Source organism: Staurois parvus, unplaced genomic scaffold (genome assembly GCF_062004578.1).
Source record: "Staurois parvus isolate SC_StPar_1 unplaced genomic scaffold, SC_StPar_1.0 ptg000092l, whole genome shotgun sequence".
NCBI classification, from domain to species: domain Eukaryota; kingdom Metazoa; phylum Chordata; class Amphibia; order Anura; family Ranidae; genus Staurois; species Staurois parvus.
The window spans coordinates 688053-804496 of record NW_028317888.1 but is presented as its reverse complement, the minus strand read 5'-3'; the positions used below and the strand labels follow the sequence as shown (position 1 = coordinate 804496).

The 116444-nt window shown below is 46.2% G+C and overlaps 1 protein-coding gene across 1 annotated transcript; it reads right to left on the bottom strand.

The window, feature by feature from the left end:
* Positions 1-20972: 20972 nt before the first annotated feature.
* Positions 20973-115106, bottom strand: LOC149468101 (uncharacterized). Its single transcript, XM_089670670.1, is given in 7 exon segments — positions 20973-22761; positions 56104-56366; positions 62897-63146; positions 86008-87635; positions 88583-88706; positions 91627-91726; positions 113154-115106. Coding segments are annotated over 7 exon segments (5505 nt in total). The 5' UTR covers positions 115049-115106; the 3' UTR covers positions 20973-21516.
* Positions 115107-116444: the final 1338 nt, after the last annotated feature.

Here is a 116444-nt window from a genome sequence, read left to right as displayed (position 1 = left end):
TCCATTTATAACATTTATATTGTGTTTTTTCTGGATTTTTGGTTGATATTCTGTCTCTATCATTTAAAATACACCTATGACAAAAATATATACCCTTCATTTCTTTGTAAATGGGCAAATTTACAAAATATGCAGGGGATAAAATAATTATTTTCCCCATTGTATAGTGCAGGGGTCAGGAGTATGTAATGTACAACATAGAGTATATAGTGCAGGGGTCAGGAGTATGTAATGTACAACATAGAGTATATAGTGCAGGGGTCAGGAGTATGTAATGTACAACATAAAGTATATAGTGCAGGGGTCAGGAATATGTAATGTACAACATAGAGTATATACTGCAGGGTCAGGAGTATGTAATGTACAACATAGAGTATATAGTGCAGGGGTCAGGAGTATGTAATGTACAACATAGAGTATATAGTGCAGGGGTCAGGAGTATGTAATGTACAACATAGAGTATATAGTGCAGGGGTCAGGAGGATGTAATGTACAACAGAGTATATAGTGCAGGGGTCAGGAGTATGTAATGTACAACATAGAGTATATAGTGCAGGGGTCAGGAGTATGTAATGTTCAACATAGAGTATATAGTGCAGGGGTCAGGAGTATGTAATGTACAACATAGAGTATATAGTGCAGGGGTCAGGAATATGTAATGTACAACACAGAGTATATAGTGCAGGGGTCAGGAGGATGTAATGTACAACATAGAGTATATAGTGCAGGGGTCAGGAGGATGTAATGTACAATATAAATTATACAGTGTAATGGTCAGGACTTGTTATATTGGTATTCAATGGAAACTTAAATATTTACTGTAGCCAAGTTGCAGAGATCCCACACCGCTGCCTCCCATCTCCTGAGACTGCACTCAGTGACTTGGGTCTGAGACTATACAGACATATCCCTCCACCCGGCACAGCCAGCAGACCACAGAGCAAGGAACCCTGGGAGAATTGTTCTGTCAGAGATCCTGTTAGCCCCAGGATAAGGGGTAGAAGACCCAATACACATGTCCCAGGTCAATCAACACCTATTGTGAACATCAACATTTTTCTGCCAGCTGAACCCCAGAATCTCCATAAATCCAGTCTAGATACATAAATTGTGTCTTCAGCACAGAGAAGGAAGATTATCCGAGAGAAATCCAGGAATACAGGACGGGGAACACAGCTCAGGAAAGTGACCAGGGGATTACAGGCTGATATCACCCAGTCCCCGCCCTACTCTGGACCAATCAGTGAGCAGTATGGGTGGAGGAATGGATTTAGTGTTCATGACCCACCTGTGCTGATCTCTGTAGGAGTGTCCTCCTCTATAAATGTCCCCGTTATTCCATCCTCCTCCATAGACTGCTGATCATCCCTCACATACGCCTCTTCTTCTTCTGCTTTCACCTCAAATTCTATATCGATTGGATCTCCACTCTAAATCAAGGAAATGAGAGAAAATATCATCTGTAAGATATGAGCTCACATAAAAAAAATCCACACATTGTCTCTATGAATCCATGTTCTAGATGCTCCATCCCACCAACCTTGTAACAGTTAGGGATGGTGTGACCTTCCTGTGTGGAATCCCAGGAATACAGAGGACGGGGACATCTCTCTGGTGGGTTCCCATGACTGGATCCATCTGTAGGAAACACACACACTGACTGAATCCATTGTTTCTATGTGTTTATCAGATGATGGGGGATCTAGGTGGATCCTCCGTACTGCTCTCTCCTTTACAATAAAGTCTCCTCTTACCCGGTGATGTGAGGGGCGGCTGATTGTCCATCATGACGTCCTTGTAGAGATCCTTGTGTCCTTCTAAATACTCCCACTCCTCCATGGAGAAATAGACAGTGACACCCTGACACCTTATAGGAACCTGACACACACAATGATACAGTCACCATCCAGACACATCCCTTGTCTGTTACTGGAGAATGTCCCAGAATTCCCGGCACCGCTCACCTCTCCTGTCAGCAGCTCAGTGATCTCTCTGGTGACTTCTAGAATCTTCTTCTTCTTTCTCTCTTCTATCAGGGAGGGAGGTGGAGGCAATGTGATGTCATATGATCTCCAGACTTCACAGGAGGAAAACTCTACATCTGAACACAAAGAGTCACATCAAATGATATTCCCAGAATCCTCCTCACCTCTCCATTCAGGTCTCCATTTTATTAAAGCCCCACTTCAGGCTGAGGTATAATTCCCCCCCACAGGACCCCCACACTACGCAGGGTATAGGCTTGTTGCAGCATTCTGATGTCATTACATACAACGCAGGACCAACAGTCCCACTTTACATGTGAGGATACCAAGGGGCCCCACATCCTAAGAGCATCAGAAAAAAATCAGATGGAGGGACATTGGGGGGAGGAGCTGTGAGGTCAGTATTATGTCATAGGATTCTCTGACTCTGGATGGAGGGACATTGGGAGGAGGAGCTTTGAGGTCAGTGTGATGTCATAGGATTCTCTGACTCTGGATGGAGGGACATTGGGAGGAGGAGCTGTGAGGTCAGTGTGATGTCATAGGACATATAGACTCTGGATGGAGGGACATTTGGATGGGGAGATTTGAGGGGTCCTCTATATGAGGCTCCCATGTAAACCAAATCCTTGTTCCTGGGTGCGTCCTACCTCTCCTAAACTGAAGAGTGACCTTTGACCTTTACCATCCAGAAATCTGTCCGGAATCTGTGGAAGTAAGCTGTCATGTGATCAGGTGACGTGCGGAGGAACGGAGTGTAAATAGCAGACAATTGTCTCCAGAGCCCCTAATGGTGGGAATGGATTTGGCGGCGTGCTGGTGCCAAGTTTCCTCCCCCCAGGGTCACTGCAGGTGTGGAGAAAAGCTGTGTAAGAGGATATGGAGGAGAGATGAGGAGGAGATCCAGGAATCAGGAGAAAGGTCAGGGCAAGCAACAGACGAGCGCATCCAAGAGACCAAGCCGGGGTCACTACACAGAAAATCAATCCAAGGAAACAACAGGCAGGACGAGGAATAGCAAGAAGGAGCTGAGAGACAAATGAGAATATTGCTCAGCCAATGGGAGATGATCTCAGCATGACTTCCATCATGAAGGAGATGAGGGGGAGGGGAGGAAGTCACTGAAGGTGACCATAGATCCATGGAAATTCAGCTGGTTCAGCAGGGATCGCTCACATTTCCATCCATGTGTGGTCACTGCCGGATAAAAGCCACTCCCCCAGCGGCTGCAGCCAATAGCTTCAGTACTGATCCGTGTATTCTGAGAGCGGAGGAGTCCCCCCATTGTCAGAATACAAGAGTGCAGCACGGAGGATTCCCCCATCCACCTCCAATGTGTGGATGGGGGAATCACTTCAGTTTTTATGGTCATCCCGCTGGCTGAACGATAAAACTGAACCATGTAGGCCAGCTTTGGGGGCAAATATATTATCATCAACTCCTCCCCCTGAAGGGGTTCATCTGGGTTCCCACACTATATATGTGTGTATCATCATCTGCTGGAGATAAAAGACGTCACAGCGACTATGGAGGAAGAGGACAGACATGACTATGGAGGAAGAGGACGGACATGACAAGGGGTTACTGGGTATAAATAGAACATAACATCTTATTACCTCCTCTGCAGCCACTTCCACCAACCTCTCCTCTTCTTTGTGCCACATGGAACTTTCTGTCTTTATTCAGGTCACTTCTTGCCTGTACCTAACATCACTTCCTGTCTGTGCCTGACATCACTTCCTGTCTGTCTTCCATAGAGACTTCCTGTCTGGGTAGAAGTGAGATCCCCACCTTGTGGAGTTCAGAGGAACTGCAGCCCTGAGAAGCGTCTGGTAGTGTGACCCCGGCCTTGTGCTGGGTGTGTATGGACTGTAGATCCTTATAGAGGGGTCACTTCCACTCCCACCAAGGGGGACAGAAATATATGACTGCTCGGGGGAGGGGTTTTGGCCCCTTTGATTTTGCAGTAATATTGATTGCAGATTTAGTCCTGTAGAACATCTGGTATATGGATACAAAGCCCTCCAGCCCAGAGTAAAGGGTGGAGAGTGATTGAAGTAGATGCAAAGTGGAAGCGGTGGACTTGCAGAGAACACTATACTGAGCACACAATATTGTCCGTCTCCATGGATTTGCACAGGATTTGAGATGATTTCCTATAGCAGCAAATCTGATGAGATGAATGAAGTGGGTGTAAAGTGGAAGCAGTGGATCTGCAGGGAGCAGCATCTTGAGCACAAAGCACTTTATGTTGTGGATGGATTTGCACACGGTTCAGTTTCCTTCATTTATTGATAAACCCCATAAGACCAATGAAGTGGGTGTAAAGTGGAAGCAGTGGATGTGCAGAGAATAGGATTTGGAGCCCCGAGCTCTTTGTCTCTGAATGTCTCCACATATTTGTAGTGTATTTGTGATGATTTCTGTGCACACACAATAGGACAGCGCTGTGACACATAATGCTCTTCTAGATGACAGGGAATCCTTCCCTTTGTTACAGCAGCAGTCCGCTAGAAGGTTTTTGTAGGTTTGGAGTTGTTACACATAGCGCGGGTTTTATCCATTTATAGTGATGACATCATCGCCCAAATCTGGGGGTCACCAGCCATTTCCACCCTTTACTCCCAGCTGGGGGGCTTTGTATCCATATACCAGATGTCCTACAGGACTAAATCTGCAATCAATGTTACTGCAAAATCAAATGGGCCAAAACCCCTCCCCCGAGCAGTCATATATTTCTGTCCCCCTTGGTGGGAGTGGAGGTGACCCCTCTATAAGGATCTACAGTCCATACACACCCAGCACAAGGCCGGGGTCACACTACCAGACGCTTCTCGGGGCTGCAGTTCCTCTGAGCTCCACAAGGTGAAGATCTCACTTCTACCCAGACAGGAAGTCTCTATGGAAGACAGACAGGAAGTGATGTCAGGTACAGACAGGAAGTAGAGAGGAGAAAGTGGAAATGACAGCAGAGGAGATAATTATTATAATACAGGATTTATATAGTACCAACAGTTTGCTCAGCACTTTACAATATAACGGGAGACAATACAGTTCAATACAAGAGGGATTTGAGGGCCCTGCTCCTCGGAGCTTACAATCTAGGATGGAATAAGGTGTTACTTTCTATTTACACCCAGTAACCTCCCGTCATGTCCATCCTCTTCCTCCACAGTCATGTCCATCCTCTTCTTCCACAGTCATGTCCGTCCTCTTCCTCCATAGTCATATCCGTCCTCTTCCTCCATAGTCATGTCCGCCCTCTTCCTCCATAGTCATATCCATCCTCTTCCTCCATAGTCATGTCAGTCCTCTTCCTCCATAGTCATATCCATCCTCTTCCTCCATAGTCACGTCCGTCCTCTTCCTCCATAGTCATGTTGTTTTAGTCACGGACTGAAATCGTCCACTGCTTATCTGTTCCTGTCCAAAATTTATGACGCTAGCTTTGAAATGTGCGCACATTGGAAGGGACTCACGCTGACACACAAGTTCAGTCTATGAATACTTCTAGTTTATTATAATGAGAAAGTGAACTTATATATGCAGAATGATGCGAGAGTCATGTGACAACAGCATAAGCATTATATTAGTCTTTGGTCATTTCCACACGAAAACAATCTCCGTCATGGTATAGGTGGGATCTTCTTCCAGGCCTTATCTTATAGAAAGAAAACATTCCTTTGTTTCCCAAATCACACGGTGGGAGGGGGTCTGTGTGTGTGAGCAGACATTTCTTAAGCAAGGATTTCTTATAGTACCACAAAGCCCAGCAGGCAGAAAATATTCACACAACATATGTATTAAAGTATAAAAGTAAATATTTATAAACCTTATAGAAATAGCGTATATATATATTAGAGATGAGCGAATCGAACCAGGCGAACCGGAATTCGAGTCGAATTTCAGGAAATATTCGATTCGCGTCGAAACCGAAATTTTGCCTACTTCGGGTGCGCGAATCGAACATTTCCAGATCAGCCGGCAAAAGTGTCCCTGCAGTGAGCTCCGCTATTTCTGACAGTTCTCTGACAGAAGGAACACATGTTTAGCGGTTGAAACATTGTATCTATTAGTTTCCATTTAGGATACAGATGTTTCAACCGCTGTATGGAAGGACAGTCCCAGAACTGTCATTAATAGTCTATTTCTGACAGTTCTATGACATTCCCTCCATACAGCGGTTGAAACCGCTGTATGGAGTGAATGTCCCAGAACTGTCAGAAATAGACAGAAACTGTCACAGAACTGTCCTTCTTCTCATCCTTCTCCTTCTTCTCATCCTTCTTCTCATCCTTCTCCTTCTTCTCATCCTTCTCCTTCTTCTCATCCTTCTCCTTCTTCTCATCCTTCTTCTCATCCTTCTCCTTCTCCTTCTTCTCATCCTTCTCCTTCTCCATCTTCTCATCCTTCTCCTTTTCCTTCTTCTCATCCTTCTTCTTCTGCTTCTCCTTCTCCTTCTTCTCATCCTTCTCCTTCTTCTCATCCTTCTCCTTCTCATCCTTCTCCTTCTTCTCATCCTTCTCCTTCTTCTCATCCTTCTCCTTCTCCTTCTTCTCATCCTTCTCCTTCTTCTCATCCTTCTCCTTCTCCTTCTTCTCATCCTTCTCCTTCTTCTCATCCTTCTCCTTCTCCTTCTTCTCATCCTTCTCCTTCTTCTCATCCTTCTCCTTCTCCTTCTTCTCATCCTTCTCCTTCTTCTCATCCTTCTCCTTCTCCTCATCCTTCTCCTTCTCCTTCTTCTCATCCTTCTCCTTCTCCTTCTTCTCATCCTTCTCCTTCTCCATCTTCTCATCCTTCTCCTTCTTCTCATCCTTCTCCTTCTCCTCATCCTTCTCCTTCTTCTCATCCTTCTCCTTCTCCTTCTTCTCATCCTTCTCCTTCTTCTCATCCTTCTCCTTCTTCTCATCCTTCTCCTTCTCCTCATCCTTCTCCTTCTCCTTCTTCTCATCCTTCTCCTTCTTCTCCTTCTCCTTCTTCTCATCCTTCTCCTTCTCCATCTTCTCATCCTTCTCCTTCTCCATCTTCTCATCCTTCTCCTTCTTCTCATCCTTCTCCTTCTCCTTCTTCTCATCCTTCTCCTTCTCCTTCTTCTCATCCTTCTCCTTCTTCTCATCCTTCTCCTTCTTCTCATCCTTCTCCTTCTCCTTCTTCTCATCCTTCTCCTTCTTCTCATCCTTCTCCTTCTCCTTCTTCTCATCCTTCTTCTTCTCATCCTTCTCCTTCTTCTCATCCTTCTTCTTCTCATCCTTCTCCTTCTTCTCATCCTTCTCCTTCTTCTCATCCTTCTCCTTCTCCTTCTTCTCATCCTTCTCCTTCTCCTTCTTCTCATCCTTCTCCTTCTCCATCTTCTCATCCTTCTCCTTCTCCTTCTTCTCATCCTTCTCCATCTTCTCATCCTTCTCCTTCTTCTCATCCTTCTCCTTCTCCTTCTTCTCATCCTTCTCCTTCTTCTCATCCTTCTCCTTCTCCTCATCCTTCTCCTTCTCCTTCTTCTCATCCTTCTCCTTCTTCTCATCCTTCTCCTTCTCCTTCTTCTCATCCTTCTCCTTCTTCTCATCCTTCTCCTTCTCCTTCTTCTCATCCTTCTCCTTCTCCTTCTTCTCATCCTTCTTCTTCTCATCCTTCTCCTTCTTCTCATCCTTCTCCTTCTCCTTCTTCTCATCCTTCTCCTTCTCCTTCTTCTCATCCTTCTCCTTCTCCTTCTTCTCATCCTTCTCCTTCTCCTTCTTCTCATCCTTCTCCTTCTCTTCATCCTTCTCCTTCTCCTTCTTCTCATCCTTCTCCTTCTTCTCATCCTTCTCCTTCTTCTCATCCTTCTCCTTCTTCTCATCCTTCTCCTTCTCCTTCTTCTCCTTCTCCTTCTCATCCTTCTCCTTCTCCTTCTCCTTCCTCATCTCCAAGGGCATTTAAATTAAAGGTACAGTGTTCTGCACTAATTTAAAGGCTCTCTGAAGCCTAGAAACCCTTTTTATAAGTCATCTTCGTAGCGGAGAAATTCGCATCGAATCGAATTTCATACTGGAATTCGCCGAATCAGCCGAATCGAATTTTTCATTTCTTCGCTCATCTCTAATATATATATTCAATAGGAAACGAAATAGGCATTTTACCAAATCCATCACAGTCCCCCCTTAAAATGACTATTTTCCTCTGTCCCTATAAGACCTCGCTCATCTGTCCTTATGTACCTTGGAACTCTTTATGCTGTACGTTAGACGGGTGATGACTATTTCATCACCCCCCTTGCCACAGACTTTGTACATAAGGAAGTCAGATGCTATCCCTACAAAATTGTGGGATTACTATTGGCGGGGAGGGACCGTAATGGGGTATAAGGTTTTCCTTCATCTATCATGTGGAGATCCTCTTGCTCCTGGTTCAGGAAGATAGGTGTTCTGTTGTCTACAGCTTTGCTCATCAATTTCCTCACACATGGTATAACACAGCATACAACCAGGACCAGGAGAATCAGAATTATTAGTACAGTTACCCCTATTTGGGCAAGTATCTTTTGCCACCCACTCATCCAACTGAAATATTGATCCCACAAGTCTGTGATCCCTGAATTCTTTTTCAACTCAACTGACAGATCTTCCAATTTCTTTATAGCCAGAGTAACCTTACCATTCGGGCCAGTATTGTCAGGAATATATGTACAACATGTTCCGGTTCCTTCTATCATTTTACAGACATTTTAAAATCATGTCCAGAGCCATCCTATTCTGGAATGTCATGTAGGATGCAGGGGCTAGCTGGTCAATGATTCCTTAGAGGGCATCTCTGGTGTAATTCACAAACCTCTGTTGGTTGTAGTATATGTAATTTATCTAATCTACATTTTTATTAACAGTTATCATGGGAATCAGGGATTCAAAGCCTGCTTTTACTTGGTCTCTTGCTTTAAATTCATTAGGCACCCCCCTTGGGACTCCAATGGCATCTATATACACATGTGGGTCAAAACTACCAGAAGGAGCTTTTTGTTTCCTCCTACGGCCAGGCGTTGGGTCAGGGGTATTCTCTGCTAGGATGTGGAGAGGCATAATGGCCTTTGTAAGAGCATACTCACCAGTCCAAATCCCTTCCAATCTGATTCTAATCTTTTGGTCCCCAGTAATCATCCATGACACATATGTATACCTGGTCACTACTATCAGAACATGCTCGTTGTATTAAGATCATATAGATTATGGTCATAGCACCACATGGGATCTATACTACAGAAATCAAAGGTGAAAATAGCTACATGAGTGTTGGATGAGTTGTACCAAAATATAGTGGTGTCACCTATTTCGGTGATATCCACCTGTTGAGCCTCTATCAGACTCATTAGAAAAAGGATATACAACATAGTTGTCATGGTGTAGATGACGCCTTTCCCTCAGGGTTTGGGACTTTCTTGCAGTGGGAGGCGTGTATCCAAGTGTTCTTCCCGGCCACCTTGTCAGAAGGGGCTGTGGTCAGCAGAACTTGGAATGGACCATCATATCTTGGCTCAAGGGAATGTTTCCTCATAAATTTCTTTACTAATACCCAATCTCCGGGTAATAGGCTGTGAGTTCCTGTATCTGACTCAGAATCTGGAATGGAGAAAACAGTTGGACATGGATACGGGTTAATTCACGTGATAATACAGTCACATAATCAGTTAACACATCAGATTGTAATTGCAACTGTTGTGGAAAATAACAACCAAGTCTGGGGGCTGAGCTAAACAAAATCTCATAAGGGGATAGGGAGTGTTCTCTCTTGTTGTGTATCTGACACTAAATAGGGCAATAAGCAGACTGTCTGGCCAACTCATGCCAGTCTCTTGGGCCATTTTTTAGCATTCTTTCTATTTTTCCACTACTTTGGGGGTGATAGGGGGTATGGAATGCCAGAGTGACTCCTAATGCCGCCCATATTTCATTGGTTACTGAAGCTGTGAAGGCGGGGCCCTGGTCACTCTCTATCACCTTTGGAAGCCCATATCTGCATACAACCTCAGTGAGGAGTTTCTTCGCAGTTGTTTTAGCAGTCATATTAGTTACAGCAAAGGCCTCTGGCCAACTGGAAAACATGTCCAACACCACTAGGGTGTACTCAACCACCCACTCTTTGGCATCTGGATATGGTCAATTTGTATCCTATGAAAAGGGTATAGGGGTTTGGCCAAGTGTTTCTGTAGTGTCTTCTCTGTGCGTCCCGGATTGCATTTTTGCACAGATGGCACATGTTCTGCAAAAATTGTTCGTCAATGTGGTGATTCCAGGCGCTATATCGTACTTGTTGATAAAAGAGTTCATGAGGCTCTTTGACAGATGGGCTGCTCCGTGTGCCCACTGGACTACAGCTGGAAACATATTCTTGGGTAAACAAAGCCTCTTGTTGCACTCAAACAGACCGTCTTTGAGAATAGCTCCTCTCCATCTCCAGCTTTCTTTTTCTTCTGAACTTGCTGCTTCTTGGAATTCCTTGAGGTAGCTTCTGTCCACAGGTATGGTCTGTAAGGTGAATATTGGTTCCCACTCTCCGGTCACCTCTCCTTCCATTTCTGGTGATCCCATGGCCGCTCGTTTTGCCGCCAGATTATTGCCTTTGGCTTCTGAAGAGTTTAATTTCCCATGAGCTTTTACCTTCAGAATAGCCACTTGAATGGGTAGAAGGAGTGCTTCCAGCAGTTGTCCAATGGCTGCTCCATGTCTTTTGGACGTACCTGCCGCAGTCATAAATCCTCTTGCCTTCCATGTGGGTCCAAAGTCATGGGCCACCCCAAAGGCATATCTGGAGTCTGTGTAGATATTGGCCCTTTTTCCTTCCACCATCTGGCATGCTGTTGTAAGTGCTTGAAATTCAGCTCCCTGTGCAGATATTTCTGGTGATAGGACTCTTGCCTGTAGGACTGTGTCTGCAGTAGTGACCACAAATCCTGTAAAATATTTGCCTCCATCGTCTGCATATCTGGAACCATCAACAAAAAAGGTGAAGTCTGGGTCCTGCAGTGGTGTTTCACTCACTGTGGGGAGATGGAAGATTTCCATTTTCATCACTTCAAGAAAATTATGAGGCTCAGTGGCTCCATCATCCTCTCCACTTTCTGCATTACCTTCATTACCCCCCTCAGCAATTGGGAGGAGAGTGGCCGTATTCAGGGTTTGGCAACGTAGGAGAGTGACATTATCAGGAAATTGGAGGGAACACTGTAGTCTAAGATGCCTCGTTGTGGACAAATGTTTAGGTTGGACTTGGTTTAAAATGGCAGCAATGGCATACGGTGCCAGAAGAACAAGTTCATGTCCCAGTACGATATCAGAGGTCTTATCCAGCAGAGCTGGAGCAGCGAAAACTGCACGCAGACACGAGGGTGCTCCTCTAGCCACTGGGTCCAAACGGCATGAGTAGTAGCCTACAGGTCGTAGGCAGTTTCCGTGGGTCTGGGCCAATACTCCTGTGCCATGGCCTTGGCGTTCAGACACGAACAGTTTGAAAGGTTTCTCGTAGTCTGGTAGACCTAGGGCTGGGGCTGAAGAAAGTAAGCGTTTTAGAGCCAAAAAGTTGGAGGCGGCCTCTTCGGACAGATGGAAGGGCTCAGACTTGAGAGCATCGTAGAGTGGTTGCATAAACCAAGAAACATCAGGAATCCATGACCTACAGTAGGATATGAGGTCAAGAAAGGCATGGAGTGGCTTCTGGCCTAAAGGGAGTGGCAAGTTCTGGATGGCCTTAACTCTTTCCTCCGTAAGATGCCTTGTTCCATGTGAGAGGCAGTGGCCCAAGAACACGACTGTTGTAGAGCACCATTACAACTTCGGTTTAGAGGCCTTACAGCCTTGGTGTGCCAAGTAACATAGTAAACTCTCTGAGGCTTCTTCAGCCGTGGGCAGGTCATCAGCACAGAGGAAAAGTCATCCACATATTGAAGAAGGACCACTGCTGAATGTTCCTTTTGCCACGTGCCCAGTATGGTGGTCATGGCTTTGGCAAACTGGCTCAGGAAATTTTGCGCCCCCTTGTGGCATAACTGCCCAGGTGTATTGCCGCCCCTCATGGATAAAAAAACGAAGAAATATCTGCAGGGAAGATACACGGTGAAATACTTTGCTGTTGGAGGTACCCCTGTGAGTAAAGTGTGGGGATTTGGAACGATAGGTGTCTCTAAGACAGTGGCTTCATTCACTGCTCGGAGGTCCTGTACCATCCTGTACTTCTCTGGTTCTCCTTTGGGTGTCTTCTTTTCTTATCGGGAACAAAAGTGTATTACATGGAGAGGTACAAGGTATGAGTGCACAGTTTACCACAAGGGACTTGACCTGCTTCAAAATTGCCTTGGATTGCGCTGGTTTCAGTGGGTACTGTGGTTTCCTGGGTAGGGGAGCTCCAGGCTTCAGTTCCACCATAATTGGGGGTACCTTTTAAACGTCCAATATCTTCGGGTCCTGTGGACCATAAACAACTTTGGATTCTGCTCAGCACATCCGGTGCTACGTAGAATGTACCATTGACTTGTAAGACCGGACACACTGGGTAGAGGCGGCTCACTCGAGGCGTTGGCCTTCCATTTGTCTAATTTGGTGTACCAATATGGCCGCCTCCAGGAAGTGTACTGGGCTGGGCAGGAAGGGACAAAGCAGGAGCAGCAAGATGGCTGCCTTCAGGAAGTGTACTGGGCTGGGCAGGAAGGGACAAAGCAGGTGTAGCAAGATGGCTGCCATCAGGAAGTGTACTGGGCAGGGCAGGAAATGACAACACAGGTGTAGCAAGATGGCTGCTAGCAGGAAGTGTACTGGGCAGGGCTGGGATTATGGGAATAAAGTAGGCGTTAGACAAAAGGGCAGGGCTGTCCCTGCCCTCCTTTGTCCTGAATTCTATCATCATAGGGCTTCCATTTTCACTTTTATGATACATTATACAATCGCCATTTTATTGAATTTCTTCCAACTATCCTTTATGCAACGCTTTTACAGTTTTTTTTTTTTTACCAAGCTTCTGTCACGTTCAGCAAACCTTTTTCACATAACATTCCTCTCTGTTCCTACAATGATGTATGCCAGTCCTGACCTTCAGCTTACAAACTTTTGCTACTTTAGATAACTTTTTAACTGCTTCACTTCCTTCTCCCTTCTTTACAATATGACATGCCAGTAATCCTTTTCAATATTTAACACATTAATGGTACACATAAACAGTTTTTGTTTTTTTTTTGTTTTTTTTCCTGTAGCAATACCTGTTCTGTCCACTACTCTTTGTGGATAACTTTGGCTACATTATACCAAGCTTCTTGCTGTTTTCAGCAAATATTTGTCAACTAAGACATCTTTCTCCTCTTTTCTTTTTTTTTTTTTCTTCGCCATTCTTTATCTTTGATTCCATATACTTTCTAACTTAACTAGTTCCTTCACATACTGCTCCCCCTCCCTCTGTGCAACCAGGTCACGTGCTAACATTCCTTTCTAGGGGTCTCATCAGCTTCTGACCCATCTCCTCCTGTCTCTGGTCCTTCCTAACAGAAACCCAAGACTCTTCACAGGCTGCTGCTCACTCTGTTCACAATCTTCCAGCTGTTCTAATTGGCAGGGGCACCTTTCTATACTATGCCCCCCCTCTCTCGCCTCTGCTTCTATCTGCTGAATTGATTTCCCAATACCCCCCCTTACAGGGTAATGCACATTAAGGCGGAAAACTAACACTTCAGGCAAATCAGAAAACAGAGGATGACATCCTAACAATTCCTGACTATATCCTATCTCTTTAACCCTTAACAAACCCCAACCGTCTTCATGAATGGCAAACATTAAACCAGACACACATTTAGGACATAACATATCAGTCTATCTTGGTGGGCTAGAGTACAGATCACTGAGTAACTCTTCGTAACCCACACAAACAGTTACGGCACCCCGCCGTCACACTACAGTGACGCGTAACCCGACACCTCCTCTCTTGTGGTCAACACACAAGGTTACCACACACCCAGAGAAATTATGTGTCAAAACCCTCAGTAGGTCCACTCCTCTTCCACCTCAAGACTGATACATAAAAAACACACACAACAGAAACCCAGGTAACAGATAAGCACATGCAGGTATATTTAAATAAACTTCGGGCAAGCAAGGTTACCTGCTTTTAGTGACCTTTAGCAGCCGTACTAGGCACAGGTATGAATCAACAACAAAGACAGGATAAGCAATGGTAAGATAGCAAAATATATCTTACCATGCACCAGAGGTGATCAATCTCCAGCCTGTCCAGTTTGACTGACACTTAATGCCTTTTGATGTCGGCTGGCTGCAGGTTCATTACCCAGAATTCCCGGGTTTCTCGGCACCAGATGATTTAGTATTGGACTTAAATTGTCCAGTGCTTATCTGTTCCTGTCCTAATTTATGATGCTGGCCAGCTTTTGGAATGTGCGCACATGAAGAAACTCACACTGACACGTTTGGTCTGTGAAAACTTCTCTCTAATTTATTGAAATAAAACCGTGAGCTTATATATGAAAAATGATGCGAACATCACGTGATAACAGCATAAGCATTATATTAGTCTTTGATTGGTCACTTTACACGAAAACAATCTCCGACATGGTATAGGTGTGATCTTCTTCAGTCTTATCTTAAAAAGAGAAAAACATTCTTTTGTCTTCCAAATCACACGATGGGAGGGGGTCTGTTCCTGTGAGCAAATATTTCTTAAGCAAGGATTTCTTTAAGTACCACAAAGCCCAGCAGGCAGAAAATATTCACACAGCATATATATTCATGCTAAACATTTATAAATATGTGGAAAGAAATAGTATTAAAGTATAAAAGTAAATATTTATAAAACTTATAGAAATAGCGTATATATATATATATTCAATAGGAAACAAAATAGGCATTTTACCAAATCCATAACACCTTGTCCCCATGTTAATGGGGACAAGGGCCTCTTCCGTTAGTGGGATAATTGGTCAGCCATTTTTCGGGATTTTAGCATATTTTGTTTATCAGTAAAGTTGGAAATTTTTTTTCCAAATTTACTGATAAAAAAAATGTGCCAAAATCCCAAAAAATGGCTGACCAATTATCCCACTAACAGCCCAAAAATCGTTAGGTTTTTTTTTCGGCAGAAAAATCTGCCGATTTTAGTCCCATCTATGGCCTGCTTTAGATGGGTCTAAAATCGTCCAAAAAAAAAATCGGGTGATTTTCGGGCCGTTACTGGGGTAAATTGGTCAGCCATTTTTGGGGATTTTGCCACTTTTTTAATTGGTAAATTTGGATAAAAATCGGCCAATTTTACAGATCCGCCGATTTTAGCTGCAATGATCAGCAAATTGGCTGATCTTTTAACAGATAAAAAATCTAAAGGCTAACTAGCTGAATGCAGGAGACAGTCTGACAGTTCTTATATATAGGTATGGGGCGGGGCCAGTCGGGAACAGCAAGCATGTGACATGGGGCGGGTCACTCGGATGATGTCCCCGGCTGGCCCCGCCCCATACCTATATATAAGAACTGTCAGACTGTCTCCTGCATTCAGCTAGTTAGCCTCAGTGGAGAGACAGGGTGACAGTTCTCAAAAAGGTAAGGGGCGGGGATGATGTGCCCGGCTGGCCCCGCCCCATACCTATATAAGAACTGTCAGCTAGCCTTTTTTTCACAAGGCTGGAAGCCTCCGACGGGAGCGGAACTTTTTTCTTTCTTTATTCGGGTCGCCGCTGTGATTGACGTTGGATCTACTTCGGGGGACATTGTTTAAATAAAGGACTTGTCAAAGACCCTGTACTGTGTTTTTTTACACCACACTTAGTTTTTTTGTGAATGAGTCGGGGGACCATATACCGCAGACTCATTCACATAGGGGGGGCCGGGATCTGGGGGCCCCCTTGTTAAAGGGGGCTTCCAGATTCTGATAAGCCCCCCACCCGCAGACCCCCACAACCACCGGCCAGGGTTGTGGGGAAGAGGCCCTTTTCCTCATCGACATGGGGACAAGGTGCTTTGGGGGGGAGCCCCCCTGCCCCAAAGCACCCCCCCTATGTTGAGGGCATGTGGCCTGGTATGGTTCAGGAGGGGGGGGCGCTAGCTCATCCCCCCCCCCCTTTCCTGACCTGCCGGGCTGCATGCTCGGATAAGGGACTGGTATGGATATTGAGGGGGACCCACGCTGTTTTTTTTTTTTTAAATTTTAGCATGGAGTTCCCCCTTAATATCCATACCAGACGTGACCGAGTTCCGGCTGTCAGAGGACTCCACACACAGGAGACGTGACCGAGTGCCGGCTGTCAGAGGACTCCACACACAGGAGACGTGACCGAGCTCCGGCTGTCAGAGGACTCCCCACACAGGAGACGCGACCGAGTGCCGGCTGTCAGAGGACTCCACACACAGGAGACGTGACCGAGTGCCGGCTGTCAGAGGACTCCACACACAGGAGACGCGACCGAGTGCCGGCTGTCAGAGGACTCCACACACAGGAGACGCAACCGAGTGCCGGCTGTCAGAGGAATCCACACACAGGAGACGCGACCGAGTGCCGGCTGTCAGAGGACTCCACATACAGGAGACGCGACCGAGTGCCGGCGGTCAGAGGACTCCACACACAGGAGACGTGACCGAGTGCCGGCTGTCAGAGGAATCCACACACAGGAGACGTGACCGAGTGCCGGCTGTCAGAGGACTCCACACACAGGAGACGTGACCGAGTGCCGGCTGTCAGAGGAATCCACACACAGGAGACGTGACCGAGTGCCGGCTGTCAGAGGAATCCACACACAGGAGACGTGACCGAGTGCCGGCTGTCAGAGGAATCCACACACAGGAGACGTGGCCGAGTGTCGGCTGTCAGAGGACTCCACACACAGGAGACGTGACCGAGTGCCGGCTGTCAGAGGAATCCACACTGAGATTTACTATTGAGCAGTGGCTAAAAAGCAAGCGCCCACAGAGGACGTCTAAAATGTGTTCTGCACATGCGCATTTATATTAGCCAAAGACACTGCACAGGCGTCTAGTTTTTTACTGTGTTGATTTGCTTGAAAAAAACTACTTTTAACACATTTTAATTTTTTTTTGAAATGGCAGATATTGTTTAAAGTGAAGTCCTGATATTTGGCAAAGCAAATTTCAAAGTGAACGTCTCTGCAGTGATTTTTCATGGTGTTAGACATGCCTCTTAGCAAGTCTGCTTTGTGAGTCTGATTCCTGACGTGTGTCTCGTTAGTAAATTCGATTTGGCATCTACTTATGGACGCTGCTCAATAGTAAATCACATTGTGGGGTAAAAGTAGACAGTCGCTCATTAAAATTGGGCATTCGCCCACGAATATGCACCCAGGCACAATAGTAAATCAGGGCCTAAGAGTCTTCCACATCACCACTGATCACTGCCAAATGGCCTCTTTCATCAGTGTGAGACGGTGGGGGCTCTTGGGCTGGGGCAGAATGTAATGCGTTTCTCCTCCGAGACAACAAATAATCCTCATCCTTAGTGAACAGAGGATACAGCTGAATATAATCAGGAAGCGCAGTGTCAGGCGTCAAAGAAGTGGCAAAAAAAGGATTATGAGTCTGTTTAGCTACTGGGGCAGAAGGGATTGGTGTCGGGTACTTATATCCTGGGCCATACTTCAACCAATTCAATGCTCCCCCTCTCATATATTTCATATCCCACTCAGGATCTGGACCAAAATAGGGAAAGTCAGTTTTATCCCCTAAACATATCTCCTTTATCATATCCATGTGAAAATCATCATTGTCCCCATCTCTGGGAAAAGGACTGGCACTACCCATGGTTGAACTCCACCCCACCAAGCTGTCCACTCATGGGACAAGACAACAATCCCAAGGTGACACTCTGGCAACATACTCTTTACATGTCTCATTAGCTGGTAGTTGGGATTTTTCTAGAGATGATCCATCTTCCTTAGTACATTTCTTTAACAGTTTTCTTCCTCTGAATACTTTACACGGTGGCTCCGGAGGGTCTGGGTACTTCCCCTTACCTTGGGAGTTTCCCATCATCACTGCAAAGCAAAGAAGCAATATTATGTGAGCTGGCCTATGTGTTTCTCTGCCGGTGATGACTCTTTGTGCCGGGTGAAGCTGGACTGAACTCACATAGAGCTCCGACAAAATTCTCCTCAACTGCACAAGTGCTTCAAGGCTGAAAATCACCTGGACAGGTACACCCCTATTGTGACTCCTTCAGACTGTCACCATGCTTTCACCTATCCCAGGTCAATGGAGAAATCTCCTCCCTGAGTAGATGGGGCGTCTCACAGTCCTACAGAGACTTAGAATACATCTACTGAACAGTTTCTCTGGTTACAAGCGTACATAATCACTGAACACACTACTCTGTATGATTGTATGGAGGACATACACACATTTCTTATACATCAACCTAGGTTCTGTTTAACCCCGCGAGCTCCCAAAGCTCCAGCGGACAATTCCTCATGCTACCGCAGCACAGAGGCTTGGTGGAGATAGGGGGCGATCAGGGGAAAGGAAGACAAAAAATGCTCACTTACCTCTGATGGCCGATCCTATCCCACTTCTGACACCACTTCTGTCAGGAACATCAATTTATGCCGGCCTCCTCCTCCATACAAACATCCAGTTCAAAGTACTTTGGGAATAATACAAGTCAGACATCTGGATGTGTGATGCAAAATGTGACTTCTTTATTATTCATCAAGCTTTAATAATAAATGATAACGCGGCATATTTCAGGCGGTTTCCATAAAGCACCAATCAGAATACAGAATAGAGATTTCATTAAACTACTCCATGGCGAGTCATAACAAAAATACAACAGGATAGTGACTTCTGTGATTTCTATAAACAAGAAATGTGTGCATAGATACCAGCATTCACATCCCACGGGAACATCTTGTATGTACAACAAACCAGTTAGTAGGCACAGAGCAAAAGTGAGTGAACTATGAACCCTTTCATATAGTAGGTGGAGCGAATTACTGATTCTTAGCGCCATCTAAAGGACAAATAGGGTTTTTTTTTGTTTAAAATCAATGGTTGGTTTAATCCTGAGGTTTTATTCAATGTATGTTCATTAATAAGTACTGTGCTCATAAATGTATGAGTGTGATCTCCGGCATTTGTATGACACCACCCCTAACATAGTAAACTAAAAATACGTTGGGAGAGAGAGACAAGCATGTGTCCAGCCGTGACAAATTCTGGCCATATTTTAATAAACACTGATTTCCTATAATCGTCAGCTCCATCTAGTGGCCATAGTGAGGCTCCAAAATGCCTCAATCAGCAAAAACAGTTCAATACATTATGGCCACTAGATGGAGCCAATGATCATAGGAAATCACTTTATGAAAAGACCAAAATGTGACATGGCTGAATGAATGCTGGTCATATTAGTTCATCTATTCTCTAAGTGGGGTGGTATCTATTGGGCCAATCCCTTTTACAAACCACACATAATATCGCCCTTCAAAGTGAAAACAGAAACGATTTGCACAAAATCAAAGAGTAGAAATATTTTCCGGTGATTCCCCTCTACCCAGACCCCATATGTAGACATACAGTGAAGGAAATGCGTATTTGCTCCCCTGCTGATGTTGAATGTTTGCCCCTCACACAGAAATGATCGGTCTAAATCGAATGTTCGGTGTATTGTAACACTGAGGGACAGAATAGCAACAACAAATTCAGCAGAAACGCATGTCTAACAAATGATGACTAATCTGCATGTTCATGAGGGAAATAAGGATTTGATCCCCTTCACAAAACATGACTTAGTACTTAGTGTCAAATCCCTTGTTAGCAATCACAGAGGTAAGACATTTCCTGGAGTTGGCCCCCAGATTCACACACATCTCAGGAGGGATTTTGGCCCACTCCTCTTGACAGATCCTCTCCAAGTCATTAAGGTTTGGTGGCTGACGTTTGGCAACTCAAACTTTCAGCTCCCTCCACAGATTTTCAATCAGATGAAGGTGTGGAGACTGGCTAGGCCACTCCAGGACCTTAATGTGCTTCTTCTTGAGCCGCTCCTTTGTTGCCTTGGCCGTGTGTTTCGGGTCATTGTCATGCTATAACACCCATCCACCACCCATTTTCAATGCCCTGGCTGAGGGAAGAAGGTTCTCACCCAAGATTAGACGGTACATTGCCCTGTCCCCTTAGCAGATAAACACCCCCAAAGCAGAATGTTTTCACCACCATGTTTCACAGTTGGGATGGTGTTCTTGGGGTCATAGGCAGCATTCCTCCTCCTACAAACACGGCGAGTTGAGTTGATGCCAAAGAGCTGGATTTTGGTCTCATCTGAACACAACACTTCCCACCAGTCCTCCTCTGCATCATTCAGATGTTCAGTGGCAGACTTCAGGCGGGCCTGGACATGTGCTTTCTTGAGCAGAGGGACCTTGCGGGCACTGCAGGATTTCAGTCCTTGTCGGCGTAGTGTGTTACCAATTGTTTTCTTGGTGACTGTGGTCCCAGCTGCCTGGAGATCATTGACAAGATCCTCACGTGTAGTTCTGGGATGATTCCTCACTGTTCTCATGATCATTGACACTCCACGAGGTGAGATCTTGCATGGTGCACCAGACCTAGGGAGACTGACACTTGTTTTGTGTTTCTTCCATTTGTGAATGATTGCACCAACTGTTGTCACCTTCTCACCAAGCTGCTTGGCCATAGTTTGGTAGCCCAGTCCAGCCTTGTGTAGGTCTACCATCTTGTCCCTGACATCCTTGGACAGCTCTTTGGTCTTTGCCATGGTGGAGAGTTTGGAATCTGATGGTTTGATTGCTCCTGTGGAAAGGTGTCTTTTATACAGGTAACACAATGAGATTAGCAGCACTCCCTTTAAGAGACTGCTTCTAATCTCAGCTTGTTACCTGTATGAGAGACACCTGGGAGCCAGAAATCCTGCTGAATGATAGGGGATCAAAACCTTCTTTCCCTCATGAACATGCAGATCAGTCATCATTTGTTAGATGCATTTCTGCTGAATTTGTTGTTGTATTCTGTCTCTCATTGTTACACCAAACATTCCATTGGTAGACCGATCATTTCTGTGTGAGAAGCGAACATTCTATTGTTAGACCGATCATTTCTGTGTGAGGGGCGAACATTCACCATCAGCAGGGGAGCAAATACACATTTCCTTCACTGTAGGCTGCACCCCAATAAAAAGTCAGCCCAGTGCTCTAGGTCAGGACTACATTTTTATTCTTCTCCTGCCATCAATGGCCAACCCGGTCCCACACTTCATCCATGTCTTTGGGGACCTCTGATCTCCTTATCAACTGTTTCTTCCATGATGAAGATCAGCCATGGAGTATATCTGAGGTGTATATCAGGGGGTGCTTCTTCCCCACATGAGAGCTGGGATGTCCAGCAACATTCATCTAGAAGACATTTCCCGCACTCAAGGCACTAATACACCACCAGGGTTGTGTGGGATCCCTGATGTACAGGAAGACAGGACTTCAGTGAGGAACATTTCCCTCACTCAGGACAGGAAAGTGATTTCTCCCCTGCATGAGATCTCTGATCTGTATGAAGACAGGACATCTCTAAAAAACCTTTTCCACACTCAGAACCCTTGTGTGAGATCTTTGATGTGTGTGAAGATAGGATTTCCGTGAAAAACATTTCCCACACTCAGGACAGGAATATGGCTTTTCTCCTGTGTGAGATCTCTGATGTGTGTGAAGATGGGACTTCTGTGAAAAACATTTCCCACACTCAGGACAAGAATACGGCTTCTCCCCCGTGTGAGATCTTTGATGTGTGTGAAGATAGGATTTCCGTGAAAAACATTTCCCACACTCAGGACAGGAATATAGCGTTTCTCCTGTGTGAGATCTCTGATGTGTGTGAAGATGGGACTTCTGTGAAAAACATTTCCCACACTCAGGACAGGAATACGGCTTCTCCCCTGTGTGAGATCTCTGATGATCATGAAGATTGGACTTCAGGGAAAAACATTTCCCACACTCAGGACAGGAATACGGCTTGTCCCCCGTGTGAGATATCTGATGTTTATGAAGAATGGACTTCAGGGAAAAACATTTTCCACACTCAGGACAAGAATATGGCTTCTCCCCCGTGTGAGATCTCTGATGTCGATGAAGACTGAACTGCTGTGAAAAACATTTCCCACACTCAGGACAGGAATATGGCTTCTCCCCCGTGTGAGATCTCTGATGTTGATGAAGTTTAGCCTTCACTGAAAAACATTTCCCACACTCAGGACAGGAATACGGCTTGTCCCCCGTGTGAGATCTCTGATGTTTATAAAGATTGGACTTCAGGGAAAAACATTTCCCACACTCAGGACAAGAATATGGCTTCTCCCCCGTGTGAGATCTCAGATGTTGATGAAGTGTGGACTTCACTGAAAAACATTTCCCGCACTCAGGACAGGAATATGACTTCTCCCCAGTGTGAACTCTCTGATGTGTGTGAAGATAGGACCGTCGTGAAAAACATTTCCCGCACTCAGGACAGGAATACGGCTTCTCCCCTGTGTGAGATCTTTTATGCATATTAAGTCTGGATTTATAACAAAAAAACTTCCCGCACTCAGTACAGGAGAACTTCTTCTCTGTTGGAAGGTCGGCCCGGTCCAGCACACTTTGAGGTTTTTCAGGATACGAGGAATCCGATGGTCCATCTACACTGGGTGGTGCCGGATGGACATTGGAGGGAGCCGGGTTTTCTCCTGGACTATACTGTGTGATGTCCTCATCTTCTACTTTCCAGTCTGGAGACAAAGTGAGACAATCCTCGGAGGTTTTCCTCATCTCCTGGCCATGGACTAAAATACAAAGACAAACAGGATTACTAGACAGGAGCTGATTGGTTCCCCCAAACCAGGACTCTGCCCACATCAGGCAGCTTGGTCTCTGAGGAGCTTACAATTCCACCCTTAAGGGAACTAGGAAATGGCTCCTCTGATCTCCTACCAGGTCATTTCTTTATTCATGGACCTTAGTCAGAGAGTGAGGAAACAACCAGAACTGTCTTTTATAGGAGGGACAGTGATGAGGGGATTATAGGACGAGGGTCCCCACCCCCTCTATCACTCATCGCCATCTTCCCAACACAAGAAGTACTGCACTTCCTTATTTACTCCATGATTTAGTCATGAAGAACAGCGGGGCTGAGCCCCACCAGAGGTCAGAGAGTGAGGATGGGGGGAGAACAACCAAGATGAAGACTGGACTGATCCTGAAGACCACCATCATTGGGGTATTGACTCCTCCCTCATTATCACTTTCTGTTTAAGGGTCCAAAGTTGGAGGATGTTATCACATTATTATCACCATGTAAAAGTCTGTGCTCCAATCACATCATCCGATATAAAATGTCCAGCAGGGAGGAAATGGGTGTAACAAAAGAGAATCCATATTATGTGTATATATAGCAGTGGGGGGAGGGGGGAGAGCAGAAGTCAGGTCTATGGAATGTACAACAAAGTATATAGTGCAGGGGTCAGGAGTATGTAATGTACAACATAGAGTATATAGTGCAGGGGTCAGGAGGATGTAATGTACAACATAGAGTATATAGTGCAGGGGTCAGGAGTATGTAATGTACAACATGGAGCATATAGTGCAGGGGTCAGGAGTATGTAATGTACAACATAGAGTATATAGTGCAGGGGTCAGGAGTATGTAATGTACAACATAGAGTATATAGTGCAGGGGTCAGGAGTATGTAATGTACAACATAGAGAATATAGTGCAGGGGTCAGGAGTATGTAATGTACAACATAGAGTATATAATGCAGGGGTCAGGAGTATGGAATGTACAACATAGAGTATATAGTGCAGGGGTCAGGAGTATGGAATGTACAACATAGAGTATATAGTGCAGGGGCCAGGAGTATGTAATGTACAACAGAGTATATAGTGCAGGGGTCAGGAGTATGTAATGTACAACATAGAGTATATAGTGCAGGGGTCAGGAGTATGGAATGTACAACATAGAGTATATAGTGCAGGGGTCAGGAGTATGTAATGTACGACAGAGTATATAGTGCAGGGGTCAGAGGTATGCCATGCAGGGGTCAGGAGTATGCAATGTACTACATTACTACATAGAGTATATAGTGCAGGGGTCAGGAGTATGTAGTGCAGGGGTCAGGAGTATGTAACGTACTACATTACTACATAGGAGTATATAGTGCATGGGTCAGGAGTATGTAATGTACAACAGAGTATATAGTGCAGGGGTCAGGAGTATGTAATGTACAACAGAGTATATAGTGCAGGGGTCAGGAGTATGGAATGAACAACATAGAGTATATAGTGCAGGGGTCAGAAGTATGTTATGTACGACAGAGTATATAGTGCAGGGGTCAGAGGTATGCCATGCAGGGGTCAGGAGTATGTAATGTACTACATTACTACATAGAGTATATAGTGCAGGGGTCAGGAGTATGTAATGTACTACATTGAGTATATAGTGCAGGGGTCAGGAATATGTAGTGCAGGGGTCAGGAGTATGTAACGTACTACATTACTACATAGGAGTATATAGTGCATGGGTCAGGAGTATGTAATGTACTACATTACTACATAGAGTATATAGTGCAGGGGTCAGGAGAGTGTAATGTACAATATAGAGTATATAATGCAGGGGTCAGGAGGATGTAATGTACAATATAGAGTATACAGTGCAGGGGTCAGGAGTATGTAATGTATAACAGAGTATATAGTGCAGGGGTCAGGAGTATGTAATGTACAACAGAGTATATAGTGCAGGGGTCAGGAGTATGGAATGTACAACATAGAGTATATAGTGCAGGGGTCAGGAGTATGTAATGTATAACATAGAGTATATAGTGCAGGGGTCAGGAGTATGTAATGTACAACATAGAGTATATAGTGCAGGGATCAGGAGGAGGTAATATACAACAGAGTATATAGTGCAGGGGTCAGGAGGATGTAATGTACAACAGAGTATATAGTGCAGGGGTCAGGAGTATGTAATGTACAACATAGAGTATATAGTGCAAGGGTCAGGAGTATGTAATGTACAACAGAGTATATAGTGCAGGGGTCAGGAGTATGTAATGTACAACACAGAGTATATAGTGTAAGGGTCAGGAGTATGTAATGTACAACAGAGTATATAGTGCAGGGGTCAGGAGTATGTAATGTACAACAGAGTATATAGTGCAGGGGTCAGGAGTATGTAATGTAAAACAGAGTATATAGTGCAGGGGTCAGGAGTATGTAATGTACAACATAGAGTATATAGTGCAAGGGTCAGGAGTATGTAATGTACAACAGAGTATATAGTGCAGGGGTCAGGAGTATGTAATGTACAACATAGAGTATATAGTGCAGGGGTCAGGAGGATGTAATGTACAACAGAGTATATAGTGCAGGGGTCAGGAGGATGTAATGTACAACATAGAGTATATAGTGCAGGGGTCAGGAGGATGTAATGTACAACAGAGTATATAGTGCAGGGGTCAGGAGGAGGTAACATACAACATGTTGTAAAAGATACAACAGATAAGACTACAGGGATGTTGAAATTGTATCGCCAAATGCTGGGATATGTAGTTCCAGGCACCGGGCAGGTAGTTTTGTTGAACCCTTAGCCCTGCTGTGGGCAAGCAGCAGGGCTCACCTGTCAGGTGAAAGTATTTTGGCGGAAGCGCTGCCGCCGATAGCTTCCACACATCCTATAGTTCTAGCCTCCCACCCCCCCGCATGAACCTTCCGCATCTACTGTCTCCCAGGCTCCACTTGCCCATCTGCTGGCCCAGGGCCAGTTCACTGCCATCGGCTGGGGGGGGGGGGGGAATCAGACACGTCTGTTCCCCTCCTTGTCCTGACCCAGAAGTCACATTGGGGTTTATTTACTAAAGCTGGAGAGTGCAAAAATCAGACTCAGTTCTGCACAGAAGCCAATCAGCTTCCAGGTTGTTTTGCCAAAACTTAATTGAACAAGCGGAGGTTAGAAGCCGATTGGTTTCTATGCAGAAGTGAGTCTGATTTTGCACTCTCCAGCTTTAGTAAATCAACGCCATTATGTCAATTCTGGGTGCCGGTTGAGAGATTTCCCAGCCATAGAGGCCGGCAAAGAATGCAATGCAGTGCGGTGTGCAGTGCATTACATCCAGGGGAGTACAGGGGAGACACTGGAGGTCTTTTAGACCTTGGATGTCTCAAAAAAGAGAACCTGTCATCAAAGTAATTTTTTTTAATGGTAAAATATTAAAAGTTACCGCCAAGCACATAACATCCCCTCAAAAGAAAAAACTGAGCCCCCCCCCCCCCCCACATATACGCATGTACAAATGTAAAAGCACATGCTGGAGCGCCTACACATGAAAACGTTGATTGCCATACACGTTACATATCGTTGCACACACCAGAATGAGAGCGATAATTCTAGCACCAGACCTCCTCCGTACTCTATACTGATGACCTGTGAGGGGCTGTGAAAGGGTCACCTATAGATAATATAGGGCACTGAAGTTCACCATTTCACGAGTGCGCACAAATTTCAGGTCTGACACGCTGGATATCTAATTACTCGCTGCAATCTCGTCCTTTATATTTTACAAAATATAGGGTCATTTATTGCATTTTTGTGCCCTAAAAAAAACGTACTTGTATTTTGTACTGAACTGTTGCGGTAATATATATTATCTCATATTTGGGGGGTTTGTGTCATCTTCAGGTCTAAAATCATTTTTTAAACTTGTGAAGAAAAAACACAAAAATGGCTCTGGGAGTGAAAGGGATGAAGGATAAGCCAGACACTCCCCTTTCCAGAGGAGCAGCCAATCAGTGCTCATTACACTACAATGTCTCTCTCCTCCCTACTAGTCCTCAGGGGCGGGGCTGGAGACAGGTAGGGGGGAGGAGGAGATATACAGCGCAATGGTAAAAATATTACACCTTTAAGTCACCATAAAGCCCCTTTTGATTGTATAACCGACATTCCTAATACGGTTTGGGTTACATTTTATTTTTATCTGGACAAGTAGATTGGAGACCAATTTAGTCCGTGGACAAGTCATTATTTCAAAAATTTTAACACCCCCGGACTATATAGTATCAGAATGATGTTATTTACATCGAGTATATAGTGCAGGGGTCAGGAGTATGTAATGTACAACATAGAGTATATAGTGCAGGGGTCAGGAGTATGTAATGTACAACACAGAGTATATAGTGCAGGGGTCAGGAGTATGTAATGTACAACATAGAGTATATAGTGCAGGGGTCAGGAGTATGTAATGTACAACATAGAGTATATAGTGCAGGGGTCAGGAGTATGTAATGTACAACATAGAGTATATAGTGCAGGGGTCAGGAGGATGTAATGTACAACATAGAGTATATAGTGCAGGGGTCAGGAGTATGTAATGTACAACACAGAGTATATAGTGCAGGGGTCAGGAGTATGTAATGTACAACAGAGTATATAGTGCAGGGGTCAGGAGTATGTAATGTACAACAGAGTATATAGTGCAGGGGTCAGGAGTATGTAATGTACAACATAGAGTATATAGTTCAGGGGTCAGGAGTATGTAATGTACAACATAGAGTATATAGTGCAGGGGTCAGGAGGATGTAATGTACAACAGAGTATATAGTGCAGGGGTCAGGAGTATGTAATGTACAACATAGAGTATATAGTGCAAGGGTCAGGAGTATGTAATGTACAACAGAGTATATAGTGCAGGGGTCAGGAGTATGTAATGTACAACACAGAGTATATAGTGTAAGGGTCAGGAGTATGTAATGTACAACAGAGTATATAGTGCAGGGGTCAGGAGTATGTAATGTACAACAGAGTATATAGTGCAGGGGTCAGGAGTATGTAATGTAAAACAGAGTATATAGTGCAGGGGTCAGGAGTATGTAATGTACAACATAGAGTATATAGTGCAAGGGTCAGGAGTATGTAATGTACAACAGAGTATATAGTGCAGGGGTCAGGAGTATGTAATGTACAACATAGAGTATATAGTGCAGGGGTCAGGAGGATGTAATGTACAACAGAGTATATAGTGCAGGGGTCAGGAGGATGTAATGTACAACATAGAGTATATAGTGCAGGGGTCAGGAGGATGTAATGTACAACAGAGTATATAGTGCAGGGGTCAGGAGGAGGTAACATACAACATGTTGTAAAAGATACAACAGATAAGACTACAGGGATGTTGAAATTGTATCGCCAAATGCTGGGATATGTAGTTCCAGGCACCGGGCAGGTAGTTTTGTTGAACCCTTAGCCCTGCTGTGGGCAAGCAGCAGGGCTCACCTGTCAGGTGAAAGTATTTTGGCGGAAGCGCTGCCGCCGATAGCTTCCACACATCCTATAGTTCTAGCCTCCCACCCCCCCGCATGAACCTTCCGCATCTACTGTCTCCCAGGCTCCACTTGCCCATCTGCTGGCCCAGGGCCAGTTCACTGCCATCGGCTGGGGGGGGGGGGGAATCAGACACGTCTGTTCCCCTCCTTGTCCTGACCCAGAAGTCACATTGGGGTTTATTTACTAAAGCTGGAGAGTGCAAAAATCAGACTCAGTTCTGCACAGAAGCCAATCAGCTTCCAGGTTGTTTTGCCAAAACTTAATTGAACAAGCGGAGGTTAGAAGCCGATTGGTTTCTATGCAGAAGTGAGTCTGATTTTGCACTCTCCAGCTTTAGTAAATCAACGCCATTATGTCAATTCTGGGTGCCGGTTGAGAGATTTCCCAGCCATAGAGGCCGGCAAAGAATGCAATGCAGTGCGGTGTGCAGTGCATTACATCCAGGGGAGTACAGGGGAGACACTGGAGGTCTTTTAGACCTTGGATGTCTCAAAAAAGAGAACCTGTCATCAAAGTAATTTTTTTTAATGGTAAAATATTAAAAGTTACCGCCAAGCACATAACATCCCCTCAAAAGAAAAAACTGAGCCCCCCCCCCCCCCACATATACGCATGTACAAATGTAAAAGCACATGCTGGAGCGCCTACACATGAAAACGTTGATTGCCATACACGTTACATATCGTTGCACACACCAGAATGAGAGCGATAATTCTAGCACCAGACCTCCTCCGTACTCTATACTGATGACCTGTGAGGGGCTGTGAAAGGGTCACCTATAGATAATATAGGGCACTGAAGTTCACCATTTCACGAGTGCGCACAAATTTCAGGTCTGACACGCTGGATATCTAATTACTCGCTGCAATCTCGTCCTTTATATTTTACAAAATATAGGGTCATTTATTGCATTTTTGTGCCCTAAAAAAAACGTACTTGTATTTTGTACTGAACTGTTGCGGTAATATATATTATCTCATATTTGGGGGGTTTGTGTCATCTTCAGGTCTAAAATCATTTTTTAAACTTGTGAAGAAAAAACACAAAAATGGCTCTGGGAGTGAAAGGGATGAAGGATAAGCCAGACACTCCCCTTTCCAGAGGAGCAGCCAATCAGTGCTCATTACACTACAATGTCTCTCTCCTCCCTACTAGTCCTCAGGGGCGGGGCTGGAGACAGGTAGGGGGGAGGAGGAGATATACAGCGCAATGGTAAAAATATTACACCTTTAAGTCACCATAAAGCCCCTTTTGATTGTATAACCGACATTCCTAATACGGTTTGGGTTACATTTTATTTTTATCTGGACAAGTAGATTGGAGACCAATTTAGTCCGTGGACAAGTCATTATTTCAAAAATTTTAACACCCCCGGACTATATAGTATCAGAATGATGTTATTTACATCGAGTATATAGTGCAGGGGTCAGGAGTATGTAATGTACAACATAGAGTATATAGTGCAGGGGTCAGGAGTATGTAATGTACAACACAGAGTATATAGTGCAGGGGTCAGGAGTATGTAATGTACAACATAGAGTATATAGTGCAGGGGTCAGGAGTATGTAATGTACAACATAGAGTATATAGTGCAGGGGTCAGGAGTATGTAATGTACAACATAGAGTATATAGTGCAGGGGTCAGGAGGATGTAATGTACAACATAGAGTATATAGTGCAGGGGTCAGGAGTATGTAATGTACAACACAGAGTATATAGTGCAGGGGTCAGGAGTATGTAATGTACAACAGAGTATATAGTGCAGGGGTCAGGAGTATGTAATGTACAACAGAGTATATAGTGCAGGGGTCAGGAGTATGTAATGTACAACATAGAGTATATAGTTCAGGGGTCAGGAGTATGTAATGTACAACATAGAGTATATAGTGCAGGGGTCAGGAGGATGTAATGTACAACAGAGTATATAGTGCAGGGGTCAGGAGTATGTAATGTACAACATAGAGTATATAGTGCAAGGGTCAGGAGTATGTAATGTACAACAGAGTATATAGTGCAGGGGTCAGGAGTATGTAATGTACAACACAGAGTATATAGTGTAAGGGTCAGGAGTATGTAATGTACAACAGAGTATATAGTGCAGGGGTCAGGAGTATGTAATGTACAACAGAGTATATAGTGCAGGGGTCAGGAGTATGTAATGTAAAACAGAGTATATAGTGCAGGGGTCAGGAGTATGTAATGTACAACATAGAGTATATAGTGCAAGGGTCAGGAGTATGTAATGTACAACAGAGTATATAGTGCAGGGGTCAGGAGTATGTAATGTACAACATAGAGTATATAGTGCAGGGGTCAGGAGGATGTAATGTACAACAGAGTATATAGTGCAGGGGTCAGGAGGATGTAATGTACAACATAGAGTATATAGTGCAGGGGTCAGGAGGATGTAATGTACAACAGAGTATATAGTGCAGGGGTCAGGAGGAGGTAACATACAACATGTTGTAAAAGATACAACAGATAAGACTACAGGGATGTTGAAATTGTATCGCCAAATGCTGGGATATGTAGTTCCAGGCACCGGGCAGGTAGTTTTGTTGAACCCTTAGCCCTGCTGTGGGCAAGCAGCAGGGCTCACCTGTCAGGTGAAAGTATTTTGGCGGAAGCGCTGCCGCCGATAGCTTCCACACATCCTATAGTTCTAGCCTCCCACCCCCCCGCATGAACCTTCCGCATCTACTGTCTCCCAGGCTCCACTTGCCCATCTGCTGGCCCAGGGCCAGTTCACTGCCATCGGCTGGGGGGGGGGGGGAATCAGACACGTCTGTTCCCCTCCTTGTCCTGACCCAGAAGTCACATTGGGGTTTATTTACTAAAGCTGGAGAGTGCAAAAATCAGACTCAGTTCTGCACAGAAGCCAATCAGCTTCCAGGTTGTTTTGCCAAAACTTAATTGAACAAGCGGAGGTTAGAAGCCGATTGGTTTCTATGCAGAAGTGAGTCTGATTTTGCACTCTCCAGCTTTAGTAAATCAACGCCATTATGTCAATTCTGGGTGCCGGTTGAGAGATTTCCCAGCCATAGAGGCCGGCAAAGAATGCAATGCAGTGCGGTGTGCAGTGCATTACATCCAGGGGAGTACAGGGGAGACACTGGAGGTCTTTTAGACCTTGGATGTCTCAAAAAAGAGAACCTGTCATCAAAGTAATTTTTTTTAATGGTAAAATATTAAAAGTTACCGCCAAGCACATAACATCCCCTCAAAAGAAAAAACTGAGCCCCCCCCCCCCCCACATATACGCATGTACAAATGTAAAAGCACATGCTGGAGCGCCTACACATGAAAACGTTGATTGCCATACACGTTACATATCGTTGCACACACCAGAATGAGAGCGATAATTCTAGCACCAGACCTCCTCCGTACTCTATACTGATGACCTGTGAGGGGCTGTGAAAGGGTCACCTATAGATAATATAGGGCACTGAAGTTCACCATTTCACGAGTGCGCACAAATTTCAGGTCTGACACGCTGGATATCTAATTACTCGCTGCAATCTCGTCCTTTATATTTTACAAAATATAGGGTCATTTATTGCATTTTTGTGCCCTAAAAAAAACGTACTTGTATTTTGTACTGAACTGTTGCGGTAATATATATTATCTCATATTTGGGGGGTTTGTGTCATCTTCAGGTCTAAAATCATTTTTTAAACTTGTGAAGAAAAAACACAAAAATGGCTCTGGGAGTGAAAGGGATGAAGGATAAGCCAGACACTCCCCTTTCCAGAGGAGCAGCCAATCAGTGCTCATTACACTACAATGTCTCTCTCCTCCCTACTAGTCCTCAGGGGCGGGGCTGGAGACAGGTAGGGGGGAGGAGGAGATATACAGCGCAATGGTAAAAATATTACACCTTTAAGTCACCATAAAGCCCCTTTTGATTGTATAACCGACATTCCTAATACGGTTTGGGTTACATTTTATTTTTATCTGGACAAGTAGATTGGAGACCAATTTAGTCCGTGGACAAGTCATTATTTCAAAAATTTTAACACCCCCGGACTATATAGTATCAGAATGATGTTATTTACATCGAGTATATAGTGCAGGGGTCAGGAGTATGTAATGTACAACATAGAGTATATAGTGCAGGGGTCAGGAGTATGTAATGTACAACACAGAGTATATAGTGCAGGGGTCAGGAGTATGTAATGTACAACATAGAGTATATAGTGCAGGGGTCAGGAGTATGTAATGTACAACATAGAGTATATAGTGCAGGGGTCAGGAGTATGTAATGTACAACATAGAGTATATAGTGCAGGGGTCAGGAGGATGTAATGTACAACATAGAGTATATAGTGCAGGGGTCAGGAGTATGTAATGTACAACACAGAGTATATAGTGCAGGGGTCAGGAGTATGTAATGTACAACAGAGTATATAGTGCAGGGGTCAGGAGTATGTAATGTACAACATAGAGTATATAGTGCAGGGGTCAGGAGTATGTAATGTACAACAGAGTATATAGTGCAGGGGTCAGGAGTATGTAATGTACAACAGAGTATATAGTGCAGGGGTCAGGAGTATGTAATGTACAACATAGAGTATATAGTGCAGGGGTCAGGAGTATGTAATGTACAACATAGAGTATATAGTGCAGGGGTCAGGAGTATGGAATGTACAACATAGAGTATATAGTGCAGGGGTCAGGAGTATGTAATGTACAACACAGAGTATATAGTGCAGGGGTCAGGAGTATGTAATGTACAACAGAGTATATAGTGCAGGGGTCAGGAGTATGTAATGTACAACAGAGTATATAGTGCAGGGGTCAGGAGTATGTAATGTACAACATAGAGTATATAGTGCAGGGGTCAGGAGTATGTAATGTACAACATAGAGTATATAGTGCAGGGGTCAGGAGTATGTAATGTACAACATAGAGTATATAGTGCAGGGGTCAGGAGTATGTAATGTACAACATAGAGTATATAGTGCAGGGGTCAGGAGTATGTAATGTACAACATAGAGTATATAGTGCAGGGGTCAGGAGTATGCAATGTACAACATAGAGTATATAGTGCAGGGGTCAGGAGTATGTAATGTACAACATATAGTATATAGTGCAGGGGTCAGGAGTATGTAATGTACAACATAGAGTATATAGTGCAGGGGTGAGGAGTATGTAATGTACAACATAGAGTATATAGTGCAGGGGTGAGGAGTATGTAATGTACATCATAGAGTATATAGTGCAGGGGTCAGGAGTATGTAATGTACAACATAGAGTATATAGTGCAGGGGTCAGCAGTATGTAATGTAGAACATAGAGTATATAGTGCAGGGGTCAGGAGTATGTAATGTACAACACAGAGTATATAGTGCAGGGGTCTTGAGTATGTAATATACAACATAGAGTATATAGTGCCGGGGTCAGGAGTATGTAATGTACAATATAAAGTATATAGTGCAGGGGTCAGGAGTATGTAATGTACAACATAGAGTATATAGTGCAGGGGTCAGGAGTATGTAATGTACAACATAGAGTATATAGTGCAGGGGTCAGGAGTATGTAATGTACAACATAGAGTATATAGTGCAGGGGTCAGGAGTATGTAATGTATAACATAGAGTATATAGTGCAGGGGTCAGGAGTATGTAATGTACAACAGAGTATATAGTGCAGGTGTCAGGAGTATGTAATGTACAACATAGAGTATATAGTGCAGGGGTCAGGACTCATAATATTGTTATTCATTAATTAAAGGTCCTTAAAGGATTGCTTGCCTTCCATCTCCTGAGACTGCACTCAGCGACTTGGGTCTGAGACACTACAGACATATCCCTCCACCCGGCACAGCCAGCAGATAACAGAGAAGGTCCCCTGGAAGAGTCAGGCACAAGGCAGGAGACCCCAGTCACATGTCCTGGGTGCCTACATTATGCAATGCTTATAGGAAAAATCAACATTTTGCTGCCAGCTGAACCCCAGAACCTCCATAAATCCAGTCTAGAGACATAAATTGTGTCTGCAGCACAGAGAAGGAAGATTATCCGAGAGAAATCCAGGAATACAGGACGGGGAACACAGCTCAGGAAAGTGACCAGGGGATTACAGGCTGATATCACCCAGTCCCCGCCCTACTCTGGACCAATCAGTGAGCAGTATGGGTGGAGGAATGGATTTAGTGTTCATGACCCACCTGTGCTGATCTCTGTAGGAGTGTCCTCCTCTATAAATGTCCCCGTTATTCCATCCTCCTCCATAGACTGCTGATCATCCCTCACATACGCCTCTTCTTCTTCTGCTTTCACCTCAAATTCTATATCGATTGGATCTCCACTCTAAATCAAGGAAATGAGAGAAAATATCATCTGTAAAATGTAAGGTCATATAAAAAATCCACACATCATCTTTACAAGTCCATGTTCTAGATGCTCCATCCCACCAACCTTGCAATGGGGAGGGATGGTGTGACCTTCCTGTGTGGAATCCTGGGAATACAGAGGACGGGGACATCTCTCTGGTGGGTTCCCATGACTGGATCCATCTGTAGGAAACACACACACTGACTGAATCCATTGTTTCTATGCGTTTATCAGATGATGGGGGATCTAGGTGGATCCTCCGTACTGCTCTCTCCTTTACAATAAAGTCTCCTCTTACCCAGTGATGTGAGGGGCGGCTGATTGTCCATCATGACGTCCTTGTAGAGATCCTTGTGTCCTTCTAAATACTCCCACTCCTCCATGGAGAAATAGACAGTGACACCCTGACACCTTATAGGAACCTGACACACACAATGATACAGTCACCATCCAGGCACATCCCTTGTCTGTTACTGGAGAATGTCCCAGAATTCCCGGCACCGCTCACCTCTCCTGTCAGCAGCTCCATCATCTTCTTGGTGACTTCTAGAATCTTCTGCATGTTGTGTCTCTCAGGGTTTAGGGAGTCACATGGAGGCACTGTGATGGTCATATGATCACCTGACTTCAGAAGAGGAAATCTCTGTATTGAGGAACCAATAAGAATATCATGTTAGACTCCCAGAATCCTCCTCACCTCTCCGGTCAGGTCTGTGTTTTTTTAATAGAGATCAGAGTGATGTCATGTGACCTCCCAGAATCCTCCTCACCTCTCCGGTCAGGTCCGTGTTTTATTAATAGAGATCAGAGTGATGTCATGTGACCTCCCAGAATCCTCCTCACCTCTCCGCTCAGGTCCGTGTTTTTTTAATAGAGATCAGAGTGATGTCATGTGACCTCCCAGAATCCTCCTCACCTCTCCGGTCAGGTCCGTGTTTTATTAATAGAGATCAGAGTGATGTCATGTGACCTCCCAGAATCCTCCTCACCTCTCCGGTCAGGTCCGTGTTTTATTAATAGAGATCAGAGTGATGTCATGTGACCTCCCAGAATCCTCCTCACCTCTCCGGTCAGGTCCGTGTTTTATTAATAGAGATCAGAGTGATGTCATGTGACCTCCCAGAATCCTCCTCACCTCTCCGGTCAGGTCCGTGTTTTATTAATAGAGATCAGAGTGATGTCATGTGACCTCCCAGAATCCTCCTCACCTCTCCCTTCAGGTCCGTGTTTTATTAATAGAGATCAGAGTGATGTCATGTGACCTCCCAGAATCCTCCTCACCTCTCCGGTCAGCAGGTAGATGATCTCCAGGGTGAGGTTTAGTATCTTCTCAGTCATGTGACTCCGGTCCTCCTCCATCCTCATTGGTGCCATCATGTGATCTATACAGGTCTCCTTGTAGACGGATAACTTTGGGAAATGAAAGTAAGAATGATTTGGATGGTATTGGTCACACAATAATAGGATGTGGATGTGAGGGGGGAATAGGAGGGTTGCTGGACATTTCAGAACTACTCCCCCCATGGGAAGACATTTAGTCTGAACATTTTAGTATTTACTACATCTTGGAGGTCCCGGGACCCCATTTTTCTGCCATATCAGAAATCCCCTTTTCTCTGTTGGGTTTGTTTGGTCTCTGAACTGGTTTTGATGAGTTTTAGATCTGCAGACAAGGAATGATAAATCTGATCCTTCCTATGACTTGCTCTGAGGCAGTGCTGTGCTATGAGATCAATGTCTGGTCATCATGATGTCCAGGAAGGGGAATTTGTTGACTTTTCACTGAAGCAGCTAATGAGGATAATTGGCAGCCTGCTGACTGACAGGAGTGAGGTCACTGTCACTCTCTGCAATAAGAGAAGGGATTGGATTGGATAGCAGGAGGTTGCTACTGGTGGAGTAGATAGCTGTGGGGGAGGAGTCTGTTCTCTTCCCTCCAATTACAACCCAGTGTGGGTCGGAGGAGAATAGCAGAAGGGAGGGGTTAGTTCTCTTCATTACCAAGTATACTGTAGTACACAGGACATTGTACAGAGTGGTGGTGGGTTCCTGGAGCTCTGAATTCCAGCACCGGGCACTGCCAGAGCCTGTGTCATGGGAAGCTATTGGAGTGTCTCCTGAAGATGTATAGAACTGATCCCCTGACTACATTTTAGTCAATAATGTACCAACAGACCTCCTGTAGGAACAAGTGCTCACCAAGGGGTGAAGCACTGCCCTCCTTCATTCCACTTGGTATCTTGGAAAATATTACCAGTGAGATGGTCACCTTCCTTTCCTGGTAGGAGTTCTGTAAGGAGGTCTGGAAAGTAAATACAGGTGGGAGAGCAATCACCAAGAGCCCCCCTCCCTATCTCAGAGTCCCCCTGAGCCTGACAACCTTTTCTTCCCTCAGAGCCCTGCTCCCCACCAACCCTATCCACCCAGATTCCTTCAGCTACTCTACCCCCTCAAAGCCCTTGAGCTCCACTGCCCCGTTAGGGGCCCTAAAGTCTTTCATCCTCAGTATCCCCTGAGAGACCTCTTAGCTCCTCTACTTTTCTCAGAACCCCCAGTATTTCCCTCCCTCTGACACCAATGATTGAACATATTCTTCATGGCAGGCTGGGGAATGTTTCCTTCCTCCTGAGCAGCAATGTAAGGGTCTCTATGCTCCATACTCCTGACCCCGGCACTCCATCATTGTGTTGGCTGCATAGTGTAATGATTGCCCATTGGCTGCCTGTGTAGTGTCATCATTGCCCTTTGTAGGCCATGTATGGTCAGGATGGTCCTTGTCTTGTCTATTTATTGTCAGTGCTGTTTGTTTAGAGGACCATATTACTAGAATTTATCTCCACAATGAGGAGAATGTTCCGGCCCCGGAAGTGGGGGAATGTTCTGCCCCTGGAGGGGTTCATCTGGGTTCCCACACTATATATGTGTGTATCATCATCTGCTGGAGATAAAAGATATCACAATGACTATGGAGGAAGAGGACGGATATGACTATGGAGGAAGAGGACAGACGTGACTATGGAGGAAGAGGACAGACGTGACTATGGAGGAAGAGGACGGATGTGACTATGGAGGAAGAGGACAGACATGACTATGGAGGAAGAGGATGGACATGACGGGGGTGTCATGGACTGCCAGTGCCTCTCCCATCCCCCGCCATATCCCTCCACCCCTCCCTTCCCCCTTGTACATTAGAAGGTCTGTGGGGCTTCCATGGACAGGGCTGGGTCAGCCGTTGCCGAGGCAACCTAGCCGCGTCCCACATGATCTTCAAGAGACCCACACAGGAAGCAGCCTTCCCCTTTTGTTCCTGGCCATGCGGCTAGAATCTTCTTGCTCCCAGAAAGATGTTGGGAGGCTCGGGTGAGGGGGACCGAGCCTGCCCAGCCATCCCCCCTGCGCACTCTGCAGACCCACAAAAGGTCAGGACTGTAGCCCTCTGCAATACCCCAGGGTTGGGAGTCTCCACAGCTCTGCATGAGCCTTCTCCTCAAAGGTCAGACCCCACAGCTGAGACCCTGCCAGTCCGTAAGCCTGTCTACTGGGCACCCTTGCACCCTGTCTGCTGCTGAGTGCCCTGGGAGCTGCTGCTGAGGGAGCCTGCATACTATCCATGGCTGCGTGTCCCTGGAGGCTGTCTGCTGCTGAGTGCCCTGGCAGCTGCTGCTGTCTGCTGATCGCTGGTTGTCCCTGGAACGCTGACCGCTGGTCGTCCCTGTCTGGAGCCGCCTGCCGCCGATGGTCTGCAAGCTGCTTACCGTGAGTGTCCTGAACTGTCCCCGCTGTGTGCACCAACCACCTGTGTCCTGAACTGTTCCCGCTGTGTGCACCGACCACCTGTGTCCTGAACTGTTCCCGCTGTGTGCACCGACCACCTGTGTCCTGAACTGTTCCCGCTGTGTGCACCAACCACTCATGTCCTGAACTGTCCCCGTTGTGCGCACTGACCACCCATGTCCTGAACTGTTCCTGTTGTGTGCACTGACCACTCGTGTCCTGAACTGTCCCTGCTGTGTGCACTGACCACCCGTGTCCTGAAATGTTCCTGTTGTGTGCACCGACCACCCATGTTCTGAACTGTCCCTGGTGTGTGCACCAACCACCCGTGTTCCAAACTGCCCCGCTGTGTGTTCACTGATCACCCGTGTCCTGATGGCATGCCCGGAGTATAGCTACCTGTGGTGCCCCTGAGTGCTTGAGCCATCGCTACCCGTTGAGTCCCTGTGAACCCAATGACCCTAGAAAGCTGGGTGGGAGCTGTGCTGTGGCCAGCCTCCACAGCTAGAGTCCCATTGAATCCCAGAGGCCCCTGCCCAGTGGTAGGTTGCCGCATGTTGCCCGAGGCCCCTGCCCAGTGGTAGGTTGCCGCATGTTGCCCAAGGCCCCTGCCCAGTGGTAGGTTGCCCAAGGCCCCTGCCCAGTGGTAGGTTGCCACCTGTTGCCCCGAAGCCCCTGCCCAGTGGTAGGTTGCCGTCTGTTGTCCGAGGCCCCTGCCCAGTGGTAGGTTGCCGCATGTTGCCCGAGGCCCCTGCCCAGTGGTAGGTTGCTGCCTGTTGCCCGAGGCCCCTGCCCAGTGGTAGGTTGCCGCATATTGCCCGAGGCCCCTGCCCAGTGGTGGGTTGCTGCCTGTTGCCCGAAGCCCCTGCCCAGTGGTAGGTTGCCACATGTTGCCCGAGGCCCCTGCCCAGTGGTGGGTTGCTGCCTGTTGCCCGAAGCCCCTGCCCAGTGGTAGGTTGCCACATGTTGCCTGAGGCCCCTGCCCAGTGGTGGGTTGCTGCCTGTTGCCCGAAGCCCCTGCCCAGTGGTAGGTTGCCGTCTGTTGCCCGAGGCCCCTGCCCAGTGGTAGGTTGCCGCATGTTGCCTGAGGCCCCTGCCCAGTGGTAGGTTGCCACCTGTTGCCCGAGTCTCCAATCCGCTGTCCAGTCATGGAGAGAGCTCGGCTGAGGCCCCAAGCCTAGGGGGGGAAATTGCCTGCCTGTCGTTGAAAACCCCCGTGCCTGGAATCGTCCCTGGTTTGCGCACACATCACCCTCCCTGCCATTTCCCTATTGAGTGTCTGTAAATTTGTTGCTTCAATAAAGTTTTGTGTGTTCCCCATCTTCCCCGTGTGCTCTGTCCTGCCTACGCTTCCGTTACAGGGGGGTTACTGGGTGTAAATAGAAATTAACTTCTTATTACCTCCTCTGCTGCCACTTCCAGCAACATCTCCTCTCTACTTCCTCCCGCCTCACCTCTCACCTGGAACTTCCCATTTATACCTGACATCACTTCCTGACTGTATTCCATAGAAGTGAGATCACCATCTTGTCCAGTTTAGAGTAAGCACAGCCCCGAGAAACGTCCCCTAATAACCATTCCTGCATTGTATCTACCTTACAGGGATACCACAGAAGTTCCAAAATTAAAAATAAATAAATTAAATAAAACTATTATGCAGCCAAATGTTTAACAAAGATATTTTTTACATATAGAAAAGTCTTAAAGATACAGAACACAAGATAAAAACAAAGGTATACATAATAAAACAGAGACCTCCAAAACTGATCCTTTGGGTAAAAAAAATGCAAAAATACATCCTAATGTATAAAAATATCTATCAATCCACTGATAATGAAGATGTTAGACATAAATGACAAGGATGTAATGGTCACAGAGGAATGGTGGTGGAGATCTCTCACAGTAAGAACACTTCCTTGAATGGTTCTATAAATAAAGAATGAATCCTGGAGGGAATAAAGCTGTAAAGCAATAAATAATATATAAACTGGGCCATCCACTTCATCCATAAAGACATTGTGATTGAAGATCTTCTAGATCACATAGAAGGAGGACTCATCCATGATTTCATACATTTGTTTGGAAGGATAGAACAATCCTCAGAAGGGAACATGTAGGATGACAGGAAAGGCTCCTGACTGGTGAGATCCTCCAAACATAATGATGACATCCATGAACTGGAGCGAGCTCGTTGGGGTGATAAAGCCAATCTGGAAACACTGTGTAGACGTTCTCCAAGAACTCAGCACACTCCAGGTGTGGAGAAAGTCTCCAGGTGGGTTTAGCCTGTCATTTATCATAGGTAGAAATGTCCACACATGGACTTCCACAGGGACCCCGAGACTACATATAGATCCTGTACAGTGTCCCCTGTAATGAATTGCTTCCCACCCGGCCTATAGCAGAAGGACAGATACAAAGAAACATACAGAGAGCGCACCGGCCTAGTGCATTACCTAAATGACATTTATTAATAAAAGTAGCAGATAGTGATATACTCACAGACAACAATGATGTAAAAGCTCATCATAAAGAACAGCAATATCCAGTGATATCCAGTCCTCCTGATGTGGTGATCCCCACAGGAACTCTGGGCCTCCAATAGACTAATGCGTTTCGGGGACTTGCCCCTTCCTCAGAGCCTGCATGCACAGTGTCTGTAACCTCTTTATAAATGGTCGGATATCGAGTCAAAGTGCTGCAGACGGGTTGTCACCTCCTCACCCAGAGGCAGGGACAGCGCCAATGAGTACCACCCACAACAAGCATAGAAGTCTATGAATGAATGATAACGATGGATGACAATACATGTACACAAGTCTTTGTGAAAACAGTGAAACACACAAAGGACACGGTATAAAATCTGTGTGAACGGTACACCATGGCCAAGGAAGACATGTGCATGTGTAGAATCAAATATGTCACACGTATGTACCACCTATCATGTATATGTACGTCCTGTGCTGCATCCGTGCCAACCTCCATGTGCACCACAGTGGGCAAACATGAGCTTGCAAAAGGGGTGAGGGGGATAAGTATGGCGGGTTACCATTTGTTTTGTGTCTGGTGTGGGGGGGTGTGGACAGTGGAAGAATGATTAACACCGGGGTTCTAGCTTGTAGGATAGCTGGAGGAATCCTAGAAGGGTGTGCTAATTGATAGACAGCTCCCCAACCCTTAGAGTGCACCAGATTGTATATAAGATTTGTATCTGCCTGTGTGTGGTCAGCCAGCTGGATTGAAGTAGAGTCTCCCTCTAGTGGTGATCAGGGGTAGTGCAGGCTGTGAAAGTGTATCACAGCCAGTCTTATATGCTCAAAGTCCCCCTCATTCCCTCTTTATCTCAGTCACAGACCACGCCTCGGTTATCTAGTTGCCGTGGGTGTGTGTTTGGTCCGTGACACTATTATAAATGGCTGTCACCACAGGGACACACAGGAACAGCTGTTTCCTATTTGTTCCATTCACACTGCAGTTCAGCCTAAGCCTGCTCTGCAAGGTGCTGCCATACAATGTATACATTCTGCAATTTATCGTAGTACACCATCCCACATGGCACTGCAATGTCAGGAATCACACCAAATTGCATCCGCCGACATTGCAGGGAATGAATTGTACATTTTTTACACTTCAAGTAAAGCTAGTACAAAACAAAGAAGGAAGGAGGAATGGTGTGAATTGGCCCTTAGACATGGCTTTGGTTCCAGCTGACACAGCACGGCTCGGGGAAAGGTTGTACATAGACATGATCAGGACACTCTTTCATGGTGTAAGGTCCATCACCTCTTCTTCCAGTCATGTGACCAGAGGGTCCCAGAGGACGAGGACCATTCCCTGCTACAGGGCTCCAAGTACTCATCAGTGAGGGACACTCACTTCCAGAGACTCTCCACTCTCATCCCTGACTTCACTTCTAGAGACTCTCCGCTCTCATCCCCGACTTCACTTCCAGAGACTCTCCACTCTCATCCCAGACTTCACTTCTAGAGACTCTCCGCTCTCATCCCAGACTTCACTTCCAGAGACTCTACGCTCTCATCCCCGACTTCACTTCTAGAGACTCTCCGCTCTCATCCCCGACTTCACTTCCAGAGACTCTCCACTCTCATCCCAGACTTCACTTCTAGAGACTCTCCGCTCTCTTCCCCGACTTCACTTCCAGAGACTATCCGCTCTCATCCCCGACTTCACTTCCAGAGACTCTCCGCTCTCATCCCCGACTTCACTTCCAGAGACTCTCCGCTCTCATCCCCGACTTCACTTCCAGAGACTCTCCACTCTCATCCCTGACTTCACTTCTAGAGACTCTCTGCTCTCATCCCCGACTTCACTTCCAATGACTCTCCGCTCTCATCCCCGACTTCACTTCCAGAGTTCTATCGGGAGAAGAGGAGCCAATGATGGAAATAGCAGCACAACATGTGACAGCATGCCATAGACTGAGAGGGACAGGAAACACTGAGGACATAAAAATCCTTTACATGGACTCTTCCCCTATACCCCCTTATATTGCCCCTTATCCCCTCCCCTATACCTCCTTATACTGCCCCTTATCCCCTCCCCCTCCCCTATACCTCCTTATACTGCCCCTTATCCCCTCCCCCTTCCCATACAAACTGCTTTGGCAATGGTAAAATGTTATTTGGTCCTGCCAATAAAGCTCATTTAAAAAGGAAGGAGAGAGGAGACTGAAAGAGAGATGGGGGGAGAGAAGAGAACATTTCAAGACAGAGTGAATGGCAAGGGAGAGAGAGTGGAAGAAAGAGGGGAGAGGGAGGAGAGAGAGAGGAAGGTTGCGGGAAGAGGAGATCCAGAGAAAGTGGGTGAGAGAGAAGAAAAGAGAGGGGGAGATAGAAACAGAAGAGGGGGGAGAGAGAGGGGGAAGAGAGAGAAAGAGAGAGGGGGGAGAGAGAGAGGGGGAAGAGAGAGAAAGAGAGAGGGGGAGAGAGAGACAGAAGAGAGAGGGGGAGAGAAGAAAATTAGAAGAGATTGAATGGCAAGGGAGAGGGTGAGAAAGAGAGAAGGGGGGGGGGATAGGGAGAAAAGGGTAAAAGAAATAGGGCGAGAGAAGAGAGAATTACAAGAGAGGGGAGAAAAAGAGAGGAGAGAGGACAAAAAGAAAGGAAGAAAGAATTACAAGATAGAGAGAGGAGACAGAGAGAGGGAGAAAGGGAAAGAACAGAGAGGGTGAGAGAGAGCGAGATGGAGGAGGAGGGAGGGTGATAGAGAGCGAGATGGAGGAGGAGGGAGCGTGAGAGAGAGCGAGATGGAGGAGGAGGGAGGGTGAGAGAGAGCGAGATGGAGGAGGAGGGAGGGTGAGAGAGGGGGAGAGAAATGGAGAAGGGGGAGGGTGAGAGAAAGAGATGGAGGAGAAGGGAGGGTGAGAGAGAGAGATGGGGAGGAGGGAGGGTGAGAGAGAGAGATGGGGAGGACGGAGGGGGAGAGATGGAGGAGGAGGGAGAGAGAGATGGAGGAGGAGGGAGGGTGAGAGAGAGATGGATGAGAAGGGATGGAGAGACATGGAGGAGGAGGGAGGGTGAGAGAGAGAGATGGAGGAGGAGGGAGGTTGTGGTAGAGATGGAGGAGGAGGGAGGTTGTGAGAAGGGAGGGAGAGAGATGGAGGAGGAGGGAGGTTGTGGTAGAGAGATGGAGGAGGAGGGAGTGAGAGAGATGGAGGAGGAGGGAGGGAGAGAGATGGAGGAGGAGGGAGGGAGGGAGAGAGAGATGGAGGAGGAGGGAGGGAGAGAGATGGAGGAGGATGGGGGTTGTGAAAGAGGGATGTAGGAGGGAGGGTGAGAGAGAGAGATGCAGGAGGAGGGAGGGTGAGAGAGAGAGAGAAGAGAAGATGGGAAGGAGAGAGAAGAGATGGAGGGGAAGGGAGAGAGAAGAGAGAGATGGAGGAGGAGGAAGGTTGTGCAATAGATGGAGGAGGAGCGAGGGTGAAAGAGAGCTATGGAGGAGGAAGGGAGAGCTATGGAGGGGGGGGGGGAGAGAGAGAGAGAGAGAGATGGAAGAGGAGGGAGGGAGAGAGAGCGATGGAGGAGGAGGGAGGGAGAGAGAGCGATGGAGGAGGAGAGAGGATGAGAGAAAGAGATGGAGGGGAAGGGAGGGTGAGAGAGAGAGATGGACAAGGGAGGGAGAGAGAGAGATGGAAGAGGAGGGAGGGAGATGGAGGAGGAGGGAGGGAGAGAGAGAGATGGAGGAGGAGGGAGGGAGAGAGAGAGAGAGATGGAAGAGGAGGAAGGGAGAGAGATGGAGGAGGAGGGAGGGAGAGATGGAGGAGGAGGGAGGGAGAAACATGGAGGAGGTGGGAGGGTGAGAGAGAGAGAGAGAGAGAGAGAGAGAGAGAGAGAGAGAGAGAGATATGGAGGAGGGGGGAGAGAGATATGGAGGAGAAGGGAGGGAGAGAGATGGAGGAGGAGGGAGGTTGTGGTAGAGAGATGGAGGAGGAGGGAGGGGGAGAGATGGAGGAGGAGGGAGGGGGAGAGATGGAGGATGTGGGAGGGAGAGAGATGGAGGAGGAGGGAGGGAGAGAGAGAGAGAGAGATGGAGGAGGGAGAGAGAGATGGAGGAGGGAGGGAGAGAGATGGAGGAGGAGGGGGGGTTGTGAAAGAGAGATGGAGGAGGAGGGAGGGTGAGAGAGAGAGATGGAGCAGGAGGGAGGGGGAGAGATGGAAGAAGAGAGAAGGAGAGATGGAGGAGGAGGGAGGGAGAGACATGGAGGAGGAGGGAGGGAGAGAGAGATGGAGGAGGGGGGAGGGGGAGGGAGAGAGATGGAGGAGAAGGGAGGGAGAGAGATGGAGGAGGATGGAGGTTGTGGTAGAGAGATGGAGGAGGAGGGAGGGGGAAAGATGGAGGAGGAGGGAGGGATAGAGATGGAGGAGGAGAGGGAGAGAGCGAGAGAAGAGGAGGGAGGGTGAGAGCGAGAGATGATGAGGAAGGAGGGTGAGAGAGATAGAGGAGATAGGAAGGAGAGAGAAGAGATGGAGGGGAAGGGAGAGAGAAGAGAGAGATGGAGGAGGAGGGAGGTTGTGGTAGAGACATGGAGTAAGGAGGGAGGGAGAGACATGGAGGAGGAGGGACGGTGAGAGAGAGATGGAGGAGGGGGGAGGGTGAGGGAGAGAGATGGAGGAGAAGAGAGGGAGAGAGATGGAGGAGGACGGAGGTTGTGTTAGAGAGATGGAGGAGAAGGGAGGGGGAAAGATGGAGGAGGAGGGAGGGAGAGAGATGGAGGAGGAGGGAGGGAGAGAGATGGAGGAGGAGAGGGAGAGAGAGAGAGAAGAGGAGGGAGGGTGAGAGCGAGAGATGATGAGGAAGGAGGGTGAGAGAGATAGAGGAGATAGGAAGGAGAGAGAAGAGATGGAGGGGAAGGGAGAGAGAAGAGAGAGATGGTGGAGGAGGGAGGTTGTGGTAGAGACATGGAGTAAGGAGGGAGGGAGAGACATGGAGGAGGAGGGACGGTGAGAGAGAGATGGAGGAGGGGGGAGGGGGAGGGAGAGAGATGGAGGAGAAGAGAGGGAGAGAGATGGAGGAGGACGGAGGTTGTGTTAGAGAGATGGAGGAGGAGGGAGGGGGAAAGATGGAGGAGGAGGGAGGGAGAGAGATGGAGGAGGAGAGGGAGAGAGCGAGAGAAGAGGAGGGAGGGTGAGAGCGAGAGATGATGAGGAAGGAGGGTGAGAGAGGTAGAGGAGATGGGAAGGAGAGAGAAGAGATGGAGGGAAAGGGAGAGAGAAGAGAGAGATGGAGGAGGAGGGAGGTTGTGCAATAGATGGAGGAGGAGAGAGGGTGAAAGAGAGCTATGGAGGAGGAAGGGAGAGATATGGAGGAGGGAGAGATATAGAGGAGAGAGATATAGAGGAGATATATATATATATATATATATATATATATATAGAGAGAGAGAGAGAGAGAAGAGAGAGAGAGAGAGAGAGAGAGAGAGAGAGAGAGATATGGACGAGGGAGGGAGAGAGAGAGATGGGGGAGGGAGGGAGGGAGAGAGATTGGGAAGAAGGGAGGGAGAGAGAAATGGAGAGGAGAGGGAGAGAGAGATGGAGAAGGGAGGGAAATAGATGGAGGAGGGAGGTAGAGAGATGGAGGAGAAGGAGGGAAGGAAGGAGTGAGAGAGAGGTGGAGAAGGAGGGAAGGAGATAGAGAGATATGGAGGATGGAGGGAGTGAGATGGAGGAAGAGGGACGGTGAGAGCGAGATGGAGGAGGATGGAGGGTGAGAGCGAGATGGAGGAAGAGGGACGGTGAGAGCGAGATGGAGGAGGATGGAGAGTGAGAGCGAGATGGAGGAGGATGGAGGGTGAGAGCGAGATGGAGGAGGATGGAGTGTGAGAGCGAGATGGAGGAGGATGGAGTGTGAGAGCGAGATGGAGAAGGGAGGATGAGAGCGAGATGGAGGAGGAGGGATGCAGAGAGAGATGGAGGAGGGAGAAAGAGAGAGAGATGGAGGAGGAGGGAGAGAGAGAGATGTAGGAGGAGGGAGAGAGAGAGATGTAGGAGAAGGGAGAGCGAGAGATATAGGAGGAGGGAGAGAGAGATGTAGGAGGAGGGAGAGAGATGTAGGAGGAGGGAGAGAGATGTAGGAGGAGGGAGAGAGATGTAGGAGGAGGGAGAGAGAGAGATATGCAGGAGGAGGGAGAGAGATGGAAGAGGAGGAGGAGGGAGAGAGAGAGAGAGATGGAGGAGGAGGGAGAGAGAGAGATGCAGGAGGAGGGAGAGAGAGATGGAGGAGGGAGATAGAGGAGGAGGATGGAGAGAGATGACAGAAGAGAGAGAATAAAGGAGAAGAGCAATAAAGAAAGAGAGGGAGCGGAAAGAGAATTGGGAGAGGTGGGGGTGCCCTTGCTGCAAATATCCCTCCCCGGTGCCTATTCTCCAGATTACCTTCTCCTAATCAAATTTCTTTGCTTCTCCGGCCAACTTGGCTCCTTCTACACCCAGCTGCGACATTCGTTTCTCAGACAAATGTGGTGGTCTTGGGAAAGGTTGCGTTTCAGTGGCACCCAATGGCAGTCGGCAGCAGGAGGCGGCTCAGCTGTCACCCTAGTTAACCCTTTGGTCTCCCTTTCCTGGTCACATTGGCAGTTTCTGGCTGTTTCCTTCCTGCTGCATCTACTGTCAGTGACAAACGTCAGCATATTTGTGGTGGGATCACTTCTCTCGGACAGTCACAGACAGATGTAACAATGATGGATTTTAGAAAGTGTCCATGAATTTATAGATGGAGTGACAACCCTGTCAGGGAATCCTAGTAGATGACAGACTGACCAATAGCATACAATTCGAAATCCAAAACAAATGTTGTGCAGCACTTCACCTATAAAGTGTCAATATATTCAGAAATCCTTTCCACAGCAAACAATCGGCGATATACCAAACATGGCCATATGCTGATTATAAAAGAGGTGCTAAATGCAATACTGTGATGTCAAAGACGTCAGAAAGGTCACACAGCTCAATGGGGTTTATTTACTAAAGTCCATTCACTCAGAATCTGGTGGTGCTGTGCATGGCAGCCAATCAGCTTCTACCTTCAGCTTGTTCATTGAAGCTTTAGCAATAAAAGCTGGAAGCTGATTGGTTTCTGTGCAGAAGTGCACGACTTTCTGAGTGAAGCAGCTTTAGTAAATACACCCCAATGTGGAAATGTAGGATATGTAGTGCTGTAGTAAATTTGATTAATCACAAAATTACAAATAAAAGTGCTAGAATGAGAAATGTCTGTGTCACTCATAAAACAAAGCAATAAACAATGTCAGCAAAAAAAGTGCAAAAAATTCACCAAAAAATGAAGTGTCCAATATTTAAATGCATCCCAAAGCTGTATCAACACTGGTGCCTGTAAAGTGCCAAATTCTTCACCACTTCAAACCACCACATATGTTTGCTCTGGAGTGCCCCTTTAAAAGTGCTCAGCACTGGTTTACATGGACTTGTGAGGGATATTTCAGGGAAGATCTGCTCTGGGGATTCACAATTCCTCCTTGTCCTCCAATAGATGGCCAGCAGGAGCTACAGGGGCGGACAAACCATCATCATATGTACTGAAATACGGGAGACACAGACCAGAAAAGATCCAGAATTTTGTCCCATTTTAGTCCCATCATACTCCTGGGATATGAGTCTGTTACACCTCCAGTCATTCCACATATATACCAGATACATATCTCCTGTAGAAAAGTCCTGACACCTCTACTTGTATGAGGGGGGAATGTTGCTGTGGGGGCTGTCCTGCACCAGACTACATACCCAGGGTGGTACCACTGCTCCACCTGTAGGGGACCTGGGCACACAGGAGGGTCCAAACTGGGAGGAGGATCGACTCAGTGGGGGTTCATTACAGGAACCATGCCCTGTGCAGCTCTCTGCAGCAGCAGAAAGCTGGTGTCTCCCCCTCTCCCTTTCAGCTGCTGGAGGGAGAGACACACAGGGCATAGTTCCTATAGTAGCCCCCTCCTGCTGCACCGATCCCCCTCCTTGTCCTGCACACTTCAGATTCCCTTTTGTGTGCCCCCCCACCCAGCAGCTCTGCTGCCTTCCCTGTCGCACCAGCAGCTGCAGGTACACAGGAGCACCTGTCAGGATGGAGAACGGTGGAAGAGGCCGCTAAATATGTCCTTTACCAGCCCCTTCTTTTCGTGAATGAATGGACACAGTGTGCGATTGGTAATGTTTGCTCATGTGTTCACTGAGAACTGAGCATAGTAAGCTGGATTTCCTAGGCTTCAATTGATGAACCAACAAAAGCCTCTGTCTCCTGTTTATTCATCAGCAGTGCAGCTGAGGCTACAAAGGAATCCAAGAACTATGAGCGGCGGCTGTGTTCATACAGCTGCTGCCTCACCAATAGCATAACATAGGCTGCCTGTACACAGCAATAGCCACATAAAAACAAAACACTGATTGACACTGTACAGACCACAGCACCTCCAGTATGTGAATGAGTATGAGGAGGACATGGGATGGGGGAGATGAGACTGGAAGAGGAGGAGGGAGAGGAGAGGACATGGGAAGGAGAAGAAGGAGGAGATGGGATGGGGGAGATGAGACTGGAAGAGGAGGAGGGGGAGGACATGGGATGGAGAAGGAGGAGGACATGGAATAGGGGAGTCAGGACTGGAGCAGGAGGAGATGGGAGGGACTACAGGAAGAGGAGATGGAAGTAGAGAAGGAGGAGGACATGGGATAGGGGAGTCGGGACTGGAGCAGGAGGAGATGGGACTACAGGAAGAGGAGATGGAAGTAGAGAAGAAGGAGGAGGACATGGGATAGGGGATTTGGGACTGGAGCAGGAGGAGATGGGACTAGAGGAAAAGGAGATGGGAGTAGAGAAGGAGGAGGAGGACATGGGATAGGGGATTCAGGACTGGAGCAGGAGGAGATAGGACTAGAGGAAAAGGAGATGGGAGTAGAGAAGAAGGAGGAGGACATGGGATAGGGCAGTTGGGACTGGAGCAGGAGGAGATGGGACTACAGGAAGAGGAGATGAAAGTAGAGAAGAAGGAGGAGGACATGGGATAGGGGATTCGGGACTGGAGCAGGAGGAGATGGGACTAGAGGAAGAGGAGATGGGAGTAGAGAAGGAGGACATGGGATATGGGAGATGAGATTGGAAGAGGAGGAGGAGGGGGAGGACATGGGATGGAGAAGGAGGAGGACATGGATTAGGGGAGTTGGGACTGGAGCAGGAGGAGATGGGACAAGAGGAAGAGGAGATGGGAGTAGAGAAGAAGAAGGACATGGGAAGGAGGATATATTAGGTTGTAAGAGTGGTAAAATAAAAGTGGGTGCACAGAAGGACTTGGGTGGGATGGCCAGTGGGTGAGCCCTGGGGAATGTTGGTGGTCAGGCCTGGGGAGACCCAGGTCTAAAGCTGTGTAAGGGGCCTCAAAATTTCTTATGGCTGCCCTATACATAGCTGTTAGTGGTGACATTGGCTGAGTGACATCCTTTAGCTGGAGATCACTGACTCACACAATGAACTCTGCACCGGTCTTCTCCAGCAATCTACATACAGCAATGTGCAGCACTACAGTATATGTCAGAGCTATATAAATGTGTAACAATAGTGTGTGACTGGGGGGGACATTACAATGTCCTAGATTGTAAGCTCCAAGGAGCAGGGCCCTCGAACCCCTCGTGTATCACATTGTATTGTTACTGTACGGTCTCATGTATTGTCTCCCATTGTAATGTACAGCGCTGAGCGAACTATTGGCGCTTTATAAATACTGTATAATAATAATAATTAGAGTGTACATTTTTGTTTATTTAAAATCTTGCAAAATAAAGCTTGTTAATAAAACCATACTTAAATGTATACAAAAAATAAAATAAATCTATACATATATAAAAAAACAAACAAACAAGCTCACATCAGCAAATAACAGAACAAAACATGTTATGATCACTTACTGATTTTATGCTGGAGACATTAATGGTCACCACCTTCAAAGGAGTAGGAACCGCCATCAGGATGATTGAGGTACACGTTTCTTAGCCTGCTTACCCCCTTCCCTACCTGGAGACCCGACACGCTTCAGTGTCCTCTGTGATTCCTCCTCCATGGAAACCACCAACTCATCACCTGAAGAACCCTCATCCTCCACCTCAAAAGCATTTGACACCTCCACCCTCATTGGTTCCGGAACACTGACATCTTTCCTCCTCCTCTGCTTCTTACCCATTTTTCTTTTAGCCTCCAACCATTCTTTATCCTCATTTGACAGTCCTGATGGCAGTACCCCTTCCCTCCCACTCCTCAGGATATCCTCTGCCAACCCCCCCATCACCCAACCCACCTTCCACATCATTCACCAAGCATTCTACACCAGCCAGCTTCATCCCCTTCCCACCACTATCATCAATTCCATCACTCACTCCACCCCTCGGCATCTGCTGACCTCCAGCTGCATTTCTGCCATGCCGAGGAAGTGGGGTCGGTGCCACCATACGTGCTGGTCCAGCACCCTTCACTATTCTAGGAGAACCAACAGGTTTAGACAGACTTGTCAACCACACTTTCTGACACTGACTGGGGAACCACAGATGGGGGGGACACTGACACATCAGATGGCCTCACAGACACAGATTCTGATGGGACAGAGACAGTAGGGTCCCCTGGTACAACCTCAGCCAACTAAGACTCTTCCCTATCCAGGTGGAAGAACTCCTCCACTAACTGTGGCTTATTGTGCATAGCCTCGGGGCTCTGGTTATAAGGGTCACCAATCTGATCACACAGGTTACATCTAATGATCTTACAATCTCTTGGCAGATGTCCCAGGCCCTGACACAAAGATCACTTCTACTCTGGACAGGAGGAGAAATATCCTTTGGCTCCATGTTTATGGCATAGATTAGACTGTCCAGGGTAGAAGACAGTAATCCTATCTCTACCAATAAGGGCAGAGGAGGGAAAATGCTGGACCACATTCCCAATCACTCTCAACCTCATTGCCACCTACCATCCCCCTTCCATATTCCTCAATCTTCCACACCGTCCATCCACCCGTCCATATTCTTCCATCATCCACACCGAACATCCACCCGTCCATATTCCTCTATCATCCACAACGAGCATCCCCCTTCCATATTCCTCTATCTTCCACACTGACCATCCACCCGCCAATATTCCTCCATCATCCACACCAACCATCCACCCCTCCATATTCTTCCATTATCCACACCGACCATTTACCCATCCATATTCCTCTATCATCCACACCGAGCATCCACCCATCCATATTCCTCTATCATCCACACCAACCATCCACCCCTCCATATTCTTCCATCATCCACACCAACCATTTACCCATCCATATTCCTCTATCATCCACACCGAGCATCCACCCGTCCATATTCCTCTATCATCCACACCGAGCATCCACACATCCATATTCCTCTATCATCCACACCGAGCATCCACCCGTCCATATTCCTCCATCATCCACACCAACCATCCACCCCTCCATATTCTTCCATCATCCACACCGACCATTTACCCATCCATATTCCTCTATCATCCACACCGAGCATCCACCCGTCCATATTCCTCTATCATCCACACCGAGCATCCACCCGTCCATATTCCTCTATCATCCACACCGAGCATCCACCCGTCCATATTCCTCTATCATCCACACCGACCATCCACCTGTCCATATTCCTCTATCATCCACCCATCCATATTCCTCTATCATCCACACCGAGCATCCACCCATCCATATTCCTCTATCATCCACCCATCCATATTCCTCTATCATCCACACCGAGCATCCACCCATCCATATTCCTCTATCATCCACACCGAGCATCCACACATCCATATTCCTCTATCATCCACACCGAGCATCCACCCGTCCATATTCCTCTATTATCCACACCGAGCATCCACCCATCCATATTCCTCTATCATCCACCCGTCCATATTCCTCTATCATCCACACCGAGCATCCACCCATCCATATTCCTCTATCATCCACCCGTCCATATTCCTCTATCATCCACACCGAGCATCCACCCATCCATATTCCTCTATCATCCACCCGTCCATATTCTTCTATCATCCACACCGAGCATCCACCTGTCCATATTTCTCTATCATCCACACCGACCATCCACCTGTCTATATTCCTCTATCATCCACACATCCATATTCCTCTATCATCCACACCGACCATCCACCTGTCCATATTCCTTTATCATCCACACTGACCATCCACCTGTCCATATTCCTCTATCATCCACACCGAGCATCCACCCATCCATATTCCTCTATCATCCACACCAACCATCCACCCCTCCATATTCTTCCATCATCCACACCGAGCATCCACCCGTCCATATTCCTCCATCATCCACACCAACCATCCACCCCTCCATATTCTTCCATCATCCACACCGACCATTTACCCATCCATATTCCTCTATCATCCACACCGAGCATCCACCCGTCCATATTCCTCTATCATCCACACCGAGCATCCACCCGTCCATATTCCTCTATCATCCACACTGAGCATCCACACATCCATATTCCTCTATCATCCACACCGAGCATCCACACATCCATATTCCTCTATCATCCACACCGACCATCCACCTGTCCATATTCCTCTATCATCCACCCATCCATATTCCTCTATCATCCACACCGAGCATCCACCCATCCATATTCCTCTATCATCCACCCATCCATATTCCTCTATCATCCACACCGAGCATCCACCCATCCATATTCCTCTATCATCCACACCGAGCATCCACCCATCCATATTCCTCTATCATCCACACCGAGCATCCACACATCCATATTCCTCTATCATCCACACCGAGCATCCACCCGTCCATATTCCTCTATTATCCACACCGAGCATCCACCCATCCATATTCCTCTATCATCCACCCGTCCATATTCCTCTATCATCCACACCGAGCATCCACCCATCCATATTCCTCTATCATCCACCCGTCCATATTCTTCTATCATCCACACCGAGCATCCACCTGTCCATATTTCTCTATCATCCACACCGACCATCCACCTGTCTATATTCCTCTATCATCCACACATCCATATTCCTCTATCATCCACACCGACCATCCACCTGTCCATATTCCTTTATCATCCACACTGACCATCCACCTGTCCATATTCCTCTATCATCCACACCGACCATCCACACATCCATATTCTTCTATCATCCACACCGACCATCCACATGCCCATATTCCTCTATCATCCACACCAAGCATCCACCCGTCCATATTCCTCTATCATCCACACATCCATATTCCTCTATCATCCACACCGACCATCCACACGTCCATATTTCTCTATCATCCACACGTCCATATTTCTCTATCATCCACCCGTCCATATTTCTCTATCATCCACCCGTCCATATTCCTCTATCATCCACAATCATTTTTAAGGGACACATTTCCCCACACTTTGTCAACCAGACCCATGAATCCTCCGGAGGTATAGATCCATTCCTAGTCAGAATAATCACATTTTTAATCAAGGGTTGCCATGATATCACCTCGGAGACAAGCCCCTTCCAGTCCGGCTGACCCCTATTCATGTGCTCATATAGTTCCCAAAACAGATGGAGTGATTCTGGACACACAAATGACAAATCATATTCATAGGAACCCATTGGACTGGCTAGGATTCCATGGCTAGGATTCTGTCCACAATTGCCCTCCTGATAGGTGGAAAACCTTCTCCTTCCCACCTGATATGTACCAAATTCCTGCGTTTTGACTAGAAATATTGGGGTTCTAACAATGAAGGTTCTTGTAAACATATATACTGTCATTTTTTTTAAAAAAGAGCTTTTAATGCACTTTGCCGTTTGCTTTCAACAGGAAATGTGGTTTGAAGTTTGTGCCTGTGACGTAAGCATTCACTCGGGGAACTAACCGTCTGCCTTCCTGCTTCAAGTCTAAGAAAAGCATCTTGTGGTCAAACCAGTCTGAACCAGCAACTGTCATGGCGGATGACCACAAGTCTCTATTTTGCAAGGTTTGCTTGAGAGAGTATATAGCAGTGTGCAGAGGGCCACTCAGAATTTCTGGTGTTAATATGTGATTACACCCCTTTAGCACCTGATAAATGCATGCACTAGCTGTTGGGATTGAGCCCAGGGATCTCTTGTTTGTTCTAGTTTGGAGGAGTCACATGATGATAACATCCATTTAACTCCAAGCTTGCTGTGCAGCATAGAAGGATCTGATTGGACTTTCTTTATCAATTTGAACTCACAATCTCATCTGAAAGGACTCGTTTGGGGGCCCCCTAACTGACTCAACAGTTTAAAGGAAGAGGGTGCATTAGATGACAGACCTGCAACTGGCTCCCTTCTAGCAACAGCATGACTTTGTCCCGACACAGCCTTAGCATAGCTCCTACCCAGGACAGATGACACAGAATTGCCAGGTTTAGGCACATTTACCAGCAGATTACCCACCACCTGATCCTCCCTCCTCCCTTCCAGCAGTCCTGCATACCATACTCCCAAATGTACCACAATTACCAGCAGTCCTCTGTCCAGAAAAAACACTTGCTGCATTAGTGCTCCACAGTCTTAGTGTCCATACGGCACTCCTGCTCTGCAGACTTAGTGTCCATGAGGGACTCTTTCTCCTTGTTCTCACAGACAGCAGGAACCTCTTTATCAGGATTCCTGCCTTCCTCTTACTTTCCTTGCTGATTACAAGGGTCTGTCAGCAGACGCAGTCTCTTTCTCTGTAGCAGTAATCACTGGAAAGTCCACCAGACACTGAGATAGACTCTCCATAGGCACTTCCTCAGCAGCATTTTCCTGACCTGTAAGAGTTCCAGCATGTCCTCCATCAGCAGACACTGTAGCCCTGCCGCCATCTTGACCAGGCTTAACAAACTATCATTTCTCCACAACTTTCTCCCTTACAGGCCGAGGGATGACATCCTCCTCCTCATCTTCATCGGATGAGTCAGTGGAAAATCAGAAGTTCCTGCCACTCAAGGGAGATTCCATTTCTTCAATGACTTGCAGCAATCCACCATTTTCCTCAACCTCCTCCTGAGATGACCCAGGCTGCTGGGGAGGGAGGGGGCAGATTCAGACTCTGATGCAATGGATCATGACACTGGGGTAATACTGGGGCCAGCATGTGAAGCCACTTCCTTATCCCCCATCTGTACTGTCGCCATTGCTGTGGTATCCACCCTCTGGCTGGTACTGGCACAAGCACTTTCCTTCATCTGCTGGAACCTTTCCTCATTCTCATACTTCTCTCTGAATGCTCCGCTGCTTTCTGTCAGAGAGGCCACCAAATTCCCCTGCTTCATCAATGCCTCCTCCAGAGACTTCAGCTTGGAGTCTTGCCTCTTACTGCTCCAGGTCTTACCATGGAGAGTTTTCTTTTCCTGAATTCTGCTTTCAGGACAGCAAGCGTCTGCTCCTCCTTAGTAATATGGCGAATTTTGTTCACCACTCTGTCCTAGGAAGCTGGTAAGGACTCGCCCTGCATAGGGCCAAGCCCAGGATCCATGATAACTTGACCATGCGGCTTAGGCCTCAGTCCCTCTGGATCTTCCCCAGCTTCTTCCATCATGGCTGGGGAGAATCTGGAGGGAGAGTCCCAGGATTGGTGTCAGTCCTGGCTGACCCCACAGCAGAGTGAGCCAGCAGCACCTTGCAGAACAGCATCACCTGCTAGAGTGTCAATTTTTGTTTAATAAAAATCTTACAAACAACATAATAAAAACATATTTACATATATACATAAAAAAAATTATATATATATATATATATATATATATATATAATTAAACAAAAACAGCTTACTTCAGCAAAGAAAACAAATTGCTTTTTGCCGGTAAAAAAAAACAAAACAGAACCAAATTGTAATATTATTATTAATATTATTATCTTTATATTGCACCTTAACAAACCCGACCATCACCTAAACCCCCCCTCAGGCTAAGAAACGATTAAACATCAATCCCATGCATGCAGCCTTTTTTCAAAAATCTGATCTTACAAAAATCTAGGGGACGTGAAAGGACAGAAAGAGAAGCCACGCCCCCAGAGACTGACAGACAGCAGCTACAGGGACCTGACATTCCTCCACACCTTTGTCCAGGCTCCCGGCCACCACCTGTCCTTCTCAAGACCCCAAATCCTCCCAACCTCACCCAGAATGTTGTTCACCACCCCCTCGACAGGAAGGACTTTTTTGCGAATGGAAACCTGACACAGCGCATTCCACGTGTAACGGACTACTAGGCTAACTAGAAAAAGTGTTTCAAAATCAAAGTCCTGGTGAGTTTGAAAGGCATCATAAGACCACTCCGCATAACTCAAGCGGGAAAGGAAAGGGATCCCCAGGACCCCACCCGCTTGAAAACTTCTATGTTAAAGGAGCACTGAAACAAGAAATGGTCCATTGTATCCTCCAACCCACCGCACTCCACTCTTGGACAACCACGGTTCTCTGCAGAGTGATTCTTCAGGTTGCCCTTCACATAGAGTCTGCCATGGAACAAGAGCCAGGCCAAATCCTGAAACTTTAAAGGGATTCTCTCCAGATTCATCAAACGCAGACCCCCCCTCATAACCGGGCCTGGGCAATCCCTCAAGGCCATTGGCTCGCTAAAAGCAGTTTCAACAACCCTCCTCTCTAGGACCTTCCTAGGAAGAGACTTAATTTTCTCCACCATCACTCGCCATTGCCGAAGCATTTTCAGGCATGGGGCAACATAAGCCAGGAGCTTACCATGTTGGACCCTCAGGCTTTTTACTGGCCCACCATTCTCCCAGCTCCGCAGAAAAGGCCTAAACAAGGACTGAAAAATACCTACCCACCCAGGTGGTTCCTGTGCCAGCATTCTACCACTATTATGTTTCAAAAACATCAGAGAAAATAAAACCACCGGGTTGACCATACCTAGGCCACCCATCTGCCTGGGAAGGTAGGTTACAGACCTCTTAATGAGGTTCAGTTTGTGCCCCCATAACAGCTGGAAGAAACAACTGTAGATCCTCGCATAGAGAGACACTGGCAAAACACAGACAAAGCTGACATACAGAAATACCGGGATCAGGTAAGTTTTAATCAGGTCAATCCTTTCCCTGTAAGAGAGTTTCCAATCCTTCCAGCTGGCCACCTTGGTATCGGCATCTTGTAGCCTGCTTACCCAATTTGCAAGGCTGTAATCACAGGAACTAAATCCGATGCATAAAACTTTAATTTCCTGCTGGGGCTCTGGGAAGGCGTCCGGAAGGGTAAAGCCTTCGCCTTCCTCTCCCATCCAGAAAACCTCACTCTTATCCTGATTGATCTTTGAGCCAGATGCCTCAGCATACTGTTCCATCACCGATACCACCTCCTCTGCATCCCAGAGATGAAAACAGACACGTCATCAGCATAGGCCAAGACCCTCAGAGGGGGCTCCCCAAGAATGCCCAAAGGAACTCCACACAACGGTCTGCTCTCTAACCTTCGAACAAAGGGATCAATTGAGAACGCATATAGCAGAGGACCCAAAGGACTCCCCTGATGCACACCTGAGCCAACCTCAAAGGGCCGTCTAAACCAACCATTTACAAGCATGAAGCTTTCAGCCCCTCTGTATAAAGTATTTAGCCAATCAATAAAGCCCCCCTCCAGGCCATACTTGCCAAGAAGCAGCCATAGGTACTCATGATTGACTCGATCAAAAGCTTTGGCCTGATCCAATGCCAGCAGAAACTTTCCCCAGCCTGCAGCCCTGCACCGCTCCAGGGCCTCCCGGACAGCTAACACTGCTGAAAAAGTGCTTCTACCCTGAACCGAACAGTGCTGATGGCGAGAAAGTAAATTGCCTGCAACAGCCAATAAACGCCTGAAAATGATCTTTGCCAGTATCTTCCTATCAACATTGAGAAGGCTAATGGGCCGCCAATTCTCAATTCTCGAGGAATCCTTACCCTTTGACAGAAGAATCACTGCAGATTGTCGCATGGAGGGAGAGAGCGAACCCTCTCTCAGACAGCCATTAAACACCTCCACCAAATATGGGGCCAAAGGAACCTTAAAGTGCTTATAAAACTCGGCTGTCAATCCGTCTGGCCCAGGCGACTTCTTCATGGCAAGCTGATCAATAGCTTTAACCACCTCATCTGCCGTGATGTCCTGTCAAACTCACAGGAGAACTGCCATTTCCCAGTCCTGAAGTAGAGTCCAGAAAACCCGACATGCTCGCCCGATCGAGGTCCCTCCTACCCAGGAGGTCAGCATAATATGACCTGGAGGTTTCCAGGATCCCCAACTTGGACTTTGTCATGGAACCCGTACTGTCAACCAGGAATACAACTGACTTAACTGCTCTACCTTGTTTGCAATTCTGCTAAGGGCGGACGAGTGATATTTCCCATAATCCCTTTCCAGAACCAAAGAGGCATGCCTGTCATATTGACACTGCCTGAGCAAGAGTTTAACCTAAGAGATCGCCCCTGGATCTCCATTATTCGAGACAAGCCGATCGAGCTTCCTCCGCAGATGCTGGTAGTTGACAAACTTATCAAGCTGTTTATTTCTTCCTATGGTCTTGAAAAACCCAACGATCCTTCGTTTTGTAAGCTCCCACCACTTGGACTTACTGCTGCAAAAGTCCATGATTGATACCTGTGCCTGAAAAAAATCCTCAAAGGATTGACTCACCTTTTCATCATCCAGGAGTGCCGAATTCAGCTTCCAGGTACCTCTCCCCCTAGGTGGTGTATCGGGGCCACTCAGTCACAGGCAGAATACAGTGATCAGGGAAGCAATGAATGTGCACATCAACCAGACCTTCCTCTCTAGCCATCACAGTCCTGCCTGACTCCGGGACCTTTCCTGTCCATAGTCCTAGTGAGGGTGTTAAAGTCACCACTGAAGACAACTTGCTGGGCTGTAAAAAGGAAAGGCTTGATCTTCATGAAGAGGCATTTCCTGTCCCATTTTGTCTGGGGCCCATAGATGTTAAGCAGGCGCAGGTCCTGCCCCCCCATGGAGACGTCTAAGACCATGCATCTCCCCATTTCTACCTCAATAATCCGCCGACAGGTTACCATGCTGGAAAAAAGTACCGCAACTCCAGTGTAAGGCTCGGCCGCAAGAGACCAGAAGGAGGGGCCACGCCTCCACTCCTTCTTTGCCATATGAACATCCCCCAAACTGGACAACCTGGTCTCTTGCAAAAAGAAAATATCAGCATCAAACCTGCTGAGCAAAATAAGGCCATGTTACGAGCGCTTACTGATTTTATGCTGGTGACATTAATGGTCGCCACCTTCAAAGGAGTAGGAACTCCTTGATGATTGAAGTATACAATTCTTAGCCTTCTTACCCCCTGCCTACTTGGAGACCCTACACGCTTCAGTGTCCTCTATGAAACCAGAGACTCATCACCCGAAGATCCCTCATCCTCCACCTCAAATAATACATCAAATGTGTTTGACACCTCTACCCTCCCAGGTTAAGGTACAAGCACATCCTTTTTCCGCTTCTTTTTCCCAGACTTCCTTTTCGCCTCCAACCACTCCATATCATCATTTGACAACCCACACTGCAAAGCCCCCTCCCCTTCCCTTCCACCATCACCCACAATATCATCCACCCCACTCTCTCCACTCACCTCAACCTCCACCCCAACACCCCTACCATCATCCACTCCACCCCCCAGCACCTCACGCCCTCTGATCCTCAGACACCGGGGAGCGGGGGCGGTGCAACCATACACTTTGGTCCAGCTTCCTCCACAGCCCCCACTAGCTCTGGGGAAACTGACACAGGAGGATCAGACACAACATCCACGGACACTGACTCAGGGGGCACAACACAAGGAGATGACACATTGGATGGATCATCAGACACTGGGACCACAGGGACAGAGACATTGGGGACCCCCTCTCCTCTGCCTCCTCCATGTCCAGACAAAATAATTATTCCCCCAAAGCTGACTGGTTATGCATGGCCTCAGGGTACCGGTTGTACGAATGGCCAACCTTATCACACAGATTGCACATGATGATGTTACAATCCTTAGCCAGATGCCCCAGATCCTGACATAGAGAGCACTTCATCTCTGGACATGAGGAGGCGAAGTGACCCCGAGAACCAGATGTCCCAGATCCTGACATAGGGAGCACTTCATCTCTGGACATGAGGAGGCGAAGTGACCCCGAGAACCTCACTTATTACAGACTTCGGCTGTCCAGGGTAGAACATGACAATACTATCCTTCCCAATGAAGGCTAAGGAGGGCAGATGCTGGACCACATTCCCACACACATACAGCCTCATCTGCACCGACCACCCACCAGTCCATATCCCCCTCTCATCCACAATCTTCTTCAAAGGGGTCAGTAGCTCCCCAAATCTCCTCAGCCAGACAGCCAAGTCACCAGAAGGGATCGACTCATTCCGTACTAGGATGGTGACCATCTTAACTAGAGGTTGGCGTGAGACAAGTTTTGGGATGAGTCCCTTCCACTCCGGCAGACCCCTATATACATGTTCAAACTTCTCCCAGAATATATCCAGAGACTCGGGGCGCACAAAGGACAGGTCATACTCATAGGATCCCATCAGACTGATCAAAGCAAAGATGTCATCAGCCTTAAAACCCATCACCAAAATCCTGTCCACCACCAACTTCCTGACTGGGGGAGCACCCCCACCTTCCCACCTGAGCTGTACCACATTCTGCCTCCTGAAGGATAGGGGTGCAGATGGCAGACCTGCAGCAGACCTCCCCCCAGAGCGGATAGCCTGATGTGACCCCCTCCTCCCAGCCAAAGCCCCAGCATAGGTTTTATTTGCAGCATTAGATGTATCAGACCTTAAAGCTGCACCCTGCCCATTGGTTGCAGGAACCTCAGAACCCCCGCTCTGCAAACTACCATCAGAGGCAGCAGCAGTCACTCCATCCACCAACACACCTTTTATCATTCACATGTTTCCTTTCACTCGTGGCACTACTGCTCCCAGCAGACCCACTCACACCAGATGCTCCTATCTCCCCCAACATACTTCTCTTAGGCAAAGCCTTCCACTCCTGGTCACTCTCTCCTGGGTTTCAGCAACACCTTTCATAGTGCAGCTGACATTTTCCCTCCCACCATTTTCTGCTGCATTTGCAGCCATCAGCAGCAATTGTCCAGCAATAATGTCAGATCCCACCTTTACCTTCCCCCCAACAGAGTCCTCAGTCACAGGATTCCCAGTCCCAGCAGAGTCCACAGTCACAGGATTCTTGGTAGCAGATTCAACAGTCACTGAATTCCCAGTCCCAGCAGAGTGCAGTCCTGCAGGCACAGCAGCCATCTTCCCTGCAGAGCTCTGTGCACACACAGGAGGATTTCCCTCCAAAACTCTGCTGTGTACATGGCTGTCCATACTGGAGTCCAAACTGTCACTTTTAATAAAGCGTGGCTTTTCTGTTTTTTTCTCCTTTACAGGACCAGGTACAGAGTCTTCACCGTCATCCTCATCCGCAGAAACCTCGGAAAACCAGAAGGTTCTTCCACTTAGGGGAGACTCCATTTCATTAATAAATTTTAGCAGCCCTCCACCATATTCCTCTACCTCCTGTGCTCTTCCTCCAGCTTGCTGGGGAGGGAGGGAGGCAGAGGCTGACCTTTCCTCTGGTGAAGCAGATCCTGAGGTGGATGGGATACCAGGGGCAGCAACCAGGACCCCCTCCTCACTCTCCACCCGTACTGCTACCGCCAATGCTGGATCTTTACCGGAGTCTCCCTTCATCTTCCGGAACCTTTCCTCATTCCGGAACTTTTCTTTGAAAGCTCCACTCTTCTCCTTCAGCGCTTTCACCAAATTATGCTGCTTCTTGATGGCGTCCTCCAAACCTTTCATCTCCGGCTTCAGACTCTGCCGCTGCTTCATGACGTCCTCCAAACCTTTCATCTCCGGCTTCAGACTCTGCTGCTGCTTGATGGTGCCCTCCAAACCTATCAGCTCCGGCTTCAGACTCTGCTGCTGCTTGATGGTGCCCTCCAAACCTATCAGCTCCGGCTTCAGGCTCTGCTGCTTCTTGATTGCATCTTCCAAGCCTTTCAGCTCCGGATTCAGACTCTGCTGCTGCTTGATGGTGCCCTCCAAACCTTTCAGCTCCGGCTTCAGGCTCTGCTGCTGCTGCTTGATGGTGCCCTCCAAACCTATCAGCTCTGGCTTCAGACTCTGCTGCTTGCTGCTCCATGCCTTATCATGGAGAACTTTCTTCTTCTTATAATCAGCTTTCAGGTTCATCAGCTTTTCCTCCTCCTTTGCATTTCTTAGCAAATAGACAGCAACCCGCTCTCTGAAGGCAGGGAGGGATCCCCCTCTTTTAGGGCCACAACCAAGGTCTTCAGGTGTAGGTGAAGCTTGGGAGGGCAAGCTGGCTCCCTCAGGGGGAACATGGCCCAAGTCTATCCCAAAAGAAGCCATGTTTCTGGGGCCAGGCGAGAAGGCCTGCCCCCTAGTGTCTGGAGAGGGAGAGCAACTGCACAAGCAACCTCTCTAGTACAGAGACTGATGGGACTGTGGGGGAGGGGACATTAGAGCATAAGCTCCTCTGGTACAGAGACTGATGTGACTGTGGGGGAGGGGACATTAGAGCGTAAGCTCCTCTGGTACAGAGACTGATGTGACTGTGGGGGAGGGGACATTAGAGTGTAAGCTCATATGGTACAGAGACTGATGGGACTGTGGGGGAGGGGACATTAGAGTGTAAGCTCATCTGGTACAGAGACTGATGGGACTGGCTCAGTAATCTCTGTACAGCACTGCGGTATATGTCAGAGCTATATAAATGTATAATAATAATAGTGTGTGACTGTGGGGGAGGGGACATTAGAGTGTAAGCTCCTCTGGTACAGGGACTGATGTGACTGTGGGGGAGGGGACATTAGAGCATAAGCTCCTCTGGTACAGGGACTGATGTGACTGTGGGGGAGGGGACATTAGAGCGTAAGCTCCTCTGGTACAGAGACTGATGTGACTGTGGGGGAGGGGACATTAGAGCGCAAGCTGCTCTGGTACAGAGACTGATGTGACTGTGGGGGAGGGGACATTAGAGTGCAAGCTCCTCTGGTACAGAGACTGATGTGACTGTGGGGGAGGGGACATTAGAGCGTAAGCTCCTCTGATACAGAGACTGATGTGACTGTGCGGGAGGGGACATTAGAGCGTAAGCTCCTCTGGTACAGAGACTGATGTGACTGTGGGGGAGGGGACATTAGAGTGTAAGCTCATCTGGTACAGAGACTGATGGGACTGGCTCAGTAATCTCTGTACATCACTGCGGTATATGTCAGAGCTATATAAATGTATAATAATAATAGTGTGTGACTGTGGGGGAGGGGACATTAGAGTGCAAGCTCCTCTGGTACAGAGACTGATGTGACTGTGGGGGAGGGGACATTAGAGTGTAAGCTCCTCTGGTACACAGACTGATGTGACTGTGGGGGAGGGGACATGACTGTTGGACTTGCAGAATCCCGAGGCTAATACTTACCTACCCCCTTTAAAACACCACCCCCCTTCAAAACCTTCCCTCCCCCCAAATAAACACGCAACTCACTTTTGGTGTAAACCAGCCATAGCAGCCATTTATTTAACATAACTCAACATAATATTTTAGTACATTACCATCCGGGTCTGAGGTCTCTGAAGGCACCATTACTCCCATCACCAACTCGGCTGTATCTATTACTCCATGAAAGGCCCCCAGCCGCTACTACACCGCCTCGGGGACAATACTACTGTTACTTAACCCAGATACAGCCAAATGAACTCCCACATTACCAATATGACCTTTTATTGGGAAGGGACACCCATACCTACGATGGGCCCAACCCATAATTCCTCAACTTGTCACTCCACCACCGCCTTCAAAGACCCATCGACCCCTGCCAGCTGCCATGACAAACGAACAAACACTTCAGGACACAACAGTCATCCTGAACCTTGAACAAACGCCATGAACCCACATAAAACAAACACCACGAACAACCACCAAACAACAAAAAACAACACCAGAACAAACACAATGACAGAACTATAACCAACACAACAAACAGAATACAAACCAACTTCAGGGCGGGAGGGCGGGAGAAACCACCTCCGTGATGGCACAAGCTCCGACTGACTCCGACAAGACACAACCCCCCAATTCAAAACCTGCAAGACCACCCACAATGCTGCCTACACCAATCAAGTAAGTAACCACCCCCCATCCCCATTTCCTTGCCTATACTCCACCCAAATTACACTCTCTGCCTCGTCTGCACGCCCCAGTCATGCTGGCCCTCCCTTATACTTCGCTCAGTCCAGGCCCTGACTTGACTGTTGGACTTGCAGAATCCCGAGGCTAATACTTACCTACCCCCTTTAAAACACCACCCCCCTTCAAAACCTTCCCTCCCCCCAAATAAACACGCAACTCACTTTTGGTGTAAACCGGCCATAGCAGCCATTTATTTAACATAACTCAACATAATATTTTAGTACATTACCACCCGGGTCTGAGGTCTCTGAAGGCACCATTACTCCCATCACCAACTCGGCTGTATCTATTACTCCATGAAAGGCCCCCAGCCGCTACTACACCGCCTCGGGGACAATACTACTGTTACTTAACCCAGATACAGCCAAATGAACTCCCACATTACCAATATGACCTTTTATTGGGAAGGGACACCCATACCTACTGTAAGGGAAAATGGAGCAGCCATTTATTGAATTAGATGGCCTAACAACCTATTTATTTTATTTCCTTGTTTCTGTATGAGAAACAACAGTTTCACACCTCATGTTCTCTCCTGCTGGCTCAACATTTTCTACTTCCAGTTCACACCACCTATTGTCTACAAGACTATTGTCACAGCCTTTGAAGATCTGTTAAACAACAAAGGACACTGGAAGTAACAATAACATGTGTTAACTATTCGCATCTCAATGAGTTACACCAAAGATACAGATGACTCTTCAAAGAAAGATCAGATAGCTAGTTACCACCCACTGTAGAGCATATAAATTGTATTAGAAAACCTTAGTAAGATAGAGCATTTCTTTGAATCCAACACCATGTATTGTTCTGCTCTCCCTGCATGGAGGTCTAGCTACATGCTTGTATAATAAACATCTACTTTTCAATCTGGCTTCAGCAGTCAAAATGTTACTGAAACCCATGAGTTTTGGGTTTCCCCGTCAATTTGGTCCTTCGAGCCGGAAAGGGAAACTCTACAGACATCGTTTAGACACAGAAGGACAGCACAACCTGGGAAGTCATCTCTGCTGGCATTGGTAAGCTAACTTTCTGCTTACTATGATTTCCCCTTGTGCTGTGCCTTTGTATGTAAAGTCGATGTTGTGGAAAAGTACCCTTTCCAAGAACCTTGACTGTTGAATTTTTTTATTTTCTTTTTACTTTCCATACTATCTGTTACTTATTACTGTCCTTTTGCATGAATGTGTTCTGCTGAATGATTTGCCCTATTTCAGGTGCAATGTGTGGTTAGGTAGGATCTCTGCAGTTCCTGTTACCGGGCGACTGGGCAGGTCAGGGATCGGGTCTTCTGACTCAAAATATCTTGAGGTATGACTGATAAGGTACTAAGTGTGGTGGGGCCACGTGGTCCATTGCCATGGGTGACAGGCTGCTTAAAAAAAACAGCACTGCTTGAAACATTAGTACCAGTTTTGATTGATGAAGCTTTCTTCTTTTTTTCTCTTCTGCGTGGCTCTCCATAAAGTCACACCATAAGTAGAGGAACTGTCTTTTCTATTCTACAGCAGTGTCTATAAACTGATGTGAAAGACTTTTTAGGGAAACAAAGCTATCAGATACTATACTTTCTCTAAAAAGTTCTATAATCTTTTCCTATTGAAATTTTGGTTGCTTTGGTTGTACTGTATTGATCTCTTTATGCGCTGCCATGTGTTTTACATATAAGTGGACTGTCTCTCTTTTTGTAGAAAGAAGTATTTTTTATTTTTTTTTACATTCCTGAATTGTTTTACTCTGTATAACCGAATCCCCTCAGCCTATGTGACTGAGGTGTCCCTGTTCGGTCTGTGTGGCTGATTTATGCATAGTATAGTCTGGTATATATCCTCGGCCAGGATTGGGGGCCAGATATACGGTTCCTGCTATTATCTAGGTATATCGTATCTTTGCATATGATCGTGGGGGCCTAGTAATAGATGAATTCTGACATTATCTAGGTATATCGTATCTTGCATTTGATCGTGGGGGCCTAGTAATAGATTAATTCTTGAGGAAGTCTCACCACCGTGTGAGATGGGGAATTGTACCACCGTGTACACCCCAAACGGGTATCTGTGTGATACCACTGGGAGCTCCTCCTGGATTGCCAAAGTACATGATATATAACTTTGGAACAGGAGTGGCTGAATCCCTCAAGGAATGGAACCAAGGCACACGGGTTTAGTACCCCTAGAAGGGAAATTTCACCTTAAACTCTTGAAAGAATGTAAAAAAAAAGTACTACCCAGATACTTTCAAAGATAAGACAATTGAACAAATGTGAGTGAACAATGTGAACAAAATTGTTGAAAAAGGAAATAAAAGAGACTTATAGTCCTATATAAGAACATGAACCTGGTAATATTGCCAAATAACTGTAAGCACATGATAGCTTATACTACCGCCCTGCCTACTTACAATGACCTAACTAGAGGCATGGGTTAAAGCCTACTGTAAGTATGAACACCAGATAAAAAAAAAAAAAAAAAAAAAAAAAAAAAAAGGAAAATAATGAGATCTATATATATATAGATTTGAGGTACAGTCCAGAAAATAATAAGAGAGAATGCAGCCTTATTAGAGAAATGTGCCCATATTTTTGTCTAGAATTTAAGCAAGCTAATTGTGAGAGTATGTTGTTGTGTTAAGATGTGTGAGATCCATGGATTGTATGTTGTATTGTCTGGGATGACTGTATTAATGTGCCTAAAGTGCCGTGTCAGCAAAATATCTGACAATACTGATTCAATATCAGTGGCATAATGATTTGTTTTGTGTTTGTTACTTATGTTTTAAGGTGATATGATGTTGCACGTAAAGGTAACGAGTCAATTCCATGTTGGTCATGGCAACATCTAGAAGATAAACACATTTTGACCTTAAAATGACTAAATTTTGATTTTTGACTTTTAGAAGTTTAAACAAATTGAGACATGATTGGGGTAACTAATCACTTAAAATCGTAAAGCTATAAGTGTAATATGCAGAAGTTTTGCACTTTCCAATTTAGGAATGTGATAAATTTAATGTAGGAAAAAAAAAAAAAAAACATGTAAAATATACTGCTCATTCTAAAAAAATTAATCTAAGAAAATTGTAAGTTGAAAATTGTGAAACGCTTAAGCCACACCCATTGCCGGTATTAAAATTGATAAAAAGTCAAGGGGAATGTTAAAAGAATTAGTGACATGTAAAAAGCATTTTCACTGATCTTATTTAAAGTTTAAAAATCAGGAGTGCTGTCTCATATGTTTAAGGTGCTGACAGCCCACCGAGTGCTGACCCCCCTTTTTCTTTAACACATGTTAATTGCATGGTTTGTGAATGAGAACAGCTGTGTGCAAATTTACTGAGCCAAGTGAACTCTAAAAGGAAATCAGATGTTAATAGTGAATTGTTATGTGTATTCACTATCTTGTGTTTGTTTGTTTTTTAGAAGATACAGTTTTGGAAGTTTCCAATGTGTTCAGTATGGTGAAGTATAACTCTTGCACACAAATGGTAGCTTACTAAAAGGTTTACATTGAGCTGATCATTTTTAACCATGGTGTATAATAATTTTTTTTTTCGTAATGGTATACCATAAACAAAATCCACGTGGTAATAATTAATTTGACGTCAATAATTTTTGGTATTAGAAAAGTGCACTGTTAGAACAACTAAGAGAACATTTTAAAAGTATGTACTGTATGTTTTGTTGTTAGATCTTTAACCATTGGTTTATTAGGAGGAAAGTGTCATGTTTGTTACTAAATGTAATTGATGCTTATTCCTCAGATTAGATCAATGCCTTGGTTGGACTTCTTTCAGGCTTTCAGAACGGAAGATCACAACCTTCATAAAAAAAAAAAAAAAAATCAACCAATGGAAGTATTGTTCCAAATTGTTTTCTTCCTTGTTTTATTACTCTGTTTTCTTTTGTAAATACTTAAATGTTTCACCCCCATTAGCTGATATCGGTGTAGTTGGTTAAGTTTGTACCTTCTTTGGAAGTTCCTATTTTCCTATTTATTGGGTGTTAGATCTTCTTTGTTGTGTGTTCTGATCTAACATGTATGGGCTCTGGTATTAACGAGTTCAACACTCTAAGGGAGGTCCCCAAACCAACCAGACAAAGCCAGAAATCCCCTGATACCAGTGACAATAGAACTGAGCATTTTCTATCTTATAAAGTTTTTATATTATTGCGAAATGAAAGTTTGACTATTGAGTTGAATAATTGTTTCTCTATTTTAACACCTATAATATCCTAAGAAATACAATTCATGTATGTTAGTGTTACTATATTGATTGTTAAGCTCAGTTAGATATTGTCCAGATTTTAAATTAAATCTATGTCGGGGTCTTCAGCTTTTCTTCAGATCTGTCTCCTCTATTTCCAAAGAGCAGCAGGGGTATGCTGGTACATGTAGTTCCATGACTTTAAATTATAAGGTTCTGCTGTTGCCTATTGTCCCACAAGACTTGTGTTTAAGGCTGCTTAACCTCCTGCTGATGATTTAATGAACCCAGCCAGGCCATCTCTTCTCATTCTAATGTGGCTCATTGCCTCAGGCTTTACACCTTAAAGGTCCTAGCAGATTGTCTCTGTGTCTCCGAATGTGTTTCAATCCTGTTTCCTGTTTGGTGTCACCGTACATCCCTATCTGCTCTTAGAGACCCCTGTTTGTTTGCTTGCTTTACTACCTACTCCTAGTTTTCTGTTCCCAGTGTCTGTGTGTTTCTATGCATGTCAGCTTGAACTGAGCTCCCTACTGTCCAGTGATCCCTGTGCCTCATCGCTGCAAGGGGTTCTTATTTATCAGTTAGTAATTCCCAGTAGCTTCCTGCCAGGGTGAGTATGAGGACCGCAACCTGGGAACTGTCTGCAGCAAACCCATCTCTACCTTCAAGAGCTCTGGAGAAGACAAGGCAGTTCCTTAGACTCTGCGCCTCGGCCCTTACAAGGGCCCTCGCCCTTGTTGCATGTGCGGACATGCTGTGTTCTCCCCAGATGATACTGTTGGGTATCCTTCCTGTCTTAGAATCCTTGATATATCAGCTGTATCCTGTGTGCCTGCATTCCCTGTGAGCCCTAATCCCCAGAGCTACAAGTGTTTCTTACTAGCATTTTGTGTCCTGCTTGATTTTAAGACCAGTGCCCCAGTGCTGAACTGTCCTCCTGCCATCCTTCTAAGTCCTGTATTCTGTGCTCTCCAAGTCTCCTGTCTCTGTGCTTACATGTTCCTGGTCACTGATCCCAGCCATACATGATAGGCCCTTTTTAAGATGGCCGATTGTTCATGATTGAATTATGAATAGTGTAGTTAAGTTTGGATGACGACTGAGTAACACATTATACAAAGTGAGAATGGTTTCTCCTCCTATTAAGATGGATTTCTTTTTTTTCTAGGTCTTATTGTCTCTATAACACAGATTTACTTCGGCAGAAAAATAAAAACGCCATGGCTTCATGGGCATTTTTGTTAATTACCTAATGTTGGAGTAGCAATCTGAATGACGCCATCTTCAAAAATATCCTCCCTTATTCCTGGACTTCTTGACATCAGCCACAAACAACAGTGATGGAGAAAAGTGGGTTCAAAACTTTTGAGTATCTGAAGAACATTTTCACTTATCATTTCAGCTGTCCATGAATAGAAGTCAAAGCTCAATTTGCTATAATTGCAGCAGATCTGCACACCTACCGGAAGTTTCTTGTCATGTGGACTGCGATGGTCCTGAAGAAAATATTATGTATGAACATTGTATGAACTCTTAGGTGTTGCAGTACAGTCTTATGGAGGACTAGCTGTCAAGGATACAATGGAGGAATCAACTAAAGACTTGGCGTTCATAAACAGTTAGCCCAACACACAGTTTTTTTAGACTTTTTGATTTTTAATTTTGTTTAATGTTTTGCATTTTTCAGCCTTTGTGAAGCAAAATTAGATTTTTCTGCAGAAGTAAATTGGATGTATAAATCAGGAGAAATATGAACTAGAAAGAAATATTAGGCAAACAAAGTGAGATGTATGAGAATTTAAAGGAGGGGAGGAATTGTAAAGTAAATATGTTTCTCAAATTTCTTTTTATGAAGGGATAATTGTTTGGACAATATGATGTCCAAGAGGAGGGATTGTAAGGGAAAATGGAGCAGCCATTTCTAGATATAAATGATAAATACATTGGTATTGAATTAGATAGCCTAACAACCTATTTATTTTTCTGGACTGTATGAGAAAAACCAGCATTCACACCACCTATTGTCTACAAGATTATTATCACAGCCTTTGAAGACCTGTTAAACCCAAAGGACAATGGAAGTAACAATAACATTTGGATAACTATTCGCATCTCAATGAGTTACACCAAAGACACAGATGACTCTTCAAAGAAAGATCAGATAGCTAGGTACCACCCACTGTAGAGCATAGAAATTGTATTAGAAAGCCCTAGTTAGATTAGAGCATAACTTTGAATCCAACACCATGTATTGTTCTGCTCTCCCTGCATGGAGGTCTAGCTACATGCTTGTATAATAAACATCTACTTTTCAATCCGGCTTCAGCAGTCAAAATGTTACTGAAACCCATGAGTTTTGGGTTTCCCCGTCAGCAGCTAGAACACCAAAAAGGCAACCAACTGGAACCTTCAAAACACTAAGAAATAGAAATAGGTGCAGCCCTAAATATGCATGAAAAACAAAACCATAACGATATCATATGGTATAATAAAAGGTATAAAATACATAGAAATATAAAGTGCAAAGTGAATGAATCACCCTAAGGTGAAAGGTGAAAGGAATGTCCCAAGGTAATGGAATACAAAGCCACGTGGGGATCTGGTAGATCCTAATGAGTGTGTGGGGAGTAAATCCAGTGAAGCAAACGATGAGTGTGGAATAAATAAAATGCGCACTCACCAGAAGTGCATCAAAAAAACGCAAATGAGTTTAGCCTGTCTCATCAGGTGTGATAATGGTCATCTGCTCCCAGGATAGGGTCAGGATCTTACACCATCGGGTCTCCTCTAGAGTGGAGTACTCTCATCAGATGTGATAATGGTCATCTGCTCCCAGGATAGGGTCAGGATCTTACACCATCGGGTCTCCTCTAGAGTGGAGTACTCTCATCAGGTGTGATAATGGTCATCTGCTCCCAGGATAGGGTCAGGATCTTACACCATCGGGTCTCATCTAGAGTGGAGTACTCTCATCAGGTGTGATAATGGTCATCTGCTCCCAGGATAGGGTCAGGATCTTACACCATCGGGTCGCTTCTCGGCCTTTTGGCTAAGATCAAGTGCAGTTTCGGCTGTCTGATTCTTAAGCTAGAAGGTGCCTGGGGTACCCAAGGGTCGGCCTTGGGGGGTGCGTCCCTTTTCGGAGGGCCCCCCCCTTGCTGCTATTGGCTCGAGGCTTAGTCCCCAGGCAACGGGTTGCGATCGCCTTGCCCGCCGTCTCCTCACGGAGCGGTTGAGGTTCTTTTCCCGCCTGCCCCCTGTGGGTAGGTTGAGGTAGTAGTCCCCAGGATGGCTTCCGGTGCTCCGGGTGCGCCGAATACGCTGCGGCTGGTCATACCAGTCGGCAGGAGAGGCTCCGTTGGGCTCTATGTGGTGCAGAAGGGGATTATCGAGGATTTTTTCGGAATGAGTCGAGATCGTATTTTCTGCGTCCAGAGCTTTCCCACCAGCGGATTCTACGATATTACCTTTATGTCATTGGCGGACTTACAAACCTGCTTACAACGTAAAAGTGAGAAAAAGGATGACCCTTTGTTGGAAGGTGTTGAATTTTTGTCCACGGAATCTAAATTGAGGATCCCCCTTGTAGTCCATATGTACAACCCCTACGTTTCTGACGAGGAGGTGAGCATCTTTTTGTCTAGGTATTGTTCTTTTGTGTCCCGGGCTATCCTACAGACCAATGTTCTTGGAACATATAATGGGCAGAGAAAATTCTGGGTGAAACTAAGAGCCGACTCAGGTGGGATTGGGGGTACATGTCATCCTCCCCAGTCCTTTTCAATTGGCAGTAACAGAGGCGTCCTATGGTACCCTGGGCAACCCCGTTTTTGCCGTAGCTGTCTGTCCTTCGGTCATACCAGGGAGGATTGTGAGATTGGTGTGGTTTGTAGGAACTGCTTCAAATCTGGTCACAAGACCTCTGAGTGTAATGTAGGACGGAAGTGCCATTTGTGTGGTGCTGAGGACCATCTGGCAAGGCGATGCCCCAGTATGCATGTGGGAGGCCCTTTGGTGGTTGGCAGCACGGACCATGTGGGCGGAGATGCCGGTGACAAGGCTTCATCTGAGCCGAGCCCAGCGCAGGTAGAGCCAGCGCGGTCCTATGCGGAGGTTGCCGGTGGAGCAGCCGGCACAGTGCCTCCTGTTGATCTTGCCGCTACGGCCGCTATGGTAAAGGAAGTCTTTGGAGTATCGTTACAAGCTGCTGTACCCGCCGGTGACGCCAGTGGTGATGTTGGGGACATAACACCTCCTTTGGAGTTTGTCCTTGATACGCTTTTGGCTGAGGGGGAAGAGCAGGGGTGTGTAGAAGGGTCTGGGACTAGCCTTGAGGTTGCTGTGTTGGGGGATGGGGAGGAGGATATGGACCTATCTAAGGGCTCTCTAAAGCGGAAGATGGAGGGGTCCCCTTCCGTGTCTCCTTCGGGAGTAATAGAGGAGTTCCTGAGCGAGGAGTCGGTCTCTAGTGTTGAACCTAGTATGCCCGAATCTCCGGGGACACCTTTTGTTAGCCCTATGCGGGTGTCTGGTCTGGAGGAAGTTATGGGTTTTGGTAGGCCGTTGAGGAGTGTTTCCTCCGGCCATTGAGGCCACAGATCAGATGATGGGTGTACAGGGGGTGGAGGTTGAAGGCCCACCGCAGAGTCGGAGGGTTAGGGCAAGAGGGCCGAAAAAAAGACCATGAGGGTCCTTTTTTTGTTGTTGTTTTTCTCCCTTTCAATGCAGGTTAAGGTCTGTTCACTAAATGTCCGAAGTGTACGGGCACCCTGTAGGCGTGCGGCGATTTTCGATCTATTAGCTGCTGGTAATGCTGATATTTTTTGCCTACAGGAGTGCAATTTAGTGGAGCAACCTCGCACTGCAAAATGGACAGCTGGGTCATCCTTTTTTTCAACTTGTGTAAGGAAAGGAGGCGGAGTGGGGATATTGTTCAGAAATGATAGATTTAAAGTCCAAAAGGTTATTCATATAGTTCAGGGTAGATGTCTTCTTGTGGAGGTGGTGGTGGGAGGTGTGTCTTTAAAGATTATAAACGTATATGCATCAGCAATAAAGAGTGAGAGGGTTTCTCTTTTTGAGAAGCTAAAATATTTTTTGATGGGTAAGACTCCGGTTATTTTGATCGGGGACTTTAACTGTGTGGTGGAGGGTGGTGACAGAAGTGGGAGAGGGGAGGTTAATGTGGATAGTTCTGGGAAATCATTGGTGGATATTGTTCAAACTTTTGGGTTGGTGGATGTAGGTAAGGGAAAGGGATTTACTTATTTTTCTGATAAAGGAAGTGTGAAATCTCGTATTGATTTTTGTTTTATCTCTAAGGATTTATCGGCTGAAAAGTTTGGGATACAGAGGGAACCTTTTTCTGATCACGGACGTTTGGAGTGTGGTATAAGGATAAAAACTGAAGTTGTGCGTGGTAAAGGAGTGTGGAAACTAAATGTGTGCTTGTTAGAGGATGAGGCTGTAAGGGGTGAGTATGAATGTTTGTTTGCTAAGTGGAAGAGGCGGGTGAATGAGTTTCAGGATGTTGTGGAGTGGTGGGAGTGGGCAAAGGTGCGTACAAAAGAATTTTTTGTGAGGAAAGGGTGTGAAAAAGTAAGAGAGAGGAGACGAATGTATGAGGCATGGCAGAGGCGTCTGGAATATCTGGAGGAGTTGAGAGGATGGGGGGAAGATGTGAGGGAGGAGGTTGTGGAAGCAAGAGATGTCCTGAGGAGATTTATGGATGAGGAGGGGCGGAAGATTATGATGCAGGCGAAATCTGTAGTGAAGGAATGTGATGAAAAATGTACTAAATTCTTTTTTAAAAAAGTATGTAATAATAGATCTGAGATGGTGAAAGTAGTGGATGAGAATGGGGGTATGGTTGAAGGGAATGAGAGGTTAAGGGAAGTGGTATGGAAGTATTATTCAAAATTGTTTGCGGAAAGGGAAAGGGAGGTGAATGTGGAGTCAGAAGTGGTTGGGGAGGTTGATAAGTGTTTGGGGGTGGAGGAGTGCGAGCAGTTGAGTATGGATATTACGAAGGAGGCGGTGGAAGGGGTTTTGAAAGGTATGCGGAAGGGTAAGACGCCAGGTGGGGATGGTTTGCCTGTTGAGTTCTATTGTATGTTATGGAGTGTAGTGGGGGAGTGCGTTGTTGCTGTGTGTAAGAAGGTTTTAGAGGATGGGAAATTGACTGCGTCTATGAGTGAGAGTATTGTGGTGTTATTGCATAAAAAGGGTGAGAAGAGTGATTTGCGAAACTGGAGACCTATCTCCCTCCTAAATACTGATTACAAGATTGTAGCCAAACTAGTCGCTGATAGGATGCGTGAAGTGATCGTAAGCATGGTGGGCGAAGAACAGGTATGTGCGGTACCAGGGAGAACGGTTGGCGAGTGTTTGGGGTGTTTAAGAGATTGTTTGTGGTATGCTAAGGATAGGGGTCAGGCAGTGGCAGTGCTTGCCCTAGATTTGGAAAAAGCTTACGACAGTGTTTCCCACGATTTTATGTTTCGGGTTTTGGAGAGAATGGGGGTGCCTGAGAGGATGTTGGGGTGGGTGAAATGTCTTTATAGAGGTCTGGTGAGTAGGGTGTGTTTGAATGGGTGGTTGACGAATGAGATATGTGTGAAGTCAGGTGTGAGGCAGGGGTGTCCTTTGTCCCCTGTTCTCTTTGTGTGTGTGTTGGAACCCCTTTTGCGAATGTTGGTGAAAGATAAGTATGTAAGAGGGATTGATGTGCCTGGAAGTGGGGGGAAGGTTTTGAGTGTGTTGGGATATATGGATGACGTGACAGTGGTGTGTCGTAGTGTGGTGGGATTGCGGAGAGTGAAGTTGTTAGTAGATATTTTTTGTGCGGCGAGTGGGTTCCGGGTGAATGCGGATAAGAGTGAATGTAAGTATTTTGGTGTATGGAGGGAAGTGGATTTAAGTGTGTGGAAAGTATGTATGGGTAGTATAAGGATTTTGGGAATTAAGTTTGGTGATGATATGTATGGTAGGGAGAGTTGGGAAGATGTATGGAAGAGGGTGGAGAAAAAGATACAATTTTGGTCCCTGAGGTCCTTGTCATTGGAGGGGAGGGCCTTAGTTATTAGGGCCGTCCTGCTACCAATGTTGATGTTTGTATATTATGTTTTTCCGGCCCCTGATCGTATTTTGAAGAAAATAATAAGGTGTTGTTTTGTTTTCTTTTGGTCTTCCAGGATGGAAAAGCTTAAACGTGAAAAAGTGGTGAAAACGAGAATGAAGGGTGGTAAGGGGGTGATTAATATTGAACGGTTTTTGAGTGTTAAGTTTGTTAGTATGTGTGTAAAGGTGAGTAGGAAAGATGGTTTAGCGGGGTGCATGATGAGATATGTGGGGGGAGGGGTGTTACGTAAGTGTGGGATGTATAAGACTGATCTTAGGAAACCTGTATGTTTTCGGCCCCCGTGGTATTATGTTCGTATTGAGAGGTGTATAAGGAGGTATGGTTTGGGGGATGTGTCGGGGGATGAGTGGTGTGATGGAAAGAAGGTGTTGAAGGGAGTGGGTGAGGAGGAAGGGGTGGAGATGGTGGGGGGGTTGAGTGAAGAACAGTGTGTGCGGGTATGGAAGAATGTGTCTAACCCTGGGTTGGTGAATAAGCATAAGGATATCGCCTGGATGGTGGCTCATAGCTGCCTGCCCACCAGGGCTTTCCAGAGGAGGAGGAGATTGGTGGACAGCGAAATCTGCCCTAGAGAAAGGTGTAGGTGTGTGGAAAATGTAATGCATTTAATGTGGGAATGTCAGTATGCGAAGGATGTGTGGGTTGTCTTTGATGGTCTTATAAAGGGTTTGTTTGGGGTGAAGAGAATGACGATGGAATTGATGATGTATGGTTTGTGTAAGGTTGAGGGTGGAAGGGAAAGGTTGTTGTGGATGTTTGTTAATTGCGTTAAGGAGTGTTTATGGGATGTGCGCAACATCTTAGTTTTTAGGAAAGAGGTGGTGGAGGTTGAGGATTGTGTGGCTATGATTAGGGGGAGTTTCTTTTTTTATGGGTGGTGTGATATGAGGAGGTTGGGGAAGGAGAAGGCAGAGGAACTATGGAGATTTTCAAAATGGAGGGAGTGGATTTCATGAGTTCCTTTGCTAAGATGTGTTTTTTTGGACTTACCGTTTAATCCCTTTCCCTTTTCTTTGGTAGGTGGGCGGTTGGATTGGGGACGTTGTGATTTCTTCGGATTTCCTTCCGCTTCTGTCTTGCTGTTTTTTTTTGTTGTTTTGTTCTGTTTGGTTTTTTTTGTTTTTTTGTTTTTTGTTTTTTTGTTTTTTGTTTTTTTGTTGTTTTTTTTGTTTTTTTTTGTTTTTTTTTTTGTTTTTTTTTGTTTTTTTGTTTTGTTGTTTTTTGTTTTTTGATGTGGGTGGTGATTGTGTGGGTGGGTGGGGTGGGATATAATAAAAGGAAAAAAGAAAAATAAAGTTTTATTTATGTGGGGTGGTTGTTTGGGGTTTGTAAGTGTTTGGTTTGCTAAATAAATGAGACACTTTATTGCTGATGCATATGGATTATCGTATGGGAACCTTGACAAGAGGGAAGAACGGAAAAAACAAAAGAAATTTTCACACACAGACCTGGAAATGTACATGTTTATTTTTGTTTATTGAATTTGCTTTTTTCTTGTGGATTTCAGTTGTTTATGAAATCTTTATTTTATTTAATTTTATTGTTTCAATTTTATTTTTTGTCATTTAATTTATGTAAAATGTATGTTTTTTTGATTTTTGTTAGTCGAGCTCTGTTGTTGATGAAATCTTGTTCTGTATGTTGATCTTTTTTCTTGAAAATCTGTAAAATGGAAAATTTTGTTATTTGTTTTTGATACCTTTTAATAAAAGAATTAAAAAAAAAAAAATCGACCTTGCCTTTAGGGGTGTCCCTGCTTCCAGCTAGGACGTTGAGAAACACTTGTATCTATCCCAGCCATTTGGTCTGTGTGGGGTACCCTCTTCTCGGCCTTGTAGGATCGTCGATTAAATTCGGCTTCACCTGCTTGCTGCTATTGGGTTTGAGGCTTAGCCCCCACACGGAACAAGTTTGTGATCTTCCCCCCCTTGTTCACTCTGCGTTACTACCTCCGGGCAGTAGACGCTCAATAGCCTTTTCAAAGGCTAAGCAAGCGAGAGTGAAGCCGCCGAGGAAGAAGAAGGAGAAGGAACCCGATCAAGATCTCTGGGAAGCCCTCCTGAGAACTCCTCTGCGCCAAGATGGGGAAGAAGCAGACCGTGAAGAAGCCACAGAACGCCACCACCGCCAAGACCCCGGGAGAAGCCCCCTCCGCCTCCACCTCAGATCGCCTCGGCCCTGCAGACGGCCTCCCTCCACTGGAGCCCTGGATGAAGCAGACAGTCGTGCTGCGGCTGAAAGAGGTGGAAGGCAGAATCCCGGACATGACCCCGGAAGTCTTCGGGAAGAAAATGATCCTGGAACAAGGATTCAGCAAGGCAGAGACCCTGTCGGTGCAGTCCTTCATGAAAGGCGTTTTCTTCATAACTTTTGTCTCCCTACAGGTATGCAGAAGGTACTGGGAGGCAGTGAAGACCTCTGGACCCGACTCCCTCTTCCGAAAGTTCACCGCGAACTCTCCCATTCAAAGGGACGAAAGGAGGATCACGGTGTCCATGAGGAACCCTCATGTCCCTGGTAGAGATATCGCCACCTACCTCCAAAGGTTTTGCGTAGTGTTGAAGGACCCAGTCCGGATACTAGACGCCAACGGCTTCTGGACGGGTAAGTGGTCTGTATTTTGCAGATTGCTGAGAGATCGTCCCGCTGGAGATCTCCAACACCTGCAACAGTGCTTCTCCCTGGGAGCGTCAGCAGGACTCCTACACTACCCAGGTCAACCCCAGTCATGCCGCAGGTGCGGACAGCCGGGGCACGAGGGTAAGGATTGCCAGGTGCTGTCTTGTAGGTTCTGTCGGTCTGCAGGTCACGAGACCAAGGATTGCCTGAGGTCCAAAACCTGCAACCTCTGTGGACGGTCAGAGCACGTCTACAGGGACTGCCCAGAGAGAAGCAGGACGTATGCTGGGGCCCTGAGCAAGGGCTCTGCCGCCAAACCAGCAACACAGAAACCCCCAAAGGACCCAGGTAAGAGGAACCCCCCTCTCCCCACCCCAGCCCCCCCAGACCCTGGTCTCCCTGCCCCTGGCCCCCCTGCCCCCCCCGCCCCTGGCCCTCCCGCCCCTCCCCCTCCTACCCCCCCCACCCCCGTCCCTCCTACCCCTCCCGCCCCTACCCCTCCCACCCCTGCCCCCCCCCTCCCGGGCCCGGTTCCACCCCCCCTGACCTGTCCTCACAGGAGGATTTCCCACCCCTTCCCCCTGCCACCCCCGTCAGCAGCTCTGCGGCGGGGATCAGGAAGCGGAAGAAGGAGCAGGCTAGCCCGGCGGCGGAGGAACCCTCCTCCGCTACCAAATGGCCTGCCGTCCTCCAGAATGCCGCAGGTCCCGACCCCGTGGGGGAAGACCTCGACACACTGGAGGAAGAGGAGGAGGTGGAAGAAGAGATGGCTTTGACCCGGTCAGGGTCAGATCTCTCCACCGACTTCGATGAGGTCCTCAACGAGGTCCTCAACCAGATCGGACTGAGCCAGGACCCTGGCCAGGCCGAAGAGGTCGCCCCCCCTCCCCAGGGGAGGTAGGCACAGCCCCTGCCGACTAACCCCTTCATCTCTTTCCCATGATGGCTGAGATCTCTATCTTTTCCATTAATGTGAGGAGCATCAAGGATGTGTCTAGGAGGCAGACTGTGCTGACCTTTCTCTCCACACAGCAGAGTGATGTGTACATGCTTCAGGAGTGCGCACTTCCCCCTCTGAGGAGGTACACTCATTTGTCCTCCCAGTGGACCCACGGTCCCTCCTACTGGTCTGGGGGTGGCGATTGCAAGTCCGCAGGGGTTGCGGTTCTTATCAGGGGAGGACGTTTCACTGTTGACTCCGTCCATGAGCTCGTCTGTGGCCGCCTTCTGGTCATAGACGGTTCGTGGGCGGGGGAGCCCGTTAGGCTCATCAACGTGTACGCCCCCCGGATAAGAACGCGCGGCTGGAACTTTTCCAAACCCTGCGGACGCAACTCGCCACAACGAGAACAGTAGTAATCGGCGGTGATTTTAACTGTCCGATAGAGGAGGATGGGCGCAGCTCCAGCATATACGCAAAACTCGACGCCACCTCGAAGCTGCTCCGGGAGATGATTGCGGAGGCTTCCCTGTGAGACGCAGTGGGATCCGTGGGGCGCGGTTCCGTGAACTACTCATGGAGCCGCCCCAATGGATCTGTGCGCTCCAGGATTGACTTTGTGCTCACCTCCAGGGCAGTCAGGCACCGCGGGTTCTCCATGGTTCCCTGCTTTTTCTCTGACCACAGGGCCATTCACTTTCAAGGTGATCTGGGAGAGGGCTTTGCCCCGGGCCCAGGCTCCTGGAAGCTGAATTGCACCCTGCTGGACGATGAGGAACTGCTAGAGGAGCTCAGGGAAACCTACGGTGCCTGGCGAGAGGAGAAGTCTTTCTTTCCTAAGGTAAGCGACTGGTGGGAATTCGTGAAAGTCAAGCTGCGCAGCTTCTTTCAGGCCAGGGGACGCCAGCAAGTGTGTGCCAGGAGGAAGGAACTCAGGAGGCTGCAGCGTCAGCTGCAGTCCCTGCAGGACCTTCATCACTGTGGCTGGGACGTGAGGCAAGACCTGGAGGACACCAAGAAGTGCTTGAAAAAGCACTTTGAGGAAGAATCCAGGCACATTGTCTTCCGTGCCAAGGTGGAGCATCTCGAGAAAGGTGAGAAGTGTAACTCTTTCTTTTTCAGGAAACTCCACTCAGGACACACACCCCTGTCGGAGCTGCGCGACAAGACTGGAACACTCCAGAAGGGGAAGGAGGCCGTGATGGAAGTGGTCAGCGACTACTACTCCGACCTCTACTCCCCCAAAGAAACAAACTCGGAAGCGGCCGACAGGTTCTTGTCAGGTATCTCTAACGCTATTGATCCTGCAGGTTTGTCGGCCACCAACGCCCCCTTGACGTTGGAGGAACTGCACTCTGCCGCTAAATCCTTTAGGCAAGGCAGGACCCCGGGCTGCGACGGTCTCCCAGCGGAGCTCTATGTAGCGCTGTGGGACCTCGTGGGCCCGGACCTGCTCGAGCTGTACGAGGAGATGGTGGTGGAGGGCAAGATGCCTCCTTCGTTGAGGGAGGGGATGATCACGATCCTGTACAAGCGTAAGGGGGAGAGATGTGATTTGAAAAATTGGCGTCCCATCTCTCTCCTGAACGTGGACTACAAGATCCTCGCCAAAGTCATGGCGAACAGGCTGAAGGCTGTCATCGGACAGATCATCAACCCGGATCAGACTTGTGGCATTCCTGGCCGCAGGATTGCGGACAGCCTAGCGCTTGTCCGGGACACGGTCCAATACATCAAGGACCGCCGTGTGCACGCGGCCCTGGTCAGTCTTGATCAGGAAAAGGCCTTTGACCGTGTCTCCCATGGGTTTATGTGCAGAGCCCTGCGCAGGTTTGGTCTCGGGGAAATGTTTTGTTCATATGTTGACATCATGTATAATGACATCTGTAGTTCCGTGCAGGTGAACGGCTGGAAGACTGACCCCTTCCCGGTCCTCTCCGGGGTCAGATAAGGCTGTCCTCTCTCACCTCTGCCTTTTGTTTGCTGTATAGAGCTCTTCGCCGAATGCATCAGACGGAATCCAGAGATCGGGGGAATCACCGCACCGGGACCAGACAGACGGGAAGTGAAGTGCTCGCTCTACATGGACGATGTGACGGTGTTCTGTGCCAACCAGCGCTCCATCGACCTGCTCGTCCAGACCTGCGAGGACTTCGGCCAAGCTTCGGGGGCAAAGGTCAACTGCGGGAAGTCGGAAGTCATGCTCTTCGGAAAGTGGTTCCTGCCTTCTTCTGCATCCATGCCCTTTGCCATCAAGACAGACTTCATGAAGATTTTGGGAGTTTGGTTTGGTGCCGAGGGCGCAGCCCTGAAGTCTTGGGAGGAGAGACTGGCCAAGATGCGCCAAAAGTTTGGACTCTGGAGCCTCAGAGACCTCACCATCGAAGGGAAGACACTGGTACTCCGCAGCGAGATTCTCCCTGTGTTGCAGTACCTCGCCCAAGCCTGGCCCCCTCGGGTCAACACCTGCAAGGCCATCACCAGGGCGGTGTTTCACTTCATCTGGGGCTCCAAGATGGACAGAGTGAAGCGGGCAGTCATGTTCAAGGAACCCCTCAAGGGCGGTAAGGGCGTGCCCGACATCGCCACCCAACTGAGGGTGTTCTTTGCTTGCAACTGCATCCGCAGAACTTTGCCAAGACGGATTATGGACTCTGGCGGGAACGCAATGTCTCGCTTCTTCCTGTTGCCTCTCTGGAGGTCCCTGGGGTGGGACACTTGGGACAGTTCCATCCCCTACAACTGGGACACTCCTTGGTACTACTTGGATACCTTCAAGTTCATCAGGGAGCAAGGGTTGCAGGGAGTCAAGCCTGACTTGTGGAAGCCAAAGACCATCTACAAGCTCATCCGAGCCAGCGACATTTTGGAGTCGGTTCCAGGCCTGCCTTCAGACACCTGCAAGGTGGTCTGGAGGAATGTTTCTTCAAACATCCTCACCAACAGGCATAAAGACCTGGCATGGATGGCTATCCAGGGGGGACTGCCTCTCAGGACATTTATGCATGCCAGGAACCTGAGCAGATACAGACACTGCCCCTTCTGCATCATCCACGAGGAAACGTCTCACCACGTTTTCTGGGAGTGCTCATTTGCTCAGGCCCTGTTGGGGGCCCTGGAACCTGAACTCAAGGACTTTGTGCCACAGACAGCCATCACTCACTTTGGGGTGTTGAATGGACTGTTCTGTGGAACCTTTTCTATGGAGGACATTGACGGCGCCTGGCGGGTGCTGTGCTGTTTTAAGGACGCTTTATGGTGCGCCAGAAAGCGCCTCATCCACCAGCGGGAGAGGATGTCCATTGAGGACTGCCGCAGACTGATCCTCAGTCTGCTCAGAGACTATTCCTTGATGGACTTTAAGGAGGAAGAGGACGTCTGAAGATTTCCCCCTTCCCCCTACTCCCCCTTGCGTGTCTTTGTCTTTTCAATAAAGCTTCGGGCCTGTGTTTCTTTTCCCCCCCCCCCTCCCCCTTCCCACACACACCCGATGCCTATTGATTGATTGTAATATCCGGTTTTCGTTTTTGCATGCACTAGTATTGTTAGGTAACGTAATGTGTAGTAGAATGTTACAGTTTTTGGGGTAAGCGGCATTATGCATGACGTGTTGGTCCGGGGGATTCATCCTCGGCACATCACGTCAGGCATCATACCGCTGAGCGAATGTATTTATTTCTGAATGTATTTATTGTATGCTTGGAACTGTATTGCAATGTGGTGCGCTGCGTCGCAGTACAGGGTGAGATGTACCCCGATTACAAGTATCATGTTGTTTTTGATGCTTCTGTAATAAAAAATGGTCATCTGCTCCCAGGATAGGGTCAGGATCTTACACCATCGGGTCTCCTCTAGAGTGGAGTACTCTCATCAGGTGTGATAATGGTCATCTGCTCCCAGGATAGGGTCAGGATCTTACACCATCGGGTCTCCTCTAGACTGGAGTACTCTCATCAGGTGTGATAATGGTCATCTGCTCCCAGGATAGGGTCAGGATCTTACACCATCGGGTCTCGTCTAGAGTGGAGTACTCCGAGGACCTAACTGTGTATCACCGTCTGGGGTCCCAGGCTCTGTGGGTGAAGGCTCTCAATGAAGAGAGCCCAATAAGGGACACCACATGGCATGATACCGTAGATAACTGATTTATTGTTTACAAAGTATAGAAAATACAAGTAAATAAATAATACAAACTGACCATATAGAATTCAGGATGGCCACCAGTGGTGGTCAGATGTCCAGAAACTATTTCCCATCTGACGCGTTTTGTGCGATGCACATCATCATAGGGTGCTGGGCTTACAGTCAGGGACGTCTATTAGCTCCTATTTATATTTGATCCCTGGTGATCCTGACAGTCCCTCTGATTTCCTATTAAAACTGACCACACTAGGCATGAGAGCTCAGCGTGGTCAGTTCTGTAACTGCTGGGAGCTAAGTCTGCTCTCCTCCAATCATCAGACTTGTCCTGACATCCCCCTCCCTGCACAGCCATTCACTAGGAAGACCAGTGAACTGAAGACAAGTGATCACATGAACAGTAGTAAGCAAGATGTCACTTCCTGATATCATTGCTTACTACTAGTGAAATCTGTGAATGATCACCGAGGTCACATGGTACAGGGCTATTCCCAACAGACTTGTACCATGTGACAAGCTGTGACCAATCACAGCTCTCACAGTATTTCTCAATGGCTGCAGGAATGCAGCTGGAGAGAGGGAGAAATTATTGCTTTTACAGCCTTTATGGGTGTAAAAAAACATAAATAATAATATAAAAAAAATAAAAATGTAAAACATTTTTTTGAAAAATTATAATTTTTGGTTATAAACTAATTTGTTTTTTTTACTAAAAAGATATCTGAATACATTTTGGCTGATTTATGAAGAAAGATTATTTATTTGCAAAATTTTATAAGAAAAACATTTTATTTTCAAAATTTTTGGACATTTTAATTTATATAGCAAAAAATAAAAATTCCAGCATTGAATAAATACCACCAAAATAAAGTTTTATCTCTCTCAGAGTGTGGGAGTGTGACCTCAGAGTGAGGGAGTGTGACCTCAGAGTGCGGGAGTGTGACCTCAGAGTGCGGGAGTGTGACCTCAGAGTGTGGGAGTATGACCTCAGGGTGCGGGAGTGTGACCTCAGGGTGCGGGAGCGAGTATGATCTCAGAGTGCGGGAGTGTGACCTCAGGGTGCGGGAGTGTGACCTCAGGGTGCGGGAGTGTGACCTCAGAGTGCGGGAGTGTGACCTCAGCGATTAGTATGGGGCATGTCTGATGAAGGAAACCAAGGGCTCTATTTATAGAACATTCATTGGACCAATGAGACAATCATTCCTCCAGCTGTGACAACATCCGGCCCTATATTAAGTAACACAGTGATTTCCTATGATCGCCGGCTCCATCTAGTGGCCACAATGAGGTGATTTTTCTGAAATATCTCCATCAGTAAAACTAGCCCAATATGATATTATGACCACTAGATGGAGCCAATGATCATAAGAAATAAAATACGGCCAAAACTCCTCCCAGCTGGAGAATGCCGGTCACATCCGTTCAACATTGTTCTCCGTAGACCTCCAAGTGTTTGTGAAATCTCCCACCACAAAATGTACTCAGCCAATCACAGGGCAGGACTCCATTTTTATTTTTCTCCTGCCATCAATGGCCAACCCGGTCCCACACTTCATCCATGTCTTTGGGGACCTCTGATCTCCTTATGAATTGTTTCTTCCATGATGAAGATCAGCCATGGAGTATATCTGAGGTGTATATCAGGGTGTGCTTCTTCCCCACATGAGAGCTGGGATGTCCAGCAACATTCATCTAGAAGACATTTCCCGCACTCAAGGCACTAATACACCTCCAGGGTTGTGTGGGACCTCTGATGTACAGGAAGACAGGACTTCAGTGAGGAACATTTCCCTCACTCAGGACAGGAAAGTGGCTTCTCCCCCGTGTGAGATCTCTGATGTTTATAAAGATTGGACTTTTCTGAAAAACATTTCCCACACTCAGGACAGGAATACAGCTTTTCCCTTTTGTGAGACCTTTGATGCTTGACAAGATCTGCTTGATTTACAAAACATTTCCCGCACTCAGAACAGAAAAGTGACTTTTTCCCTGTGTGCAATCTCTGATGTGTGTAAAGATAGGACTTCTGTGAAAAACATTTCCCGCACTCAAGACAGGAATACGGCTTCTCCCCCGTGTGCAGTCTCTGATGTGTGTGAAGACTGGACTTCTGTGAAAAACAATTCCCGCACTCAAGACAGGAATACGGCTTCTCCCCCATGTGAGATCTCTGATGGCTGTAAAGACTTGACTTCTCTGAAAAACATTTCCCGCACTCAGGACAAGAATACGGCTTCTCCCCTGTGTGAGATCTCTGATGTTTGTGAAGATGAGACATTTGTGAAAAACATTTCCCACACTCAAGACAAGAATACGGCTTCTCCCCCGTGTGAGATCTCTGATGTTTGTGCACACTGGACTTCTGTGAAAAACATTTCCCGCACTCAGGACAAGAATATGGTTTTTCCCCCGTGTGAGATCTCTGATGCTTGTGCAGACTGGACTTCTCTGAAAAACATTTCCCGCACTCAGAACAGGAATACGGCTTCTCTCCTGTGTGAAATTTCTGGTGTCTGTAAAGATAGGACTTCAATGAAAAACCTTTCCCGCACTCAGAACAAGAATACGGCTTTTCCCCCATGTGAGATGTCTGATGCCTCAAAAGATGGGACTTCAGTGAAAAACATTTCCCACACTCAGGACAGGAAAATGGCTTCTCCCCCGTGTGAGACATCTGATGTTTGTGCAGACTGGACTTCTGTGAAAAACATTTCCCACACTCAGGACAAGAATACGGCTTCTCCCCTGTGTGAGATCTCTGATGTTTCTGCAGACTGGACTTTTGTGAAAAACATTTCCCACACTCAAGACAAGAATACGGCTTCTCCCCTGTGTGACATGTCTGATGCCTGGAAAGATGGGACTTAACTGAAAAACATTTCCCGCACTCAGGACAGCAAAATGGCTTCTCCCCCTTGAGAGATTTCTGATGTTTGTGCAGACTGGACTTTTCTGGAAAACATTTTCCACACTCAGGATAGGAATATGGCTTCTCCCCTATGTGAGATCTCTGATGTCTGTAAAGACTGGACTTCACTGAAAAACATTTCCCGCACACAGGACAGGAATATGGCTTCTCTCCTGTGTGAGATCTTATATGCATATTAAGACGGTATTCATGATGGAAACATTTCCCGCACTCAAGACAGGAGAACTTTTTCCCTGTTGGAAGGCCTGCCCGGTCCCACACAGTCTGAGGTTCCTCAGGATACGAGGAATCCGATGGTCCATCTACACTGGGTGGTGCCGGATGGACATTGGAGGGAGCCGGGTTTTCTCCTGGACTATACTGTGTGATGTCCTCATCTTCTACTTTCCAGTCTGGAGACAAAGTGAGACAATCCTCGGAGGCTTTGCTCATCTCCTGGCCATGGACTAAAATACAAAGACAAAGAGGATTACTAGACAGGAGCTGATTGGTTCAAATCCCCCCAAATGTCAGGACGGCACAAATACCCCCAAATATCAGGATGGTACAAATACCCCCAAATGTCAGGACGGTACAATTCCCCCTGTAAGGAAAAATGTCTTATTAACTGGCATCCATTGTGTTTAATGCCTCCATTGTAGATGTGTGAACAAGTTAGTTTGGTGTTTATATGTCACTTGTAACAACTGTTTGTTTCATGAATTCAGTTTCCATTCTGTAGATGGAACTGACTTATATGGTGGTCTTCAGTCATTTGTGGTCGTTATATTTCTTGATAAGAGTGCAATATATCGTTGGTCATTACAATATTTCGTTGGTCATTACAATATTTCGTTGGTTTTTAGTTTGCACATTTTGAGATTTAGTTTGCACACTTCGGTGTCCGGAGCTTTATTCCTCCTGAGCTCAGAGGGCAGAAATTACCGAAGACATTTAAAGGTCTACAGACATAGGTTGAATCCTTGCAATCTGGTGTCAGAAGTCGGGATTAAAGGCGAGGCTGGTCAGGTAAGCTGAGCTATTTTGTCTTAGTTTTGCCGGATCAAATCCCCTTTAAAGACCCCGGGACAGCAGCCAAAGTTTCCATGTGAGATTGTTGGATCTCACGGAGAGTCCTTGAGGTGGGTCCTCAAAGGAAATTCAGAGGTTTTGGAAGCCTCTGGGGAAAAACTGCCTCGGCAGATGTATTGTGAATTCACAGGAGTCCTCGGCTATTTCTGCCATTTTAGAAGTAGAAGTGCCTATTTGCTGTGTGTTATGGAACTGCTATGTAGTATTTGTGTTTCTTCAGAATAGGTTTATTACAAGGATTTATACTTTTAGGTGTTAAACTCCTGAACTGTGGAGAAGGCTTTGCTGACATGACAACCTCTCCACTTCAGGGAATAAGTACTGATATTGTAATCATTTATTGCTTTGTCTAACAGCTGTTTCCTCTTCCAGTATGGGAAAGATCCAAAGTAAGGGATCTCTGCCAAAAATTCCAAGGCCTCCGCGTAAAGTGTTAAGTGATATTGCTGAGAAAAAGAAAGAAAGACAAGAGAATCCGGAATGGTCTAGGCTAACTGTAAAGAATATGTGATCAGAGTATCACCATGGGACGATAACTATGTGGTTCCTTTCACAGACAGTATTGCAGAATGGTCCCTGGATATGAAAAGCAGTGGTCCCTTTCCTAGAGATGGGTCTAATGATAAGATTCATATGGACATGATAAGGGGACTGTGTTTAGGAGATAAGACATCTTTCAACTTGCCCGAGCTGGGACTATAAATACATGAAATCTGCGGGTGTTCACTGGCTCAGAATGACTGGTTACACTCCGGAGCCAAGGAATTTTAATCTCCACTCTTTAACCCCCAGCATCTGCCCCGCCAACTTCTACACAAATATATCCAGCATTACCAAAGACAGAGGATGATGATTTCCTCAAATCTTTGAGAACAGATAGACCACTACAGCCTCCCGTAGAACAAGCAGTGGAGATACAGAGTCCGGATAGTACAGTATGGGAGGAGGAGGGAGGGGCTGTAGGAGGAAGAGAGGAAGGAGACAGATCAGATGGCAGTCCCGAGGCAGAGAGGAAGGAGACAGATCAGATGGCGGTCCCGAGGAAGAGAGGAAGGAGACAGATCAGTTGGCGGTCCACAGGAAGAGAGGAAGGAGACAGATCAGATGGCGGTCCCGAGGAAGAGAGGAAGGAGACAGATCAGATGGCGGTCCCGAGGAAGAGAGGAAGGAGACAGATCAGATGGCGGTCCCGAGGAAGAGAGGAAGGAGACAGATCAGATGACGGTCCCGAGGAAGAGAGGAAGGAGACAGATCAGATGGCAGTCCCGAGGAAGAGAGGAAGGAGACAGATCAGATGGCAGTCCCGAGGAAGAGAGGAAGAAGACAGATCAGATGACGGTCCCGAGGAAGAGAGGAAGGAGACAGATCAGATGGAAGTCCCGAGGAAGAGGAAGGAGACAGATCAGATGGCAGTCCCGAGGAAGGGAGGAAGGAGACAGATCAGATGGTCAGATGGCAGTCCGAGGAAGAGGAAGGAGACAGATCAGATGGCAGTCCTGAGGAAGAGAGGAAGGAGACAGATCAGATGACAGTCCTGAGGAAGAGGAAGGAGACAGATCAGATGGCAGTCCCGAGGAAGGAAACAGATCAGATGGCAGTCCCGAGGAAGGAGACAGATCAGATGGCAGTCCCGAGGAAGAGAGGAAGGAGACAGATCAGATGGCAGTCCCGAGGAAGAGAGGAAGGAAACAGATCAGATGGCAGTCCCGAGGAAGGAAACAGATCAGATGGCAGTCCCGAGGAAGAGAGGAAGGAGACAGATCAGATGGCAGTCCCGAGGAAGAGAGGAAGGAAACAGATCAGATGGCAGTCCCGAGGAAGGAAACAGATCAGATGGCAGTCCCGAGGAAGGAGACAGATCAGATGGCAGTCCCGAGGAAGGAGACAGATCAGATGGCAGTCCCGAGGAAGAGAGGAAGGAGACAGATCAGATGGCAGTCCCGAGGAAGAGAGGAAGGAAACAGATCAGATGGCAGTCCCGAGGAAGGAGACAGATCAGATGGCAGTCCCGAGGAAGAGAGGAAGGAGACAGATCAGATGGAAGACCCGAGGAAGAGAGGAAAGAGACAGATCAGATGGCAATCATTGGTGACAGGTGCACCTGGGTCCTAGTGCCTGCCTGCCTGTATGCCTTGTCGGGATCCTGCACATGCGCAGATTCATGTGCTGCGGCAATCTTCTCTTTCGCACATTCCCAAACGCAATTCTTTTAGCCGGAAATCCCTTACACTCTGGGACATAAAACCATCCTATACACCACACATCATGTACTACATGTCCTTAAGAACCTCACTACGCAGCACATGACAGCACAAAGGGCAAGCGGTTATCAAGTGATTTTGACATCAACTACAAATTTGGAAGTGAAATATGTAGGTTCAAACTCAGGTCCCCTAGCTATGCTAAATTGTTTGCTATGGATAAACGGTGAAACTGACAACCCACCCGATGAACATGATTGTGTTCAGGTCATACATGAAGATACCTCTCCCAGAATAGACATACAACACCCATTCCGGAAGCTCTGGACATATTAGTAGATGGTTCTTGTCCCAGACCTTCTGATGATACCTTTATACCAGGGTATGCAGTGGTCCCGTTACCTGACATTGTTCAGGAGGCATTACCCCTCACTCACAAATCAGCCCAAGCTGACAACCCACCCGAGGAACATGATTGTGTTCAGGTCATACATGAAGATACCTCTCCCAGAATAGACATACAACACCCATTCCGGAAGCTCTGGACATATTTGTAGATGGTTCTTGTCCCAGACCTTCTGATGATACCTTTATACCAGGGTATGCAGTGGTCCAGTTACCTGACATTGTTCAGGAGGCATTACCCCTCACTCACAAATCAGCCCAAGCTGCAGAATTGATTGCACTAACAAGGACTTGTGAACTTTGTGAGAATCAAGATGTAAATGTTTACACAGATTCTAGGTATGCTTTTGGAGTTGTCCATGATTTTGGTAAAATATGGCAGAGAAGGGGATTCTCCACTGCAGATGGAAAAGGAGTATCACATGCGGACCTAATAAACAATCTTCTGGAAGCCATTCATAATCCTAGGTCCATTGCAGGAATTAGATGTCAGGCACACACATCTTCCTCTGATTTTGTAGCCAAAGGCAAGGCATTTGCTGATTGCACTGCTAAAAATGCCGCCTATAGCAACACCTCTTGTAAACTCACAAATGTCTATTGGCCATTTTAGATCCACCTATGTTACCGGAACATTCTCTTCTCAAGGAGCTGCAATATACAGAAATGAAGAGGATGTAGCATACTGGCAACAGAAGGAGTTGACATGAGATGTAATTGTCTAATGTCAAAAGGAGGTATCCTAGGACTCCCACGTCACAGCGCTCCTCTCATTATGGCGCAGTTCCATGGCATAGGACATCGGGGTTGGCAGGTAGTGAAAGATGAAATAAAGAAAAGATTTTGTGCTCCAAATCTTACTAAGCAGACACAAGAACAAATAGGACGGTGTGTTACATGCATCAGAAACAATGGTGGAAACCCCAATCAGGTTAGACATCATCAGCTATTGCCACCTAGTGGACTATTTGAGGAACTTCAAATTGATTTCACACACATGCCTAATAGTGGATGAGGCAAGTTTCTGCTGGTGATAGCGGATCGCTTTAGTCGCTGGCCTGAAGCATTTGTAACAAAGAGGATGCAAGGAGCGTTACTAAAATCCTTTACAAAGAAATCATCCCTCGATGGGGATGTCTGGTAAGTATAGACTCAGACAAAGGACCAGCATTTACATCAAAGGTTACACAACAGGTAGCCAAACTGATGAGCATTGACTGGAAGTTCCATATATTCTACCACACAGAGTTCTGGTCAGGTAGGACGGGCAAATAGGACCCTGAAGGAAAAACTAAGGAAGGCAACAGGGGGGACATTGAAGTGATGGGAAGCGTACTTGCCAGCTGTTCTGGCTGAGATGAGGATGACACCACATAAAGGCACCAAGCTTTCCCCCTTTGAAATTCTTATGGGCAGGCCATTCCCCACCCCCTGGACAAGAGGTCCTTTGGTAGTTATGTCAGGTGATTTAGAATTAAAGAAAGATATGTCCAGGAATTGATTAGGGTGCTGAATGGTGTACAGGTAAAACTTGAAAAATGAGAATATGGTGCATTCATTCATTCATTCATTTATTTCAGTGCAGCAACTTAAAAGGTGAAACTAATATATGAGATAGACTCATTCCATGCAAAGCAAGATAGTTCAAGCCGTGATTTGTCATCATTGTGATGATTATGGCTTACAGCTCATGAAAACCCCAAATCCACAATCTCAGAAAATGAGAATATTTCATGCAATCAATAAAACACGGATTGTACATAGAACAATATTGCACCTCTGAAAAGTAGAAGCTGCATATGTACTCAGTACTTGGTTTGGGCCCCTTTTTCAGCAATTTCTGCCTCAATGCGGCGTGGCATGGAAGCTATCAGCCTGTGGCACTGCTGAGGTGTTATGGAAGACCAGGATGCTTCAATAGCGGCCTTCAGCTCTTCTGCATTGTTCGGTCTCATGTCTCTCATCTTTCTCTTGGCAATGTCCCATAGATTCTCTATGGGGTTCAGGTCAGGCGAGTTTGCTGGCCAATCAAGCACAGTAATCCCACGGTCATTGAACCAGGTTTTGGTGCTTTTGGCAGTGTGGGCGGTGCCAAGTTCTGCTGGAAAATGAAGTCCGCCTCCCCATAAAGCTGGCCTGCGGAAGGAAGCATGAAGTGCTCCAAAATCTCCTGGTAGATGGCTGTGGTGACCCTGGACTTAATGAAGCACAATGGGCCAACACCAGCAGATGACATGGCTCCCCAAATCAACACAGACTGTGGAAACTTCACACTGGACTTCAAACATCTTGCAGTGTGTGCCTCTCCATTCTTCCTCCATACTCGGGGTCCTTGGGCCTCTCCATTCTTCCTCCATACTCGGGGTCCTTGGGCCTCTCCATTCTTCCTCCATACTCTGGGTCCTTGTGCATCTCCATTCTTCCTCCATACTCGGGGTCCTTGGGCCTCTCCATTCTTCCTCCATACTCGGGGTCCTTGGGCCTCTCCATTCTTCCTCCATACTCGGGGTCCTTGGGCCTCTCCATTCTTCCTCCATACTCGGGGTCCTTGGGCCTCTCCATTCTTCCTCCATACTCGGGGTCCTTGTGCCTCTCCATTCTTGGGCCTCTCCATTCTTCCTCCATACTTGGGGTCCTTGTGCCTCTCCATTCTTCCTCCATACTCGGGGTCCTTGGGCCTCTCCATTCTTCCTCCATACTCGGGGTCCTTGGTTTCCAAATGAGATGTTGTTCTCATCAGAAAAGAGGACTTTGGACCACTGAGCAACAGCCAGGTCTGTTTTTCTTTAGCCCAGGTAAGACGTTTCTGACGTTGTTTGTTGTTCAGGAGCGGCTTGACAAGAGGAATACGACATTTGAAGCCCATGTCCAGGATCTGTCTGTGTGGTGGCTCTTGATGCACTGACTCCAGCCTCAGTCCACTCCTTGTGAAAGTCCCCAACACTTTTGAATGGCCTTTTCCTGACAATCCTCTCCAGGCTGCGGTCATCCCTGCTGCTTGTGCACCTTTTTCTTCCACACTTTTCCCTTCCACATAACTTTCTATTAATGTGCTTTGATACAGCACTTTGGGAACATCCAACTTCTTCTGCAATTACCTTTTGAGGCTTTCCCTCCTTATGGAGGGTGTCAGTGATGGTGTCAGGTCAGCAGTCTTTCCCATGATTGTGATTCCTACTAAACCAGACTGAGAGACCATTTAAAGGCTCAGGAACCCTTTGCAGGTGTTATGGCTGAATTATCTGATTAGAGTGGGACACTTTGATCTGAGAATATTCCACCTTTTCACAATATTCTCATTTTCTGAGATTGTGGATTTGGGGTTTTCATGAGCTGTAAGCCATAATCATCACAATGATGACAAATCACGGCTTGAACTATCTTGCTTTGCATGGAATGAGTCTATCTCATATATTAGTTTCACCTTTTAAGTTGCTGCACTGAAATAAATGAACTTTTGCACGATATTCAAATTTTTAGAGTTTCAAATGTATATGGTGATGTCTCTCTCTCATTCCCTCTTCCCACAGATGATCCAACCCACCCGTACAAGCCAGGAGAAGGGTAGTGGTTAAGGATCTTCACAAACACAAGACCACAGATCCGCCATACGAAGAAACTACCATACCATGTGATGAGAACCGCAGTTCTGACTGCTGATTCCAACGTCTGGATACATGCTTCTAGAGTAAAGAGGATCCCGGAACCTCCAAGGAACCTCCAAGGAACCAGGAGCAACAGATGGAACAGGTAAAGGAGACAGACCTACCAGTGTTCTTCAATCTCCAGAATGCTGCTTCATCCAGAGACAGCCTGGAAGAACTATCTTTTGGTTGTCTCTTAGTGATAAGTGTTTCAGTGGCATACTGGGCTAGTCACTGTTATTATCATCCAGAAGAATGGCCACCAATCTGTGGCCACAACAATAAGACCGTAAATGACAGCGGACTAATAAAAAAGCAGCAGAAAAGATCATTGACCGAGAATATGTCATTATTGAAATGTAAGTATAGGTATGCCAAGCTCTCGGGATTCCAGAGTTGTTGGGTTTGCAGTATACTCCACCCCGAAACTATGAACATTCCTTTGTATGCGGCACCAAAAAATGTGACGTCAATGTTTATTGGTAATCTGAGTATTATCCTCACAAATGTTACTACAAGGCTGAAATCTGAAGTGTTGGGAGTTATGATGGAACCTGAATGGTGTTTTCATTTAGGCAGCAAATCAAATGAAGGAGAAGAATGTTGTAGTCAGTCTAAACTTAATGTCACTGGGATAGCACCTGAGGACGGTGACTTTGTACAAGTAAACACTACTAAGAATGGATGGAAAATACATAGAAAACATTCCTAACAATGCATCCCACAGGAAATACTATGGAGTAGGGCGAGTTTTCATTAACCCAGATTTAGTTGGTTACCCTAACCCAAATGTAAGTCAAGTATGGAAAGATCAATCAGTAGATTTTACTGAAGGGGTCCAGGTATGTTGTGGGTAAAATCTACTGACTGATCTTTCCATACTTGACTTACATTTGGGTTAGGGTAACCAACTAAATCTAGGTTAATGAAAACTCGACCTACTCCATAGTATTTCCTGTGGGATGCATTGTTAGGAATGTTTTCTATGTATTTTCCATCCATTCTTAGTAGTGTTTACTTGTACAAAGTCACCGTCCTCAGGTGCTATCCCAGTTATTATTGTTATCCATGGACCCCCCAAGGACAGGAAGGATGGTGTTACTTAGCCACCTTGGTACCAGTAAATGGATGTCATGGGGGGGACACACAGTGATGCTTTACTGGCTAGTAGTCATCCCTGATATCCTATGAAATGTAGGCATGAGAGGGACTTGTATAAAACAGAAGACCAAGCCTGGCCATGGTTCCTGCATGGACTGGGTGGGGATAGAACTGAGGAGAAGGTGAAATAATTATTCACTCATTATGGATCAGATTATAAATGAAACACAACTAGAAGTAAGTCTTGTGAATGTTGAACTACGGGCATGAAGAAAACAGGTACTCATGAATGAAATGGGAATAGAACAAATGGGAGCAGCATTGACAGGGCTGTGTGAGTCTACTACTGACTATGAGTGTTGTACATGGATACATAACACGTCTGCTGGGATCCCAGACTACTATGAAGTCATTGAGAATCACAGAGACCAGGTAAATGCTTTACAAGCCCCAGCTCCATCCATAGCTGAAGATGACTGGGCTGTGTGAGTCTACTACTGACTATGAGTGTTGTACATGGATACATAACATGTCTGCTGGGATCCCAGACTACTATGAAGTCATTGAGAATCATAGAGACCAGGTAAATGCTTTACAAGCCCCAGCTCCATCCATAGCTGAAGATGTCTGGAACCCTTTTAAAGGGTTGGGAAGATTTGGAGATTTTTTTGGATGGTTTAAGAAAGTAGGCATGCTGATTTTATTATGTTTTTTCTAATAGTTATGTTTTATGTTGCTGCTAAATTTTGCATGTGCATTTTTAACAAGTTTTTTGCCAATCAGGATGCATATTAGAAACAACAACTGTGAAATTTGATGTGTTACTACGTGACAAAAGGAGGAACTGTAAGGAAACATGTCTTATAAACTGACATCCATTGTGTTTAATGCCTCCATTGTAGATGTGTGAGCAAGTTAGTTTCGTGTTTATATGTCACTTGTAACAACTCTTTGCTTCATGAATTCAGTTTCTATTCTGTAGAAATGGAACTGCCCTATGTGGTGGTCTTCAATCATTTGTGGTTGTTATCTCTCTCGATAAGAGTGCAATATATCATTCGTAATTCTGAATTTGTAAAACCTGATAGCACGTATTAAACTTTCAGAGATTCAGCTCGCACACTTCGGTGTCCGGAGCTTTATTCCTCCTGAGCTCAGAGGCTAGAAATTACCGAAGACATTTAAAGGCTACAGACATAGGATGAATCCTTGCAATGTCTATGGTGAAAATCAACATTTTGCTGCCAGCTGAACCCCAGAACCTCCATAAATCCAGTCTAGATACATAAATTGTGTCTGCAGCACAGAGAAGGAAGATTATCCGAGAGAAATCCAGGAATACAGGACGGGGAACACAGCTCAGGAAAGTGACCAGGGGATTACAGGCTGATATCACCCAGTCCCCGCCCTACTCTGGACCAATCAGTGAGCAGTATGGGTGGAGGAATGGATTTAGTGTTCATGACCCACCTGTGCTGATCTCTGTAGGAGTGTCCTCCTCTATAAATGTCCCCGTTATTCCATCCTCCTCCATAGACTGCTGATCATCCCTCACATACGCCTCTTCTTCTTCTGCTTTCACCTCAACTTTTATATACATCAGATCTTCACCCTAAACCAAGAGAATGACAGAAGATGTCATCTGTAAAATATGAGTTTCATTATTGTGAAATCACATACAAAATCCACACATTGTCTCCACAAGTCCATGCTCTGGATGCTCCATCCCACCAACCTTGTAATAGTGAGGGATGGTGTGATCTTCCTGTGTGGAATCCCGGGAATACAGAGGACGGGGACATCTCTCTGGTGGGTTCCTGGTATTAGGTGGCTCCATCATATCCTTGTGTCCTTCTGAAAACTCCTCCATCACTCCATACTCCTCATCCTCCTCTTTATACTCTTCTTTAACATCAATATTATCATCCCCGAGGATTCCACTCTGAAAGATATAATAAAACATTCATTGTAACAAACATGCTGTGTATAAATCACAACTACCAATAATTGTCATCATCTACCTGATGATGGTGAGGGATGGTGTGACCTTCCTGTGTGGAATCCCGGGAATACAGAGGACGGGGACATCTCTCTGGTGGGTTCCCATGACTGGATCCATCTGTAGGAAACACACACACTGACTGAATCCATTGTTTCTATGTGTTTATCAGATGATGGGGGATCTAGGTGGATCCTCCGTACTGCTCTCTCCTTTACAATAAAGTCTCCTCTTACCCGGTGATGTGAGGGGCGGCTGATTGTCCATCATGACGTCCTTGTAGAGATCCTTGTGTCCTTCTAAATACTCCCACTCCTCCATGGAGAAATAGACAGTGACACCCTGACACCTTATAGGAACCTGACACACACAATGATACAGTCACCATCCAGACACATCCCTTGTCTGTTACTGGAGAATGTCCCAGAATTCCCGGCACCGCTCACCTCTCCTGTCAGCAGCTCAGTGATCTCTCTGGTGACTTCTAGAATCTTCTTCTTCTTTCTCTCTTCTATCAGGGAGGGAGGTGGAGGCAATGTGATGTCATATGATCTCCAGACTTCACAGGAGGAAAACTCTACATCTGAACACAAATAGTCACATCAAATGATATTCCCAGAATCCTCCTCACCTCTCCATTCAGGTCTCCATTTTATTAAAGCCCCACTTCAGGCTGAGGTATAATTTCCCCCCACAGGACCCCCACACTACGCAGGGTATAGGCTTGTTGCAGCATTCTGATGTCATTACATACAACGCATGACCAACATGTGCGTCCTGCCTCTCCTAAACTGAAGAGTGAACTTTGACCTTTACCATCCAGAAATCTGTCCGGAATCTGTGGAAGTAAGCTGTCATGTGATCAGGTGACGTGCGGAGGAACGGAGTGTAAATAGCAGACAATTGTCCCCAGAGCCCCTAATGGTGGGGATGGATTTGGCGGCGTGCTGGTGCCAAGTTTCCTCCCCCCAGGGTCACTGCAGGTGTGGAGAAAAGCTGTGTAAGAGGATATGGAAGAGAGATGAGGAGGAGATCCAGGAATCAGGAGAAAGGTCAGGGCAAGCAACAGACGAGCGCATCCAAGAGACCAAGCCGGGGTCACTACACAGAAAATCAATCCAAGGAAACAACAGGCAGGACGAGGAATAGCAAGAAGGAGCTGAGAGACAAATGAGAATATTGCTCAGCCAATGGGAGATGATCTCAGCATGACTTCCATCATGAAGGAGATGAGGGGGAGGGGAGGAAGTCACTGAAGGTGACCATAGATCCATGGAAATTCAGCTGGTTCAGCAGGGATCGCTCACATTTCCATCCATGTGTGGCCACTGCCGGATAAAAGCCACTCCCCCAGCGGCTGCAGCCAATAGCTTCAGTGCTGATCTGTGTATTCTGAGAGCGGAGGAGTCCCTCCATTGTCAGAATACAAGAGTGCAGCGGGGAGGATTCCCCCATCCACCTCCAATGTGTGGATGGGGGAATCACTTCAGGTTTTATGGTCATCCCGCTGGCTGAACGATAAAACTGAACCATGTAGGCCAGCTTTGGGGGCAAATATATTATCATCAACTCCTCCCCCTGAAGGGGTTCATCTACGTATTACCTCCTCTGCTGCCAGATCCAGGAATGTTGACTCTCTGCTTCCTCCTAACTCACCTCTCACCCAGAACATCCTTAGTGTACTTGACATCACTTCCTGTCTGTACCTGACATCACTTCCTGTCTGTAACTGACATTACTTCCTGTATTCCATAGAGACTTCCTGTCTGGGTAGAAGTGAGATCCCCACCTTGTGGAGCTCAGAGGAACTGCAGCCCCGAGAAGCGTCTGGTAGTGTGACCCCGGCCTTGTGCTGGGTGTGTATGGACCAGCAATGGGCAAACTACGGCCCGCGGGCCGTATACGGCCCGGCGGACCTTTTAATCCGGCCCGCGGAGCTAGGCTCCCGCAAGGCCAGTGGTCGGCAAGCCGCGGCTCTTTACAAATTTAGATGCGGCTCTCCTGTGTGCCGGGCGCCCGCTCCCCTCCCTCCTCTCCTCCTCTCCCCTCCCTCCTCTCCTCCTCTCCCCTCCTCTCCTCTCGGATGGCCGCCCCCCCTCTCGGATGGCCGCCCCCCTCCCTCCTCTCGGACGTCAGGACTCTGCAGCTGTCAGGATGTAGGCGGGGCAGCCAGGATGTAGGCGGGGCAGCGTGACGAACTCCTCTCACAGTCCTCCCTGAAGACCAGAACGGCGCGGGAATACGAGAGGAACGCGCGGACCAAAGGTAAGTGAATTGACACAGGGGGGGGACTTACTATATGGGGGATGAATTACTATATGGGGGACTTACTATATGGGGGATGAATTACTATATGGGGGACTTACTATATGGGGAATGAATTACTATATGGAGGACTTACTATATGGGGAATGAATTACTATATGGGGGACTTACTATATGGGGAATGAATTACTATATGGGGGATGAATTACTATATGGGGGATGAATTAATATGGGGATGAATTAATATGGGGGATGAATTACTATGTGGGGGATGAATTACTATGTGGGGGATGAATTACTATGGGGGATGAATTACTATATGGGGGATGAATTACTATGGGGGATGAATTACTATAGGGGGGATGAATTACTATGGGGGACGAATTACTATATGGGGGACGAATTACTATATGGGGGATGAATTACTATGGGGGATGAATTACTATATGGGGGATGAATTACTATGGGGGATGAATTACTATATGGGGGATGAATTACTATATGGGGGATTAATTACTATGGGGGATGAATTACTATAGGGGGGATGAATTAATATATGGGGGATGAATTACTATAGGGGGGATGAATTACTATGGGGGATGAATTACTATATGGGGGATTAATTACTATGCTTACTATGGGGGAATATTACTATACTTACTATGGATGACACATACACATCATTCATCTACTCTTGGTCCGGCCCCCGGGTCCAATATATGAACCCATTGCGGCCCTCAAGTCAAAAAGTTTGCCCACCCCTGGTATGGACTGTAGATCCTTATAGAGGGGTCACCTCCACTCCCACCAAGGGGGACAGAAATATATGACTGCTCGGGGGAGGGGTTTTGGCCCCTTTGATTTTGCAGTAACATTGATGGCAGATTTAGTCCTGTAGAACATCTGGTATATGGATACAAAGCCCCCCAGCTGGGAGTAAAGGGTGGAAATGGCTGGTGACCCCCAGATTTGGGCAATGATGTCATCACTATAAATGGATAAAACCCGCGCTATGTGTAACAACTCCAAACCTACAAAAACCTTCTAGCGGACTGCTGCTGTAACAAAGGGAAGGATTCCCTGTCATCTAGAAGAGCATTATGTGTCACAGCGCTGTCCTATTGTGTGTGCACAGAAATCATCACAAATACACTACAAATATGTGGAGACATTCAGAGATAAAGAGCTCGGGGCTCCAAATCCTATTCTCTGCACATCCACTGCTTCCACTTTACACCCACTTCATTGGTCTTATGGGGTTTATCAATAAATTAAGGAAACTGAACCGTGTGCAAATCCATCCACAACATAAAGTGCTTTGTGCTCAAGATGCTGCTCCCTGCACATCCACTGCTTCCACTTTACACCCACTTCATTCATCTCATCAGATTTGCTGCTATAGGAAATCATGTAAAATGATGTCCCATCTCGCTGTTTGTAAAAACAATTCTGCAGCTAATTGGCCACTAGGATTACTTTTACATGAAAGCCGCCCACCAGCTAATAAACCAGCACTAGAATGGTGCCTGTAGCTGCAAGCATCCTCCCGGTATAACCACTCCAAGTCCAGCGACGTTCCAGTACATTGCTGGTCCATGTTGGACATATATGTACCAGCAGAGAACACGGACATACGATGAATCGGGTCTGCGGACCAATATGACTGCAATTCATTTTTTTCTGTAATGTCCATGTTGAGGGTTCAGCCCCAATAAGTTTTAATTTCATAAACGGTGATAGAGTTCCATGTGAATTGTGTGACAAGAGCTGAATTTGGGGGGCGGCCATGTATTGTGGTGTATAAATTGCCTTGGCCCACAATTGGTACAAATCTTCTGTGAAGAACAGTGGAGGGGCTGAACACTAGTGCTGGCAGTGACCGGGCCGATCCGGCTAACACTGAGTATTGGGGACACTATACAAAGCCGGCACTAGTATAGTTCTGTTCATGATCAATATATTGATCCGTACAAACACTATACTAGTAATGGCGGTGATCAGCGACCTATAGCGTGAGTGCCACAGTGTGCGGCCAATCTAACGCCAGCTGACCCTGGCTGGGAGGGGCTTACTGACCCTGACACTATGTGATGTCACTAGTGGCAGGAATACAGAGATCAGTGATACATTCTATATACTGACACTGTACTAATGGCACTGGCTGGGTGATAAGGTGTGGTCATGGTTCCCTACCTACACGGGATGGGTGATAAGGTGTGGTCATGGTTCCCTACCTACATGGGATGGGGAATAAGGTGTGGTCATGGTTCCCTACCTACACGGGATGGGTGATAAGGTGTGGTCATGGTTCCCTACCTACACGGGATGGGGAATAAGGTGTGGTCATGGTTCCCTACCTACACGGGATGGGGAATAAGGTGTGGTCATGGTTCCCTACCTGCACTGGATGGGTGATAAGGTGTGGTCATGGTTCCCTAACTACACGGGATGGGGAATAAGGTGTGGTCATGGTTCCCTACCTACACGGGATGGGTGATAAGGTGTGGTCATGGTTCCCTACCTACACAGGATGGGGAATAAGGTGTGGTCATGGTTCCCTACCTACACGGGATGGGTGATAAGGTGTGGTCATGGTTCCCTACCTACACGGGATGGGTGATAAGGTGTGGTCATGGTTCCCTACCTACACGGGATGGGTGATAAGGTGTGGTCATGGTTCCCTACCTACACGGGATGGGTGATAAGGTGTGGTCATGGTTCCCTACCTACACGGGATGGGTGATAAGGTGTGGTCATGGTTCCCTACCTACACGGGATGGGGGATAAGGTGTGGTCATGGTTCCCTACCTACACGGGATGGGGAATAAGGTGTGGTCATGGTTCCCTACCTACACGGGATGGGGAATAAGGTGTGGTCATGGTTCCCTACCTACACGGGATGGGGAATAAGGTGTGGTCATGGTTCCCTACCTACACGGGATGGGGAATAACACTCATGATAAATAATGACACAAACATTATTGATGATATACTGGAGAGGAACTCTAAGGACACGGGGTTGCTAAATACTGAGACCAGAGCTATTAGAGAACAGCTGGAGATGCCAGAATTAGCTATGGAAAGCATGAGTGCTGCTCTGACAGGTCTGTGTGAGATGACAGAGGACATCTATCAGTCAGCGATACGCCAGTAGGAGGAGCTCGAGCAATGACGTCATATCCAGCGTCGACGCCATCTTGGTGCACCCGGATATATCCACACATGCAGTACACCCATGCTGTAGTGGAACTAATGCTGTGAAAACATCTACATATGTGAGTAGATCCGTCTTTATATTTTAACAATAAAAGGTTTTACACTATATCGGATTTTCTTACTTTATTGGGGACGAGTTTGGAAGGTCATTGGCCCTGAGAAGCAGGAGAGTTCAGGGGAGACCCCGGTACAGGAGAGAGTCCCAACATTACTACAAACAAGGAAGCTTTCCTGTGGAACAGCAATACTGCAAGGCTCATTGGCCCTGTGGGGCCGGGGCAGGAAGGTGAGGGGGCACCCCAGCCACTGAGGATTGTCACTGATTGGTTGCACACCGGCATGAAGATCATAATTATTATCATGAATGAATTGTTTCCATTAAGGACACTTTATTATTGTGTTGTGCATGCCACACACTATGAAGGGGTTTATGCCCCCATGTAGCATGTATTGAGGGACACAAGGACTATTGCACTTTATAGGCCATCTGGAATATTGGGGTTCTATTTACTTCTATACACTTATGTGTTTCTATCACATCCTTGTAAGAGTTTTCTATATGTGCTCACATCAGTTTATTTGTATTATTCCATTATATTTGTCTATGTGATATTATTGTCTAGCGCTGCACTACCTATATATTCATCTCAGCCCCCCTGACCACATTGTGACCCCTCTGGCTATCACACCTGAGCTGCTAAGCAGCTTCTGACCAACCATTAGGGTGTAGATCCCCCTGGCTGAACTAGGAGGGCGCTACAATGTATAATCTTCTACCTCAAAAGTCCAATTTTACTAGACATACAAAAAGTATATGTGAGCTAGAAGGAATCACTCTCCTGTGGGAACACTTCAAACATTAGAGCTCCCCCTAGCTGCAGCCTGGTAATGACATTACTAGGAGGTCTGTTCATTTATCTGCTCCATACTTCCCGTCTTTATATAATTTAACATAACATAACATAATACAATAGAATAGAATATATTATATCTCCTGACATTTAGGGGTCTATTCATAAAAACATTTGTCTAGCAGAGCGCTCAGTGACAAAGCATGTACATTCCTTCTGTGTGAATGGGAAACCATTTAAAATGAATTTTGACTTAAAATGGAAAATGTTGCTTTTGTTAGAATTTCTATGAGGAAGATCATATTCTCATCGTTTCCCCGGGTTGAACCATGGGAGTTATTATATAAAATAATAGACAAGGGTCATTTTCAGGTCTCAAGTCCCGCAAGAGACAAACTTCTCCCCAACTGAAGTATTTAGTTCTGTGTATAGAGAAGGAATGGAAGCCGGGACCCCTCAGTGCAGGAACAAGGGGGGAGGTGATTACAAACACCAAATAATCCTGTGGTGGTCCCCACATCCTCTAGTCTAGCTGAGATGTCATTGTTCTGCCAACGAGAAGGATGAACAAGATGAAGAGACGCGGTATATGGAAGTATTCTCTACGTTTCTGCAGACACAGGGACCATTATTCCAAGCTGAGGGATTCTGGGAGAGCTCGGGAATAAACGTCACAGTGGAAGAATTTCTGTCCTCCAATGTAATGAGGACAAGAGAAGTCCCACATCATGGATTATACACTGTGTCACGGATAAAATGCATGCCCATGATGACTAGCTAACCAAAGCGTGGTCCGCCCGTGACTTGGGGTAAAGAGGGAATGAGGGGGACTTTGAGCATATAAGACTGGCCAGGATACCCTTTCACAGCCCGCACTACCTCTGGCCACCACTAGAGGGAGACTCCACTCCAGCTGGCTGACCACACACAGGCAGATATGAATCTTATATACAATCTGGTGCACGCTAAGGATTGAGCAGTCTAGCAATTGGCACACCCTTCTAGGATTCCTCCAGCTATCCTACAAGCTAGAACCCCGGTGTTAATCACTCTTCCACTGTCCACAGACCCCCACATCAGACACACAACACACGGTAGCTTGCCACCACCTAACAGTTTGTCCACAGACTGGTCTACTGGGCCACCACACACACACAGATCTCCGTCTGGCAGATCTATGTTACAATCTGTAGGCAATCTGCCAACACGCAGTACAATTGCATACAGATTGGCAATGAACTTAGACCGAGCACATAGACTCTACAATACAACAATCTCTCCGGAGATATGAGCCCGAGCTTAGTACACAGAAGTCACTTATTCATTTTATGATTTAATATCCCAAAAGTGGGCAGTGTATTAAATATGTACAAAGAAAAAAAAGTTGCAGAAAATACAAAAAGACACACAATTGGCTATTCACAGTAAAATAAAAGGGAATAAAAACAGAAATAAAACTTTTACCAAGATTTATCCTGCGACTGGAGCAAGTCAGAGAAAGTCCACGATTCACCAGTCACATGGAATCGGCTCCGTACAAATCACCCCATCCATATCTCAGGGTACTCAATTTATTGAAATATGGATGTGGGCTGCACATGAGCCCTTGGCCAATCAACCCTGGGGGGTGTTCCTGTAGCAGCCCATAGGATGTTCTGGGTTCTGAAGTGCCCAGAGATGAATGGGCCAGGAATAGTTTGGATCACTTGGTCAGGGATAGAATTTCAGACACCAGTGTGTTAGTCTGAACACAACAGTACCAATCGCTGTTCAGCTCTTGCAATCAGGCACCATAGAACTGTTTCCTGTGTTTCTCTGGGATTCCACAGGGGCTACAAATACAGTTTTACATGCAGATGTAGCCTACAGTGTGTCCAATCAGAAGGAAGTATTTTCATCTCTCTGCAACAAATATTTTAGCTTTTATCAGAGATGAAATACATTCCTTTGATTTGTGGATATAAATCAAAGCTGACAGACACTTCAGAGCCTTCTCAAGGTCTCCTGCTGACTCTTGTAGCAGAAATGACTATGATTCTTCTTCTAGGTTCAAGAAGGTGGCAAACTCTGGCTACATAGGTGACAACATTGTATTGGCATCCAGGTGACACCTCTAGCCTAGAAGCTGCTCTGTCCTTTCAGATGCTAATTGGTGAACATATGTCTCTGACCGAATACTGAACACTTATCTGTAAAAACATGGAACGAAACTAGATTCACAATTACATATTTCTACTGATCACCTCACATCTCAGCTAGCCAACCCTTACATTTATGTTACGCATTGCTCCAAAAAATGAAAGGAACACTTTGAAAACCCATCAGATCTCAATGAGGAAAAATATCCTGCTGGATCTCAATACTGACATGGGCTGGGTAATGTGTTAGGAATGTAAGGATGCCCCATTGTTTGATGGAAATGAAAATGATCGACCTACAGAAAACTGAATTTAAAGGCACCCCAAAAATCAAGAAAAAATGATGCAGCAGGTGAGTCCATTTTACCAAAATTGAATTGCAACAACTCAGAATGGTCCTCAGTAGTTTGTATGGCCCCCACATGCTTGCATGCATGCCTGACAGTGTTGGGGCATGCTCCTAATGAGACCACGGATGGTGTCCTGGGGGATTTCATCCCAGATCTGGACCAGGGCATCACTGAGCTCCTGGACAGTCTAAAGTGCAACTGGGCAGCTTGGATGAATCTAAACATGACATCCCAGAGGTGTTCCATTGGATTTAGGTCAGGCCAGCATGGGGGCCATTCAGTGGTATCAATTCCTTCATCCCTCAGAAACTGCCTGCACACTTTCGCCACATGAGGCCGGGTATTGTCGTGCACCAGGAGGAACCAAGGACCCAATGCACCAGGAGGAACCCAGGACCCACTGCACCAGGAGGAACCCAGGACCCACTGCACCAGTGTAGGGTCTGAAAATGGGTCCAAAGATTTCATCCCAATACCTAATGGCAGTCAGGGTACCATTGTCTAGCCTGTAGAGGTCTGTGTGTCCCTCCATGAATATGCCTCCCCAGACCATCAGTGACCCACCACCAAAACGGTCATTCTGAATGATGTCAAAGGCAGCAGAACGTTCTCCATGGCTTCTCCAGACCCTTTCATGTCTGTCACATGTGCTCAGGGGGAACCTGCTCTCATCTGTGAAAAGCACAGGGCACCAGTGTTGGACCTGCCAATTCTGGTGTTCAATGGCAAATGCCAATCCAGCTCTATGGTTCCAGGTAGTGAGCAAAGGGCCCACTTGAGGATGTCGGGCCCTCAGGCCACCCTCATGAATTTCCTCCTTGCACAAAGGAGCAGATACAGTTCTGCTGATGGGTTAAGGAACTTCTACAACCCTTTACAGCTCTCCTAGAGTAACTGCCTGTCTCCTGGAATCACCTCCATGCTCTTGTCTCCTGGAATCTCCTCCATGCTCTTGTCTCCTGGAATCTCCTCCATGCTCTTGTCTCCTGGAATCTCCTCCATGCTCTTGAGACTGTGCTGGGAAACACAGCAAACCTTCTGGCAATGGCAAGTATTGATGTGCCATCCTGGAGGAGTTGGACTACCTGTGCAAACTCTGTAGGGTCCAGGTATGACCTCATGCTACTAGTAGTGATACTTGTGGTGGTTTATGTAAGGATTTATTCTACTTATAAAGGGCGTGTCCCTTTCCCTTAGATGGAATATTACAGTGCCTCCAGCCGTTAAAATACGGCAAATATTTAATGAACCAATAATTTGGACACCTTGATAATTTGATCACCACTTATTATTATACCTTGAGTCCTTTTAGCCAATATGATTTCGTACCATACACACAAAATTTGTCTTATAATAAATAAGTATATAAATTTATTTATGTACAAAAATCATATATATATTAACACAAAACGCAAAAGACTGGTGATGAATGGATACTGGTACACACGATCAAAGATATACTATACCAATATTATACACCAAACAATTATTTTTAAACAATGATAATAAAGGTTACAATAAAATTGAGTGATATATGGTAATTTAGAGTATTTCAGAGGTTATTTCTCCCAAAACGTGGCCATAGGAATGGGAGAAAATATTCCCTGATAAATTATACTCTAACCAATAAAAATTAATGATTTATGCAATATGTAAATTTTCAATATGACATCAACAATTTCTAGCAGTAATGATCTGGATCTTCCTATATATATATATATATATATATAAACACCCAATGCCGTTATTATCACTCTAAGTAACAGAGGAGATATACAATATTAGAGCTAAACAGTCTCACCACACCCAAAACCTGGATTATGACGCCTCCCCAGTGGATTCAGCTGGCAATGGAAATGCCTTCAGGGATGACCGCAGGGGGCAAGTGAGAGATAGTGCAATAGGTAGTGATGTTGGAAAATGTAGGAAGTTAGAGGTACAGAGATTTAGAAGTTTAGTAAAAGTTTTTTAAAAGTTTGAAAAGATTAAGTAGTGGTTCTTCAGAAGGGATAGATTTCAGCCTCGTCAGATTTCTTCAGCTTGCGGTTCTCCTTTGGTAGCTTGTTTCTTTTTGTGTGTCTTTTTTTCAGCTTGTTTTTCTTTAAATGAAGTGCATGGCTTTTTTATACCATCTAAACTATTGTTCTAAAAGACCCTCCCAACAGGCTTTTTGATTGGCCGGTCGAGAAGTGTATGTACCTAAGCTATCTCTCACCTGTCCACTGGGTGGCAGTCAGGGATCACAAAACAATTTGAGTATTTATGATGACACATACCTTGGGTGGAACCCAAGGTGATTTTAGGTATTAAATATATATTCCAAATATATTTAATTCTACCTATAATGTTTCGGATAGGAATCATAGAAAGATATATGTGCATTCAGTTTTTCATTTCCCTGAGATTCAAACTTGTGTGAAAACATTTGCTTCCTGATAGAAATATACAACTGATACCAATTCACAATATATCTTACTTTTCATCATTTCATACTTAATTTAGTGGTATACAATCCCCAACTCTGCTGAATATATTTTTGTTTGAGAAAGAATGTGAATAATGTATCTTTCTTCTAATGTCTTTGTGGGTAAAAATATAAGTTCTGAGTTTCAACTTTTTGGTCTTAAGAATGACACAGGAAACCTCTGTTTATGGGTCTATTGTAAAGATAATAGGGTAAACAACCAGTTGTAGCTTTCGTTTGAAAAGTCTGTTGGTTTATCACTCTCCCCAAGGTTTTGTTTACTCTTCTCAGACTTACAAGTATGGTCTTACGTATTGTTAACTTGGTCGGTGTGGTGACTCACTGTTTGGAAGTCCAACATTGTATTTGACTGTCTAATTAACTTTTGTAGGTGCAATCTTCTCAACTCCGAGAGATAAATAGCACTTGTTGAGAATATACACCTTAGCTAGTCTTATAGTCGCCAACCTAAGCTCTCAGGATTGTCTGTCTTGGACCACCTGTAGATATTCAAATAGTCTATTGTCTCTGGAAAGAGCCCCTTCTATTCATTGTTTGCATGTAACTTCACTAGAAGGTCATTTGAATTCTAACCAGGAAAAGGTAACACTTAACAGACGGCTAGGCTGGTTTGCTGTTGGAATTAAATTATGTTTTTGATAGATAGTCCCCAAAAGTCACTACATACTGACCCTAGCCAAAAGAAAAACTAGTGAACAGTCAGTAAAGATGAGTAGGGAAAAAACTGTCAGTGGCCTCCACCTGTAAATTCCTGTTTTGAGGGTTGTCTAACTGTTACCCATCTAGTGCACCTGTTGTTAATTTCATTAACACCAAAGCAGCTGAAACTGATGAACAATCCCCTCTGCGACTTCACTGACCAGATCAATATCTCAGGATTCTCATTGACTTGATGCTAGACTCTGATTAATAAGTCTTTCTTTCATTTTTTGAGCCGTGTATTATGAATGCTAACTCTACAAAGCTGCAGATCTGTGAGAGTTCTTTTCTGGATTCTTCTGTTTATAGATTACTGAGACCTTTACGGTAAGATGTGCATTTCCTCATGTAATGTTCTATATGTGTGTTTTGTTTTTTCTGTTGGTTGGACTGGATGGATTGGTGTCTTTTTTCCATCCAGATGAACTCTGTAACTATGTAACAAGGTGACTCCAGTAACACTGCTGAGACTCATTTTGTTTTGGTGAAAAGGTACAAAAAGAAACCTCCGTTTCCATATATTTCAGATTATACAAAAAGACGTGATGGGGATAAAATACCAGATTGTCTCATAAGAATGTAGGAAGTATATTATGTTATGTTTGCTGATTTGTAATCCCATGATATATATTTAGTGTGTTGGAGTTTATCGGTATTGTTAGGAATATTGTATGCATGCTACCAAAGCCGTAATCAATCAGTAGATCAGTATACAAATTATTCTTTTTATTATCTCTCCTCTGTGTGTACAACTATTATTCTAATCACTTTATGTAATTCAACCTCCTGATAGTTACAATTCTCCATTTAATCACTCTTACACCAAAACGTAATGATTGTAAATGAGGAATAATATCTACTCTCCAAGGCATTCTATAGATTTCACAAGGGCCAATTTGTTATAGTAAAATATTAATTTTTCCCGATCACAGATTAGTTACTTCTGTCCCCAAATAAACTCAGACCAGACAATTATTATCCAAGGGTGACGCCCAGTGGCCATGGGAGGTAATGCTTGAGTAAACATGGGTTAATCAGATTCCCCAATCACAGAGAAGGTTCCACCTCCTGGCCAGGTTTTTTCAGATTTGATGAGTGTATAAGTCATAACTAGATAAAACCAGCAGGAAAACTCACAGAGGGAGGATCATCTACACAGCCATCTGGAAGGTAGACATCATCTCAGACTCAGATCATCTAAAGACACTCATCAACTGAAGAAGAGACACCATTTTGTAGAGGCTCAAATCCACCCATTGATTGGCAGCCATCTTTGAGTCTGATCATCAGTTCTCCAAAAAGATGACCTGATACTTGGAGGGTAATTATATATTTTCTGTTGATTTTGCTTGCTTAGACTAGTAAGCCAATTGCCACATTCCTTTGTGTAACCTAATAACTCTCCCCATGATAACATCACTTCAAGTTCAGTCATTTATAAAAATGTTCCTGTTCTTAGGCCATACTGGTGGACTATTCTGCATAGTTTATTCCTTCTGCAGGAGACAGATTATTGTCCGTTTTTATTGGTTATGATATTTACAGGGAGACTAATTATTGAATTTAATTCACTCTATTTTAGAATTTTTACAGAAACATCTTAGTGTCAGTGTAAATCACAATCTGACTATTGTTTATGGCGTTTGTGACTTATGTAAATAAATATTAATTTTCATACTCTGCAGTCTATACCTACACAGATCTTGTTTGAGTTCTTAAAGAAGTTTTCAGATTAATTAGGTCAAATTATTTTTGTAAATCATTTTTTGTATTGGAGATACTGTGATTTGATTGATTTGGCTGACTAAATCAATTGTTCGGGTGTTCCCTGACAATTTGGACACTAGATGGTGCTAATTGTTAGGATACTTAGCGTCATCTAAAGACCAATTGAGGTATTTTTGGTTAAAATCAATGGATGGTTTAATTCTGTGGTTTTATGTAATTTATGTCTTCAATGTCTACTGTACTTGAAAATGTATGAGTGTGATCTCAGGTATTTGTATGAAACCACCCCTGACACAGTAAACTAAGGGGTCTATGTGAAAAATATGTTGGGGGAGTGTGGCAAGCATGTGTCCAGCCATGACAAATTCTGGCCGTATTTTAATAAACTTAGTAACTTCCTATAATCATCAGCTCCCTCTAGTGACCATAATGATGTATTACTTCCAAAATACCTCAATCAGGAAAAACAGTTCAATACCGAATTATGGCCACTAGATGGAGCCAATGATCATAGGAAATCCCTGTATGAAAAGACCAACATGTGAAATGGCTGAATGAATGCTGGTCATATTAGTTCATCTATTCTCTAAGTGGGGCGGTATCTATTGGGCCAATCCCTTTTACAAACCACACATAATATCGCCCTTCAAAGTGAAAACAGAAACGATTTGCACAAAATCAAAGAGTAGAAATATTTTCCGGTGGATCCCCTCTACCCAGACCCCATATGTAGACATAGAACAACAAGCTGTGTTCCCTCTCGTGCCGCACTCCTCCAACCACCCAAACCCACACAGAAGCCAAGGGAAATAATGAGAGGAAAGTTCCCCCCTAGTTTGGGGCGGAGTTCTCCTTCCCTCCTGTTGGGGGATGGGAGAAGAATGGACTGAAGACAGAGAGACGCTTCGGGGTCACCACTGTTCTGTAGAGCCTTGAAATGAAGGACATCAACTTCAGAAGTTCTTGTTGTCTGTGTAAAGTTCCCCGATAACGAGATCTGGGCTCTCCCGGCTTCTAGCTCTGTAACCCGCTATATCATTATCAGGAAACGCAACTCCGACACCCAAGAAGGGCTGAAGTTGTGTCCTTCATTTCCAGGATCTACTGACCACTCTGCACCCCGACATTTACTGCACTTCATCCATGTCTTTGGGGGCCTCTCATCTCCTTATCAACTGTTTCTTCCATGATGAAGATCAGCCATGGAGTATATCTGAGGTGTATATCAGGGTGTGCTTCTTCCCCACATGAGAGCTGGGATGTCCAGCAACATTCATCTAGAAGACATTTCCCGCACTCAAGGCACTAATACACCTCCAGGGTTGTGTGGGACCCCTGATGTACAGGAAGACAGGACTTCAGTGAGGAACATTTCCCTCACTCAGGACAGGAAAGTGGCTGCTTCCCCGTGTGAGATCTCTGATGTTTGGAAAGATGCGACTTCCATGAAAAACATTTCCCGCACTTAGGACAGGAATACAGCTTCTCCCCCGTGTGAGATCTCTAATGTCTATAAAGGTGGGAATTCTGTGAAAAACATTTCCTGCACTCCAGACAGAAATATCACTTTTCCCCTGTGTGAGATCTCTGATGTGTATGAAGATGTGACTTCCATGAAAAACAGGAATAAAGCTTCTCCCCTGTGTGAGATCTCTGATGTGTGTGAAGGCTAGACTTCACTGAAAAACATTTTCCGCACTTAAAAAAGGAATTTCCGTGTGAGATCTCTGAGTGTGTGACATTTCTGATGTGTGTAAAGATTGAACTTCCATGAAAAACATTTCCCGCACTCAGGACAAGAATACATCTACCCTGTGTGAGACTTCTTCCCCGTGTGAGATCTCTGATGGTTGGAAAGACTGGACTTCAGTGAAAAACATTTCCCACAGTCAGGACAGGAAAGTGGCTTCTCCTCCGTGTGAGATCTCTGATGAATGGAAAGACTGGTCTTAGCTAAAAAACATTTCCCATACTCAGGGCAGGAATATGGCTTCTCCCCCATGTGAGATCTTTGATGTCTGGAAAAATTGTATTTCTGTGAAAAACATTTCCCGCACTCAGAACAGGAATACGGCTTCTCCCCTGTGTGAGATCTCTGATGTTTGGAAAAATTGGATTTTGTTAAAAAACATTTCCCGCACTCAGGACAGGAATATGGCTTCTCCCCTGTGTGAGATCTCTGATGTGTGTGAAGACTGAACTTGTCTGAAAAACATTTCCCACAATCTAGACAGGAATAAGGCTTCTCCCCTGTGTGAGATCTCTGATGTATGTGAAGACTGGACTTCACTGAAAAACATTTCCCACACTCAGGACAGGAATAAGGCTTCTCCCCCGTGTGAGATCTGTGATGTATGTTAAGACTGGACTTGACTGAAAAACATTTCCCACACTCTAGACAGGAATAAGGCTTCTGCCCTGTGTGAGATCTCCGATGTGTGTGAAGATGGGACTTGACTGAAAAACATTTCCCACACTCTAGACAGGAATAAGGCTTCTCCCCTGTGTGAGATCTCTGATGTGTGTGAAGACTGGACTTGTCTGAAAAACATTTCCCACACTCAGGACAGGAATATGGCTTTTCCCCTGTGTGAGATCTCTGATGTGTGTGAAGATGGGACTTGCCTGAAAAACATTTCCCACACTCTAGACAGGAATACGGCTTCTCCCCTGTGTGAGATCTCTGATGTGTGTGAAGATGGGACTTGCCTGAAAAACATTTCCCACACTCTAGACAGGAATACGGCTTCTCCCCTGTGTGAGATCTCTGATGTGTGTGAAGACTGGACTTGACTGAAAAACATTTCCCACACTCAGGACAGGAATACGGCTTCTCCCCTGTGTGAGATCTCTGATGTATGCAAAGATGTGACTTCTGTGTAAAACATTTCCCGCACTCAGGACAGGGATATGGAATCTCCCCTGTATGAGATCTCTGATGTCTGGAAAGATGATAATTATCTGAAAAACATTTCCTGCACTCAGGACAGGAATACAGCTTCTCCCCCGTGTGAGATCTCTGATGTCTGGAAAGATGATACTTATCTGAAAAACATTTCCCACACTCAAAACAGGAATACGGCTTCTCCCCTGTGTGAGATCTTTGATGTGTGAAAAGACTGGACTTCACAGAAAAACATTTCCCACACTTAGTACAGGAATATGGCTTCTCCCCCGTGTGAGATCTCTGATGTGTGTGAAGACAATACTTGTCTGAAAAACATTTCCCACACTCAGGACAGGAATACAGCTTCTCCCCTGTGTGAGATCTCTGATGTTTGTAAAGATGGGACGTCTGGGAAAAACATTTCCCGCACTCAGGACAGGAATACGGCTTCTCCCCCGTGTGAGATCTCTGATGTGTGGAAAGATTGGACTTCTGCGAAAAACATTTCCCGCACTCAGGACAGGAATACGGCTTCTCCCCTGTGTGATATCTTTTATGCACATTAAGATGGTATGTAGAACTTAACCTCTTCCCGCACTCAGTACAGGAGAATCTCTCCTCTGTTGGAAGGCCGGCCCGGTCCCGCACAGTCTGAGATTCCACAGGATACGAGGAATCCGATGGTCCATCTACACTGGGTGGTGCCGGATGGATATTGGAGGGAGCCGGGTTTTCTCCTGGACTATACTGTGTGATGTCCTCATCTTCTACTTTCCAGTCTGGAGACAAAGTGAGATAATCCTCGGAGGTTTTCCTCATCTCCCGGCCATGGACTAAAATACAAAGACAAAGAGGATTACTAGACAGGAGCTGATTGGTTCCCCCAAACCAGGACTCCGCCCACATCAGGCAGCTTGGTCTCTGAGGAGCTTACAATTCCACCCTCAAGGGAACTAGGAAATGGCTCCTCTGATCTCCTACCAGGTCATTTCTTTATTCATGGACCTTAGTCAGAGAGTGAGGAAACAACCAGAACTGTCTTTTATAGGAGGGACAGTGATGAGGGGATTATAGGACGAGGGTCCCCACCCCCTCTATCACTCATCACCATCTTCCCAACACAAGAAGTACTGCACTTCCTTATTTAGTCCATGATTTAGTCATGAAGAACAGCGGGGCTGAGCCCCACCAGAGGTCAGAGAGTGAGGATGGGGGGAGAACAACCAAGATGAAGACTGGACTGATCCTGAAGACCACCATCATTGGGGTATTGACTCCTCCCTCATTATCACTTTCTGTTTAAGGGTCCAAAGTTGGAGGATGTTATCACATTATTATCACCATGTAAAAGTCTGTGCTCCAATCACATCATCCGATATAAAATGTCCAGCTGGGAGGAAATGGGGGGAACAAAAGAGAATCCATATTATGTGTATATATAGCAGTGGGGGGAGGGGGGAGAGCAGAAGTCAGGAGTATGTTATGTACACCATAGAGTATATAGTGCAGGGGTCAGGAGGATGTAATGTGCAACATAGAGTATATAGTGCAGGGGTCAGGAGTATGTAATGTACAACATAGAGTATATAGTGCAGGGGTCAGGAGTATGTAATGTACAACATAGAGTATATAGTGCAGGGGTCAGGAGTATGTAATGTACAACAAAGAGTACATAGTGCAGGGGTCAGGAGTATGTAATGTACAACATAGCGTAAATAGTGCAGGGGTCAGGAGTATGTAATTGTACAAGAGTATATAGCACAGGGGTCAGGAGTATGTAAAGTACAACATGGAGTTATTAGTGCAGGGGTCAGGAGGATGTAATGTACAACACAGAGTATATAGTGCAAGGGTCAGGAGTATGTTATGTACAACACAGTATATAGTGCAGGGGTCAGGAGGATGAAATGTACACCATAGAGTATATAGTGCAGGGGTCAGGAGTATGTAAAGTACAACAGAGTATATAGTGCAGGGGTCAAGAGAATGTAATGTACAACAGAGTATATAGTGCAGCGGTCAGGAGTATGTAATGTACAACATAGAGTATATAGTGCAGGGGTCAGGAGTATGTAATGTACAACATAGAGTATATAGTGCAGGGGTCAGGAGTATGTAATGTACAACACAGAGTACATAGTGCAGGGGTCAGGAGTATGTAATGTACAACACAGAGTATATAGTGCAGGGGTCAGGAGTATGTAATGTACAACAT